This window comes from Vigna umbellata, chromosome 4 (assembly GCF_029865625.1).
Source record: "Vigna umbellata cultivar VRB3 chromosome 4, Vumbellata_1.0, whole genome shotgun sequence".
NCBI lineage: Eukaryota > Viridiplantae > Streptophyta > Magnoliopsida > Fabales > Fabaceae > Vigna > Vigna umbellata.
Genome location: NC_142168.1, coordinates 23233051 through 23367416, shown reverse-complemented (window position 1 = coordinate 23367416; position 134366 = coordinate 23233051). Strand labels below are relative to the sequence as shown.

The 134366-nt window shown below is 31.9% G+C and overlaps 16 protein-coding genes and 2 pseudogenes across 25 annotated transcripts in view; 13 read left to right on the top strand and 5 right to left on the bottom strand.

Annotated features, from left to right (window-relative positions):
• The first annotated feature begins 5789 nt into the window (after positions 1-5789).
• On the top strand, positions 5790-6995 carry LOC148199621 (heavy metal-associated isoprenylated plant protein 39-like). The gene is made up of 3 exons (XM_088113556.1): positions 5790-5947; positions 6262-6337; positions 6463-6995. Exons 1-3 carry the CDS (start codon positions 5942-5944, stop codon positions 6777-6779), a joined length of 399 nt encoding a protein of 132 aa, XP_087969682.1. The 5' UTR covers positions 5790-5941; the 3' UTR covers positions 6780-6995.
• Positions 6996-8284: 1289 nt separating this feature from the next.
• LOC148199620 (heavy metal-associated isoprenylated plant protein 12-like) lies at positions 8285-9477 on the top strand. Its single transcript, XM_088113557.1, has 3 exons — positions 8285-8438; positions 8788-8863; positions 8992-9477. The coding sequence occupies exons 1-3, from the start codon at positions 8433-8435 to the stop codon at positions 9291-9293; spliced, it is 384 nt and encodes a 127-aa protein (XP_087969683.1). The 5' UTR covers positions 8285-8432; the 3' UTR covers positions 9294-9477.
• Positions 9478-23160: 13683 nt separating this feature from the next.
• LOC148199619 (cytochrome c-type biogenesis CcmH-like mitochondrial protein) lies at positions 23161-25344 on the bottom strand. Of its 2 annotated transcripts, none has more exons than XM_088111944.1 (4): positions 25006-25344; positions 24652-24801; positions 23657-23788; positions 23161-23562 (listed from the first exon to the last, which is right to left on the bottom strand). In XM_088111944.1, exons 2-4 carry the CDS (start codon positions 24793-24795, stop codon positions 23359-23361), a joined length of 480 nt encoding a protein of 159 aa, XP_087968070.1. In that variant the 5' UTR covers positions 24796-24801; positions 25006-25344; the 3' UTR covers positions 23161-23358. The 2 variants fall into 2 exon arrangements, with proteins under 2 accessions (XP_087968070.1, XP_087968071.1); XM_088111945.1 differs by having other exon boundaries at positions 24652-24796.
• Positions 25345-43042: 17698 nt separating this feature from the next.
• On the bottom strand, positions 43043-43920 carry LOC124835511 (transmembrane protein, putative (DUF3464)). Its single transcript, XM_047310441.2, has one exon. It carries the CDS (start codon positions 43903-43905, stop codon positions 43297-43299), a length of 609 nt encoding a protein of 202 aa, XP_047166397.1. The 5' UTR covers positions 43906-43920; the 3' UTR covers positions 43043-43296.
• Positions 43921-43934: 14 nt separating this feature from the next.
• On the bottom strand, positions 43935-48124 carry LOC124835515 (DUF21 domain-containing protein At5g52790-like). Its single transcript, XM_088112162.1, has 12 exons — positions 47489-48124; positions 47328-47404; positions 46933-47016; positions 46727-46840; positions 46340-46426; positions 46119-46258; positions 45941-46028; positions 45615-45688; positions 45033-45220; positions 44648-44889; positions 44396-44442; positions 43935-44287 (listed from the first exon to the last, which is right to left on the bottom strand). Exons 1-12 carry the CDS (start codon positions 47667-47669, stop codon positions 44209-44211), a joined length of 1401 nt encoding a protein of 466 aa, XP_087968288.1. The 5' UTR covers positions 47670-48124; the 3' UTR covers positions 43935-44208.
• On the top strand, positions 44234-50222 carry LOC124835514 (putative F-box protein At1g58310). Of its 3 annotated transcripts, XM_088112160.1 has the most exons (4): positions 44234-44363; positions 48139-48343; positions 48712-49698; positions 49826-50222. In XM_088112160.1, exons 3-4 carry the CDS (start codon positions 48793-48795, stop codon positions 50000-50002), a joined length of 1083 nt encoding a protein of 360 aa, XP_087968286.1. In that variant the 5' UTR covers positions 44234-44363; positions 48139-48343; positions 48712-48792; the 3' UTR covers positions 50003-50222. The 3 variants fall into 3 exon arrangements, with proteins under 3 accessions (XP_087968286.1, XP_087968285.1, XP_087968287.1); XM_088112159.1 differs by having other exon boundaries at positions 48139-49698; XM_088112161.1 differs by having other exon boundaries at positions 48139-49698; positions 49848-49984.
• Positions 50223-51039: 817 nt separating this feature from the next.
• Positions 51040-52195, top strand: LOC124835521 (uncharacterized; annotated as a pseudogene).
• Positions 52196-55589: 3394 nt separating this feature from the next.
• On the top strand, positions 55590-59254 carry LOC148199618 (DUF21 domain-containing protein At2g14520-like). Of its 2 annotated transcripts, none has more exons than XM_088113597.1 (12): positions 55590-55779; positions 55973-56049; positions 56257-56340; positions 56439-56552; positions 57198-57284; positions 57352-57491; positions 57562-57649; positions 57808-57881; positions 58119-58249; positions 58574-58833; positions 58967-59013; positions 59097-59254. In XM_088113597.1, exons 1-12 carry the CDS (start codon positions 55590-55592, stop codon positions 59239-59241), a joined length of 1437 nt encoding a protein of 478 aa, XP_087969723.1. In that variant the 3' UTR covers positions 59242-59254. The 2 variants fall into 2 exon arrangements, with proteins under 2 accessions (XP_087969723.1, XP_087969724.1); XM_088113598.1 differs by having other exon boundaries at positions 58119-58271; positions 58608-58833.
• Positions 59255-60264: 1010 nt separating this feature from the next.
• Positions 60265-71046, top strand: LOC148199617 (uncharacterized). Of its 2 annotated transcripts, none has more exons than XM_088111597.1 (14): positions 60265-60420; positions 60559-60704; positions 61558-61733; positions 61861-62007; positions 62102-62153; positions 62276-62450; positions 63302-63384; positions 67331-67543; positions 68003-68119; positions 68883-69039; positions 69177-69284; positions 69550-69615; positions 69713-69975; positions 70642-71046. In XM_088111597.1, the coding sequence occupies exons 1-14, from the start codon at positions 60366-60368 to the stop codon at positions 70741-70743; spliced, it is 1860 nt and encodes a 619-aa protein (XP_087967723.1). In that variant the 5' UTR covers positions 60265-60365; the 3' UTR covers positions 70744-71046. The 2 variants fall into 2 exon arrangements, with proteins under 2 accessions (XP_087967723.1, XP_087967722.1); XM_088111596.1 differs by having other exon boundaries at positions 70639-71046.
• Positions 71047-72708: 1662 nt separating this feature from the next.
• LOC124835518 (uncharacterized protein At3g49140-like) lies at positions 72709-78991 on the bottom strand. Its single transcript, XM_047310448.2, has 11 exons — positions 78834-78991; positions 78313-78409; positions 76765-76987; positions 75713-75815; positions 75555-75622; positions 74919-75092; positions 74699-74821; positions 74218-74553; positions 73582-73734; positions 73109-73204; positions 72709-72980 (listed from the first exon to the last, which is right to left on the bottom strand). The coding sequence occupies exons 1-11, from the start codon at positions 78892-78894 to the stop codon at positions 72876-72878; spliced, it is 1539 nt and encodes a 512-aa protein (XP_047166404.1). The 5' UTR covers positions 78895-78991; the 3' UTR covers positions 72709-72875.
• A 595-nt stretch (positions 78992-79586) lies between these two features.
• LOC148199616 (pentatricopeptide repeat-containing protein At4g21190-like) lies at positions 79587-85526 on the top strand. 2 transcript variants are annotated; one of them, XM_088111599.1, is made up of 6 exons: positions 79587-79741; positions 80824-80916; positions 81046-81144; positions 83755-83898; positions 84156-84368; positions 84533-85526. In XM_088111599.1, exons 2-6 carry the CDS (start codon positions 80833-80835, stop codon positions 85001-85003), a joined length of 1011 nt encoding a protein of 336 aa, XP_087967725.1. In that variant the 5' UTR covers positions 79587-79741; positions 80824-80832; the 3' UTR covers positions 85004-85526. The 2 variants fall into 2 exon arrangements, with proteins under 2 accessions (XP_087967725.1, XP_047166406.2); XM_047310450.2 differs by having other exon boundaries at positions 79607-79741; positions 80814-80916.
• A 3389-nt stretch (positions 85527-88915) lies between these two features.
• On the top strand, positions 88916-97313 carry LOC124835517 (uncharacterized). Its single transcript, XM_047310447.2, is given in 11 exon segments — positions 88916-89098; positions 89101-89166; positions 89169-89403; positions 90479-90573; positions 91439-91518; positions 91720-91761; positions 91843-91970; positions 92395-92575; positions 93691-93869; positions 96482-96549; positions 96552-97313. Coding segments are annotated over 11 exon segments (1599 nt in total). The 5' UTR covers positions 88916-89016; the 3' UTR covers positions 96995-97313.
• Positions 97314-101710: 4397 nt separating this feature from the next.
• LOC148199615 (dol-P-Man:Man(5)GlcNAc(2)-PP-Dol alpha-1,3-mannosyltransferase pseudogene) lies at positions 101711-102221 on the top strand (annotated as a pseudogene).
• Positions 102222-104364: 2143 nt separating this feature from the next.
• On the top strand, positions 104365-105825 carry LOC124835520 (uncharacterized). Its single transcript, XM_047310452.2, has one exon. The coding sequence runs from the start codon at positions 104719-104721 to the stop codon at positions 105436-105438; it is 720 nt and encodes a 239-aa protein (XP_047166408.1). The 5' UTR covers positions 104365-104718; the 3' UTR covers positions 105439-105825.
• A 3386-nt stretch (positions 105826-109211) lies between these two features.
• On the top strand, positions 109212-112863 carry LOC124835512 (DUF21 domain-containing protein At2g14520-like). 2 transcript variants are annotated; one of them, XM_088113564.1, is made up of 12 exons: positions 109212-109401; positions 109595-109671; positions 109879-109962; positions 110060-110173; positions 110821-110907; positions 110975-111114; positions 111185-111272; positions 111431-111504; positions 111742-111872; positions 112196-112455; positions 112589-112635; positions 112719-112863. In XM_088113564.1, the coding sequence occupies exons 1-12, from the start codon at positions 109212-109214 to the stop codon at positions 112861-112863; spliced, it is 1437 nt and encodes a 478-aa protein (XP_087969690.1). The 2 variants fall into 2 exon arrangements, with proteins under 2 accessions (XP_087969690.1, XP_087969691.1); XM_088113565.1 differs by having other exon boundaries at positions 111742-111894; positions 112230-112455.
• Positions 112864-113890: 1027 nt separating this feature from the next.
• Positions 113891-124672, top strand: LOC124835525 (uncharacterized). Of its 2 annotated transcripts, none has more exons than XM_088111598.1 (14): positions 113891-114046; positions 114185-114330; positions 115184-115359; positions 115487-115633; positions 115728-115779; positions 115902-116076; positions 116928-117010; positions 120957-121169; positions 121629-121745; positions 122509-122665; positions 122803-122910; positions 123176-123241; positions 123339-123601; positions 124268-124672. In XM_088111598.1, the coding sequence occupies exons 1-14, from the start codon at positions 113992-113994 to the stop codon at positions 124367-124369; spliced, it is 1860 nt and encodes a 619-aa protein (XP_087967724.1). In that variant the 5' UTR covers positions 113891-113991; the 3' UTR covers positions 124370-124672. The 2 variants fall into 2 exon arrangements, with proteins under 2 accessions (XP_087967724.1, XP_047166415.2); XM_047310459.2 differs by having other exon boundaries at positions 124265-124672.
• Positions 124673-126335: 1663 nt separating this feature from the next.
• Positions 126336-132619, bottom strand: LOC148199614 (uncharacterized protein At3g49140-like). The gene is made up of 11 exons (XM_088113710.1): positions 132462-132619; positions 131941-132037; positions 130393-130615; positions 129341-129443; positions 129183-129250; positions 128546-128719; positions 128326-128448; positions 127845-128180; positions 127209-127361; positions 126736-126831; positions 126336-126607 (listed from the first exon to the last, which is right to left on the bottom strand). Exons 1-11 carry the CDS (start codon positions 132520-132522, stop codon positions 126503-126505), a joined length of 1539 nt encoding a protein of 512 aa, XP_087969836.1. The 5' UTR covers positions 132523-132619; the 3' UTR covers positions 126336-126502.
• A 595-nt stretch (positions 132620-133214) lies between these two features.
• Positions 133215-134366, top strand: part of LOC124835519 (pentatricopeptide repeat-containing protein At4g21190) — a 5966-nt gene continuing 4814 nt past the window's right edge. Inside the window, exon 1 of one of the 2 annotated variants that reach the window (XM_047310449.2) lies at positions 133215-133369. The gene's annotated coding sequence lies outside the window, so the exon portion shown is untranslated. The remainder of the gene's footprint in view (positions 133370-134366) is intronic. The other variant, XM_088114189.1, reaches the window with a different exon arrangement.

Genomic DNA, 134366 nt, shown 5'->3' with positions numbered 1-134366 from the left:
CTTAGCGCTCGTTCGCCACTTCCACAGCGAACGCTCGTTACTTAGCGCTCGTTCGCCACTTCCACAGCGAACGCTCGTTACTGACGCTCGTTCGCCACTTCCACAGCGAACGCTCGTTACTTAGCGCTCGTTCGCCACTTCCACAGCGAACGCTCGTATTTTAGCGTTCGTTCACCATCTGCCCAATGGACGCTCGTCATTTAGCTCACATTTTTAAGCGTCCGTCCGTTATGTTCCCCAATGGACGTTCGTCCTCTCCCCCAACGAACGTTCGTTGTCCTGAATCCTTTCCCAGCGTCCGTTCGGCACTTCCTTTTCTTTTGTTTGTTCATTTTATTTTCTTTTATTTTCTTATTTTGTTTTACCTATTTATTTTAGACATTTACTTATCCTAAAATATATATATTTAATGATACAATATTGATAGTTTAAATAAAAAGATTTTACAAAAAATATTTTGAAAAGGTTTAAGCACACGTGCGACCGCTCGCGTAGGCCTTGTGCTGAAAATCTTTTCCTTTTCTTTTATAAAAATTAAAAATCAAATAAAAAATATTTTGAAAAGGTTTAAGCACACGTGCGACCGCTCGCGTAGGCCTTGTGCTGAAAATCTTTTCCTCTTCTTTTATAAAAATTAAAAATCAAATAAAAAATATTTTGAAAAGGTTTAAGCACACGTGCGACCGCTCGCGTAGGCCTTGTGCTGAAAATCTTTTCCTTTTCTTTTATAAAAATTAAAAATCAAATAAAAAATATTTTGAAAAGGTTTAAGCACACGTGCGACCGCTCGCGTAGGCCTTGTGCTGAAAATCTTTTCCTCTTCTTTTATAAAAATTAAAAATCAAATAAAAAATATTTTGAAAAGGTTTAAGCACACGTGCGACCGCTCGCGTAGGCCTTGTGCTGAAAATCTTTTCCTCTTCTTTTATAAAAATTAAAAATCAAATAAAAAATATTTTGAAAAGGTTTAAGCACACGTGCGACCGCTCGCGTAGGCCTTGTGCTGAAAATCTTTTCCTTTTCTTTTATAAAAATTAAAAATCAAATAAAAAATATTTTGAAAAGGTTTAAGCACACGTGCGACCGCTCGCGTAGGCCTTGTGCTGAAAATCTTTTCCTCTTCTTTTACAAAAGTTAAAAATCAAATAAAAATATTTTGAAAAGGTTTAAGCACACGTGTGATCGCTCGCGTCGTCTTTGTGCTAAAAACCTTTTCTTTTTCTTAAATAAAAATTACAAAAATATGTTTTAAAGGTTGAACACTCGTGTGATCGCTCGCATCGTCCTAGTGTTCAATACCTTTCTCTCTTATTTACGTAATATTAAACGAGGGTATGAGTGCTCGTGCGATCGTCCGCATCAGCCTAGCACTCAATGCTCTCAAGTCATCCTAAATAAGTAGATAACGGTATGAGTGCTCGTGTGATCGTTCGCATCGGCCTAGTGCTTAATATCGTTATCTCTCTTTTCAAAATAATTAATTAAAAGTATTTAAATATCATTTTAAAGGAATGAGTACTCGTGCGACCGTTCGCGTCGGCCTAGTACTGATTATCTTCTTTTTCTCGAAAATATTAAAAACATAAAAATCTCCAAAAATTAAAAAAACATCTGCTTTTTCAAACAAACAAACAGTTTCAGCTAGAACTACGTAACCCTGATTTCTCATTTTGAATGAGAATACGTAGGAGCAAGGTCAATCCTTGTCGGGCCCAAAAAACTAAAAAATATATTTTGTTTATTTAGAATTTTATTTTAGGGGATAATTAAACATTTTGAAAAACCACATCATATTCGTGCATTTAGTTAAAGGTACTGCCTTAGGGCAGGCGTTGTGGGGTGCTAACACCTTCCCCACGCGTAACCGACTCCCGAACCCAATCTTTGGTTTTCGTGGACCGTGCTTTATCGTTTTGAGGTTTTTCCATAGTTTTCCATAATAAACTATGGTGGCGACTCCAAATCTCTTTTCAAAACCCGTTTCTTTTTTTGGATCGTCGTCCCGTCGCGATTCCGGTTGCGACATGACTAAATGAAATCAATGATGATTGAATATCTGATTAGAGAGAAATTTATAAAGGAGATCCTCTTTGATTGAAGATTGTGAGAAGGGAAAATACTTTGTAGATCAAAGATTACAAGAGTATATCCTGAAGATCGAAGCCACAATGGTAAGATGATTGAACAAATTCAAATAGATTAATTACAAAAAAAGGAAATAATAGATCGTTCACAAGAAGCAAATACTCAAATTAATATGCATCAACCGTTAAATTACACAATGTATTACAAATATCAAAATGAAGAAGAAAATGATGACAAATTAAAAGAATGATGGAATAAAAAAAGAGTGCTAATACATGATATTGAAAGAATAATCAAGAACATAATTGTCAAATCCTTCAAGCATATTCAAAATGAGGATACTATGTGAGCTTAAAGTCAAATTAAAATTTGTTGAATGAGATTGGGTGTGTGATAACCATTGTAATATCTTTTACAAGTATATCCTATGTGTTAGGATACAAACATAGTTCCACATGAGATAAAACAAGAGATGAACATGAGTTTATATACACATAAGATACCTCCCTTGGTAAGAGGCCTTCTGGAGTGGTACCAAAAGCAAATCTGTGAGGGTTTGACACAGAGCGAACAATATCTTACTATTGTGAAGATCTATGTGTGCATGTTGAACATCCATACGTTATGAGTTTTATTGTACTCTTTTTTTCTAGAGATTTTTATTTTTTATTTCAATTGAGAGTTCTCGATCTCAAAGGGAGATTGAGAATGATACCTGGAGAGATTTATACTTGTAACCTGGAGAAGGTGAAACATGTTGTAACTTGGGGAGGTTTGTACTCGTTGTAACTTGGAGAGATTGATACTTGTTATAACCTAGAGAGGTTGATACTCTTGTTAATTAATAAATTTGATTAGTGAAATTTCTTAAACATGTTATTTAATAGACTGGATGTATCCTTATCGTTTGGGTTCGAAGTAATATAAATCCTTATGTGCATTCTCTTCTTTCTTATAATTTTAATTTGTTTTACTATATTAAACGATTATAAAATGTCTCACGCTCTATTCATCCCCTTTCGTGAGCCACATTGCACCAACATTCTATATTAGCAATTCTTGCATCCATGATTTTTGCAACCCACTCCCAACTCCTTTCCCATATTGTATTTGTTTAGGCAAAATTAGGAAACGATTCTTTCTCCAAATAGATTCTCTAATCGGTCTCCCATAATTGATTCTCATGATATAGAATTAGTTTCCGTCTCTCATAATTAGTTCATGCCATGCACATTATAAAATGTAGTAAAAAGAAAGAAAAAGAAAAAAACATTTGATAAATTTACTCGCTATAATGAGTCTTTCTCCACTAATTTTCTCATCTTAATAAGAATGAACTTGTCTTTCTTCTCTCAAATATACACTTGCACAATCCCTTAAATCTTTTGATACATATAAAAAAAAACTTACATTTTTGTAATCCTAGAATAAATATTATTTATCAGTCTTTAAAATGAAAGTTTAAAAGTAAAAATTTTTGAAAATAATTTTCTTTTAAAGATTTATAACAAAGTTGATTTATTATAGAGGATTAAAAATAATGATGTATAATTTTAAAAAGAAAATTACCAAAGTAACCAAAATTCACTATTTTAAAATTTTAAAATTTTAAAAGTACCAAAATATATTTAACGTATAATGTTCCATAAGCCATTGACATGGTCAACATCACAAAGACCTAAAAATAAATAAAAAGGTGAACCCAATGAATCTACGGATGAAAAGTGAGCAGATAAAATAAGAGAACGTCAGAAAATTTGTGTGTGTATATATATATATATATATATATATATATATATATATATATATATATATATATATATGGATTTAGACTTATTTTTTACTAAGATTTGTGCGAAAACATTATTATATTTTTGACATAATCATCATGTTTGTTAATTTTTTGATTAATATTTACATATTGAAAAAAATAATTAATAATTAATAAATATACTTAACCTTCTTCTCAGGTTTACTCACTTTTTCAAATACAGTAGTTTTATTTTCAACTTCTAGTATAAAATGTGTGGATTGAGAGAATCTAATTTAGTTTGATGTTTTGTCAATAGTTAAAATTTTTGTTCTTTAGAAACTATTGTATGCTAGTAGATTTGGAGATCAAAAAAGGAGTGTGACTTTATATTTTGTATTTTTTTTTGGAACAATATTGAATATTTCTCTCATTTATTCATTAAGAGTCCTATAATTATGTTGTTGTGAAAATGGTTTATGAGAGTTTTTCAAGATTTGTAGTTTTTTTTTTTTTGGATTTAATTGTTCAGTGTATAAAATCTCCTTTTAATCTTTTGCTTGAAGTGATTAAAGTAACAGTCATAAGTGTAATTATCTAGATGATTTGAAGAATGTAAAATCATAATAGATTTTAGGTTTTAATTGTTTTTACTACTGTTATTTTTCAAATTAAGGAATTAGTATATATGACTGAGAATAAATATAAGAAGCATATGAATAATATTTTCTCTAATTTTTTTCAAATTAAAAAATTAATGTATATGACTGAGAATAAATATAAGAAGCATATGAGTAATATTCTCTCTAATTTTTTTATGCTAAATTTTTTTAATATTTAAACTATGAAGGATAGAGTGGTTTCATTTACAAACATAATATGATAAGTTTTATCTACTAATTGATTTAAGTTGAATATTGACAATATAGCCAGCGAGTGTACTAGTTTAACTACATGTATTGATACTTTTAGGAAAAGTCAAGGTGAATACGTGGATACTTTTAGAAGACGTTGGTGTTGGTATTTGTATTTTTATAAACATATACATTTCAAATTTTTTATGTTTTTCATATGAAAGAAATCATTATCATGATAATTTAACTTTTATTCATACATACTATTACAAGTTGTTTAATATTATACCTTCATAACAAGTATAATTTGTCTTATGAAGGCTCTAATATGATCTCATACTTTCTATTTTTTTTATCTATTCATATAAAATTTCAAGTAATAACAAATGATTAATGAACTTTCAAGTATTCAATATAATTAAAATGTCAAAAGTTGATAATGATATCTATGAAAGAATTGAATTTAAAAATAATTGTTATAACCTTTTTCTTAATTGGATAATTTTAAATGAGAAAAAAATAGAAAATATACACTTGAAGAGTATAATGGATTAATATTTAAAAAGATTATTTTGGAATTAAAGAAGATCGTTTTAATAAAGAAAATTATAACATGATCCAATCAGTTATTGATGAATTGAACTATCCTAAAACATTTATTTTTATGTACACCCTCCGAAACTTCAATCATAGTATAACTCTGTTATGGTAGATGTACTGGATTTTGTTATCTATTGTCTCCGTAATGCGCTGTCAAAACATCTTTTAACATAATATATTAAATCTTTTTAATATATTAATATTAATATATTCTGAAAACACAGTAAAAGGTTAATAATAACAAATAAAAAAAAAAATCTAGACTGAGAGAAACATTCGAAGAAATGAGGCAGAGTGGGAGAGAGCTTCAAAGAAATTCAGACGTCAGATTTGCAGCAGGACACTATCTTGAATTCGTCCATGATGTTCCTTTCGTGGCAATTAACAAAACCGAGTGTAGACCCCAAAATGACTTTTGGGGTCTAAAACGGATGTACAATGCTGACTAAATGACCCAACCAAACACTACTTTAAGTTGACTTTGTCCTATTATACCATTGCTCATGTACTATATAACTCCCCATTCAGCTTCAAGTTTTTAACAGTTCAATTACAACTTACAACAATCTCTTCACCTCCTCCAAAACTTCTCCCTCATAACCCTCTTTCCCTTCTTTGATTTTCCCCAGAAATTTCCCATCTTTGAATCATTATGATGGTAAGAATTTTTCCCTTTTTCAAGTTTTCTATGATTTCTATAAAGGGCATCATTCTAGAAACACATCACTCTAATATCACATCTAAATTCAATTCTTAAATTTTTTGAGTTTTGCTCTGTTTCCATCCTCAATTTGCAAACATGATTTCAAAAACTGAGCCCAGCTCTCTTTAAGTACTGTTTGATGCTCAAAATTGAAAATCTTTCTATTCTTTTTCCTTTAACTGTTGAAGTCATAACTTGTTTTGGAATCTTCATGCTTAGAATTGGTTACAACAATAGATCCTAAAAGTTGTCTGCATTATGTTTGACAGAAAGTGGTACTGAAGGTGGAACTCTATGATGACAAAATCAAGAAAAGGGCCATGAAGAGAGTGTCTGGTATTTCGGGTAAGGAATCTGAACATTCAACCATCTCTGCCGTGTTAATTGTCTGTTCTTTGTTTCTGCTTTGTTGTTGAAGGGCAAATCCAGATGGGACAAAAAATTGAATTTGTTGGGGTGACTTTTTTCAGGGGTTGAGGCAGTGTCTGTGGACATGAAGGACCAGAAAATGACCGTAATTGGGAGTGTTGATTCTGTTAAAGTGGCGGTAAAGCTTAAAAAATTGTGTCATGTTGACATACTTTCAGTTGGACCTGCGAAAGAGGAGAAAAAGGAAGAACCAAAGAAAGAAGAGAAGAAGCCAGAAGCAAAGAAAGATCCAAAGGAGGAATATGCTGAAGCTCTGAAGGTGTATGAAGCATATTTTAACCAAACCAGACAGCAACCATATCCATATTACTATTACAGAACAGTGGAAGAGAATCCAACTGGCTGTGTTATTTGCTAAGTATTGGAATATCATGGATTTTAAGGGATAATAAAAGAGAATAAGAAAAGAAGACAGTGGCTGGATCATGTTTCTTTTGGAATTTCCATTTTTCTTCTTTTCTTTGTAAGTTTTGGCCTCTTCTGGTAAAAGTTCAGAAGAAAACAGACATCTAAAAGTTGAGAAATGTATTATGTACATTATTTTGTGGTGTAATACAGTGTGTTCAAAATTCTAGCATGGTTTCTATAGAATTAAGAATTGAGAAATCGGTTTTATTAAATTCTGGTGTACTGTGTACAACTCTTAAGTCTGTGGTTGGTGTTGCTCCTTTTGAGAATCAGACATGGCAAGCTGGCACCAGAGCAGAATCGTTGATAAGACAAAACAAAGGTTTTTGAAAGGCTGGAGATATAAAATTTAAATTTAATGGCAGTGTTAGAAATTGCATAGGCATTCACACAAGCTGATGAGAACGGAATATTGGAACAGATTGAATGACTTTACTCTTTGTTGTTTTGTTCTAACTGTTTGAATAGTGTGGATGAAGATCATGTATCAACTACAAATATAGTTAAATTATAATAAATTGCCTTAGTATAAACCTTATCATACGAATTTATGAGTTATATGAAGTTTTTCATTTGACAAATAAAATTTATAATATTTACATATCATTTACTGAAAATATATTTCAACAATTTTTGTAAAATACAAAAATAAAATAAATATGCAATTTAATTTAAAACCAATTTTTTTAAATAGTATAAAAAAAAACATAGTTAACCTGTATTTTAAGAATTAAGCTGTTCAAATACGGATATGTAGTAGGATTCAACTACTATTCTGAAATGATAACATAATCTAATTTGTTATCCAATTGAACTATTTAAAAACATATTGTATGGTATATATCGACCGCTATATAATAATCCTAACAGTGTGATTTAATAGTGTGATTAACCACTTGGTACATGAAAAAAAAATATTAGTAACTATTAAAATTAATTAAATATCTAATTAATATAAACAAATCGATAATAAGATTTAAAGAAAGTTAGACTCTAATTAAACCAACCTTAATAAAAAAATTCATAAAAAAACATAATCAAAATATATAATTATTGAGACATTGATTTTAATATTGAACTACTTTTTAACTTGTATTTCCAATCAATTACCTAATACGAAAATAATAGCATAAGAGTATAAAAAACAAAAAAAAAAATTGTTTTAATTGAACCTTCAACCTACCACCTAAACTCATTCCACCTCTAAAAGTTTAATAATTGTATCAACTATTAAAATTCGACTTTAAACCTAACTCAATCCCACGATATCAACTTATAAGATGAAATTTGTACAATTGTATATTATAATTTTCATTAGGGTTTGCAACATCTAACTTTGTTTTATTAAGGGCACTACTAAAGAAGCTTTCAACGTGACGAGGAACAGTGGCTAATAAGAGCTTCTAAGATATTTAGGAGTCAGATTTGCAGGTACACTATCTTGAATATGTCCGTGATGTTTCTTTCGCGGCAATTAACATAAGAATTTTGGGGTCTAAAACGGATGTATAGGTACTTGTCTCTATCATACATTTCTCATGGACTATATAAGTACCTTGTGAGCTTCTAGTTTTCCCCAGAAAGCTCCCATCTTTGAATCATTATGATGGTAAGAATTTGTCCCTTTTTCAAGTTTTCTATCTTTTCCACAAAAGGCGTCATTCAATTTGCAAACAACACTCTAATATCACATCTCAACTATCACATGTAAACTCAATTTTTAAATTTTGAGGTTTGCTCTGTTTCCATCCTCAATTTGCAAACATGATTTCCAAATTTGAGTTCAGCTCTCTTTGTTTGACACTAAAAAATGTTTAGATCAAGTTTCAGAGTTCAAATTGCAAATCTTTCTATTCTTTTTCCTTTCACCGTTGAAGTCGTAACTAGTTTTGGAATCTTCATGCTTAGAACTGTTTACAACAATAGTTCCTAAAAGTTGTCTGCATTTTGTTTGACAGAAAGTGGTTCTAAAGGTGGATGTCCAAGATGAAAAAATCAGGAAAAAGGCCATGCAGAGAGTATGTGGCATTTCGGGTAAGGAATCTCAACATTCAACCATCTCTGCCATGTTAATTATCTGTTTTAATTGTATGCTTTGTTTGTTGCTCAAGGGTAAAACCGGATAGAACAAAAAAATGAATTTTTTGGGATGATTTTTTCAGGGGTTGAGTCAGTCTCTGTGGACATGAAGGACAATAAAATAACTGTAATTGGGGATGTTGATTCTGTTAAAGTGGCCATAAAGCTTAAAAAATTGTGTCATGCAGACATACTTTCAGTTGGACCTGCGAAGGAACCAAAGAAAGAAGAGAAGCCACCAGAACCCAAGAAAGATCCAAAGGAGGAATATGCGCAACTTTTGAAGATCTATGAAGCTTTTTTTAACCAAATTAGACACCAACCATATCCATATTACTATAACAGAACAGTGGAAGACAATCCGTGTGCTTGTGTTATTTGCTAAGTATTAGAATATCACGGAGTTCAATACATACTAAACAAATTACAGTGGCTGAGAGTTGAAAAAGGAAGTCATGTTTCTTTTAGACTTTCCATTTTTCTTCTTTCTTTGTTAAGTCTAAAAGCAGATATTTATATTATGTACATTATTTTGTTGTGTAATAGAGTGTGTTAAAAATTTTATATAAGTGACATACAACTTATTGTGTTATATAATACAATGGATTAACGAAAACAGTGTACATAGTTCCTTAGAGAAAATAAAAACCAAGATACAATACAACCTGTGACTATAATCTTTGACAACAACAACATAATTCCCTTATTTAACACTGCTTGAGGTTCAACTCTAAGCTGATTAGGATAACTATAAATGTTGAAGAAGATGATTAAGATAACATATTTTGGTGGTGGGAAAATAAGGACACAAGAATTCTTTGGGGGGCCTACAAAGACAAAGTCACTCATGTCGTTAGTGCACATTTTTTCCATAGTATTCAATGTTCGTGGGACAGAACTGAGATGTAACAAGAATTGAAGTCAGCAATGAATGAAAAGCAAAATATAGTAGAAATGTGTGACATATGTTTGGAAATTCAAATCAAGTTTGATAGAAATGAAATTGAATAAAAACAAAAAATAAAACACTCTTAAAATGAAAAATTTATTAACTAATTTTTCTTATAGTTTTGAACAAAAAGTAACATCAATTCTTTATGTAGTTTTACTTATATTTTATTGGTATTTATATTTTTCTAATAAACCTCTTTCTCTAACAAGATCAATAACTTAAAAAAATATATGAACTAATTTAGAATTTTAAATTTAAGATAATGTAAGTTTTTCTTACATGAATTGTTGGGTTGCGTAGAGAAATTTAGCACAAATTTATGAAAAAGTTAGATCCTATGACATCAACAACAAAAATGAATCTTTATGTGACAAGAAAGAAAGAGCATGTCGAAATGTGAGGATAGATTTTTCTGATTATGGCATCGATGATCAAGCTGGTGAATGACAAAGCTTTGTCGGACGTTAACCAATAAGATTGGAGTATTACAAAATAGCTTACGCCAATATGGCTAAAATATGAATCAAATATAAATTCTGAATTGATGCAGTATAAAGGAAACGGTGTTCTTCTAAAACACTTAATTATGAAAGGGACGTTGATGGTGGTGTAAATATAAAATGGGCCCAAAGAGGAGACAAAGTTACTCTAGAAAATGTATTGAGTTTTCACATTTAAAATTACTTTTAATATGGTTACACTTGTAATATATATATTTTTTAGAGTGTATTTATGATCCAAAAATAAAAGCTCTATTTTTTCTCTCTTTTTTTCCAATTTGCTACTTCTCTTTTTGTGTAAAAAATTTAGGAAAACTAATTATAAAAGAGTACAAAAACTTCATGGTGTTTCAAAATATTTATATTTCATTTCATTAAAAATAATTAGTGAGACTTATTTCAAGAAAACATGAGAAAGTTTGAATATATGATTTGTAAAGCTTCAAAGAATTATACTATATTTGAATGCAGAAAAAATATATATTTATATCATCTAATTCCTCATGAGCACTTCGACACTTTGGAATATGTCACTGATAGATGGTATATTGTATTTATAAGATGGTCTATTGTATCCAAATATAATGTAAGATTTCTCTTTGTTTCTAACTTTCTAATTGTAATAACCTAAATTAGTATATATCACACTATCAATTTGTCATCACTTAGTAATAGCAGGAAACATAATGAAATTGTGCATATACTTAATATATTTACAGTTGTCCAATACTTTATTTCAAATATTTTTCAAAAGAAATATAATTGTTATATCTATAAGAAGTACTATCAAATATAATAATATATACATATATAAACATTCTACTCTAACATTTGTTTTTATTTCCTCTGCTATGTACATAATATTTTGTTCACGTATGACATACAATCATCACAGTTGGAAACTACATAACCACATGAAGATAAGCTAGTAAAAATTAACAAATACTACATATGTTAATTCCATCATTCATCATACTATCCTCATCTTTATCCTAAATGTAGTTAACCAATCAAAATTGCATCACAGATAGGATTCATTATCTAATTTGAAGTCAATAATTAGTAGCAAGAAATCTATTATCTCTCGTAATACAATGTCAAGCCTCAATCATCATAACACAACCTTCACGATAAGGCTCACATGGATAAACCACGACACAATAGATAGCAGAATAAACTAGTATAGTTATAATTAAAATATCATTTATAATATATCACATTAGAATGAATGTTAGTCTCATTCAATTCAACCATCACATACTCTCAACAATAATCAAATGTTTACCAAAAGCATGCCAATATCAACACAAAGATAATCACAACCGCCGTGGCCCACAACACTTAGACATTTAACTTTACTTTTGAAATTCAAGTGTATTGAGCAAACACCAAGACTTTAAACGTGTCATACTCGCTTTTTCCTCTTAGGAGCTATAGCTATAGATTTTACATTGGACATCAATCCCTCTAGAGCATAATCAGGGTAAAGACTTTCTTTCATAATCCCTCTTAACACATTTCCTATCATCACATCAATGTAATACTCCTTTCCTAGGAATCACTACATTCACCACATTGAGACCATAGCTCACATATAACATTCTCATATAATTTTAAATCATTACATCATGTTATAAATTTATATTTTACTTCAATGCAAAGTAATCTCATAACATAAATAACATATCATTCATTTTAAATTATATACTTATAGTTCATCATTTATTTTTTATTACATTAGTATAACATTTAATTATAATATTTTCATTAATTATATCTAAAATGCAAAAGTCATTTCTCTAACCACAAACCTTAAATCAAATATCATAATGGTTAACTATCAAAATTTCATTTTGATCCAACGGTTAACGAAGAAAAACTCATAATTTTATCGAGATAACTTAGTAATAAAAATCATGTTGGCACTTAGTGCCCAAAACCTTCCGCCAAATGCTTGAAACATGCACCCAACGCTAAAAACTTGGTGTCCAACACCACCAGAATCCTTGGAGCTCATTGACTTGTGAACACCCAATAGTCCTAGAGTGGCACATGACGCTCTAGGCCACTAGAACCACAACCGTCACAGGGTACTATCAAATGTCCTAAAAGCTCACTTATCTAAGCTCCCCACTTAGCGCCTAGCGATTATGTGGTACTACCCAATCTATAATAGATATGTATGGCGGTTTTAGTGTGTTTAAAACTGATTCATTGGGTATATATAAGTTGTTTTAAGATTTTCTTGTGCCATATAAGCTCATTCATTTTCAAAAGTATCTCAATATACCAATGAACAAATTTGAAACACGTCAAACATAAACCATCTATTTTAACCAATCTCATTTCTTTATAAGAACTACATTACAAATACTTTGATCAACACAAGCAAAAAAATAGCTCAATAGAACAACCCAGCAACCATGCTAATTTATTCTTCTATCTCTTTCTTTATTGGCACTAAATCAGACGACATTCCTTCATCTGCTCCTGTATAACGAATTATACGATCATCGCACATACACAAACACAAACAAGTAGGGTAAGCTAACATGCAACCAATCATTTATAAAACATGCATAATTACTTTGATACACTCAACAAACCTCATATAATAATTATGTTAGACAACCTCATACCATCATACAACAATCGCATCATAGATATTCATCCATTACTTTGATACTCTCAACAAACCTCATAATAATTATGTCAGACACCCTCACACCATCATAAAACAATTGCATCATAGATACTCATACCATCATAAAACAATTCCATCATAGATACTCATACCATCATACAACAATCGCATCATAGATACTCATCCCACAATACCACAGTTACTAATAGACACCCATCCCACAATACTTAATAGACACTCGTTCCACAATACTCAATAGACACTCATTCCACAATACCCAATAGACACTCATTCCACAATACCCAATAGATACTCATTCCGATTATATGTTCATGAGCGGTCACGGGAGGTTATGCACTTGTGATGACTTCTACTTCCTCTTACAAATACACTTCCAAAATACTCCATACCATCCACAAGGTTAGTCCTCAACACTATGTCCAAAATCGGCACATAGATCAGGACATCCTACCCCTCTCACCACATAATTCATCATTCTCTACTTGAGACTAGAAGATTATTAGAGTATCAGGCTAACCTCCAACTACAGGACCCTCAACATCAACATATACACACATACCATATCATTATTGAATCTCTCCACGAGACTCATACCATGTTCATATTCCTCAACTCACATTATACCCTTACAAAATCTCCCCATAATACTCATATCATGTTCAGATGCATAAATTCAAATCCAATATAATAAAATACAATTATCACAGAAATCATACAAAATGAATATATCACAAAATAAATTAACAATACTAAAATATCACCATAAATGGTCACTGGAGAAGAATCAAATGTTTGACGAATCAAACTCACCATAAACGTCAGTACATATGACTAGTCACAACTTACTAGATTTGACCAGGTCTATTCTATGATTAGAGATGTACCAACTTCGATTTTTAAGATTCTTCTATCCTACCATCACAATTATAATTCATAATTCCATATTTACTACAATAACATGAATTCATCATACATTTTCATTCCAACGAGATATATTGCACAATAATTTAACAGTACATAATATGTTCAACAAGATTTAAGTTAAAAACTTGTAGAGTAGACTTCCAGGAAAGAGAGGTGCATCACAATGGACAACTTAAGTACCAAGTCTTTCCTTAGCCAAAGTGTTCCTCAACTAGTTTTAACAAAGTTCTTATTTACATATTCAAAACAATAACATATAATATTAACACAGAAATTCAATATAGATAGATATATAACAAGCACCTATGTTTTTCATTAACAGTATTCACACAAAATTTCAAGACATGAATAGTAATAAAACAATACTAAATCATAATATAAAAACTTAGAAAGGTTAGCTCCCCTACCTCTATTCCAGACTTAATCTCTTGCTCAGAATTTGTTTCTCCGAAAACCCTCCAGAATCTCTACTCTTCTTTCAACTAAAATTTTTTTTCCTAACTCTTTCTTCTCTATTTCTCAAGGTTTCTCACTTGATTCTTCCTCTCTTTGTGTAGAATAGTATCCCCTCTCATGGCTATTTATAGTCCAAAAATTTTACTATTCAACAATTTTTTAATATTATTTATTATTTTATTATATTAATATTTTAATCACCACTTGACATATTAGATCCCTCAATAATGTCTTAAAACCTGGAGTACTTTATCAATTATCAATATTTTAATTTTGTGTTTTAAACAAAAAGGCAGAAAAGAGTTTGAACCCATGTTATTGAATCACCACAATTTTTTACCAATTAAGCTATCAAAATTTCTTATTTAGCTTCCCATATTTTATTTTTAAATAAACTTATTATATTTTCATTCAAAAAATTTATTACTACTAGTAATAAAATTGTTACTATTAAGATAAATATTTTTTTATGAATCTTATAAAACATTTCATAGAAAAAAGTTAAACAGAATAAAATTGTAATATGTAAAAACTCAGAAAAATATATTCCTGTAAGAGATATTATTTTAGCAATTCACTATTTTCTCAATTGATATTATTTTACATAATTAAAGCCAAAATTTGATTAAAAAGTTTATTTGCACATTCTTATATCTCCAAGTGAGTGTAATAACCATTGGCCTAACAAACAAGTGTATTGATAAGGAGAAGATAGTTGTGACACTTAGTTCCATCTTCCAAAATTCCAATCAATGTCAAAGTCATTTTACAACTTTCATTATTTCAAAAATCAAAGTCAACACACTTTTTTTTTAAAATGTATTGTCATTTTAATCACAATTTTTATTTTTATCAATTCTATTATTTACATTCTTATTTGCATCATTATCAAATTTCTCTCTCTTTCTTTCCCTTTACCATATTTTTCAATTTATTTTTCTTTCTTTTTCCTTATCTATAAGAAAACTGCTGGTGGCTGTTGTCTTTTTTGTTAGCGGGTCAACTTAAGCAACTTAAATATTTATAAATTTATATCTATATTTATCTATATTCCTCACTTCCTTTTTCCAACTATTTTGAAAAGAAATAAAATAACCATTTATCTTATGTAAATAAATTTAAAATATAACATTAAATTAATTTAATAATATTGTAATTGTCTATATAATAATCTATCTTTTTAATATTGAAAAAAAAATTTAATTTAAAATTTCTAAAGATTTTTAATATTATATTAAAAGGGCAAAAATATTTTAAATGATTATTTAAAAATTATTTTATAATATAAATTTGGCCATAAAAAATGAAAATGAGTAATATGACTACAGGGTTAAACTTAAAATTTAAAATTATAAAAACAACTTTATCCTTTTTGTAATTTGAACGAAATAGTTATTTAACATAAAATTTATTTTATAAATTTAATAAAGAATAATACAAAATTTATGTAATAACTTAAAATATATACATATATATACAAAAAAATAAATATATCCTTAAAAATAATAAAGATAAATTTATTTACTAATCACTGTAACAATGATAGTTTTATTTTCAATTATATTATAAAACCAGAATTGGATCTACACTCTATTTTTCTAAAATTTTATTTACATTTAAATTTTTTTATTTGTTTCTTTTTTTCGATTAATCTCAATATTTTAATTAATTACATAAATTATTTTTCTCTTATATATTTTTTATTTTTAAACTTTTCCTTACTTTTTAAAAAATTGAAAAAAAAAAGTTTTTAACTAGTCAATTTCCAGCCTGTTTTTCAGGGGAAAAAAATCATGTACATGGTTGAAAATTTGATTCTCACTAACTGAATTTTGAATTTGCAAAATAAATTTGTATACTTTAGAAAATAAAATGTGAGGATGTAGTACCTCTCATCTCACAATTATTTAAACTATATTACATTTTAATATCATAATTATATGTTATATATATACATATACATAATATATATATATATATATATATATATATATATATATATATATATGTTGTGTTTTGTCGTTTTCATCTTTTTCGAAATATGAACTACGATGATTTTGACATATAGTCGTGTCGTTTAGTTTCGAATTGATGCAATATTAACAAAAAAATATACAAAACTAACTGATAAAAAATAAATTTTAAAATAAAAATACAGTATAGTGGGTCGTAAAATATAAAAAGAGTGTTATAATTTTTTTAATTAAGAAATTAAAATAAAAAATAATTATGAGTGTTAATAATCACTATTCATAAAATAATTCAACCTATTGCGTCTGGGAGTTGTTAAAGACTTGAAGATTTCGTAGGCGAATTTTTCTTCTGATATATAATATTAAAGAAAACGACATTAAATTCTGTTATAAACATTTTTTTTTTCTACAAATAGAAACAATTAAGTTATAATACATTAATGGTTAAACTTTGGCAATTGTTTCAACAGTTTCTGTCTATTGGCTATTTTGATGAGTCATTTAGATAGCATCTTATCTGTCAATTTATATATAACTTTTTAGAGTATAAACTTTTATTATAAGGCCAAATTTGAACTATGAAAATAAATTGATTTTAATGTTTTGGCCTTTTCAATTTTCAGATAATTTTAATGTAAAATCATGCACTTTACCTAGATAATTTGTATTTAGTTTCAAGAAATATGATATTATACATAATTAGTAGTAATCAATGAGTTGTCGATTTTCTTTTTAGTGATATTCATCTTCCTTATAAAAACAAAGTGTAGAAGTTTGAGTTTTGTGAATAAAAAAAATATGATTAAAAGAAGATTTTACATAAAAAGCAGTGACTTTGGTTTCCGATTGAAAATAAATATTGATAAAGGTGACAACGGAAAATAAATTTGAACTATTGAAAATAAATATGATTGAGCTGTTAAGTTGTGGTTGAACTCTTATGTTGAAATTATACAAAATTTTGTTATATATATATATATATATATATATATATATATATATATATATATATATATATATATATATATATATATATTATAATTTTCATCTAGTTAACCTGTGCCACACACCAATTATAGGTGAAAAATTCAAATACAAGATAGAAAGAAAAACACTATCATGGATTGTGATTGAATGTTATAGTAGAAGAATGCCTATAACTTTGAAGAAAATAATCTTCCTTTGATTTTAAAGATCAAAAACACTTTTATTGTTTTGTTGTTCACTTTCTTATATGTTATTTCACGCTTGTCCTCTCTTAAGAAGATCCTTTTTATTCTTAAAAATTAGAATGATCAATTATCAAAAATCATTATCTATAAAATCTAATAGATTATGTTAAAAGTTTAATCAATTATTTTAATCTATCAATTTCAGAAACTAAATTTATTCTTAACCTAATTGATTAAATTGATACCTAATCGATTAATTGTGAATAGATGATTTAAAAAAAACACTTATATAATTTGATTAGATTTTAAACCTAATGAATTGATTTTGAATTTCACATTTTAATTGATTATCCAAAAATCTAATTGATTATTTAAAAAACAAAACATTACATTGTTATTTTTTTTTGCACATATTTATTCAATTGATTTATGAAAAAAAAAAACTTTAATAGGAGAAGGTTGTTAAAAGGCTTTTACAACCACTATACACCATGGTCAAAAACACTTTTGGACATCATCAAAACCTAAAACCTTTTGACATCGTGTATGCTAATAACAACTATAGAAAATAGGGTAAGCTAACATATCTTGGTATAACATCACCATTTCTAAAATAAAACATTTTAGGATCTCACATCCTTTCATATCACATTTAACAACCATACAAAATCATTAACAAAACAACACCATTGACAATGTATTTTACTTATAGAATACTCGTACATTGAATTAGACTTAAAGATTTGTACTTGTCATATGACCTCTTAGTAGATTATGGTCTTCTGACTCTACTCGATCTCATATCTTAGAAACTAAGTCTTCCATTCATTTGAAAGGGGAAAATTCCTTATTATCTAACACACACAGTTCTTTTTTATACCATAAGCTAGGTCACAAAAACATCCATCAGTTCTCACTACCTAAATATTTTCCTTTATGCAAGTTCGATAACTGGTAGACTCAATATAATCTCTCTCACAGTCCTTATTCAATACAAATCTTATAATTGTATAACATAATATTTTTTTCTTGGAAATAACTGCATTCACATCACATGTAAATACATATATACAATCAATAACAACTATTGGTAGATTATAACTTCTTAGTAGATTACGACATCAATTCTCGCTCTACTCGGTCTCACATTCTTGTAAATAAATTATGGCATAAGCTCGAGCTTTACTTGACCCTAAATACCTCTGAGTAGATTATGACATAAACTTTGGCTCTACTCAACCTCACATATCTCATGTAAATTCAATCTCATTATAAATAAATACACTATATTACAATATTTATCCTCTCCATATCACTCAATGAACACACATGCTCGACCAGCGAGATAACCCTAAGAGTTTTCAAATAAGAGAACTCACCTAGTGACCTTCATCACTCACCCAACAAAATCCTCTAAGAGGTTATCTCGCCCAATGAGTATTTGACTTGTTTAGTGACTAGTTCCCTTTGAGCTCTTTCGATTTTTTAAAAATATTTTCGTGCAGTAAGAAAACTAACTTGCCTAATGAAGAAGTAGTGGAATGAAAATTCAAGAACTTTTTCTAGCGAGGTAGGATATCGTATAATGGCTTCTAAATTTTTACAAAATATTTTAACTTAGCGACAATATCATTTATCCCGTCCAAACGCCTAGGAGTCAAATCTAATAAACTCGCACAAATGAAACATCCTGAGCTCTTTGGAATCTTAATTTCAATTTTTTTCAATGGGAAGTAACTCATCCAACAAGTATTCGTAATGGTAAAAATTTAATTATAACATTTCTTTTTCCTTTGAAATTTAGAATCATTTAAGGTTTCTTCAATATTAATTGTTAGACACTCATTCTCACTTTAATAAATAAATATGAAAATTATTAAAATGAGATATGTATTCAATTACCTTAATTACTAATGAAATTCAAACAAATCCAACAACATTAAATTTTGTATTAATATTATAGTTTTTTCTTGTTTTTATTATACTCAAAGGAAATATATCAGTATTTATTATACTTAATTCACGGTTTACTAAAAAAATTTAAGTAACTCTTAGTGAGATAAAATTATTTTATGTAATAATTTGATATTTTTTATTAATGTATAATCTCCAACTCTTTTTTTACCACGCATAAAATATAAGAATTAAATATTTATGAATGATAAGTTAAAATTTGATAATAAATTTAACAAGTATATCAAATAATTCTAAATTTTATTTAAAAGCAGCTTAATAAAATCATATTTATTATATATCATAACATACTATAATTTTTTAATTATATGAGTTTTGTGGAGTAAATTAGATTTAAAATTTCTCTTAGTTATGAATTAGAATTTATCTTAACATAATTTAATATTTGTTAAATTTATTATTGGGATCATCTATTAACAGTTAGTCTCATCTATTAAATATATATCTTAGCCTGAGTGAAATATATTAAAAGTTTAACATCAACTAAAAATAATATCAAATTAAAATATATAAGTTTATTTAAATTTCTTTACAAACAGTTATAAATGAAACGAAATTAAATTTAAAATTTATTTTTCTAACAAAATACTAGAAAAAACCAAAGTTTTTGGTTGCGAAAGGTGCAAGTAGCACTAGCCAGTGCATTTTGACTTCTTCCTCTTAATATAGAATAATCTAATCCACTCATTTTTCAAAGAACACGTCACTTTCCAAGTGGATTCTCAAATTTCTTTCATGTCCTCATTTTAAATATATTTAATAATAATAATCTCATCACTTTTCAGCCTTTTTCATATATTTTTATTACCACAAACGTAATGTATAGATATTATAAAATATCATACTAAAGTGACGTTGATATATATATATATATATATATATATATATATATATATATATATATATAACCTCTTATTAATAATTTCATACTAAAAGCAAGTTGTATGACGATCAACCACTTATTAATAATTTCAAAATGAAGAGATAATTAAGTATGGTATAGTAATTTTCATTTTACGTCATTAAGATATTCCTTTGAACTTGGTAATAATGAATTGGAACCATATTGCTCGGTGTGAATTGTTGGTTCTTCGGGAATATGTGACTTTTCATGCATTAATTATATTACTAAGGTAGAGAAAAGTAACGTTTTTTTTAATAAAGAAGTGCAATTTGTTTGAATTTTATCAAAAAATTCATTTTGAAAAAATAAAGCTCAAATTCCAAACTTTAAACTCTAATATAAATAAGTTTCATGATTTTTCTAGCTGAACTCACGTTGGTTTAACACGCATTCAACTTTGTTATCAGTATACTAGGCTGTTTATTAAGTAAGAAATTATATATTAAAATCATGTTACATAAATATATGTCCTATATTTGTATTTTATTTTTTAAATTGTCCTTTTTAATAAAATTCAAAACAAACCACACCACTCGCGTAAAAAAATTAAAAAGTAACACTAAAATCTATCTCTAAATCTTGATTATTTTTTTTCTCACATCATTCGGTGTTTATTATTAATTTTTATTATTTTTATAAACTTAAAACTCAAATAGTTTTAATTATAATAATTTATTCAAACTATACTATTTTAAACTTGAGTACAAATAATAATAATAATAATAATTTATTATGATTATTAATTTAAGAGAGAACATTTATATTAGTTTGAAAGCTCAAAAGAATCTAACTAAAAAAAGTGATTTAGAAGTAGATGAATTAGAAAAATCCTATAGTGAGGAGAAGAAACCTGCAATCATCGTTTAGGAGTATGGTGATGTGACTAGTAATTTTAAATCAATCAACATATTAGATAAAGATCAAACAGAATTAATATTAATTATAAATAAATTAGAAGATTCACCTTAAAAATAAGAATTTTTGCCACAATTTAATAACCTAATTAAAAGAGATGAAGAAGCACAGGAAGAGGTAAATGCAATTAGTATGAAGGAAATCTATAATAAATTTAAAAGGCCAAGTCAACAAGCAACTAAAAAAATCTACAAGAAGAAATAAATAATTTAAAAATAAATTCAAATATTAAAAGAAATTAAAATATTAAAAGAAAAATGATATGTTTTTAGAATATTCGATGATTATAATTGAAAGGAAAGGAAATAATGCGGTATCAAATAAAAATTAATGGAGAGAAAAGGGATGTGAAAGAGAATAGAAATATCTAAAACTAGATTGAATAAGGATTCATTAAATTTTAAATTTGTGGTTGATTAGGTATTAAAATTATTTATATTTTTCAATTAAATTTTAAATTTGTGGTTGATTAGGTATTAAAATTATTTATATTTTTCAATTAAATTTTAATTATTTAATTTTTCTTTTAATTGATCAAAGTCACTCAAAAAAATCTAATCGAATAAACTCCATTAAAAAGTATAAATTTTTAAAATAAGTAATATATCACAAAAATGTATCAAAAACTCAACTAAATATAATTTAATTTATATGAATTTAAAACTTAATTAAATTTTACATTAATTTTGTTAAGTTTGATATCCACTAATAAGAGGTAGATATCAATTTATATACAAAAAGGTTTAGTTTCCACTCTAAGAGAAAATTGAAGAAAAAATTACTACTGCCAAGGGATCTAAAATAAATATTCAATATAAAATTTTTAGTGAAAAATAAAGTGTGTTATAATACTTCCTTTTAATTAGTAAAAATATGAATATTCCATGATTTTAAGAAGCCCTATCTAGGTAATAATAGTTTATACTCTAGGTAAAGAAATGTGCTATAAATTTATTAAACCACATAAAATAAGACAATTAAATTTGTTAAAAGGATCATCACTTAAATATTCATAATCTTGTATACAGTTATGAAGAAAAAAAAATAGAAAAAGAGATTTGTGAAACGAATCCTTTGTATACATAATTTTGATGAAACACAAATGTGAATAAAAGTCAAACCAATACAAATGAATCATTAATCTATGGAATATTGTAAAAAGGAAATTCAAGATATTGTTAAGCAACTTAAACCCTCTATACCTGCTAATCTCGTACTTCTAACTACCAATAGTTCTAACTTAAACCCAAACACATGAATAAGAACAACATTTTTTTGAAAGAAGAATCAATTCCAATACTCACTGTAGAAAAATCATGGAATAGAAACAGCCCATAGCAATCTTCTGTATATTAAATTCTTGCTTTCTACACCACCATAATTACTAACGGTACAACAAAAATACTTAAACACACCACTGTAGTATAACACGACAGGAAAGAAAAGGAGAGAAATACACACAAAAAAAGTTTGTACCGACAAGTTTTTGATTTGCTAGCACCCAGGTCCACGTAGGGGGCAGAGAAAATCTTGAGAGGACATCCTATTGTAAACTTAGAAATATATCACAGTGACAAAATATGGATGTCAAGACTCAAATACGGAAGACTTTATGGATTGATATAGAAATTAAGCAACGAAATCCACATGTATATCCTTACCAAGCTTGGGTGATGAAAAATAAACTAGGGCATGTTTGTTTTAATTTCATAATCAATTTCACCCACTGTTTACTCCTTCCAACAAAAATCAATGGTTGAAATTATTTTTCGCACCCATTTCAATTATGTTCAATGATATAAAATAAATTCTATCCATCTCTAAACCAAATATTTATTAAGACACATTCCAATTATGTTTTTTTATTGATTCAAACTAGGTTCTATCCAAGGAGGTAATACAATACCAAGCTTGAAAATTTGCGAATTAACATCAAAGTGAAACTTACTTATAGTCACAAACATGTACCACATTAAAGGTTTTCTTCAAGTCATAATAGTAGATGGTCAACGTGATCATTGGCCTTGCCATCTCCTCCACCAGAAAGGTGTTCTAGCTCCCTGTGAAGGAGGTGGCGTAAGAATATCAAGCATTGTCTCCTTCTCTTTTGGAGTCAATGAAACACCTCTGACAAGATCCAGAGCCATGATATGGACATTAGTCTTTTGTTTATGCTTCTTGTAAACCCATCCTCCTGCAGCTACAGCACCAATTAAGACCTATTTGAAAGAACATATTTTCGGAATCAGCAAAATTTAAACTACACTAAAGTAAAAAACTCAAGTCCTTTCAGTCCTTCAGAAAAAAATTTACAGGTGATAACCACAAAGCTGCTGTCTGCATATCAAACTTGGGCGTATAGAGTACAGTCTCTCCAAAATCGTCCTCAAGCTTTTTGTAGATTTGCTTGTCACTCTTTCCAGCCCGAATTTCATCACGAATTAACTGAGAAACAGTACAAGTGTTAAGGTTTGTTTGATAGAAACAAGGCTCACTTTCAAAAACTGCTAGCAGACATGGCTGTTTTTTCATTTTAAAGAAATTTTGAGCAGAAATGGAACAAAAGCAAACATAAAATTAGGCAAGAAACTTCAAAGTCTTAAAATATATGTTCTATAAACATAGGAAAATCAGTTATTTCACACGCCCAAAATTCCATCGCAAGTCTGGCATATTCTGTTTAATTTTTTTTAGCTTCATCAAGACAAAAATTCAAGTTAATGACAATGAAGGGTACAAAAAACAAAAGACTTAATCCAAAGTAAATAAAGCTTTACAAACCATGTATCCAATTAAATCAGAAAGGGGGAGTTTTCTTTTTCTTTTTTCTTTTCCTCCTGTGAGTTGCAGGAATGAAAATTGGCAGGCATGTAATTGACAGAAAGCCAAAGTAAGCCTCAAAGAAGATAAACTACACAAGTAAACAAGAAAGAATACTGCATAACTCCATAAAAGTTGAACCGTTACAACAAGGGAAAGCTCATTAAAAAGTAATGTATCCAAAGGATACATTGATATTTGATAACTCATTCTAGAATTTACATAAAAAAAAAAGAATTTGGGTGTTCGATGTTAATTTTTAAGTCGCAAACAAAAAACAATCTGATATTAGACTCCACCCTTATGCACCAAATCATCTCAGTCCTTTCTCCAAATTATTTCAAGTTTAGAAGTCATTTGATGTTCCAAACAAGTAGTTGAATGAAACACAAAAGAAAACACGCTAAAAAAATCATGTTTCAAATGGCACTAAGGAAATAATTAATAAGGACACCCATATTAGAAAGTAAAAGTACATAGAAAAGCACCTTTCTGAGCAAAATGGCAATGTCTGCTTGAGAATCCTCAATGGATTGACTTCCACACTCCGTGCACCTCACATTGTGACTAATGTTTCTAGCCCGAGCATCAACTATCATTGCATTCTTCACTGCATCATCCTCACTCGCCATTCTAACCTACCCAAACAAATATCATTAAAACATTCAAAGGAAAAAAAGGACTCTGTATGCTGCGCTGAAGAGAAAGTAATGAAAATTCTGTTTTAGCCACACAATTCACCAAACAGCTGCAAGGCCAAAAAACCAGGACAAGAACATAACAAAATGAAACCAAAAAGAGGTAATGCTACAGCGACAAAACGAGGTAATCAAGTAAGAAACCTCGATTCACTGTCGCTTCTCTCTTCTCCACGCTTCTACGACTCTCTCTTTCTCTCTTCACCCTCTCTTCTCTTTTTGTCTCCAAAATAACACCGACTTCATCCCTAAACGGCTACGAAATACCCATTCATTTTCCGGTGACCTGAGTTGAAATTTGTGATTGTCAAAAACATAGAATGGAAAGTATAGACATTAAAAGTCTTGTGACTCCATGTGGGTTTGGATGTTTGAAAGATGCTCCTAGATTGTTAAAAGTTCTCAGTTCTTTGGATTGAGGTTTGGGAGGCATAGAAGAAGTAATGAATTGAGATAAGGGTAAAAGGGGAACTAGGGAATAGCAAAATGGTTTCCCGCATCCACCCTAAATAGGGTATGCTTTTGGGCCAAAAGTATCATCGACTTACAAAAGACTAAAGAATGTTGCTACTCCACCACCACCAAAAAAAAATTAAATATTTTATAAATTAATTTAAAATGTAATATTTTAGTAAATTAAAAAAAATACCATGTGACATAACTATTTAACTAATTAAACAAAAAATATTTAAATAATTAATTAAATAATAATACATAAATTAAATTAATAATTATTATTTTATTAAATAAAATAAAATTAATTTATATATAATTATATAATAAATTTAAAATTTAAATAATATTTGTATTTAATTTAAAATACAATAAATTAATAAATTAAAAACTAAAAAAAATATGACCATCTAACACATCCGTTTAATTAATTATATAAAAAATATTTAAATAAATAATTAAATAATAATATATATTAAATTAATAATTATTATTTTATTAAATAAAATAATTAATTTATACATAATTATATAATAAATTTTAAAAAATTTAAATAATATTTATATATTAATTTAAATTACAATAAATTAATAAACTAAAAACTAAAAACTATTAAAAAAAAACGGATGTGGCACGTCCGTTTAACTAGTTATATAAAAAATATTTAAATAATTAATTAAATAATAATACATAAATTAAATTAATAATAATTATTTTATTAAATAAAATAAAATTAATTTATATATAATTACATAATAAATTTTAAAAAAAATTACATAATATTTATATATTAATTTAAAATACAATAAATTAATAAACTAAAAACTAAAAAAAAAACTTGAATCGATGTGACATATGCGTTGAAAAAAAAAAGTGGGGGTGTAAGATATTTTATAATATAAAAACTAGTTTTGGAATTTTCAAAAAATATGTGGTGCAAGGAGCAATGTATGGTGGTGTAGGGAGTAAACCTCAAAACTAAAACAGAGTATTTTTGTGTTAATTAAAAAGTGAAATCCTTCATCCATTCACTTTGTATCTAGAACTGTCAAATTAACTCGTTCACAGGACTTTGTCCTAGCTTATATAAGTTGGGATTTAAAAATATGATCAAAAAATGTTTTATTTAAAAAACTTACTCATCAGACATCCCAAAAATATAACTGAAAACTATATATAAGACTCATCACATAATAATAATGTAGAAAAGTTTCTGGGAATAAAGTTAACTTACACTTATCCTAAAATAACCATAAATTTATAACTTTACAAAATTCTATCCTAATACAAAACTATACATGACCGAACGACCCTAGTCTAAGCAGTTGGGTCCTCTCCATCCAACGTCTGTTATAGAGAACACTCGTCATCCTCTGTTCACACCCACAGGATGATCATTGCAAAGAAGAAATACCGAACGAAAAACTTATACAAGACAGAAAAGAACGGTAAGCTAATGTAATTTAATAGTCATGTGAGCATACGATTCAAACAAACAGATCAGATAATTATACATATGTATAAAGCATATGAACACATATTGACCGACCACTTTAACTTGACCGTCCGAACTAGTATGAATATGTAGCTATGGTCGTTCGTGCACTCGTGGATGTAGTAACTGAAAACTCATCAGTTGCCACATGAGGTTAGCCTGTTATCACTCATCTTAGGTCCCCCCTAGGCTAGGGCTTCCTGCTATTCTCACGACATGACTTACCCATCTCTACTTGAGAACTGGTAGTCATTAGAATTTCAGGATGAATGTCGTGGATTTCACTATCCATATTCATACTTTATCACCACTTTTATATCCAATCACTGAGACATTTCTTCTTGGAATTCTCTTTCATACCAGTTGAAACATAATCCTTTATAAAAACATTCACTCCATCATTCATACATAGCATGTTCATATAACTGAATTTAAACAAGTTATCAAACAATAATGGAAATCACATGCAAGACCGAACACGATGTCTGCGTTGGAGACTGAACGTTTTCTCACTACCCCAAATAACAAGACCGAATGGTGTAAGACCCTAGAACCTCAAGAATTTACCAAGTTGTAAAAAGTTCAAGTTATAATGTAAAATGGAATGCTGTCAGGTTTGACATGGTTTACTATTTTAATTATAACTTTTTGTAGAAAATATCAATTGAGTTGATTCTTGTTTTATTGGAAACTAGACTCAAATATCTTTAATTGGACATATAAATATAAATTTTTGGACTACCGGGCTAGCTGCAGTAAAATTATTAAAACTCGGAAACGTTAATCACGCTCAGGTATGTTCAGTTTTGACCTATGATGACTGTTTTGCTTATTACTTTCTCTACCGAACTCCAATTGAGTTGATTCTTGTTTCATTGGAAACTAGACTCAAAGAGCTTCAATTTGACTACTCATACACATATTTTGGACTTCGGGAAGGTGTCTAACTGAGCTGGGGAAAACGTGACAGTGTTGCTGTCCAGGGGCTAGCGTCCAACCTTAATTTTAGGTACATTTTTACAAGTTGCGATTTTTTTGGAGTGGGTAGGTTGTGTTCTGAACTAGGAGAACATTTTGGAACCTTTGGAGACTTTCCTACCATGTTTTAGGGCTGAAAAAAAAATGGTTTAGGATGGTTCATTGGTTGTTTATTATTGCTAAGTACCAAGTGCATAGGTCCTTTGTTGTCTAAGGCATCTTCTTTAATTCCAAATCAGATTTGGAGTTTTGGGGGAGAGTAGAGAGGTCCTTGGTGGGAGGTGAACGAAAATCCTAAGTGTTCTAAGTGTGGAGACTGACTTGGTCTAGCAAGGAGGAGAGGAATTGCTCTCTTTGAAGAAGAGAGATTTAAGTTAGAATTTTCTTTGAAATTGAAAGTGAAAACAAGCAAAGGTGGTGGTCTAGAGGTATCAAGAGTGAAGAATTTCTTGCAAGGAGAAGAGGTAGGGGAGCTAATCCTTTCTTGATTATGATCATGAATATGAGTATGAATGTGTTAAAATTTGGTAATGGTAGTTATCTATTGACTTGTGAAAAATTTGGGTTTCATGATTATAATTTCTTATTTTCGAGTTACTGTGGTGAAAAATTTCTATTAATTGTTTTCACCGTTGGATTTAGCTAAAAGTTTAGTATGTGAATCCTAAGACCTATTACTAAACTTTGACCGTTCGGATTTGAAAATAGAAGTCTGTAATTGGAGAAATAAATCCTGCAAGTTTGAGTAAATTAGTTGCCCCTGTAGTTCTGTTACTGAGTTGTCACGGTATAATATAGATTTTGACCTATTTAACCGTTAGATCAACCTCAAAATTTGATATATGATTCTTAGGACATATTAATACAATTTGACCGATCGGATTTGGAATTGAAGGTCTCTGTTTAGAGAAAGAAATTTCGAAAGTTTGAAATATTTGATGAACACTGCAATTCTGTTCTTAAGTTATAATGGTAAATATTTCATATATATTCCATTTACCGTTAGATTGAGCCCAAACTTTAGTATGTAGTTCATAAGACATATTAGGTGATCTTGACCGTTCAGATTTGGAATTAGATGTCTGTGCTTAGAGGAATTCATTCCGCATTTTGAGTTTAACCGAGAACCACTTAAGTTTCTGTCTCTGAGTTACCTCGGTAAAACCTCCATATCTACTTAGTTAACCGTTGGATTACCCTGAAATTTTAATATGTTGTTTCTAAACGATAGTGTCATACTTGGACCGTTCCGATTTGAAATCGGAGATACAGATTTATAGATATTAATTTCGTATCTTCTTAGGGATCTTAATATTGCTTAATTTATGTTTTTGGATCATTTATACATAAATTATGATTTCCGCCTCATTAACCGTTGGATTGGACTGAAAATTTTACCATATGAGTTAAACATGTTGTTTATTAGTTTGATTGGTTCAGATCTGTAATTAATGATATGAGTGAAGAGTAATATTTTCACGAAATAGTAAATTTATTTGTATTGGGTAAAAACTTGGATAATTATATTCTTCAATTGTATGTGTAGTTGTATTTTGGAGATTGGAGGATGAGTAATATAATATATTCTATATTAGAAAATTAAATTATATTGAATATTCTAAGTTGTAATAATTATTTGAGTTAAATCATGAATTGTAAATAAGTTGATGGTAAATTTGGATGGGTGGTATAGGTATTATTGCCATAATTGTAAATCTGAAATTTTATTTATTTTCCTACGACTTTGGTAAGTCGGGAGAGGAGAGGTTTGAAGTCGGACACTACTTTGGTAAGTAGGTGGGAAAATGAGAGGTGAATTTGACATAAACCGCACTGCTTTGGTAAGTAGGCGGAGTGTTCCACGCTATGCTACTTTGGTAAGTAGATAATATTACATTATTGTGCTACTTTGGTAAGTAGACAATATCACCTTGTTATACTACTTTGGTAAGTAGATCACCTCGTTAGATTACTTTGGTAAGTAGTCAGTATCACATGGTTATACTACTTTGGTAAGTAGATCACCTTGTTAGATTACTTTGGTAAGTAATCAGTATATCATGGTTATACTACTTTGGTAAGTAGACAGAAGGATTGTTGACTGCTGTGCTTTGGTAAGTAGGCAGATTAATAATATGTTGTATTGACTCTAGTGAATCGATTGATGATTTTGACTGGAGAAATATTATAAAGTATCAGTGTAATAGTTGGTTTTTGAGTATGTTTGAGATGCATGTATTTGACTGATTGCCACACTTGTGATGTTAGTAAGATTGTGGATGATGTATATTTCTTGAATTGGTTAGCTCACCCTACTGTTTGTGTTTGTGTTTGTGCATGTGAATGCGATGATCGTATAATGTGTGATATTATACGGGAGCAGAAACTATATCAGATGAATTAGCAGATGGTTCTGGACTCGCTTAGAAGATGAGAGATCTGTGGGGAAAAGGAGACATGGGGAATTTCTAAAATAAATCTGTGTTTGAATTTCCGAACTGTGAGAAATTTTAAATTTCAGAAGTTTATGAACTGTGTGGAATTTTATTTTCAGAAGACTTGTGCTGTAATAAAGAACTTAATATTTTATGGGTGTTGAAATTTGTTAAAGACGAATTACATATGTATTTTGTGGAAAATAAATTGTAACGCCTAAATCGGGGTGTTACATTGTTTGGTATCAGAGCAATGGTTTTCAAAAATCTTTTGGGGCTTTTGGGAAGTGAGCTCGTTAACTTCTGTTGTGTGACTCTGTGATTTGTTGTGATTATTTTGTAGCTCTTTTGGAGAGCGTTGGTTTGAAAGGTAGAGATATGCATTGTTTTGACTTGTGTTTAAATTAATTTCTTTTGACGTATATGGTAGAACATGGCACGTGGATCTAACAATGTTGGTCAAACACCTCCAATTGATGATTTTAATCGGGCTGTTGATCGGATGATCAACGCAATGGAGAGGCAGCATACCACTCAGGAATCGAGGACTTATTCGAGGCTGAATGACTTTTTGAGGCACGACCCAACAAGGTTCAATGGAAGAGCTACGCCAGATAAAGCAGATGCTTGGATCAAGGACATTGAGAAGATCTTTCATGTGATCAAGTGCACAGATGAGGAAAAACTAGATTACGCAACCTTCATACTGAAAGAGGAAGCAGAGTACTGGTGGGATGGTATGAAGCGACTGATGGAATCTGATGAAGAGGCTATTACTTGGAACAGTTTCAAGGACAAGTTTTTGGAAAAGTACTTCCCGACTAGTGCCAAGATCGAAAGGGAGCAAGAGTTCTTGGCCTTGCGTCAAAGTGGGATGTCAGTGCAAGAGTACATCGACAGGTTTGAGTATCTTATCCGTTTTTATAGTCAGCACATGACGGAAGGGTGGAAGTGTCAAAGATTTGAGCAGGGTCTGAGGTATGACCTGAGGAGAATGATTGTACCTCTTGAAATCAAGAAGTTTCCAGCCTTAGTTGAGAAGACAAAAAAGGTGGAGTTACTGGAAATGAACCGAAACCGAGTTGACAAGACTCAGAAGGACAAGTTTATTAGAGGAAAGCCATGGAAGAAGCCATATCAGCGACCCCAACCGCTTATGCGAACAGCCGTGAAATGTTTTGAATGCGGTGGTGCGCACTACAAGAAGGATTGTCCTAAGCTCTCTGGAGTGAAGGTTGAAGAGAAGAGGTGCTTTGTGTGTAACAAGCCAGGACATTTCGCTCATGTTTGTCCTGAGAAGAAGATAGCATATGCACCACAACAACCAAGTTCTTCAGGCGTGAAGCCCAAGATAGCTGGAAGAGTTTTCGCTTTGACCGGTGAAGAGGCTGCAAAGCCAGGTAATCTCATCCTTGACACATGCCTTTTGTTTGGTAAATGTGTGCATGTATTGTTTGATTCCGGAGCTACGCACTCCTTTGTTTCTTCTACTTGTTTGAAAGACTTCAGTATACCGGTGAGTAATCTAAGGTATGAATTGGTGGTTTCGACACCAACATCGGGTCAGATCTCAACCAGTTCAATCTGTGTTGGATGCCCGATTGTAGTCTTCGGACGCAAGTTCAAAGTGAACTTGATTTCCTTACCTCTCGAAGGCTTAGATGTAATTCTGGGAATGGATTGGTTGACCGCCAATCACGTTCTTCTTGACTGTGGACAACAACGATTGGTTTTTCCAGACTCGGATGGTTTAGAACTGATCTCAACCAAAGAAGTTCTAAAGGATGTTAGTGATGGGGCCATGTGTTTTGTACTGGTAGCTCAAGAGAAGAAGAGTTTTGAGGTTCAGACGATGGGTATCCCAGTAGTGGAAGAGTTCGAGGATGTCTTTCCAGATGAAGTACCAGGGTTGCCACCAAGCAGGGAAGTGGAGTTCTCTATAGACTTGGTACCAGGAGCTGGACCAGTGTCTATGGCTCCGTATAGGATGGCTCCGACAGAGCTAGCAGAGCTGAAGAGACAAATTGAGGAACTACTGAAGAAGAGGTTTATCAGGCCGAGTGTGTCACCATGGGGAGCTCCAGTCTTGTTAGTAAAGAAGAAAGATGGTAGTTCAATGTTGTGCATCGACTACCGGCAGCTGAATAAGTTGACGATTAAGAACAAGTACCCACTGCCAAGAATTGATGACTTGTTGGATCAGTTGCGAGGAGCTGGTGTGTTTTCAAAGATTGACCTGAGGTCTGGTTACCATCAGATCTTGGTCAAGCCAGAGGATAGTCAGAAGACGGCTTTCAGGTCACGTTATGGTCACTACGAGTATGTGGTGATGCCGTTTGGAGTGACCAATGCTCCTGCTATATTCATGGATTACATGAATCGAATATTTCGACCGTGGCTAGATAAATTCGTTGTTGTGTTCATAGACGATATTCTTATATATTCAAGGGATCGTGAAGAACATGCTGAACATTTGAGGATTGTGTTGGAGACTCTTAGAGAGCATCAATTGTTTGGGAAATTATCTAAATGTGAATTTTGGTTGGAGGAAATACAATTCCTTGGCCACGTGATTTCTGCCAAAGGAATTTCTGTAGATCCAACGAAGGTGGAGGCAGTGCTAAAATGGGAACGTCCAAAGACGGTAACAGAAGTAAGAAGTTTTGTGGGCCTAGCTGGGTATTACAGGAAGTTTGTCGAAGGTTTCTCCAAGATAGTGAGTCCTTTGACGCAGTTGACTCGTAAAGAACAACCTTTCTTATGGACCGACAAGTGTGAAACAAGTTTTGAAGAGATGAAGAAACGGTTGACAAGTGCTCCAGTATTAGCAGTCCCTGATACTTCTAAAGCTTTTGAAGTGTTTTGTGATGCTTCATACCATGGGCTCGGTTGTGTATTGATGCAGGAGAAGCGACCAGTAGCTTATGCATCGAGACAGTTGAAGGTGCATGAAAGGAACTATCCAACGCACGACATCGAATTAGCGGCTGTGGTTTTTGCTTTGAGGACTTGGAGGCACTATCTTTACGGATCACGTTTTCAAATCTTTAGTGATCACAAGAGTTTAAAGTATCTCTTCGATCAGAAGGAGTTGAACATGAGGCAGAGAAGGTGGATGGAGTACTTGAAGGATTTTGATTTTGAGTTATAGTACCATCCAGGGAAAGCAAATGTTGTAGCCGATGCTTTGAGTAGGAAGCGAATGCATGTGTCAGCTTTGATGGTGAAGGAGTTTGAATTAATAGAAAAGTTCAGAGATATGAACTTGGGGTTACAGCTGAGCCAAGATCACCTTTGGTGTTGTCATTTAAAGATCACAAATGATTTCTTGGAAGAGATCAAATTGGGACAAAAGGAAGACACAAGTCTACAAGATACAGTGGAGTTGTTGGGAACGGATCAAGCTAAAGACTTCAGTTTGGGATTAGATGGTATTATTCGTTTTAAGAATAGAGTCTGCATTCCAGCAAAGGATGAGTTGAAGAAGATGATTCTAGAAGAAGGACACAAGAGTCGTCTTAGCATACATCCTGGTATGACTAAGATGTACAAAGACTTGAAAGAATCTTTCTGGTGGAGTGGGATGAAAAAGGATGTGGCGAGGTTTGTATCTTCTTGTTTGGTATGTCAGAAGGCTAAGATAGAACATCAAAGGCCAGGAGGAATGTTACAACAGTTGGATATTCCCCAATGGAAATGGGACAGCATCTCGATGGACTTTGTAACTCACTTACCAAGATCATTGAAGGGTCATGATTCCATTTGGGTGATAGTTGATCGATTGACGAAAAGTGCTCACTTTTTGCCAATCAACCTGAGGATGTCAATGCAGAAGTTGGCGGAGTTGTACATTCAAGAAATAGTGAGATTGCATGGTGTACCAAATAGCATTGTCTCAGATCGGGATCCAAGGTTTACGTCAAGGTTCTGGCAGCAATTGCAAGAGGCTTTGGGTTCGAAGTTAAGAATGAGTTCAGCATATCATCCTCAAACAGATGGACAAACTGAAAGAACTATTCAGTCATTGGAAGATCTGCTGAGAACGTGTGTATTGGATCATTTGGGAGGTTGGAGTGAGGTTTTGCCTTTGGTGGAATTCACATACAACAACAGCTTTCATGCGAGCATTGGAATGGCACCGTATGAAGCATTGTATGGGAGAAGGTGCAGGACACCTTTGTGCTGGTTTCAGGATGGAGAAACAATTTTAGTAGGTCCCGAGTTATTGCAGCAAACAACAGAAAAAGTCAAGTTGATACAAGACCGGATGCGTGCAACACAAAGTCGACAAAAATCTTATGCAGACAAGAGAAGAAGACCTCTTGAGTTCAACGAAGGAGATCATGTGTTTCTACGTGTGACACCGATTACCGGCATAGGTAGGGCTATTAAATCAAGGAAGTTGTCACCAAAGTTTCTTGGTCCTTACGATATTCTTAGGAGGATAGGACCAGTAGCATATGAGGTAGCGTTACCACCACAGTTGGCGAACTTGCATAATGTGTTCCACGTGTCGCAACTGAGGAAGTATGTCTCTGATCTGACTCATGTTTTGGAAACAGATGACATTCAAGTGCGTGAAGATCTTACTATCGAAGTGATGCCAGTAAGGGTGTTAGAAGTTCAAACAAAGAAGTTACGAGGAAAGGAAATTCATACAGTGAAGGTGCTTTGGAACGAGGAAACCCAAGAGATGACATGGGAGCTAGAGGATTATATGATAAAAGAATACCCTCATTTGTTTGAGTAACATCTTAATTTTCGAGGACGAAAATTTTTTTTAAGGGGGGTAGAATGTAAGACCCTAGAACCTCAAGAATTTACCAAGTTGTAAAAAGTTCAAGTTATAATGTAAAATGGAATGCTGTCAGGTTTGACATGGTTTACTATTTTAATTATAACTTTTTGTAGAAAATATCAATTGAGTTGATTCTTGTTTTATTGGAAACTAGACTCAAATATCTTTAATTGGACATATAAATATAAATTTTTGGACTACCGGGCTAGCTGCAGTAAAATTATTAAAACTCGGAAACGTTAATCACGCTCAGGTATGTTCAGTTTTGACCTATGATGACTGTTTTGCTTATTACTTTCTCTACCGAACTCCAATTGAGTTGATTCTTGTTTCATTGGAAACTAGACTCAAAGAGCTTCAATTTGACTACTCATACACATATTTTGGACTTCGGGAAGGTGTCTAACTGAGCTGGGGAAAACGTGACAGTGTTGCTGTCCAGGGGCTAGCGTCCAACCTTAATTTTAGGTACATTTTTACAAGTTGCGATTTTTTTGGAGTGGGTAGGTTGTGTTCTGAACTAGGAGAACATTTTGGAACCTTTGGAGACTTTCCTACCATGTTTTAGGGCTGAAAAAAAAATGGTTTAGGATGGTTCATTGGTTGTTTATTATTGCTAAGTACCAAGTGCATAGGTCCTTTGTTGTCTAAGGCATCTTCTTTAATTCCAAATCAGATTTGGAGTTTTGGGGGAGAGTAGAGAGGTCCTTGGTGGGAGGTGAACGAAAATCCTAAGTGTTCTAAGTGTGGAGACTGACTTGGTCTAGCAAGGAGGAGAGGAATTGCTCTCTTTGAAGAAGAGAGATTTAAGTTAGAATTTTCTTTGAAATTGAAAGTGAAAACAAGCAAAGGTGGTGGTCTAGAGGTATCAAGAGTGAAGAATTTCTTGCAAGGAGAAGAGGTAGGGGAGCTAATCCTTTCTTGATTATGATCATGAATATGAGTATGAATGTGTTAAAATTTGGTAATGGTAGTTATCTATTGACTTGTGAAAAATTTGGGTTTCATGATTATAATTTCTTATTTTCGAGTTACTGTGGTGAAAAATTTCTATTAATTGTTTTCACCGTTGGATTTAGCTAAAAGTTTAGTATGTGAATCCTAAGACCTATTACTAAACTTTGACCGTTCGGATTTGAAAATAGAAGTCTGTAATTGGAGAAATAAATCCTGCAAGTTTGAGTAAATTAGTTGCCCCTGTAGTTCTGTTACTGAGTTGTCACGGTATAATATAGATTTTGACCTATTTAACCGTTAGATCAACCTCAAAATTTGATATATGATTCTTAGGACATATTAATACAATTTGACCGATCGGATTTGGAATTGAAGGTCTCTGTTTAGAGAAAGAAATTTCGAAAGTTTGAAATATTTGATGAACACTGCAATTCTGTTCTTAAGTTATAATGGTAAATATTTCATATATATTCCATTTACCGTTAGATTGAGCCCAAACTTTAGTATGTAGTTCATAAGACATATTAGGTGATCTTGACCGTTCAGATTTGGAATTAGATGTCTGTGCTTAGAGGAATTCATTCCGCATTTTGAGTTTAACCGAGAACCACTTAAGTTTCTGTCTCTGAGTTACCTCGGTAAAACCTCCATATCTACTTAGTTAACCGTTGGATTACCCTGAAATTTTAATATGTTGTTTCTAAACGATAGTGTCATACTTGGACCGTTCCGATTTGAAATCGGAGATACAGATTTATAGATATTAATTTCGTATCTTCTTAGGGATCTTAATATTGCTTAATTTATGTTTTTGGATCATTTATACATAAATTATGATTTCCGCCTCATTAACCGTTGGATTGGACTGAAAATTTTACCATATGAGTTAAACATGTTGTTTATTAGTTTGATTGGTTCAGATCTGTAATTAATGATATGAGTGAAGAGTAATATTTTCACGAAATAGTAAATTTATTTGTATTGGGTAAAAACTTGGATAATTATATTCTTCAATTGTATGTGTAGTTGTATTTTGGAGATTGGAGGATGAGTAATATAATATATTCTATATTAGAAAATTAAATTATATTGAATATTCTAAGTTGTAATAATTATTTGAGTTAAATCATGAATTGTAAATAAGTTGATGGTAAATTTGGATGGGTGGTATAGGTATTATTGCCATAATTGTAAATCTGAAATTTTATTTATTTTCCTACGACTTTGGTAAGTCGGGAGAGGAGAGGTTTGAAGTCGGACACTACTTTGGTAAGTAGGTGGGAAAATGAGAGGTGAATTTGACATAAACCGCACTGCTTTGGTAAGTAGGCGGAGTGTTCCACGCTATGCTACTTTGGTAAGTAGATAATATTACATTATTGTGCTACTTTGGTAAGTAGACAATATCACCTTGTTATACTACTTTGGTAAGTAGATCACCTCGTTAGATTACTTTGGTAAGTAGTCAGTATCACATGGTTATACTACTTTGGTAAGTAGATCACCTTGTTAGATTACTTTGGTAAGTAATCAGTATATCATGGTTATACTACTTTGGTAAGTAGACAGAAGGATTGTTGACTGCTGTGCTTTGGTAAGTAGGCAGATTAATAATATGTTGTATTGACTCTAGTGAATCGATTGATGATTTTGACTGGAGAAATATTATAAAGTATCAGTGTAATAGTTGGTTTTTGAGTATGTTTGAGATGCATGTATTTGACTGATTGCCACACTTGTGATGTTAGTAAGATTGTGGATGATGTATATTTCTTGAATTGGTTAGCTCACCCTACTGTTTGTGTTTGTGTTTGTGCATGTGAATGCGATGATCGTATAATGTGTGATATTATACGGGAGCAGAAACTATATCAGATGAATTAGCAGATGGTTCTGGACTCGCTTAGAAGATGAGAGATCTGTGGGGAAAAGGAGACATGGGGAATTTCTAAAATAAATCTGTGTTTGAATTTCCGAACTGTGAGAAATTTTAAATTTCAGAAGTTTATGAACTGTGTGGAATTTTATTTTCAGAAGACTTGTGCTGTAATAAAGAACTTAATATTTTATGGGTGTTGAAATTTGTTAAAGACGAATTACATATGTATTTTGTGGAAAATAAATTGTAACGCCTAAATCGGGGTGTTACAAATGGTCTATAATAGGTAAGGCTAAAGAAGTGACAGAACACTATTAAGGATCTAACTCTAATGTAATGTGAGATCCGGATAAAATAAAAATATCTTTTAATGTTATTTTTATATTTTCTAATATTAAATAATTATTTTGGGTGTGTCATTGGGTGTTGGAAGTGTTAAGAAGGGAAATAAGAAATTACCTAATACTATTTTATTATTTAAATTTCGAAACTTATTATAGTAGAATTTAAATAGAATTCTTTCTGTTGTTATTTCACTAAAATTGATGTGGTGTAGTGGAAGTGTGATGTTTCCGTGGCCGGGCTCAGAGAGTTGCATTGTTTTTAATGTATTAGTTATATGTTTAAGAGAGAGAAATCACATGTGATATTATTGTTTGGATTTTTTTTATCTTTTTTAAAGTTGCAGGATTTATTTTCTTTAGTTGTGAAAGAGAAAAGTTAAATGTGCCTTTAAGTTTGATTTTATTTTTGTTTCTTTGACTAATTGACAGAAGAGGGAGAATCTGGTTGTTGAGAACTGTATGAGTATTAGTTTTATTGTTTTCCCTATATATAATATCGCTATATTATTGTATTTTTCACAAAACAGAGGGAGAATTCTTTAGTTTATTTTTGGTACGTTTCATGTAGCAGGAAGAGCTTGGGTCTTAGGTTTTAAACAAACAATTAAATAAATAAATAATAAAAGGAAAACAGCAAGTGATAATAGAGATATCTAAGTGAGTGTATGGTAAAACCTAGAAATAATTGAAAGGTACGTTTGATTGAGGGGTAATGCCATGTTCTATTTTCTTTATGGATTGTTTATGGTCGTGGTGATGATTTAGTTCTTTTGCTTTGTCCACGATGTGTGATGGAAGTCGTAGATTATATTTAGGTTTTATTTTATTTAATTTTATTCGATGTAGTCTAGATATGTTGAAATGCATGTTGTTTTACAAATAAATTTGGATTGACGTTGGTGGATAAAAAGAATTACGTAATCATGTTTTGTTGGTTTAGTGTATGACATACATAGTCTGTTTTAATGTTTAATTTTATGGAATTTTAGCTTAGAAAAGCTGATGCATGAATTATATAAGCTAGCGCCTGGAATCAAAATAAATTTGCATATGCAGTAGGAACATATGAAAATGCTTGTAATAGTAATTTTTATTTGGAGATGGTTGTAGTTTATGGATGATTTTATCTTTTAGGTTATTAATTGACATTGTTGAATTCTGAGCAATTTAGGTGTTGATTGTATAGGGTTTAATGAATAGTTTATGAAAGTTGACGCATTAAACATTATTAATATATATTAGTAAATGCACTGTGGATATTAATTATCCTAATAATCCATTATGTATAGTAATATAGTTTTTTTTGGCTTGTCCAGTGCATAAATATTATGGTATGCATTGAATGTTGATTTGGCACCGTTTCTTTTTGGATAAATACCATTATTCATGTGCACTGTTTAATTGATAAAATAAACGGTTATATTTATTAAATTTGATGTATGTTTTTGGATTGTAAATTAACATGAATTAAGAGTTATTATTGTTATGGTATTAACTGGACATAGGTTTAATAAGATGACGTAAGATTTTAGTTTCACATTGAATACATATTATTTGAGTAAGCTTAAGTCTACCGTTATTCCATTAAAAATTTAGTGTCTAGTTTTAGAATTGACTCATTGATTAGTCACGAGTCTTCTAGTTAAATACCTATGATGTATTACTTTTATTTCTGGAAAATAAGGGATGAGTTTTGTACTAGTATATGATGACTATTTTATGTGTTTTTGGTTTACTTGCTAATATTATGTTGTTTGCTTAATTATTGTTTTGAGAATGTTTGGCATATGTTGCGTTTATTAGATGGTAGTATGAGTGTGTTGAAGTTTATTTGTGGAATTGGGTTTATGTTTGTGGTACCCGGTGAAGCTATCTGAGGATAGAGTGGTGGGGTGTATACTTGTCTGGTGAAGCTCTAAGAGAGTGGTGGAAAGTGTATACTTGTCCGGTGAAGCTCTGAGAGAGTAGTGGGAAGTGGTATACTTGTCCGGTGAAGCTCTAAGAAAGTGGTGGGAAATGTCATTGTGTAACGGGGTGGTAAAGTGTACCGGCCTGGTGAAGCTCTTTAAGAGAGTGGTGGGAGATAACACTCGACCTTATGTTGTATGTAAGTAACCTGATGATGATTCAATATATAGTGAATGACTTCAAATAAATTTGGATATGAGTTGGTGAATGATCGAGTGAGCCTAGGTGTGAATCGGTTACTTTGATGAAAATTGTGTAGTTATATGATGGTGGCTTTAAATTCTGATAGTGCGGTTGTTAATGATTTTATGTGATGTCATATGAAGATGTGTGTCGGTATATGCAGATAAGTACTTTTCGAAAATATTATTTTAAGTTGATGTTAATACTTATGTATGTTTATATGACTTGTGTCTATTAGCTCACCCTTGCATGTTTGTGGTTGTGGTTTCCACCTGCGATGATCGTACTTGTACGAGAGTAGATGTTGTTACAGATGTAGCTAAAGCGAAGTTGAGCGGTGAGATACATGGGAGAACTATGGGATTTTAATTTTTATATTAATAGTTTTGTAATGAGATTATATGAACACTTTATAATTACATTTGATTTATGAACTTTTCCAAATTCGATTATAATAAATAGAAGTTTTTATTTAAATTGTATTTGGAAATAGTACATAGTTAATTTTTAAAAGTTTTTGTAAATCCGTGACATCCCAAAATTTGGGGTCTTACATAAGGCAAATATAGCTAAACACTAATGTACGACCGAATACTACTGTGAGATCGAACACTATAATAACCAAATCACTAGAGCTAAACTGAACGCCTATAACTTAGACCGAACACTTTAGAGCTTAGACCGAACACTAAAACATGACCGAAAGATCAATAATAGATAAGGTCCATAAGAGGCCGAACGTAATTAAGACCAAACGCCAATGCAAACCGAGTATTAGTGTGAGACTGAGAACTTAAACTATACCAGATACTTTATTTAGGCCGAACACTAGGTCAAGACCGAAAACTATAACTAGACCGAACACTATATTCGATCGAATGCTAATACAAGACTGAGCACTATTAAGACCGAAGTACAAAACCAAGCACTACTAAGACCGAACGCTAGTACAAAACCGAGCATTACTAAAACCGAACACTAGTACAAAACCGAGCACTACTAAGACCGAACGCTAGTACAAAACCGAGCACTACTAAGACCGAACGCTAATACAAAATCGAGCACTACTGAATATTTCTAATGGTACCTAAATCATATACCCATTTACAACTATCCAATGATACCTAAATCTTTTTAAGATCATTTCAAAGAATCCCAAACCAGAATTCACTCCAAATTCTGCATAATCCACAACTCAATGATCACAACATTTAACATCCCACACAAACAATGCCGAACACACAAACATTCAATTTCACACACATGCAAAACCATCAAACAACATTTTCATACATCATCAACCAATCAATTAAATTACTAGTTTCTCTTACCTCTTAACCGAACCGAACGACTTCTACCCTTCCAGAAATTTGCTCACACCTCCAAAAAATCCTAAGAACACCTATAGCTCACTGATTTGTGAGAAGAGACCAACCAAAGTACCAAAAATGAAGTTAGAAAGGGGGAGAGAAGGCTGATGAGCACATGCAAACAACAAGGCTTACTTGCATGTGCCAGAGATTCATGAGAATTAAAGGAACGAAACTTACCAACTCTAAACACTAAACTGATCGGTGAAAGAGAAAGCTCTTAACACCCTGATTGCTTAGGCACGATCTGATTGTTAAACAGATGAAGTGAGATTGAGGAAATCTAGAGAGAAGGAGGAGAAAAGAAGATAGTAGAAGTTTTGGAGAGATATAACTGTATTAAGAGAATGGAACGAGACTTTTGAAACTTTCATTTATATATCACTCTTATTTTAATCTAAACCGTTTGGTCTCATCCTTTGTTTACATGTGTCTATTCCAAACTTCTTTAAACCTCCCAGCTCTTACACATAAACTCCTTTGAGTTAGGATTAATCCATGTATTTTTTTAATTTATTAACTATTTTATTCTTTAATTTTACAAAATACATTCAAAAATCAAAATATATTATATTTTTAACTTTTCAAAATAATGAAATTATTTATACAAAATATGATTACAACTACAAAATTATTATGAATAACTTTCTAGAAAACTAATATTTTATATATTGTTTAGAAATAATAAATTTTCATTATTAGAAGCAAATATAAATTAATTTTCATTATTAGAAGCAAATATAAATTAATTTACATTTTTTAAAATGTGTACAAAATAATCATTATATTAATTTATGTGAAAACTACCTCTTTTTTATTATATAATAAAAAACCACCTTTATGCAATAAATTATAATTCTATCTCCTTAAGATTAAAACCATTCCCTTCATACAATAAGATATTTCTTGAGAAACATTTAACCCGTATAATAATATATGATTATATTGATGTTTGGTTTCATATTCTCTGTCTCAATTCAAAAAAAAAATGATGATCTATCTGCTTTTGAAATAGAATATCATTAAAGTTTCCACATTAGTTTATCAACCTAGTTTGTTGATGTTGTATCTGCAAAACGGAGTACAACTATCATCAGATACATAACAAGCATGAGCTCTGTTATAAACACAGATAACAGATCTCATAACCTTTTGGCATTGGCTTGCAGACATGGAATTCATACATCAACATAAAATTAATTTACAGATTAATGTAAATCTTATCTTAGAAGGTGATTATTTACAGATGAATATAAATCTTATTTTAGAAGCTGATTTATGAAGTTGAGTCAAATTATTGTAAGGCCAATACTACTAAATGTTATCACTTAGAAATTAGACTTCTCAAATATTTCACCGATCATAGTAGCAGCTACTGCAACAATCATGGTTCTGACTTCTAAGTACACAATTTAATGCATCTCATACAACATCATTAACCCCTCTGCAGACTTATCTATCTCTTTAATTATGAGAAAGAACTATATATTCTGGAATCATCATAATTCTGAACAATCATTATGACATATGCAGTATAATTAGAACTATGAATACATGGTGATAATTCGAAACTATCTACTTTGCAGCATCTTCTTCCTGCCACATATCTACCCAGTTTTTCTGAATCTGTTCCACCCCAAGAAAAGAACCATCCTTTTCTGCATCCAAACTTGCAGACAGTGCCCCATATGCAATCCCAACAGAGGAAGCTCCAAAAGTCAAAAAAGCAGTCATAAAGGCTAGCCACCGTGGTGCATCATACACTTGGTTTTCCCTAAGCACCCCAAAAATGTGCATGAACATCAACCCCAACCCCATTGGCACCCCCACACAGAACAAAATCCTACGTATTATCCTGTAAATAACTGTGCTGGGAAGCTCATCATCAGCATCCTCATCATCAATGTTTTTCCTTCTAATAGGCCTCTCATTGGAATCCTTTCCTACGGTTGGAGGAGTGGAAGAAAAGCCTTTGGCGCTAGCATAAGGCTTTAATGTGCAGAAGGGGTGGTTGAGCTTTTGTGTAGGGTAAGAAGCTGGGAAGTTTGGTCTGCATGGAGAAAGTTTTGAGAGAATGATAGAAGAGTTTGGTGCACAAATCAGAGTTTTCATGGCTTCTCTTGCTGTGTTTGGTTGTTCATCATGCTTGGAGTGAGATATTTTATTCACGTATATCTTATCCATAAAGTAAATGGTTGGTCATGAGCCTCATCATCTCTCTCATCATCGTTTGGGATATTTGTTATAATGCTACGGATATTTTAAATATATTTATTAAGTTTCACACATATCAGTTAAATTTTTTACAGGGTCAACACATTAAAAGCTAATATTATGTCATAAACAATAATTAAATGAAAATGTAAACAACTTTTCCAATGAATTGAATTTTATTGTATTGATATTTGAAAATCAAAACCATGATGTTGTGAAGATAAGGAATCTTCATGTCACTGAGACTGAACAAAATAAATAGTAGAAAGTTCTTTATCGATGACCAGAACCAGAAGCCCTCCATGATGATCTTGATTGTGACTTAAGTGACTGCAGCAGATTGATTCTAATGCTGAAAATAAGAAAAATTGAAGCATGGTATCTGTCAATTGCTGTAAATTTATTTGGGGGAAGCAGAAATGTAGGAGGTAATATCAAAATTCAATGCAAATTTACTCACTTCTTTTGAACGTGTACATATTCATCAGTTTCATCCAATATGTCTTTCTTGTAAATGAAAAAAGTAGATAGCAATCAGCATTGTAAAACATGATAAGTTTGATGTTTCAAACAATGATGAAACATTTCACTAAACTCCTATGAATCAAATTGGTTAGTTAATAGCTAAAAAGTTTAAGAAATTAAACGGCAAAATCAACACTTTGAAGTGTATTCTGCATTATTGACAGTATATTATAAAACCCATTCTAACCTGTAACAGTTCCTCCATGACATCTTCCATTGTGATGATGCCAATAACCTCTTCATCTATAACATCTGGAAGAGAATCTATTTGTTCCTGTGAGAAATATTCATTTTCTTGACTCGCTTCACTGTCTAGTTCCATGACATTTCTTAATGTTGGACTATGAAATTCCGCATCACTGGAGTTTAAACAGGATTCATGTACAGAACTTCTCTGACTCATTTCAAGGACAAAGGAAGAATCAGATTCTGCAAGTCCCAGATTGACAAAGATAAATGATTTTTTCTCTCCCAAGATTGTAACTTTTTTTTACTTTTGTTTTGCAATTCATCTAAAGTAAAATGTTGTTCTGTTTGATATGATACCATGGCTAAATTCTGTAAGATGTTACCTGCAACAACTTCAGCATGAGCCGAATTTGATGTTTTAGGAGTAATTATATTAAAATAGGTGGGTGCACCCACAGCACTAGTTGTAGTGCTCTCTGTGTCTTTGTTGGATTTCAAGACAATAGCCATGTGACTGTGACCCTTCTGGAATTGATTCAATATCTCATATAGTGGCCAACTTTCATAAACTCTGTTACACAATTATTAAATGAACAATATCATATAGTTAGTACAGTAGTGACTACTGCATGAATGAAGATCATAAGTTCCAATACATATCTATTGATCTTCTCACTTTTCCATAAAAACAGTTGTTTTACAATTTGTACAACATTAAATAAGGATCTTTTAGTCTCACTGTAACAACATTTTACATCAATAAAATACTTGATATGGTTTCAGGCTTAAGTCTTATAAATGGAAAAACAAGTTCTTCTACAGAGATCAATTATTAGTAAAGTTGTGATACTTCGCACTATTACCATGATGACTAGAAAAAACATCAGTATCTACAATGGTCAGTGATGATGTTAAAGCTGAGATGGAATCTGGCTTTTATTTTCCTGTCAAATTAGCTCTATTACCTTGGAATTTTCCTAATAATCAAATTCTTTATGGGTGTCTCATCTTCAGGGCGGCAGAATATCAAGTTTTTAACCTGTAGAAAAAGAATTAATAGTTCTACTATATGAATACAAAATACTAAGCAATGTTGAGAAAAAAGCTAATGTACTGCAACTAATAACATTGTCTCAAATGTCATTGGAAGCTTTCTCTTTTGCCTTTATTAATTGATATGAACATAATGATAATTCTATACTTTCCAAGTTCATATATTCAAGATTTATCACAGAAAATACTTAAATCCACTATATTTTCCTTCTGTCATTTTGGTTCTTCAATTGCTTACCAATATGAGGCCAATGATACTTCTTGCGTGCCCAGAATGGATTGGTATTCGACTGTGACCTTTGCTCATTATTTGTGTCATTGTATGCCTGATGACAAAGGTGAACTGCATTTATAGATTAAAAATTGGGAGAAAAAGTTTATGTATGTGACTTCAAAGTTGAGTTATGACAGATTACATGTCAAGTTTAGAATTTATATCAAGAGAAAAAATTTGAGATATGGGTGTCATTGCATCTTTAGCTGTCTTCTGAGTCAAATCTATAGCACCTGTGATTATAGAAGTTTCATGATGTGACAATTCTCCCCCTTTCCCTGCCTGCATGTGAATACTTTAGAAACTAATCTCATACATGTGATTAAGTTAAGCAAGAGAGAATATACTAATTAAGAGGAAAACCTCATTTGCATGTAAGTCCACAAATGTCTTCAATTCTGATCTTCTGAGAAGAACTGAATGTTCTTTCCCTAGACCCCAATCCAGCACCTACCAAAATAGAACAATACTAAAAGATATTAATTAAATTTTCTAAAAATATGAGTTTTACAGGAAAATCACCTGATATTGATATATACTCATGAGTTTTTTCCTTGAGAAACTGAAATAAATGTGTCTATGCTCTAATTCTATATATTTCTTTAGCTTTTCATTTTGTGCATATAACCATGAGTTGCACAATGAAGCAGTTCTGTTGCAATAAATCATCAATTACAAATGCATTGCATGACAATGACATTGAATAACAAAATAAATACGAAACAAACACAACTATAACATATACTTTACCTTACTAGCAGGATAGGTTATAGGGAAGAAGATCAGCAGAAGCAGTTGAACAAGGGGAGCCATTTTTGCTCCTAAAGTCAGTCCATGTCGAGAGCATATAGCTTGAGGTAAAATCTAAGATGATAAATGTAACATGAGTTAGTTTAAGAAAAAAAAATTCCTTATTTCAACATGTTTGTTTGTGCATCTTTCAAAACAAACATTACCTCTGCAAACACAGTCACCAAGGGTGCCGACATGAGAATGGTAAACCAAGAAGGGATGATTGAGTCCATAAAAATTGGCAATGCCTTGAACAAGAAGAATTAGAATCGCATTTTTTGTAAATTTCAACAAAATCATGTGTAGTACCTTCATTTAACAACTAAAAAAAATTGTTTTTCCCCAAGAATGTTATTAGACCCTTCTTGCAAGATCATAGGGCATGCAAGTAGATTGAGTATTTGCTTAATCAGCAATTCAAGTCAAAAGGGATTTTGTCTAAAGGAACATCAAGGAGAAATAAAGGACAAACCAATATAATTACTTCAATATCTAGTACATGTGCTTCTTTAAGTTTAATAGCCACATCAACTAATTTCATGTGCTATATAAAACATACCTCCATAGCCAGTGATTTTCCTAGAAGAAGGGTACACAGGACAAAATGTCCATTCTTTACCAAAGGTCTAATCCTTTCTGCAGATAAAGTAAGATAGTAATACCAATTATGATAAAGATCTTAAAGCTGCATAATGTAGTGACATGTGTTCTGATGGTAACCTGCATTCTTTCTGTCTTTTGGAAGACCTGCCTTAATGAGGACCTCAAGATCAACTAGGCTGAAGGACAGTAGTCCTAGAGCAAGGCCAGATGCAATGCCTGCCAGAGCCACCAACAATAGACATACCGTAAAATAGCCCCAAAAGTCAAGATCACAACATGGGAACTGATATTCTTTCATTGTGTGAATATATCAAGTGTACTAATGTTGTGATGTATGGTGAAATATGTATCCATATTTATTGAGTGGTTTATCCAATGGCTTGGCCTTTGAAGAGAACTGGTCATGAGTACTTGTGTAAGAACATCATGACAATGAGGAAGAAGATAGAAGATAGATACAAATAACATTCGGCTCAAAGACTCTGTGAATGGAGATTCTGAGATAAAAATGGCATCAGAATGGAATGAAGTACAGGAATGTCACTATATATTAACAAAGACTATTCTACATCAACACCAACCCTTAAAAGATTTATTTTAAGTACTCAAACATGCACATTTTTTATTAAAAGGATACTATTTTGTATGTAAGATAAATTGTTTTTCTATTCTTATACTTTCAGTTTTTCAAAATCAAATTATAAAGATTAGTGTATCAACAAAACATATAAGAATGTTATATGCTAATCAGAATTGTAGTTTGACAGGAGGAATGGCTTGGATTTCTTAAACAGCAGACAGCAAAGAATGATTTGATCCCTCAAATGCTTTTTGCTATAGTGAAAGACAAAGAAGGAAAACAAAGTTTAGGGCCTGGTGGAGATATCATAGTGAAGAATTTGATTAGAAAATAAAACGAGACAATGATTGAGGGGTTGAAAAGGAGATTGTAGATACAAATAATGATGTAAGGTAAATCTTCAATGTTTAAGCAATAATTTATTTCCCACTTTTTGTTGTTGGCCAAAGGAACAAACCTACGACTCAGCATTGTAGCTATACTCCAATTAGTGAAGACAACTCCTCACTAAGTTTTAATTTATTCATGATGGTTGACCAGAAGCATTAAAATTCCAATAATATATATGAAATTTGATTAGAACCAATGGAAGGTTGCTTATACGAAGTTTGATTAATAAATATAAAGTGGCTTGAAATACACGGTAAGAAGTTGTTTGCTTACCAAGGACGGCCTTAGAAAATTAGCTTAGTTTCTCTTTGAAAGAAGAAATTATTATCTAATTACAAGAAAGTAAACTTTTTGTACATTGTTTCTGTAGATAAATACTTTGGAGAAATCTCTTCACACACTCATTTTTTCTTCGGTTTTCAACTTCTGCTATCACAACACAGTAAAACTGATGGGGAGGGACATGATCAGTGAGTTGCCTGACACCCTTTTGCTCCACATAATGAGTTTCATGAACCCAAAATATGCTGTTCAGACTTGTGTCTTGTCTAAAAGATGGAATCACCTATGCAAACGACTCATCAATCTCACATACTCTCCTATTCCAGATCTCCTGAAGAAAATTGGGGTTGAAAGGTTTAAGAAATTTGCATCCTGGGTCTTGTCTACACGAGATCACTCATGTTCCCTGCATAGTCTTAGTCTTCGCCGTTGTTGGACAGAACCTGAACTCTTAGACAAGATCATTAAATATGCTTTGTTCTGTAATGTTCAGCAGTTGATTTTAGATGTGTATTCAGGCTTTAGACCTGATTTTGAGTCACTCCCTTTAATCTTTTGTTCTCGGTCTCTGACATCTCTTGAGCTTTGCATGGCATGGAACTATGCTCTTATAGTACTTCCAGAATCTCTCCACATGCCAGTATTGAAAAACTTGCATCTTCAAGGTGTAAGATTTACAGCAAGTGACAAGGATTCAGCCGAGCCCTTTTCAAATTGTCACTCGTTAAACACTTTAGTCCTTAGATACTGTTGTTTGAACGATGATGCAAAGGTGCTTTGCATATCTAATTCTACCCTTTCTAGTTTCACCTCATGTGAAGGACAGACTTACCAAATTCTGCTTTCTACTCCAAATCTTAGTTTTTTCACCATCAAGGGTTCTGCCACTCACCAACTCTTCTCCACATGCAATCTTTCTTTTCTTGAAGCAGTAAATATTGACGTGTCTTGGGATGGACGTTGGGCTGAGAAAAGTTCAATCATCAGTTCAAACATCATGAGATGGCTGCAAGTGCTTGCCAATGTAAAGAAACTGACCTTTACTTCTTGGTATCCCTTTCAAATTATGTTACATGTAAGTTACTGCAGCAGGTTTTTCCTTTATTTTGTTCTCGATGTTCATATCATTTTTGCATTCATATGTCAGAATTTGGGCCTGCTTTCAATCTTGCATTTCAAATTTCCATGTTTTGATTGTGTAGGATTTCTCTAATCCCATTTCAGTGAGACCTGAACCTCCGAGCTTAGTAAGATTGGAGTCACTGAAAGTGTTTAAGCCTTTCTCTGTAGACGTATCTGATGAGGAAGTAAACACAGTAGTGGAATACTTGCTTCGGGGCTCTCCAATGGCCAAAGTTCACATCACAAGAAGGGCTTAATTGATATACATATACTTTCTTGTTTTGGTGGAGAATTTTAGAGACTACCCAGTTTTTGTCTTTCTTATATGCTTTCTTTCTCCTTGTCCAAAATATTCCCTTGTTTGCAACGAATGGTAGAGATTTTTGTTTTATTTAGTTTGGACGAATGTAAAGTTCTAAATATTTAATAAACTTCTACTCTCCAAAAATAAATATCTATTTTTATTATAGTAGGTGATACAATAAAGTTAATTTGATAAGAATATTTTGTTAATCTTTTGAAAATGAAAACAAGAGGGAAAATCATAATAATTGAAACTTGATAAAAAAAAATTAAGAGGCCAAAATTATATACAAATAATTTTCAAATAATGCAATGAAAAATATTTGCTCCAAGTCCAATGCAACTCTTAAAGTAAACACAGTGGTTGTGACGTGAGCTTCAAATCCTACAATAATTGACTGAAATCAGTATAGAAAAATCCAAAGCATGCAGAAAAAAAAAAAAAGAAACATTTCTTTATGACATTTTACAGCATTTCAATTTTATTTTCCACAGCCTAAATAACTGCATGAGGTTGTAGTTTTTTGACACCTTGATAGTTCTTTACCAAAGGATAAAGATAAAGTGTCAAAGGAAAAAGCAAAAGAAGAAGAACTGGCAGGTATATATCTACAAGTCCTTTTGCTTTCTTCCCTTCTGTACTGGGACCAAAATCAATTTTGAAACATTTTTCCTCTTTTGTGTTTCATAAACACTTGGTGAAAACAATATACATAAGCATCAATTACTCATCTTTTGACTCATCACCATCTCTTACAACAAAAACTATATAAAAGGTTTCTATTAACGTACACAAAAGTCTGTTTTATTCTATTTGTTTAATAAGAAGTTTATCTAAACACATTCTACCTTTTTAATAACCTAAGCATGTTGTTATTAAATTACTCTAACATTCTTCATCAGAATCTTCCACCACTGAACATCTTTTTCTTTTCAACACCTACAAGTTTTCCCGCTCTTGGAAAGAAAACCAGTTACCATATATATACTTACAGCACTTACAGCATCACAGTTCACAGATTTTCCAAGTTCATCCACCATGGGAAACTGTTTATTGGGAGGCATGTCAGATCCTGAAGTAATGATCAAAGTCACAACATCTGATGGTGGAATCATGGAATTCTATGCTCCAATTACTGTGAGTTTCATCACCAATGAATTCCCGGGGCATGGCATATTCCTAAGTCATGAACTCTTCTGCAAACCACTTAGCCAATTTGATGAGTTGGTGGCTGGACAGTCATACCACCTTCTGCCACTCAACAACCAACCGGAACACCCTCCGGCCACCGTCAGCGAAGACAACTGCGCCGCCATTCGACAAGGGCATGTTCGTTCTCATAGTGTTCCTACTACCCCCTACCCTCCTCCTTACAGAATGTCCTTGGACTACCAACACCACCAAGGAATGAGGTTTCTCAACAAAACTTCTATAGAACCTTTCTCTTGTAGGACTAGTACTAGTAATAGTACCAGTAAATGCAGCATTGTTACTAGCGCTGGCAGTAAAAGTAGCAGGTTTTGGAAAGTGAAGTTGGTGATAACTCCTCAAAAGTTGATGGATATTTTGTCACAAGAGGCTAGAACCAAGGAGTTGATAGAGAGTGTTAGGATTGTAGCCAAATGTGGGGTTTCTGCAGGTGGCATTTTACCTGCATCTGCTGCAGCAAGCATAGTGTCTGATCAGTGGAGCCTCTCCAGCAGTGGTAGGAAGTGCTTGTGATTCCTCTAAGATTGATGCATTGGTGGTTGACATTTAGTATAATGCATGAAAAGATATGCAACCAAGTTTCACTCTTTCTTTGTCTTTACACTTGTATTTTTGGTTACTTAGCTCCCCTTTGTCACTGTCATATGTTTCTCTGTTGATTTTGTATCCTTGTAAAAGTTCAGTTTAGAGACGTTCTGTCATATGATATTGTATAGTGTCTGTGAAGTTGTTGTGTACTTGTGGTGGTGGCATGTCCAAGGCACAAATGTGTGAACCTTTTGCTTTTTTTTTTCACTGTTTGGAAGATTGCCAAATCAAGCAGAATTTTGCTACAGAAATTGAGGACTGAGTGCCAACTGATATAGTGTATAGCTATTCAAGTTAAACTTCTGCAGAAATGCTGCTTAGATTTGAAACTAAAAATGATTAAGTGATATAACAGTGAATGTTACCAACATTTTTGTGAAATTAACATCCTTTTTCCTCTTTTCATGTCGAGTTGCTTATGTTTTAACATATTGCTTTTAATAATGATATTTCTTAGGTTACTTTAAAAAGAATATTAAAAGCACATATTATTGTATGAGATACCACCTTTGTTTTTCAAAGAATACGGTATAAAAACCCAAATAAATAAATAAATATCTACAGTAGCATGTTCTAGTATTCTAAATTTTCTTAGGTTGACCATTTTATTATTCTACCGATTCTATAATTGTTTTCATTAATGTAGTAATTTAATTTATATGTGATTTAATTAAATATCTCAATTTAATATTTTATTATTAAAATCTAGTTATATTATTTAATTATTTAAAAGAAAAAGTGGTTGTGAAATCATTTTCCTTAAACTAACTAGTAAGTGTTATATATATATATATATATATATATATATATATATATATATATATATATGTGTGTGTGTGTGTGTGGGTGATTTGTATGCAATATTTTAAAAATGACTTAGTTCCATAGGCAATTTTTTTTTATAATATTTTGTGATAATTTTTTTAATTATTGTTTTATGTTTTAGTTAATGTTCAAGTAAAACTTAAAAAATAGTATTTTAAAAATAATAGGGTGTTTATAATACTAAGATTATATTATTTTATCATATTAAAGTGTTTAAATATAAATCTCTCACTTTTTTTAAAATTTTTTATTCTCTAATTTTCTGTTTGAAGATCGAAGACCGTTGGGACGATCTTTTTGACAAGATATTTATTTTTGTCTGATCAATTTTTCAATTGTGTAAGTTGAAATTATGATCTTCTCCTTTTGAGTCAAATTTATACCGACTTGCATGTGACCTTTCTCTTAGTTGCATGTGAGGTTTTGATCTTCTTTATGAGTATTTGATGATCAGTGATTATCATGGTATAATCTGATCATGTATGTGATGTTTTTATGTGTAGATAGAGCATACATATTGTGAGCTTTGAGGTGTGTTGGATATTTTAGAACTTCTTGAGGTTTTCTAACAAGTGAGGGAAGCTAAAGATTTTAGATGTATGCATTATTTTGGTCTTGTTTTGCATTTTCTAATTCAAGTTAATTTTTTTATTTGGTGACGGGTAATGATTTTCATTTATTAAATTTGTGAAATGTTGGTTGTGTATTTGGATTTAGGTATGAATGAAATTTGTGAATTGACTTTAATTAGGAAATTACCTCAATGCGATTTGATTTGAGCAATCTGAGATTGCTTGAGCTAAGAGCCACAATTTTTATAATTTATGAAGTGTTTAAAACTGTAAAGTAGTTCATGGAATGTAAAATTTATGGTATACTAATATGGCTCTAGGCGCCACTGATAGTGTTGGGCATCATAGAGACAGTGGGTTCTCTGAGTTGGTGTTGATGGCGCTGAAGAGGACTATTAGACGCCACTTGTGCAGGGGTTCTCTAGTTGGTTTGTCACTGGGTGCCACTTCTTGCTGTTGGATGACATTTTCAAGATATTTAAATCTTGGGGGCTCTATTGATGGTTTCGTTGGGCAAGCCTTGGTAAGGCTATGCGAGAAGTAGTGATGGGGGCCACTATGATTGGCGTTAGGCAAAAGCTTTTCAAAGGAACCTTTGGACTCGGTGGTGTTAGGCAGGGTTTTGTGGTGTTGGATGCTATTGTATATAAATTATCTTTTATTGTGTCAAATATTATTATATGTAACTTGGTGATTATTTTAGAATATGTTAAATGTTTTGGACAATATGAACTTGTGGAATATTATAAGGTATGAAATGACTAATAATGATACGGGGATTTCTAGGTAGGAAATCCTTTTGAAGTGTGTTTCATCGTGGATGCATTAAAGTAGAGACACATAATTGAAGTTATCATAAAGATAGAAAAATAAATGATTTAAGAGAATAAAATATTATGAATTTATCCTTTCAAGATTTTAATCTTGTAGATAGATAATAAGTAAATTAATATTATATATTTATTTATTTTTTTGTGTTTATTTTTTGATTGTATTTGAAATTTAAAATGATTTTGGATTGTATTGTATTTTTTTATTTTGAATTGTTCTTAGAGTTTAACATTATTTTGTATTGAAATTTATTTAGATTTAAATTAGAAAAAAATGTTATTTGTTTAAAAAAAATAGTAATTAAGTGAGTTAGTCATTTAATCGACTAATCCGTTATGGTCCGAATGAGATTCAAATCTTTTTGACTCGCTAACAAATAAATTGTGTTAAGTTAATTTACTGATATTTTCGTTATATTTTTATTTTATCAATTTCATTATATTCTTAATGTTTTAGGTTCAGGTTTACGTTCAAAATAAATATATGTTCGTAAAAATAAGTATAAAGATAATTTGGTCAAACTTAAATTATTTGTTCGATATTTCCAATTTTAATATTTTTTTAATTAGCTTAACTAATCATTTTATATGTTCTTTACTTCATTCCAATTGAATTCTTTTATCCACACAATTATAATTTGTTCTTTATTTAATTTATTTTGATTATAAGAAAAAAACAAGTATCATCATCTTCTCATTTATTTCTAAAATTAAACCTGGTTATACTTAGTGAGAATTGAATTTAAGATTTTCTTTATTATGATTTTTTATTATTTAGACTAATAATCTTAAAAAGTATTAATTTTAGTAAACAGAAAATGTATAAAATTATTTAATAAAAGTTTTATTTTCTAAACATAAATAAAAGTAGTCCTATGCACAAAGTTCAAGGGAATAACCCATTTAGTTTATTCATGGGGCATGTAAACTCCATATATAACCAATACCTGCTGAAAGAACATGCTACCTTCAACATCAACTTTGAGTCTTTATATTACAGTGAATTAACAATTGGACCACTCTTCAAAATCCTACTCGAGTTACAATTTTTTTATCACATCTTTTCAAAACGACACTTCAACTTAGTACTGCCAAAACTTTGAAATATAAATATATATATATATATATATATATATATATAATATAATATATATATATATATATATATATATATATATATTTATATTAATTTTCTCAATTGGACAGCACTTTTACGTGTGAAATGTATTATAAACAAATGAGTATCACGTAGAAACCTGTGTGAAATTTAAAAACAAAAAAATAGTATACACCTATCAACTTAATTTTTCTGTCAATTGTTTGACTTTGCCTCTTACAACTCTCCCAAGAGTTGGGAATTCATTATTTGGGACCTTTGATTCTAATGGTGGGATACTCCATTTTTATATTTAAGCATCTGCAGGCAATGGCATCCTGGTTTTTGCTTATATTCTGCTTTCTTACATGCCATGTTCCAATTCTTGTAATTGTTTGTCTTCTCCCATCCAAAGAAAAAATGAGTCCATATTTTGAGGAAAAGGCACCTTGTTGTGGATCTCACTTTTGGGTTTTACTTAGCACTTGTTGGGCTTTTGTGTTATTTGCTGCTATCACATCTGGTCTTGCTCTAGGACTCTTGTCTTTCAGCCAAGTTGATCTTGAGGTTCTTGTTAAAGCTGGGAAGCCTCAAATTCAGAAAAATGCAGGTAGTTCATTGCTTTTTGTTTAGGGTCATTTTCTTCATTTAAGAGTACCTTAACACTCAAGAAAATAAAAGACTTAGCCATGTTCATTTTGGTATACAAATTTAGCAAAAGAAATACAAGAAATTTGGGGTATGAAACTCAACTATTTACTGCTTCATCTTGTTAAGTGATGAAAACATTTCTTTATCTGCAGCAAAGATTATGTCAGTTGTTAAGAATGAGCATTTACTTTTATGCACCCTCCTTATAGCTAAATCTCTGGCACTGGAGGTATGTTAATCAGATCATTTCAAGAACCTTCTTCTGATTTAAAGTAAGCTTCTGCATACTGATTACTAAATGAAAACCAGAACTTTATCTGTGTATCCATATATTATTCCAAATCCAAACATACTTTAAATATATATGCCCTACTGAGATTCAATACCTATCATGCTTATGGTTTGGCACCACTGAACAAAAATTTTGTTACTGAAGGGGGTTTCTGTTTTTATGGAGAAAATGTTCCCTGAGTGGATTTCAGTATTGATGTCTGCCACCATGTTGGCTATCACTGCAGAGGTATAGAAAAATTATCTTTACTGTTAATATATTTAGTTACATTACATACATACATTTGTATCACTATTTTACTTTCTCATCCAAGAGTTTGATCTCAGATTATCCCTCAAGCCTTGTGTTCTCGATATGGTTTAAGTGTTGGAGCAGCATTGTCTCCCTTTGTTCGAGTTCTTATGCTGATTTTCTTCCCAATTGCATATCCACTTAGTAAGGTACTCTTATCTTTACTCAAATAAGAAAAGTTATCAGAAATTTAGTATCTGCAATGAACTAGGACAGCCTTTTTAAGATGTGAAATAAATGTGCAGTGAATTACTGACTCAATCTATTCCAATAAATTATAGACGTGAAGTAGATCAGGGTTTTCAACTTGTAATCTATATTAGGACCATTGCTAAGCTACTTAGGCAATGTATATTATATATGTGTTCCATTATTGTGAATCAGCACATCTGAGATATTATCTATTTTGAAATCTGAAACAATTTCATAGTTTTGTTTTAAAAGACATTTCGAAAGATCAGAGGAGGAGAATGTATTAAATTGTCCATAATCTTTACTATTAAATTAATGAGACTATTGAATATACCATAACAATATATAACAATAACCATTCAGTTTATACTTTTTTACTCTTCAATTAGTATTGCAAATTATATCACTCTTTATTTTAACCTCTCTCAGTAATTACATTAAAAAAAATCACTCAACTAAATATTCAACAAATGAAACTCCAAGAAAAAAAGGGCAGATTCCACTAGTAACATATCAATAAGATAAACAATATAAGCCTAAATGTTAGCTTCTGATACTTTAATTTTCTTTTAATTATATGTTGGCAAATTCTGCCATGGTAGTTATTGGATTGGCTTCTTGGCAAGGGGCATACTGCACTTTTAGGACGAGCAGAGTTGAAGACTTTAGTCCATTTACATGCAGATGAGGTTAGCTTATTTTATTTGCTATAGAACTATGATAACATTTCTTTTATATGCTTAAGTTCACTATCAGGCAGGGAAAGGTGGAGAATTGACACTTCATGAAACTAAAATAATTGCTGGAGCTTTGGACTTAACACAGAAGACCGCTAAAGATGCTATGACACCTTTAAGTGAAACATTTTCTCTTGACATAAACTCCAAACTTGACATGTATGTCCCTCATGTCTTACTATGATGTTTAAGCATTACCTTACCTGAACTTAATTTTTCTACTCTTTAGGCATACTATGGGCTTAATAATGAGCAAAGGTCATAGCCGCATACCAATCTACTCTGGAAAACAGACAAATATTGTTGGTATCATCTTGGTAATATATCAGTTTGATATGTTCAAGTTTATAGCAACTTATACTAGGATCATTTTCTAAGTACCACTTTTGCTGATTAATGTTAAGAGTTGGATTTTAAGTCTAACTCAACCCTACAAAACAGACATCTTTTAATATGTCTGTTCAACCTTGACTAGGTCAGGAATTTAATCTTCTGTCGTCCTGAAGATGAAACACCAATTAAATATCTGACTATCAGGAGAGTTCCTAGGTATGAAACTTCTTTCCCTGTTTTGCTGATGATAAAGGAAGCTTTGAATGACACATATATTTATCATAGGAAGATGACAATGCTTATGATGATGAAGGTGAAGGCAAAGATGAAAAAATAAAGGAAAAAACGGCATAACTAGCCAACAGAAAATTCATGTGCTCAGAATGTTGTACTAATGGATTAATCTCTGTTATTATCTGTGTAGAGCTTATAATGTTCCACTTTGGTTATCAGAGTTGATGAAGATTGGCCATTGTATGATATTCTGAATCAATTCAAGAAGGGTCAAAGCCACATGGCTGTTGTCCTCAAATGTGAAGAAAATATCAGAACTGCTGCAACTGAGAAAGAAGGAAAAACTCCAGGTCTGATTATACCAATGAACAAGTTTTGATTTTGATTACATAAAAAAATTTCCTTGTTTATCCTTGTAAAATTTAAAACTATTGTTTTTTGACTGTTCTAAATTAGTCCTTGTAAAGTATTTTTTTTGCTAATGTTGATCCCTCCAAAATTAAAATGTCATTTGATACTTAACATTCAATTTTGTAATGTATCTTAAAGTTTTATCTGCATTATATCACAGACACCAGTGAAGTCACTAGACATTTCGATCAACACAAACATTTAACTAGTATCACATAGTTGGTTCTTGCAAGTATCTAACCTTGTAGTTGTGAATTTTATAGGACTTGGATCTTCATGTGAACCGGGAGATTATAGTCGCATCTCAACTGATGCATCAGATTGGCATTCACAAGAAACAGAATATTACAGTGCAACCCTGAAGAGCGCCATGAATCGTGAGGGTGACGCAGGTCTTCCACAAAGAATATCAGAGCAACCTGATGCAAGTTCATCCTTTGAGAATGTGGAGTCTTTTCCAACAACAGATGAGGAAGTGATTGGGATAATCACATTGGAAGATGTTATGGAAGAGTTACTTCAGGTTAATGTTACTCACTATGATCGATACTCCTTAGAAATTTGGTTTGCAATTCAATAGCAGCAACAATAGTTAGCGATTTTCTTTCTCTGGCATTCTTAGATTGCTGATATTTTTGTTCTTTTCATCATTCAAGGAAGATATATTGGATGAAACTGATCAATATGTTGATGTTCATCAAAAGTGAGTAGCGTTTCAAAACTTTAACTCATGATCATTGAGTGTATATGTTATTAATTGATTCATTCTCTATATTGTTTGATCAGTATCAAAATAAAACTGCAAAATGCAAGAAGAGTGTCATCTGGGTCATCAAGAAGGGCTTCAAGCTCTCGTCAACAAAGGAGAAGTTCAGATGCATCTCGACTTTACTTTTTAACTCCTTCATATGTATTACCTGTTTCTCCATAACCAGAACTATTCACCACCCATGTTTCACCTCAAGAAATATTTGTCATAAATTTCTAAGAGGAGTATTATGAGATCATGTGATGATTGATGTATAAAATCGTATAAATTTTCAAAATCAAGTTTAATTTTTAGAAGTAAATGTTTTTTTTGTTACTAATCAATCATGAATCATTTTAAGTAAAAATGTTTAGAAGTAGTTATCATAAAAAGTAATAAAGTTGTCAAAAATTTTCTTTTTCCAGTTTTGAAAAAATTGTTGAGATTTCCAACCGTTGCTTAATTTATGTATTTCGTAATTTATGTACCTATGCAATATATAAATATAACTAAGTGTATGTTTATGTTATTGTCTTTAATTATATTTTAAAATTTTAATATTTTGGATTACAAAATTATTATTTTGCTACCTATAAAATAATAAAGAAAAAAATAATAAAAAGAAGTTAATCATATGTTTAAAATAATGCGACCAATTATTATTCTTTAAATACTATTATTTTCCTTTCTTCCTATTTCATACAGTCCATATTGCGTCTCTAACAATGTTTTCATTTAAATTATAGAATATTACACATTAAAAATCACAAGTTAAAATTCAAAATATATATATATATATATATATATATATATATTGATTTAATATATTTTCTGTCATTTAATACAACAAGAACAAACTTAAGATTTTCAAATTTCGGAGTTGCAGAGGAAAATCGTGATGTGCATAACGGAACCTCCTCTCATCCAGTTCAAACAAGAAATTTAGCCTAATTATACTTATCCAGTACAACTTTTTGGGACCTTTTTTTTTTCTGGCACTCTATTCTAATATCATAAACTCCATAATATCTCTTTCTTCCTTCTTCTTCTTATTATTATTATTATTATCACTGTTATTATTATTATTATTTATTATTATTATTATTATTATTATAATAAGGGTGCATGAAGAGAAAGTCCGTTTTGGTTGGGCTAACCCGAACTATCTAGGCCGAAAAGACCCGATCCGGTCAGAACCTTCCATTTTCTTTTCTCTGCGAAATTCAAATTCCCGCTGAAAAGTGAAAAATTACAGAAAGAAAAACAAAACGAAAATATCATCATCAACCACCACAATCAGCAACAACATGAGCGACGTTGATCGCTTGTTCGCGTGCTTCAAGTGCGGTTTAACACCTCCGAGTATGTTCTTCAATTTTTCTCTTTTCTCTCTTTCTCTCTCTCTGCCAAACCCCTAAGAAGCAATGAAATTCCAATTTCTTACTGTTTTGTGTGAAATTAAAAAAATAAATAACAAAATGAATTGTGTTGTTGCCTCAGAATCTGCTACGAGGGAAAGGAAACGAAGCAGAGGAAGATTGGAGCAAGGGAGTTCGGAATCTCCGGGTCCAGGATCGGTTGGAGAAGAACTGAAAACCCCCTTATCACGCATCAGAAAAACCAACATTGAATCTTCCATGGAAAAAGTAATGTAGTTTCTGCTGTTAGAAAAGGACTAAATTTAGATAAAGCTTATGATGCTCTTTCTAATCAAATTAGAGTTTCTTTTTAGTCATCAGTGTCATAAAGTTTCATGAAATGTCAATATAGATTAGGAATTAAAACTTCAATTCTGATTGAAGAACAATTCTAAAAGGTGCACGAGGAGCTCTGTCTAAGTTTTTTTCACCCAATCCATGTCGGTAGTTATCTGAGCTAGTCATCAAGACCAATAAGGAAATTTGGAACACATAATTCATCAAGGAACTCATATAAGGAACCAAGACACCACCTTCAACCCAAATTTTTAAGCCAATGGGTTTTTTCTGAACTTTTTCCTTATATGTTGCTCTTCTTGCTTATTTTCACCTAATGTGGAACTCCATTTCACACTTGACTCCAACAAAATCACAACTTTTATCCCTTTAAACGTTTTGTTTACTTTAAGTAGCTAGGTAACTTTAGCTTGCTTGGTATAATTTATTATTGGATTATTGGAGTTAAAATGTCATGGGATTTGATGTATCTTTCAGTTTAATTGGTGAGTGTTTGGTTTGAGAGCACGTTTCCTGTTTTCACTTTCAGTTATAATTATACTATCTTATTTTCACTTTGCTATGTCTTTGAAAGTTTATAAGTTTAACTTTTTGCTATACATACAAACTTTTGGAAATGAAAACAGAGGATGCTTACTTTTTTATTTATTTTTGTACATTAGATTGCTTCCTCTTCTACCCAAGCTGTTTTTAGAATGTTGCTGTATTTCTACATATATACGTGCAACTTGGCTCATACACTATCCTTCCATGAAAATTAAAATCCTTTGCATTTCAATTTCAGCTTAAATCAGCAGTAGCCAAAAAAGCACAAAGTATTGGTCCTGGGAAGCAATTCTCTCCAATAGTATTTTATGGATCTCCTCATGGTGTGCCTCCCAAAAGGCCAACACGTATGTTATGGCGATTATTACGAGAGATATGTCCTGATCTCTCTCAGAAAAAGACATTGAACGTAAGGTATTGGTTTGTTAGATGGTGCATGTTGGTTATACCCGTTACACTTTCCATATGTTTACTGATTTACTATTCTTTTACTTTATGTATGATGCGGAATATGACTTAATCCTGCTTTGTGTTTGTATAGAAAGGAAGTTTGGATGACATTCCCTAGGCAGGATGAAGCAATGAAGTTTTCCAAAGGGCAAACAGATGTACATGTTTTCAGCTATCAAGACCACTTTAATGGCCAAAGAAGGTTCCTCGTGTCTACTTATACAGAATTCTGGCGAAGGTTTACTTCCCATTTCTTTCTCATATGATTCATTATTTGCAACTAATTAGTAATATCCTTGAGACCATATAATTGCTGATGACCATACACTCAGGTACAAGAATATGAATCCCAAATTTCGACATCATTATGAAGTTATTCAAGAGGTAATAATCTCGTGTTTTTTATATTCACTATATAACTTGCAAAACGAGGTTGTGGTTGCATTGCCTTTAAACTATGTGCTTATTTGATTTTTCCGGTCGAAATGTTTCCTTTTTGCTTCCAGGGTTTACCATGTCACCTTTATTTTGATTTGGAGTTTAATAAGAAAGTCAACAAAGAAAAGAATGGAGAGGAAATGGTTGATCTCTTGATATCAATGGTTTTTGAAGCCTTACATGAAAAATATGCAATTCAAGGAGACCACGATTGGGTTTTAGAACTTGATTCTTCAACTGAAGGTATGGCTTTTCTCCAGGTCTATTACTGTCGTGTGTGTAGCCTATATCTTTGATGAGCTTTTTCTGTTTGCTTACATGAATTCTTGATCCCTTAGCTTTAGCATTGACCAGGATTGAAGTCGTGCACCCCAAAAAAGACTTTTTGTCGTTGTAATCGATTACCAAACATTGTAATCGATTACAACGTGTTGAAGTCGTGTAGGGGGGCACGACTTCACCATGTATAAGCAAAAATGTCTCTGTGTAATCGATTACCTGTGTACAATTTTCTCTTTTTTCTGCCAAATATAATTTACTGAAGAATTTGTGGCTAATCCATGTATATTAAGAGTTGCAGTTTGCTTTGGCACATTGATTTGCTCTTAGGGATCAGTGTTGACTTGTTCAAATTAGATGGCAGCTATCATTGGTGCCGTTTGTTGACCAAAACATTGGGAGTAGTGAATATAAAGATTGTTTGTCTTGTCTAATTTTCACTGAAATGCTTTGGTTGGAGGATTCAGTCCCCAAGACTTTGTGCCAAGTGCTAAGGACTTCATCTTTGAACCAATGGACACCTGAAGCACTTATTATCCTAACTAGTTAAGGATACATATCACGGGATAAAGAAAAAACATAACAAATTCTAAGAGATAATGGGAAATATAGAGAAACTACTACTAAAACATAATCCAAGATACAAAAATAAATTTTCATATATTAAAACATATTGTTAATTCCAACATCGTTTTACAGTAGTTTTTCTTTATTTGTTAATTTTTACAAGTAAAACTATTGTTAAGTGCTTCTACTGTGACTTATGATTTTTCCCATGTTAGGAATGACCCTTATCTCAGTACTTTCATTTGCAGAGAAGTTCTCTCGTCATGTATTAGTTTGCATACCAAAGGCTGCATTTAAGAACAACTCTCACGCAGGTGCATTTGTTTCAGAAGTAAGTCCGAGTATTTTCATTATTTTCAACCTTAGCCAGACATAAATTTTGGATTAGGATGGTTTTCTTTCTATTATTTAGATTTAGTAAAATTATGAATGGTTCATTATTAATTACTTTTTATTGAATATAGTAAAACTAGATATAGGATTAATCTTCTTTGTGTAGAAAATACACTTAAGGTAATGTATTTATAATGAGAATGTGAGCTAAGTCCAAATACAAATGAATATGTAAAAATAACATAATTAACAAAGGGACTATGTTTCCCTAATTAACATAAAATGCAATATATCTAATATTCCCTCTCAAGTTGGTGCATATAAATCGTATACACTAAGCTTGTTACAAATATAATCAATTCTCGGTTTCTGTAAAAACTTAGTAAAAGTATCTTCTAATTGATCATTTGACTTGACGAACTCAGTCTTGATGTCTTTAGATACAATCTTCTCTCGAAAGAAGTGACAGTCAATCTAAACGGATTTGGTTCTCTCATGAAAGACATGATTAGAACTGATATGAAGAGCAAACTGCTTGTTACATGTAATTTTCATTTGAGTGATATCTCCAAACTGTAACTATCTAAGCAATTGCTTAAGCTGGAAAAGTTCACAAGTGACTAAGGCCATAGTTCTATATTTTGTTTCTACACTAGATCTTGCTACAACACTTTGTTTTTTGCTCTTCCAAGAGATCAAGTTACCACCAATAGAGATACAATACTCAGAAGTAGATATTTTATCAGAAGGAGATCCTCCTCAATCAACATTTGAATAGCAAACAACTTTTGTATGGTTATTGGAACCATGTAGCAAACCTTTTCTAGGAGATTCTTTATGTACTTTAATTATAAATGATTGCATTCCAATGATCTTCACATGGGGAATTGAGAAATTGGCTCACCATACTGACGACAAAGAAAATGTCAGGATGAGTAACCATAAGGTAATTTAATTTCTCAACCAATCTTCTATATTGCTCAGAATCTTAAATAGGCTCTCCTTGATTTGGTAGGAGTTTGTTATTAGGATCCATGGGTGTGGCAATAGATTTTGAATTCATCAACTTAGTTTCCTCCAAAATATCCAATGCATATGTCCTTTGAGATATAACAATACTATCGTTTGATTGTGCTACCTCAATACCCAAGAAATATTTGAATTGCCAAGATCTTTGGTTTGAAAATGGTAGCAAAGGTGTTGTTTCATCAGGGATATGCCATGATGGTCACTGTCTGTAAGAACAATGTCATCAACGTGTACTATCAAATAGACATATCCAGTACTTGATTGATGGTAAAAGATGAAATGATCTGCTTCACTTTGAGTCATACCAAATTGTTGAACAACACTGTTAAGTTTTTCAAACCAGGCCTTAGGATATTGTTTTAGGTCATGTAAAGATTTATGAAAGCGACATACCAGTCCAGAAGATTCTCCTTGAGCAACAAATCTAGTAGGTTGCTTCATATAAATTTCTTCTTGCAAATCTCCATTGAGAAAAACATTTTTGACATCCGATTGATAAAGAGGTCATTGTTGAATAGCGACCATGACTAAAAATAAACTAACAGAAATAATCTTTATCATTGGAGAAAAACTATCATCATAATCCAATCCCAAAATTTGTGTATAACCATTGGCCACAAGTCAAGCTTCAAGGCAATCAATAGTACCATTAAGACCAACTTTGATAGCAAAATCCCACTTGCAACCAGATTTAGGATAGGCTAAGGAATCACAGACAAATTTAGGAATGGACACAAGAAATAGATGAAAGGTAGGTATAAAATGGTGGAAATAATCTATGGTAACAAAATAATATAATATGGAGGACAAATGGAAGGTCAGATTCAGTTGTTAGAGCCGGAGGAGGGAGACAAAATAGTTGGTACTTGAAGTGAGTCACTTGGTGGTTGTAGGGGGATGTCTTTGACTATAAATCTGAAATGGTGGAAGAGGAGGATAATCTAACGGTGGACTATGCACAATTGTAGGATCACAAACAATAGGAATAGTAACTGTAGTAGACGAAGATACATAAGAAGAAGAAGGACCCTTAAAGTAAAAAGAAGACTCATTAAACTTGACATCTAGGGAAATAAAATAGCGGTTAAGAGAAGGACAAAAATACTTATATTCTCTTTGTGATCAAATAAATCCTAAAAAAACACATTTGTGTGATCTAGGAGATAAATTATCAAGTCCAGAACTAAAATTATGAACAAAACATGTAGACTAAAAAACTTTAATAGGTAAGGGATGTAAAGGTGCATGAGGAAATAAAATAGAATGAGAAATTTTGTTAGTTAAAACTGAAGACGACATGCGGTTAATAAGATAACATGCAATAAGAATAGCATCATCCCAAAAATGTTGAGGAATCTTACCGTTAATTAAAAGTGTGCAAGTTGTTTCAATAAGATGTCTATTCTTGCACTGGCCACCCCATTTTGTTGAGGTCTATAAGCACATGAAATTCGATTTAGAATGCCATGAGAAGCCATAAAATGTTTAAAAGAATGAGAAACATATTCCCCGACCATTATCACTTTGCAAAGTTCGAATGGAAATCTCAAATTGAGTTTTAATTTTATTATAAAAGGATTGAAATATAGAAAATAAATTAGAATGACTGTTCATTAAAAACAACCAAGTGCATATGTAATAGTCATCAATAAAAGTAATAAAATATTGAAAACCTAAATTAGATGACTAATTTAAAGTTTGGACCCGGAGACATAAAGAACATGATCAATGGTTAAAGATGGAAAAAGATTAACAGTACCAACACCATGGGATATAAGACCCTAGACCCATCAGTCATTGTAACCGTAGGAAATTTGTTTGGAGATTTGTGGCACCTGAATCGAGAACCCAAGGTCCAAGAGAAGAAGGTTAAGTTAGGCCAACAAAAGATATGCGTGCAACAAAAGCAGCGGAACTAGAATTTTGATGATCTTCAAACCATTTTAGAAATTCATTTGAAAGAACAGGTTGACTTGCACTATCAAAAGAGGCAACTGAAGTAGTAATGGAGAAAGAAAAACCCTAAAAATCCAAGGTTCTCCAATTAAGGGAACAAACATAGATCCCGAAAGAAGAGAAAGAGGTGACCACAATGCAGTTGATTGCTGTCCAAATATCCTATTTAGGAACAAGTATGATCATTTCTGAATTTAATTCCTCTCATAGCATAAACATATAAAACCAGAGAAGAACGTTGAAATAAGACAAAGATGAAGATACCACAATCTAACATATTGAATACTCAATGAAGATTTGCCACAAAAATTTTATGCTTTGATAAGTGTTAGATATATTACATTTTATGTTAATTAGGGAAACAAACTTTTGCTATTGTTTGATATTGGTAGATATTGTTGATAGTGTTTTTAACAATATCTTCTATCTACCATATTTATGTTTGGTTGTCATATATACTTGTATCATTTTTCATTATAAATATATTACCCTATGTGTGTTTTAGACACAAGGAAGATTAATCATATACCTAGTTTTACTATATTCAACAAGAACCCGTGTTCTATGACAAGAACCAAGAGAATCCTCCCTCAACAAATTCAAAATTCAAATATTGACTATCAAAAACTTTCTCTAGATACCATATTGAATATAGTAAACCTAGATATATGATTAATCTTCCTTGTGTTAAAAATACACATAGGGTCATGCATTTATAATAATGAGAAGGAGGCTAAGCGCAAATACAAATGAATATGTAAAAATAACATAATTAAGATCGAGACTATATTTCCTTAATTAACATAAAAGGCAATATATTTAACACTTTTTATGAAAATGTTTTTCTTAGTTGGTGAAAGGGAAAGTTTATAGTAGTTATGCAACGCTCTATGACATTTATTTTCTATAGCATCCAGTATCCACTATCGACCATTGCCACTTCGATTGCATTTTAGTAGATATGCTCAAGAGTTCAAAAAGCAAGGGCGAAAGATAAAGGTTTTGATAAATTGTTTGTAAGGAAAGATTCTAGCAGCGAGGAATCTGCAGACCAACTTTTTGTGGATACTGCAGTATATTCTCGGAATCGTTGTTTCCGTCTTGTTCTCTCCTCAAAAGCAGGAAAAAGTTCAGTTCTTCTACCGACAAAGCGATTTAAGTGCAAGGACTTGGTATGGAACTTTTCTTACTAATATTTGCTATTTGAATTATTCCATCAAAATAATGTTATTTGGAAAGGATTTCACCTTGAGGAAAATTACATGAAATTTGGAATGTTTAGTTTTAGTATTTGTTCTTGCATCATTAAAATGGGAACACGAAGAGCCATTATATGAAATAGAGCTCCTTTTAAGAAATTGGTCATTATCATGATTCTTCTCTTAGATCCTATTGGGGTATTAGGTATATGAAAAGAATTTATGTGCCACGTAGAAAGGGTAATAACATGTATTGTTGTCAATTTCCTGTTGAAGACAGTTGTGGGATCTTATTCAATGCAATGAAAGCCAACAATATGCATTATAATGAGCAAATCAGTGTATATATATGTCTTCATTCTGCCTTTTATTCATTTTGTGCAATTTTTTTCTTCGTTAGTTATATTTCTGTTTGATTTTGTTAAGTGACAGGGTGAAGAAGACATGTTCATGGCTTCCTTGATATGCAATATTGATGTTGATTGCCAAACATATCTGGTCTGCAAAACAGACTTAGAATGTGTGAAAACTCTGCATTTTGATACAGAGGTAGATTTGGGCTTTAAGTTTATAAATCTTTTATTGCATCAAATTTTATTTCTTTTTGTTCCAATATGATGCTCGGCTAATGTGCACGTATCCGAAAAGATGTGTTTGTTAGGGCCGTACGATTATCTTAAAAATAATAGAATAATATACATATTTTAAAATGTATAAAAATTCATGAATCATAATAAGTTTATAATTGAAATTCTGAAATCTAAATTAAAAGCATAGGTTTTTAAACATTGCTAAAATAGAAAATATTATAAATCATTGTCATCATAAATTACTTCTTTGGAGTAGTACTATTAATCTCATGTCTTTGTTGAAATAACTTATAAACAACTAGTTTCATCTTCTCTTAATCACGAGACAATATTTCTATGGTTTTATATTATGCATATTTATATGTTTCATGCAGTTGTGTTAGATATAGGTGCTTTAAAGGTGTGGACACTTCACCTATACATATCGGTGAAGTATCTAAAAGTATCGGTATCAGATACTAGAAACAAATAGAAATATTGGTGATTCATAGATTTAGATAATTCATTGAAATACCGGTGCTTCATTCTTTGGTTATTGTTTTCAACTGTGAAAAGTTTACTTTCTTTGTTTAGAAAGTGTTATCATGTTAAATGATTAAATCTGTAGATTTCTTCAAAATCTTTTACCATGTCTGCACATACCCATAACTGAACAGCTTTCTTGAAATTTAAACTTTCATGCGCTTAATTACTTAATTATTATACTTATTTAACTTTGACAGGAGAGTAGTAATGTTAAAATTCCATGCCAAATTCTTCGAGAATTTAAAATGGATATTGGCACAAGTGATCTTTCAACTACATACTTCATGGGAAAGTCACCATTCCCATTTCTGGACAAATTTATACTATCTGTTGCCTCTGTCGGGAATATACCAGGTGATACATGTCAGCTTGTAATGTTGACTTTATTATTTTAACATGTTTTTCATGGTTTCATGTTGTCCCTGGGCTTTTCATGCTTGAGATTTCAGTATAACCCTACTCATTGTGTTGATTTTTTTCTGCAATTACAGGAAACATTCATAGCTGGTATTTTTTATCGGAATTTAGACTAATGATCTACAGCATGACAAAAAATAGATACTGTGAGCGAATTGGCAGACAGCATAAAAGCAATAATGGTAAATCCCCTGAAAGTGCTTTGTTTTTTTATCCTGAAAGGCCGGAACGGCTGCTTGGCTATCTCTGAATGTTAAGTATCCTCTCAAATGAATTTTTATTTTTAGGTAGATATTCCTTGTATTTTGATTATGATACTGTAGTGAAGCCAGGGATTTTTTTTTTCTCGTTTCTGTTTTTAGAAGTGTGGTTGCACCTTGTCTTCAATTTTGCTGTGTTCTCTATTATAGGATTGGAACATACTAATTTGATGATTTTCTGGTCCAGTGATATATGTGGTTGATCTACGAATGGCAGTGTATTATCAGAAATGTCATGATCCTGACTGCAGAGGTTAATATATTTACAGTGAAGCGCTTGAATACCCTTTTCACACTCAGTTCTCTATTCTGTTTTAACATGTTTATTAATTCATTATTCATGAAAACAGGTTACCGGTCTCCGTCACGACCAATCCCAGTTCATGTGTTCTCCAATCCTTCAGATGTAATCGATTCCTCCTTTGGGTTGTTAGATGATGGACAATTAGTAGATAATAAGTGGAGACATGAACTTTATGATAACAAAGAACAAAATTCTCTACAATATGATGACGATGTTGAGGACAACTCTAACGATTCCTGGTGGCGAGAAGCCATAAGAGTTGTTGAAGATATGGAGAATAGGCAAACAAAGACAGAGCTAAGCACGATGGTTAGTAAATCCTAAACTTGATTTAAACCCTACCATTTACATTACAATGGCCATAGGATTCCCTAGTCTGTTATTGTTATCTTGCTCCACTACAAGACTAAAGGCCTATGCCCATTATTTAGACCGTGGTGGCAGATTGTGTTTTCCAATATGAATTTTGTTGGAAAATTATTGGGTGAGGTACGATCAAGTCTAAGTTGTGAAATTCAACGAACTCGAACTGATCACAATTGGTTCCGTTGGGTATTTTGCTTAGATTGCATTTTAGATTGTAAAGAATGGAGCCTGATAGTTTTATTCAATCCAATTTGAGTTGGACAGATTTGATTCTGGTCACTTACAAATTCTTTGATCACAATATAACGCAACTTAGTTTAGTTTCATTTTATTTCAAATTTGACCCAACTTGACCTTTGATAATCCTTTACTATGTGACCTTTTCCAAACGGGTCTTCAACTATTGAAGTAGGGCTATATTTGAATTGAAACTATTGGAGACAGTGTCAACTAGCTCAGCTGGTGAAATCCGTTGCAAGCGATTGTGAAAACCTAAGATGAATATTACCTTTTTGTAACAGTGAATTAATGTGTCTGTTTTATCTTAAGCAGCCACATAATTACATTTACATAACCCTTAATATTACTCAATAAAATATCTTAAAGCAGGAGGCAATTGATGATGATGAGGAGTGGTGGCTGGCTGTAGAAAATACTGCATCCCAGGCTGAACTAGCCAGCTTTAGTCAACAAGAATTTTGCGCCATCTAAGTCCATTGAGTACAAAGAATATCTTCAGGACTTGATAGCTGAAAACTCAGAATCTGCTGCAAGCAACTTATGGATCCTGTGAACTGATCCGCCTAAAGGATAGAAAATGCTCTTGAAGAGGATTGACAACTGATACACGAGCTGTATGAGTTTGACTGTAAATTTTAACCATTTGCTGTGTCGATGTTAATAATCAGGTCAATTCTTCTTAACTATTCCTATCCATTTCATGACTTTCATAACCTTAGTGAAATAAATCGAGTTAACACGCTATAGTTTTTATTTATTATTATTATTTTTCAAGTCATCTCAATCAATTTCATTTTATAGCACTAAGCCGTTCCTGTATTATAGAATGAATATCGAAGGTTTATATATTTGGGAAACCTTGTTAAACAGGATTTTAAAACCGAGATTGTGTGTATTCTTGAAATAATTAAATTTATGAGAAAATTATAGCAAGGAATTGTTCTAACTTATGGTTTGGAATTTCACGGGGACGTAATTTTGTTTTAATTAATTTAATGAGCCTAAAACTTCTATTGCCTTTAGTGATCTTGTCAGTCTTACATTTGAAAAGAGCATGGCAAAATAAATATATCTAAGTGTAGGCATAATTTGTTACCTGTTTATATGCAAGCATAAATGATTATAAAAATAAGTGCATAAATTTTTCCGAGCAAAAATGACAATTGTGTTGAATGTGCATTTCAAATAAGTACTAGTTCCGTCTGTATACAATCTTCATGAAAATGTTCATCATCGACAGAATAATGATTGGAAATACCATGTTGAAACCATTTACGTCTCCAAAATTTTCTGATAGTTCACTGGTTAAAACATTAAAATTATTGAATTATTGTTAACTAGAATTGTGATTGAATTAGTGCAATTAATTAAGTATAAAATATAATAAATATTAAATTATCTATAAAATAATACTAAATAAATGTAATATCATAACATTATTTTTATTGGTCTTATTATAGATATCTCCAATCCACTAAGATAAAGTTTAATCTCCCTCAAAATATTATAATTATTATTGACATAAGTATTTACAATGAAAAAAAATGTAAAGTGCTTAACCGTTATTTCAATACATCGGATTACACTACTAACATTCAAAATGGATATTAAACTCTAAGTAAAATATATAATACTTTAACTTAGTTTTAATAAAATAAAATAGTGTCTACTGACAAATAACAAGTTTACATTTAAAATAAAAAAATCGAAATGACATATCATTGTAATATAAAACTATAAAAATTCAAGATATTTAATATTAAATATATGTTTTCTATTTATAGATAAAATATTTTTTACTAAATTTAAAAAATAAAAATAAAACTAAAATATAGTAGTCCAAATCGGTCTTTAAAGCAATTTCAAAAATTAAAAAAAGAGACAATTTCTTTATTTACCTCTTTATTTTTCTCCTACACCCTCATTTTTTTAAATGTCATTTTACCTTGTTTTATTTTTTCTTCGTTCAATCTTCATTGTTGTACTCCATTAGTTTCATGCTTGTGAACAATTGCTTTAGAAGTGAAGGTTTTTGGGGGCAATATATTCTAAATTCCACGATCTTATAACGCATTACGAATTACACAATTTGATAATGAATTTTGAATTGCACGATCTAAAACTCTATTCTAAACTACATCTATGTATTGTATAAACAATTTGAACTTTTTCCGTTGGTCTTGGAGATGCACGAAGTAGCCAAAAAGAAAAGATTGATTGCTACTAAGAACCATGGAACCCGTTCAGTTTTGGAGAACTAGGTCATAATAGGGTTTCAACCTCTACATGGCAAACTTTGGGTTCCATGGGAATTGACCACACTATTGTATTGGGGTCTAATGCCTCTAATTGTTTGTCCTGTACTTGCAGGTTTAAGATTAATCCCAAGAAAGTGATGAATACAAAAAGTGTGGATAAGAAATCAAGTGTCAGAACTAAGGAAGCAACTGGGGAAAAATTTACTTCCAACTAAAATAATAATTAAATGTAAACAAACTACATAACCTGATTGGCATCTACATCGGATCTTTTTCCTTGCCTTTCGCTTTTTATACACAATCATTGACCAAAGACATAAACCATACAAAAATCAGTAGACAGTTTTAGCATTCATTTTGATGTGTTTGCTTCATTTTTTGCTGCTTGGGGTGAGTTCTTGGAAATAGTATATCATTGAGTTGTCTCTCAGCACTGTACTCTGATGTGGCCTGGAAATGTATTTTCAGTAAGTTAAAATAATTGGAATAAACTACAAGGACATACATGGCAGAACAAATATAAAAGCTTATGAAATGTAAAAGTATTTAAACTCATCTATGAAAAAAGACTTGAGTACCCTTTTCTTGAATGAAAATCTCAGTGTTTGAATCTGGGTCCCAGAACAAACTCTTAGGTCAAATCCGAGCGAGTCTACACAGATAAGTTGTGCTTCCTGCAATAAATTGCAATCAAAGTGATTATTGATTGGAGCATACGTGAATGTGCATATGCTTGTGCACAAGTGCTTCTACACTTCATAAATGGTTCAACGTTTTATTTCAAACCATAGATGTCCTTTCCTTCATTTATAAAGATAGTGGTGAGTACCATCAGTTATAAAATGCTATCTACGGCATGCAGCAGAATAAGAGAGTGCATTAATTTGATGCTAGTTGAATCAAATGACAAAAGTATCAAAAAATGTAACCGAAGTATGCCAAAATTGTTTACAAAACCATTTACTGGTGACAAAGACTAAGTGGGAGATTTAGAGAAAACTTCCTTATAGAAGTGCTCTAAAGACATAATTTTCAAGAGTTTATGTATTACCTCCACTTGAATACCCTTGCATCTCCAACACAAGGACTTAAGGGCTTGCAAGGTTTTTTCTCCATCAGCTTTCAAACGAGATATGATTTTGGAAGCAGAGTGTGCAATAACATCAGGTTGGGCTTTCATGTAATCTTCTACTTCAAGGACAGTCTACAAAGAATCAGCAGCAAAATGTACTTTTTTCAAAACAGGTCTAACTTACATATACTTCACATTTTGACAATAAGCCAGCCAGGTCTAAAATATTAATGTTTAATCTTGGGATAGAAACCAAGGAGTTGGACACAAGTGATTAATGTGCTGAACGCTAAGTTGAAAGAAATCTTGGTCAGACTTTACTTCGGCTGAAACAGATTAGTCTAAAAGCCTTGAGGCACTAATAGACAATGTCCGTGGACCAAAAAAAAACTTGAGACAATCAAATATAAGGCCAGTATCTATCAATTATTGTACATGTAGTTACGTTTTGCAGTATTTTAACTTCCTCAGTAAAATATTCCATATTACTTAACTTGGTTAGGGTAGAAAATTGCGTGGTAAGGCACCGGGATCAGTTAATATGAACAAGATGCATGAATTCATAGTGGTTGTCTCCAAACAATCACAAGAAAACATACAAGTCAGTAAACTTACAGGTTGCCCTTGTGCAGAAAACACTTGAATTTTAATCATCTCCAATTTGTAAAATGGAGCTTCACTAATGGGGACAATACTATTCTCATTGTTTTCAACCTGATGTGATGCATCATCTCCAGAAGATCCTGAATTAAGCACATGACCATTAATCACACCAATATTTTCCCCTTTACTTTCTATGGTTTTACTTATGTCGGTATCACTGGATTGACCAGCAGATAGGTGCTTCTGTATTGTAGAATGTTCTTCAACAAAAGCAGCCCTTATAACCCCTTGGATGGCCACACAAGCCGGAGGCTGCTCCATCCAATCAACAGGATCATCGGAAGCAATCTATAATAATAACAATGAAGCCAATTGATACCACAAAACCAGGGAAAATTAATATATAAAGGATTTTAGAATGAGGTCTCTTAAAACCCCACACTAGGTCAATCAAAGTCATTGGTATAAGCAACATGTTAACTGTGATATCTACCTCAGCCAACTTTTTGGCAAAGTACATTGGATGAGAAGATTGCATAGTCTCCAATTTTGCCCAGTCTGCAAGTGTTTCATCATCATCTTGCTCATCGTCATCTGAGAAAGCAGCCACCCATTCCTGCAAACAACAACATAGAAATAATGAATTCCTATTGATGGTGTTTATAGTTCAGAAATGAATATAAGCCTCAAAGTAATATAAAAAATAATCAGACCGAATCATAATCTTCATTTTCATCTTCATCTTCATCTTCATCCCCTTCATCACTATCATCAAAACCCTCAGAATCTTCCTCATCAATTTCTTCGATCCCAAAGTCAATTTCTGAAGGACCAGACAAGTCCATCTCGGAGATCATTTCCATGGAATTAATACCAACAATGACTTGCTACAAGATGCAGAACAAACAATCCATAAACCAAACATTATAACATGTCATGAGACATATTTTACAATTATGCAACAGAAAAGGAGACTCAAATGAAAGATGAAAAGTAAGCTAAAAATGTAGCACACAAATTATGCAAAAGGATTGATTGCTTGTGCTTTAAATAGTATAATGAAACACAACAAGCAAGTAGTGTAGGAAATAAACAGATTGTTGAAGCCCAAAAGTTCACAAATCACATTTTCAACAATATAGAATGATCACCAAGAAAATGCAGGGAAGTTTAGTTAATAGCTAGTACATAAAATTTAATTCACAAAAATCAGGCACTGAAATTTAAGTAAAATGAAGCTTTCCACTAAATATACTGCATGCTGGAACACTCAATGTTCAGCTGACTGTTGCTATTTCAAAAAAAAAAATATATATTCAAGGGCATTATCAGAATAGGCATGGCCATACCACAAAATTATTTTCTGTTGTTAGGGACTGCAGGACATCTTCGCCGTTCTTCACTTGAAAGTATATATCTGCAATACGTTCAGAATTTAATTATGTGGATAAAGCTTCCCAAGCCCACGAAAATTAATACATAATAAATGACAATCGCTCTCACTTACTTCCATGCTCATCAGTCAAATAAGGCAAATCTGGCCAAATAATATTTTCATGAAATTCATCACTAATCAAACTTGAGAACATCAGTGTTGCTTTGCTGTTAACCTAAAAATGATATACCGCAATCATCATTAGGTAGCAATCCAGTTGTGATAATAAGAATAAATGCAACTATTCTTGATATAGTTCTTCCCCCCAGTTCAGAGTTTTAGCTAAATGAGTTAAGCCTAGGGATAAAGAATCCAAGACTCACAGTTTATTACCACCAAACAATTTTTTCTATAATTAAAATATTTAATAGAATAGAATATTTACATAGTTTTGGCAGTGAAGTTTCAGAGATAAATTCAGGCACGATGAGTGTAATGATTTTGACTGGAATGAAAAGACAATTCTTTTTAATAAACTTCTATAACATTGATAATTTTATGAAAAACAATCTTAGTTGATTATTTTGACTTATAGTTGGCAAACCCAATAAATTTGTAATAATATTTTTTCATATATAAATTTTCCAGCTATTCTTCCGTAGGATTTGAAGAAACCTTGTCAACTTCTGTACTTTCCATGTGTCCAAACAAAGCAGAAAAAAAATTATGGTGCGGTTCTTTCCAAAAGTTCAATTAACACCTGGGTCCAAAAAATGAATAATACCTCACAAAAGTAAATTTATTCACTTATTTTACCTTATAACTAACTTCATACCCAAATATCAACCTAAAAAATAAAAGGATGTTTTCCTTATTTTCAAATTTTATATACATCATGAAAAATGAGTAATGCTAAACAAAACCTTGTAAAATGAAAGGGGGACACTCGCTATTTGTTTTGACATCTACTTCTACCATCATTCATTACTTCATATATGAACATTAAAGATTTTTTATTGGAACATAGGGTGTTTTCTAGCAATCATTTAATCCAAACAGAAAGTTATTCATTCTCTGTTGCCCAATTTAGCACTAAAATGAGAAAACCTAAATATTTACCAAATTTTATTTTCACTTTCTTTAAGTTTACATTATTGATTAGCAAAGTTAATACAACTGAGTACCTCAATAATTGTTCTGCTTGTTTCTGCAGCTGAAAGTGTTGCATCTTCAGTATTCTCTGATGACGACACCGCAAGTTCTTCAAATGGATGATAGGATGACTTCTCATTTTTCTTTATAGGATCCTGAGCTGAGCCCAGATTCTCCAATGATGCCCTAATTCTACTCTTTACAAGTTTGTTTCTTCTTGTGAATGGAGTGCCTGTGTATACTTTACTTCTTACCCTGTGTAATTATATTCATTTATTAAACATTTCCCTTAAAAACGTTTGGTATTTCTAGACATGAAAGTTAGCCAAAATTTTCAAAATAAGCATCACAGATAAAACAAGACCTTTCTAAATACATCAACACACTTTGGCAGATGTCTGCAGATTAAAGAAAAATATAAAATTTGAAAGTATGCTGCTTTAGGGAACTGCATCTGACATTGCTACAAGACATGCACCCAAATAGCTTTCTTGAGAAAACTACAATATATCTCCCTTTACATTTATGACCAGCAGTCCATCCAACTGAATATTAATACTTAACATATCATTCAGCATCAAATGTGGAGGTAGAGAACTTTTCAATCCCGATAAAAAAGTTGAAAAACAAGACTAATTCATAGTGGGCACCATTAACACTAGACATTTGCCCATTCAAATATATTTTCATGTGTATGACTATAAGTTTGAAGCATGGTAAACCCTACCCATTATACCCTACCCCCACCAAAGAATTCTTCAAAAAAAGAAAAAGATTACTCTTAGAAAGTGAGTTTTAGAATTCACAAAATCGGCAATCAGAGTAACGTTTACAGTTACTTATGTACTATAATTTGGTCATCTCTCTAGTTAATATGGTATCTATAACAATTACATCACATTACACCAATCCCCATTCAAGCATTACTATTGTCACTGCCATTTTGGATTGACAATCATGCAAATTTCAAAAGAACCTCAATAAAGGGCGGCTGTAGTGCTTTTGATCTCTGATAATAATCCTAGCATGAACGATAAAATGATAGTGATTTGATAGCAATTCCACTGAAAGAGAAAGTTGCAATCATCTCGATAACAACAACACAAGAATTAAATGGTTTGAAATTGAAAGCAAAAAATTATCGTAGATAAAAATATAAAAATTGAATATTTGAGAACATCGTGGTTATTATTTGAAAATAAGCGAATAAGATAAAACCAGTACTTTCAGTTCAGTTTCATTCCAAAGATTTTGGCGGTGAAGTTTAACAGTGCACTATATTATAAATATTTTTCATTGTCAACCAATAAGAAATAATCTTTAATACGACATTTATAGTAACTATTACAAAAGTCACTGTCGCAGAAATCAATTATTTTCAATTATACAAAACCCATGATTGGATATTCTAATTAAATTCATTTGAGGTCTCACCATTAGCAGCATCCTTCCACAATTACCCATTACTTTTGTAACCACAACACAAAAACTACTTAACTAAGTTCCACAATTCCATTCCATAACCATCAAACACACTTCTCTACGTCATAAATGATCATAAGATACCAAACTCGTCATACCGAGGCACATCAAAACCACAGCTGCATGCGAGCCGGCACGACGCAACATAACGCACACCGTTCACATCATCAGCACTCCACATTGAACGATTATTATCTGCCAAAAAGAGTTACTGAATCAAGAATCAACGAATACATAATAATTACTATTACTACATTCGAAAACACCGCCATCTTTAATTAAAACATCTCACAGCATCATACTCAATCAATCAAAATCTAAGCTAAGGTGAGTCACAGAAAGCATTCGGAAAACATAAACAAACACTTGAAAGAAAGAATATCAGCCAAAACAATTCAACGAGTGAATGAATAACAACTACTGTTACTCCATTAGAAGTCCAAAACACAGCAAACGCCACCGTTTTATCTCCAACGTGACATTCCGTGAATCAAAATCAACCACTAAGGTGAGTCAGCGAAAGCATTCTAAAAACAGAACCAATTGGAAGAAAAAAAATTGAGAGAGATTGAACAGTTAAGAGAGAGAAGAGAGAGATTGAACGGTTAAGAGAGAGTACGAGGTGGCGCGGCGGCTCCGGCGTGGAAGCGGACGGCGATGGGAGGCTCGATTATCATCATAGTATATTTTTTATTGGTGTGGTTTTCGGTTGACAGAGAATATTATGAGAGATCCATAGTGATTTGAAGTAGAAGAAGATGAGGCTTTGTTTTTTTGCTATGGTTCTTTATGGTCAGGTACGGACAAAAGCATTGTAAACTTTCTACGCCTGGTCACCCGTCTTACTTTTGACGGGTCGATCCGATTTTATTCCAACTTATCAAGTTCATTCGGATCCAAAAAAAGAAAATTGGAATTAGTTTCAAATACAGTTTCTTAACCTTGTTACATATTTTACAGATTTTATCTTCATTTTTTTATCACATTTATTATCATCAAACTTATTAAATTTTACTTATAGTAGTGTCTTTGATGGGAAAAAAATAATAAAGTAACCACGTATTTCTGGTCGTTTAATCACTGTATTAAAATTTTAATGAATTTGTAAATTTTATAAAAATAAGAATAGTAAAATATAAAAATGCAGCTGCTGAAATAATGATAAGCAAGCATGAATTAATATTTTCTTTTTCTTTTTCTAAACACTGATAACTAAATAAATAAATAAAATTTATCACCTAAACGGGATTCGACCCATTTTTTATTAATTGAATCGGTTCGGGAAGACTCGCTCTGTCCAACTTACCTAACCCAAGACCGGAATACACGCACGTGACAGAACGCCGTCGTTTCGTGTCGAGCGATTAAAATATCCATCCCAAACTCCTTAGCGGTATTTCACGTTCGTTGTTCTTCGCTTACAGTTATAATCTTAGTTTCTCTCCCTGAAATGGTGGCAAAGGGTAAGAGTTCAAAACTTTGAGTTTCGAAGTTCCACAACACTGTGTTCAAGTGTATTAGGCCCTGGTGAGTTTATTTTCTTGTATCTCTTAAGTTTAATTTTCAGTGCAATTGCACGCTGTAATGATGACTGTTGAATGATTGTGGTTGAAAAATATTTATTAAGATGGGTAAATTTATACTTTGGTTGTTATATGTAATGCCTGAAGATGATATTCTTGTTTAAGCCCCATCTAACAATATGTGGCAAAGGTCCAAGAGTATATGCAAATGGTATTTTTAAGTGATGTATTTTTATGCTTAATGGCCACTTGACCTAGCTCTAACATAGAAGAAAGCTGTTTCATTTCAAATAGGTTCATAAAGGAAAATAGTTTCTCTGGTTTTCTGGTAACAAGTATTGTTTTTATGTATCTGTCTCCTTAATCTACTGATTATGTTGTGGAACACTGAAGTTGGGACATGAGGAATCTGCTAATAGCAAAAATTGGAATCAGAAACTGACTAAATTGCTTTTATGTTCGTGATCAATGCAAAATTTTCCCACACACCAAACAGTCACTCAATTTTTTAATGCAAAAATGATTTATTAATATGCTTACAAAATAATAATACTGTACAACAAGGTTTCAAAGGAAAGTCTAGTAAATTCCAATACTAAATTCGAATCATAAACTCGTAATGGAGATCAATTAAAATCCCACCCACCCCCACCACTTACACGAAGGAAAACAGTGCAGAGAGGAGTGGTCTCCCTTTCTCCACCCAACCTCGTGCAACTTCTACTCCCAACCTGCCGCAGATTAACCAGTGAGGGGCAGCAGAAGAACAAGAGTGGAACCCTAATCCCCTAACCAGTGAGTTTTCTTCATTCTCACACACCAAACCACTGTTCTGGGTTTTAAAAAATATTTTCTTCGAACTTGCCAAGTCGGTTGCAAAATTGCCAGTTTGACCGAGTTCAAGATTCCACCAAATTTACATCAAAATCGAGTCTGCTTCTAAGTTGACTTGGAAGCTATGTGTAGAAATGTAAACCTGAGTTAATGGTCAACTCACAAGTTTGATAACCATGTTGTACCATTTGTAAGTGCTAGAAATTGTTTATGTCCTCATATTGTTGTGTCTTATATTTTAGAGTTTTTCAGGTTCTCAAGATGCTTGCACTGATGGATTCTCCTCTACTTATTGCTAAAACATTTGAAATCATTAAGATACCAGCCAGTACACGGTGCACTGTGGTAAGATAAGGTCTATGATTATTAAATTCTGGAAACCAAAATTTTCAAGATTGCATGCTTTTATCATCAAATGTTTTAGCTCTAGGAACAGTAGGTGAACTCACCTCAATTTCATTTTTTTAATATCAGGTATGTGCTGCAAAAGGTCCAAGACCAAGGTATCCCCGAGTTTGGAAGACTAATAAAAAAATTGGGACCATTTCCAAGTCTGAGAAGCTTGTTAAGTCTGTAAGTCCTTTCATATGGCACTCCCTCTATTAGAAGAGAGAAAATAGAGGACATTCAGCATAAAGCCATGTGTTAGAATACACCACAGAAGCATGATTATACAGACTTATTGCATTAGCTACTCATGGTTAGAGCGTATTTTTTATCCCCTCAATGAGATATTCATGCCTATAAACTTAATTTATCACAATAAGATTTAAAATGTGATGATTTGATTCTCAACATCCCCCTTGATGTGAAATGTGAGTCATTTATGTACCTAATTTGTTACATATATAATCAATTCATGACTTTCTTAGGAATTTGGTAAAGACATTTTTTGACTGGTCAGCAGAGTTGACAAATATTGTCATAATATTGCTTGACTTGATCTTTTTCTCTGACGAATTGACAATTAAGTTTGATATGTTTGATCCTAATGAAATACTAGATTTGAACCAATATGAAGACCAACTTGGGTATCACAAATGAGTGTCATCTGATTAGTATATTCGAACCTGAGTTCTTTGACCAGTTGTTTCATCTATATAATCTAACATGTTACTAGTGTCATGGCTCTATATTGTGCTTCAACACTTGATCTTGTTACAAGATTTTGTTTCTTACTCTTCCAAGATATCAAGTTGCCACCAATCAACACACAATATGCATATGTGGTTCCCTTGTTGCTAGTTGAGTCAACCCAATCATTATGAAAATACCCAGCAATTTTATAATGCCCCTCGACTTCATAATTAGGGCTTTTATTGGGAATCACTTAATTTACTTTAGAATTTGAACAACCGCATTTCAATGGTCCCAACTAGGTGAATTCAAGAACTGACTTACCGCACATTGCAAAAGCAATATCTGGACAAGGGACAGGTAGATAATTCATTTTGTCAACTAGCCTTCTATTTTTCATAGGATCCATTAGGGCTCCCCCTGATCATTTAACAACTTTAAATTCAGGTCAATACGAGTGTCAACTAGTTGAACGTTGACAAGCCCAATTTCTTTGGTCAAGTGCTGTTAGGTTACTTTATAACGATAACCTAATCTATTCCCTCTTCTCACCTCAAAACTCGATTAACAGAAGATAAATGTATGAGTATGTATTTTATTAACTCTGTAAAGTATGGAAAACAGAATTACAAGTAAGTATCCCAAGGAAGCCTCCCTTCCTCCACTGGCAAGAATGTCCAGTCTTTACCCAAAAGATAATAACCTAATCAACAACCTTCTAGTAAAAACTATTTATAGTATCTCCTACCCATGCCCTTCTCTAACAGGAAAAAAACCATTCGACTTCTAACTCTCTACCGTTCGGTATTACTCTATCCATACTGTTCGGCTTGACTCCCTTCTCCTCTTCCACTGCCGTTCAGTATTACTCTGTCCATACCGTTCGGCTTGACTCCCTTCTCCTCTTCCACTGCCGTTCGGTATTCTTCTATCCATACCGTTCGGCTTGAACTCACTTCTCCTCTCCTCTTCAGCTACCATTCGGTACTACACTATTCATACTGTTCGGCCTTTCATTCCTTCCTCTTTTATTCCTCCTCTCATAAACTTTTAGCTTCCTATCAAGTGCACACTTTCTTTGGGAAATTACCAAGTCGTCCGTGATTGAGCAATATCGGTGATTGATCACTGCTAGTAATAATAATATCATGCACATAGACGAATTAGTTGAGACCTTCAATAGAGCAACCTCTTCAAGCATATCAATGTCGACTTCAACCTCTTGATCCTCTCACAACAACCTCTACTTTGGTTCCAGATGCCACAGTAGAGGCTGTAAAAGATTCTTCTCCCTGCCATTACCAGTCTACCAGATCCGGTCCATTCTTCTGACTTTTTCCCTAAATGCATTGGACCTGGCTTTTCCAAGCCCATTGGTCCCGAATTTCCCCCACATGCCTTAGTCTTGACCTTTATCAAATTCACTAGGCCGACTTTATCTCAATTTTTATGTTTTATTTATTTATTTTATTTAGGGTAAGTAGTCTTGTTACATTTATTTCATCCCAAATAAAAATGAAAAACATAAAAATTGAGATAAAAGCAGAGCATGTGTATCTGGAAAAAGTCATGGCTAGTGTATCTAGAAAAGAAGTCGAGGCCAGCAGCGCATGTAAAACAAAGCCAGTGAACAACAACTACAAATCCAAGTGGCAAACAATTATGCATGGCGGAAGGGGTGACTAATTAGCATTCCAATTTGCTTTGTGTAAGGGAACTCAGCAAAATAGTGACAAAACACGTCATAAAGAATGGTACTGCATTGATACCATGTTACAAGAGAGAAAATGGAGGCGTACTGAGCACAAATCCGCATGTCAGAATGCACACCGATGATTGTATAGGCTTATTGCATTCATTACACATGATTAGATTATATGATAGTGTGTTCCCCTAAATGAGATGTTCATGCCCACAAAATAAATTTATTACAATAAGAGATATTATTTGATTATCAACACCCTATATTCATTCTTGTTGTCAATTTTAGCTTCATTTTTTTTTCTCTGGGAAGTTGTGACCTTATTTAATTCAGAAAATTTTGGACTTATTTTTCTTGGTTGCTTTGTATTTCTGAAATAGTAACTTTTTTTTTGTCTTGTACAGATTAAGGAACTGTCAAATGTCAAAGAAGAAGTTTATGGAGCTCTTGATTCCTATGTTGCTTGGGAATTAGAGTTCCCTTTAATTACAGTAAAAAAGGCGCTCAAGACCCTAGAATACGAACGAGAGTGGAAGCGTGTAATACAGGTACTTCTAAAATAGTAATGTAACATGATATCTTTAAATATTCTTTGTTTTGTTTGCTTTCTTTCTTTCTCTAGAGTTGCACTGACCCATTGCTTTGATATCTCTGAAAGTTCAGCCAGAAATTAGTATTTTCTGATGTTATTTATATATTTATTATTGGTTTCCTATTCTTTGAAAGACGCTTCTGTAGCTACATTCCATCTGGGGTTAGCCTCTGAACTAACATCCGATTGTGCAAATTACACGTGGGACTGTAGGTAACAAAGTGGATGTTAAGCAAAGGTCAAGGAAAGACAATGGGAAGCTATTTTACATTAATTAATGCTTTAGTAAACGATGACCGACTTGATGAAGCTGAAGAGCTTTGGACAAAGTTATTAATGCGGTATATGGAAAGTTTGCCTCGTAGATTTTTTGATAAAATGATATCTATCTACCATAAGAGGGGCATGCATGAGAAGATGTTTGAGGTATTATGATTTTCAACTCTATCAATTTAAACTTTTTACTCAGTAACATTACTGAGTAATAGTTGTCAACTTAACATGTCCCTATATTAATGAGAAGATACTTTATCTGAAGTTACTTCAGACTTAACACGTCATGGATATTCATTTCTTGATATCTGCTGCAGATATTTGCAGACATTGAGGAGCTTGCTATGCGACCTAGTATGTCTATTGTGTCAATGGTTGGGGAAGCCTTTATAGAGCTGGGTATGCTGGACAAATACCATAAGTTGCATGCAAAATATCCACCACCAGAATGGGAATATAGATACAGCAGAGGAAGGCGTATAAAAGTCAAAGTGCAACCTCCATCTAAACAGGTCAACACATACACAGAAAGGCGTGAGAATGTTGAACAAGACTCAGACTTAAACAAGAATTATGAATCTTCAGAAGAGACTTCGGGGATAATTGATGACCAGCAAGTCAGACATGATAATGATGTAACAATATACATGGAACCTGAACAAATTTCAGACATTGCGGAGAGAATTGATGACGAGCAACTTAGGCAGGAGGCCGATGTAACATCCAATGAACTTGAACAAATTTCAGAAAATTCAAATCACAGTATGGAAACTATTTTAGATGTCTAATGGGAGAAAGAGGATATAACTTCTCTATCAGATGAGTTTCTGTTGGCAGTTAATGTTATTAGTTGGAATCGTTGTTTCCATGACCAACTCCTTCAAGTTGTTCGGAGGTTAGAATGAAGACACACTAGAAGTAGAACAAGCGAATCATGTTTTTAAAATTGTCACAATGTGAGATTGAGAATCTGCTAATGGCCATTTCATTTGACGATGACCAATACACCATTTAACATGCCTGCAATCAAGGAGCCAAAGGTGGAGGATATACCAAGCCAGTATCAATTCATAATTAAAAGTGGGTGCTATGAGTTGAAAATTTCCTAGTTGCATGACTTTATATCGAGATTGGGTGACTGCTGGTGTTAAATTGTTGTTCATAAATATTTTATTAAAGTTCTATTTTATGGGTAACTTTTTTAGAATCCTGACCACTACGATGCATGATAGTCTTGAACTATTGGTTGCATAAATTTGTTTACCGTAGTTCAATTTCCCTTGTCTATATAATGCTCTAAGTTTGTCCTCATACTCTTCTTTGCATCACATCTAACGATGTCATGTTATTTGTTGTTAAATCTATAAGATATGATTAGATAAGTTTTTATAAATACTTATATGGAATAATAAAAAAATAATAAAGTTTTTTTCATAAACTAAGTTAGTTATCCCTAAGTCAAAAGATATGTTTTGACAAAAAAAAGTAATATCTTTTTGCTATACCATGGATGAGATGTTAATCTAGTTGATACTAGTAAAATTGTTGTTGGATTGAGTGGAACATTCATGTACCGAGTGAAAGTAGGATGAAAAAAGCAATGAGATGTCTTTCATAAATCAATTAATGTGTAAGTTAATGTAATTTTATTGAGGAGGACATTATTTAAGTTTTCATGCAGGAATAGTAATGAATTTATTGAAATTTCTTATGAACCATTTACCTTAGAACTAGATTTTACTCATATTTGTGGTTTAATGTGTGATTTTCAAGGTAGTTGTTAAGCTATGATGAAGTTCTTCCAAAATGTCTTCAACTAGTTCTTTCAATACTTAAATGCATTTTACTAACAAATTGGTTAAATATTTATCTAAAACATGGAGAACATATATATACATTGTAGTTTTACAGAGAACCCACATTACGATGGAATTTTCTAATTACAATGCCACAAGATATAATTTATTAAACTCTAATTGTTTGTTTGAAATAAGTTTTCATCACGAAAGAGATGGTCCTCTTTTCTTTTATAAAATTAACTTTAAATCACTGAACATATTTAAGACGCGTGCTTCAACTAATCCTAGTTATAAGATTATATTGAACAATAAGTTTTTAATTTAAAAATAAATGAGATTAACACAGATGCAATTGTTGGAGCTTAGTTGCATTTGAAACATATATTACCATTTGGACAAAGGAGAGATAATGGCTATGGTGGGAAAGAATAGTTTTGTCCGACTCATTCCTCCTAATGACACTCTTTTCTACTAAGATACCCAACATACTCTTCTTATCTAATCATTATATAGGTTCATTTCTCAGTATTTTTCATAGTATTCCTTGTAATATGTCAAGTTGAGATGATATTGTACTTACGTAATTAAAAAATGTCTAGGAAACACATTCGAGTGCATCTCGGAAATCTGGAACAGTATGGAATAAGTTCACATGTTTATTGTAAAGTAGTTAAATAGTAATAGTAAAAAAAAGGGATAAACTTCATCCCCATCATTGACATTTTCTCTATTCTCTCACCCTCTTTTCTCCAAGTCATTCTTCCACTCTTCTTTTCTAAATTTCATCTTTGATCGTTTCAACTTTTATCTATTTCAGAATTTGATCATATCATGCATTTGATCATATCATTCAGTAGTTTAGGAGCTAAGAAATAGATCATATTTTAAAATAGAGTAAATTTGTATTTATTTTATAAAATCTTTTCTTTCCAATTTTTATAGTGTTTTAATTATCAATTTTAGTAAAAACAATCGAAAAAAGTGATATTCTTAATTTATTAATCATATACTGAATTTTTGTTTTGTTTGGAATACTTTTCTTGTAAGTCTTTAGTTGCGAGTGATTATGTTTTTTATATTATGTGGAATTTAGGATTGAGAAAAGCTATATTCAAAGTAAGAAGAACTACTAAGAGTTAAAATATTACTCAGTCTAGTTGATGATGATGATGATAAGATTCTGATAAGTGTCTTGGATATTCAACTATCTTTGTAAAGTAATTGTGATTTAACTGTTTTGATATAAATGATGATAAATGTCTTGATTTAAGTATGATATATCAAATTGAGTAGATTTTGAATTGAATTAGACTGATTTTAGTGGGTTGGATAGACCCAATAGACCAATATGATATATTTACATCATATTTTCAATTCAGAAGTTTCATTTGTTGTGATTTCACTTACAAATATGGTTTTTCACGAAAAAAAAAAATATACGGAAGTTTATTGTCATTTTATTCATAATGATATATTTTGAATACAATTTGAAACAAATTAAAAATCTTGTGGCTAACAAAAGATCTAAATGGTCATGTACAAACACCATGGTATATGGAGGAGAACTCCAATCAAGAACCAAAGAAAATTTGTATATTTTTTAAATGTGAAATCCTCAGCCAACCTTAATAGGAAGTGCTATTTTAACATACACCGATAAAACTTAATATAGATAATTTTGATGTTGCAAAGAATATGGTGTGATCCAATTTGAATTTGAAAACACAAGAAAGTATAATATTTTGGTTGCAAACTTCTAACCTAACTTTTGTAGCATGCCCAAACAAAAATTATAAAGATGATGAAATCAATTCCTTCCTACTCTTTAGTCATTATCAATCTCAAGTCCAATCCAAAACAATATTTTTCACATCGGTCTTACTAAGTCTTTTTCTTTGTATGGAATTTTATAAAATTCGAGTCTTGTTTATATAAAATTAACGTAAAGTCTAATCTATATGATAATTTTTTATACATGATAACATTTTTTTAAAAAAAAAACCTATCTTACAACAAAATGCTTAAGTTTAAGAAAAAAAAAATCATTCAATCAATTCTTAAAATTGTCTCTAACGTGATGATTAACTCGTGTCACACTTAAACATATACTTAATGCATGATATATTATACAATAACAAAATTAATCAATATAATAATACTAATGTTTACAATAATATTATCTATGTTTGTTTAAAAGGTTAGTCTCTCAAATTTGAGAATGTTTTTAATTAAAAAATCTAATTATATATATATATATATATATATATATATATATATATATATATATATATATATATATGATTAATCCTACCTATGTTATTCGGATTTAGAATGAAAACATTAATTAAATAGATTTGATGATATTATGTTCAAATATGTTTTTCTTTTCTAATAGCAATACCTATTCAAGGAGACTTAGTTTAATGTTCCACAAACAACATGTTGATTAAAATATCATAGTATGAATTGATGTAAAGTTAACTTAACCTATTTTTATCCTATCAAAAAATAATGATTGTTATTATTATTTAATCACTTATTTAATTTGAATAAGGTAAACATTTTACCTTAGCTTATATTTTCAAAATTGGACTAAATCAATATTTTAAATAATAAATATAAATCAACTGCATATTCAATTGTTATTAGTTATTATTATTATTTTTATTTTTCATATATTTATAGGAAAGGAAAATGACACTTGAACAACCATTTTTGACAACATTTAGACACGCGCACACGTGTCAAAATCTGAGTGGTCCATTTTCATTTAATTTTTCCAACTGGACCACTCAGATTTGACACGTGTGCGCGTGTCTAAATGTTGTCAAAAAATGGTTGTTCAAGTATCATTTTCCTATAAGGAAAATAAAATAAAGGTCACATTAGCGTTAGCTCTTCATCCTTTGAAAATAACTGATTCCTCGACACTCTCCCTCCGTCACTCGCTCACCTCAAAACCCCCATTCCCAACCCACACTTCATCCGTCGATGCTCACTGCATGGCTCTTCCGTCAGAGCCTCAACGTCGTCGCGGCCACCACAACAACCACATCGCCACCTTCCTCCAATCCACTGCCTCCAACTTGTCTCTCTCTTCAATCCACCAAACCCTCCGTCTCTGACGCTCCCACACCCGCCCTCTTCACTTTCTCTCCTCTCTTTTTCGGGCCGCCGTTCTCAGCCTCAAACGCCCTTGACTCCACCGCGAGCACCGCCGAGTCCGCCCCTGCCACAAAATCGGTGAGCGTCGCTCGGCTAGGCGCCAATGGGAAGGGTGGCGGCCGGGGGCCTGCCTTCGTTGGGCAGGTGTTCAGCATGTGCGACCTCTCCGGAACGGGCCTCATGGCCGTTTCCACGCACTTTGAACTCCCCTTCATTTCGAAAAGGTCCCTTCCTCTTCTTCAAATCGTATTATTTATTTTTGTTCTTTTGAATTATTTCAAGATGAAAAGTTAGTTTCTTATTGATGGTTGGCGAAATTTTTTATGTTTTGTGATTTCAACAATTATGATAGTTTTTCATTTTTTTTGCATCGGGAGACCTGTAAGAATCCATTTTGGAGTGGATTGAGAGACAACAAAAAAATGAAAGTGATAAACGTGACAAGTGATGTGATGAGAGGTGGGAAGAAAATGAAGTCGATGATAATAAAATTTAATAAAAACTGTCTAGGACTCATACTTTGGAAGAAGAATTTATTTAAGCTCATCTTGACGAAAGTATTTGTGAAATTGTTTTGAGACTTAACCTAAAATGTTAATAATTGCGGCGTAAGCATCAGCATATTATTTCAATAAGCTCCGTATAATAATTGCGGAACCTCTTAAGCTTAATATTTATATGCAAGTCTTTTATGTGATACACTCTTAATAAGAGTTTAATATACTTGAGATGGAAAAGAAATAACTCTTGAGACTTAATTGATCCCTCTCAAAATGGGTAACCTTAGACACAATATAATCCTGATAAATAGAGTAACCTTAGACTCAATATAATCATGATAAATAGGATAAGCTTAGACTCAATATAATCATGATAAATAGGATAACCTAGACACAATATAATCATGATAAATAGGTAACCTAGACACAATATAATCATGATAAATAGGTAACCTAAACATAATATAATCATGATAAATAGGATAAATATTTTAAGCCAAACACAACCATATCATATGTGATGCTTGAGTTTGGTTGCACTTAGTGATCTTACCATCTGAGTGAGATGCTAAGAGTGAATATGTGATTTCTGTGAGATAATCTCTTACTTGTGTAGCAAACATGGGACATCTTGGTTAGGCTTTGAAGAAGTTTAGGAGTTGCTGATTATAGATTCGTGAACATTGAAAGGAATTTTCAGCAAAGATAAAGATGCTTGGTTGAAATTGTTAGTCATATAGCTTTTACGAACTTTATTTTGTATATGAATTTTCACGTATTATATATATATCATCTGCAGAACCCCTGAGTGGCTGAAAAAAATATTTGCAACGATCACCAAGAGTGAGAGGAATGGCCCTGTATTTCGCTTTTTTATTGATCTAGGAGATGCAGGTTAGATATATAAATGTTCTGCTTTTCTCTAATCTTTGTATAATTGTATGTTATTGCTTTACATATCCATTTCTTTCTTATCATTTGCTTCAAGGTTGTTTTGATCAATAATCCTATCTAGTTTTCTATATAGAACTTGATGAAATTTATGTTTATGATGATATATAAATAGCATTGTGTCCTTTAACTCGTAAGGTTGATTAGCCTTTGAATGTTCATTAATATTTTAAATAGAAAAGAAAAACATTTTGCTTGAGTGGATTGAGGAACCTAAAAGTAGGGAAGAATAAAATATTAGATATGCTCTGTGCAACATAAAAAAAAACTGATACAAGGAAAAAATAAACTCAAGAATGTGTCAAGGCTGTCCAAATGGCAACTAAAATTAAAGTGGCCATGTACTGCACACCAAATAAAAGCCACAAAGCAAGTGGCAGATCGGCACCTTTAACGATGCAATCATTTGGGCCCAATCAGGTGCATCAAAGGGTATCGTATATACCACATGCTGCCATTAAATATTATCTTCCTTACTTTTACCATATTGTTGTATGAACCCAACAAAAACTGTTCCAAAGTGAAGGGACTAATATACTGGCGTACATGCCCCAAGAATCCTAAAGGGTTTTTCCATACATAGAGCTACCTGCAATGCAAATATACTGGCCTACCGTGTCTGATCGTGATCTCATGCTGACTAAAATATTCCCCTTAACACAGTATATATTCTGTTTGTTCCCATTTATCCCTGTTAGCTCTCTGCTTGTCCATGAATTTACTCTATTAACATCTTTAGCTTGGCTAATGTTAATATCTGATCAGTAATTACTTTTTCACTTGTTACTGACATTTTTAATGGTATTAGTTTCATATGTCAAAAAGCTGAATATTCCAAGTGGTGTGGTCGGTGCCTGTCGTCTTGACCTGGCTTATGAACATTTCAAGGTACTGTTGACATTTTCATTTAAATGTAGTTGTGTTGATTTAAGCATGCCCACTGAAGGTTCTGTGTTATGTAATAATGATGAGGTTGTTTAGACATAGCATTGCATGCAGATTTATGTTCCTAATTATGGAATTTGATATATAATCTTTCTTATTTTTTTTACGCATAATTTATAACATTGTACATTACACTTCATGCAGGAAAAACCTCACTTGTTCCAGTTTGTTCCAAATGAGAAGCAGGTATTATTAGTTTTTCATTGTTGCATATCTTCGAGTTTTATTCACTGCCTTCTGTATTAATAATAAATACATCCACATTAGGTCAAGGCAGCCAATAAACTTCTGAAGGCAATATCACAGCATGGTGTCAGGAAAAAGGTTGACGGGGTTCCTGTGTTTAGTGCCGAGAACTTAGATATTGCAATAGCAACTACAGATGGGATTAAATGGTGTGTGTTTCTCAGCTTCTTCCTTGTTTCCTGTGAACTATAGTTTTTTTACCACAACTTTTTATCTTTTTGATTCGAGATGTAATATCAAACAAATAATTGTTTTGGATTTTCAATGGATGGATACCTCTTCTTTTTATTAAAGTAAGTAATTCAACAGGAATCTCTGTACTTGTTTCTTTTCCAATTGTATATGGACAGATTTAATATGATTTCTTTTGGGATTGTTTTGGTCAGTTTTTCATCCTCGGTAGTAGTTAATATTGATTTGGGATATGCTATTTGCGTTAGGTTTTGTGTTTACTCTTGATTATTTATCTCATTATGTTTCATTGATACCAAATTCTTTAGATAAAAAAACGTTTCTACCAGAGCATGGAACTGAATACAATTACGCTTACCGTATTTCTCTTTCTTTAATCAGGTATACTCCCTACTTCTTTGATAAAAACATGCTTGATAATATTCTGGAAGAAGCTGTTGATCAACATTTCCATACCTTAATCCAAACTCGGCACATGCAGCGGCGGCGGGATGTGGTTGATGACAACTTGGCCGCAGAAGTGATTGAGGAAATGGGAGATAGTCTTGGGGAGCCACCAGAGGTATGATTAAATTCAAGAAAAAATATTTTGTTAAACAACATACGTGATAGTGAAAGAAAGTTTTCTTTTTCCAGCGGTTGTGCAAAAGAATCTCACAGATGGAGTTTTGATTGGAATCATTAATGACTAATTTAGAATTTATTTAAATACAAATAAGCATGGTTGTGCGTAGCTAGCTACAGTGCCATGGTGGAGCTGAGTAGTGGCAGAGCTGATTAGCTCCTGGCGAATGGAGCCCTTCGTGGTTGTGTAGTTCGTGGTTGTGACTGTAGTAGCCCTTGTGGCCAGGATCGGGACTATTCTGTTTTTTCTAATTTGTCACCTTTCTCCTGATTTGGCATTTCTCTTCACATCTTTACCAGCCATCTCTGTCAGTATTTTGTGACCATCTTGATGGTGTATTCTGCAGTTGCTTGGCCCCTTTTCACAACTTCTGCTCTTTTCTAGGGTTGCAGAAGGTTTTTAGAGAAGAGAAAATGATTGGAATTTTGGGAGCGGGTGGTATCAAAGTGGGTGATGTGAAAAAGTGATTAGGGTTTTTTAATATGATATATAATAATTTGATAGTTCATTAGAGCATAAGTTTAAAGGAGTTGTTGCGTTCAGAAGCTTATGAGTATAAACTTATGTAAGAGTGGAATATGCAGCACAACATTTTGTCCTAGTTCTCCTCGAAAAAGGCTATATTTGCTTTCTGATACATGATCCACTGATGCTAGGGACAGTGTTCTGAAAGTGTTATATTTTAGATTCCTGTCTCAGTGACTCCTTTATCCGGACTTCAAATCATGACTTTTTGAATACATTCAAGAAAAAACTGTCAATAACAAATTTAAATATTCTTCAAATTCAAAATAGCAGGCCTATCAATTTAAAATGCTATTCAAGATGGTCTCAAACTCGACAATTAAAAGCACCCAAAATGATCTGTGTATACTTAATAGAAAGGTTGGTCTGAGATACCTCATGTAACTTGTTCCTGAAAATCAGAGTTGTGCTCGATGTTTCCTTCACTATGTGTTTAGAAGGGATGAACTTGAGTTATACATAACATTAATATCCAGTCCTATTTCTCTTAAAAAAGGTGGATTATCACTTGAATTTTTTCCTGACAGGTTCAGGAGTTGCTTGACGAAATGGGTCATCCTAGTATACCACTAAGTGTTATTTCAAAAGCTGCTGAACTCCAGTTCCACTATACTGTTGACAAAGTATTTCTGGGTAATAGGTGGTTGCGAAAAGCAACAGGCATACAACCTAAATTTCCGTATTTGGTTGACTCATTTGAGAGAAGGTATGTTTTTAATTTTTTTTTTGAGCCTTTGAAACTGCAATGTATAATTCGCGGCATTTGAACTCCTGTCTTTACTTCAGTGGTTTCCTTGTCTAGAGTTTTCATGCATTAAGGAAAGGATTTAGCAAATCTTGCCTAAGAATAAATGATATTTATACAAACTCAGATAACTTTGGTTGGATATGAATTTTTTTTTTTCATTACTTAATATCCACGTTTGTTGTACATAGGTAAAAGGGGGAAATCAAGAACTGCATTATTAGATATATATATATATATATATATATATATATATATATATATATTCAGTCGTTTGTGCTTCGCATTGACTTTACCATTGCACCTGTGGAAATGTGTAAACTTGGTTCAGATTTTGTTAAACTTATATCATTGATTTGTTAGGCTCCTCATCTAAATAGAGCTTTTCTTGTCTCAACCACCAAGAATGTTCTGTCACTGCTTCAAGAATCCTTCCCTATTATTTATAACTGTAGAAATGTAGTATGGACGGGATTATGGAGGGATTTAAAATGGGAAGTCTGTTGTCAGTCATCCCCGTTATCTTCTCTAGAATCTGTCTTCGAAGCCTTAAAATTCACTTATACATGACACACTTAGTGTAAGTTCAATTTGAAGATGTTTTATTATTCTAAAAGTAATCTGATGTCTTCTTTTTCTCATCTCAAATAAGCATTTATATATTTCTCCACTTTATCGACCTAACTTGAACATGTTTGGTGTAGGTCTTTATTTACTGTAACTTTTTGAAAGAGTTTATTTGATTGGTCATTGATATATATTGTTAATACTGAAAAATGATTGCAAATTCAGAGTCAAGCTCCTGTGACTAGGAAAAGAAAATTGTTAGCAACTATGGTTTGGAAAGGAACTGTTGAAAATCACAAGACTAGAGATATGTTCAAATTATAGTATATCAATAGGTGAAAATCTCATCTTGTAAGTCAGTTTTGCAATATTGAATTACACTTAAAGCCCACTGTCTAAGATGATGTCAGAGCTGATTCAAGTGATGGTTTTGGGGTCTATCATATTGTCCATTATTGGACCACTATCCAATTATCCATATGTATTTATTTTCAAGCTTAAGATGCAAATCCCAGGTGTGTTTGCAAGTTACTATCAAATTATCCATAAATATTTATTTTCAAGCTTAAGATGCAAGTCCCAGGTGTGTTTGTAAGTCCTAGGTGTGAAGAATGTGTTGAAGATCTTTTACATCAAATAGATTTATATGATCAAATTATAGTATGTAAACTGGTGCAGACATTTGCAAGTTCATTTTGTTAGGTTGAGTTAGACTTAGGATCAATGCTATAAAAGATAGATGATCAAAGCTGCCAAGTACATTTTGCACTCCTTGCCCTATGCTACCGAAATGATACTTGTGCCTTTCAAGTTTCTAATATAAGGAATTGCAGTAATTACAGTCATAGTGTCTAGCTTCTAAGGAAGTAATGAAGGAATAGCAAAAACGGAATCAGCATATTATTAGAAAATAATCTGCCCATAATCAGACATCGTCTACCCAATTATTTACCCCATTCTAGAGCTTGCAAAATACCAACGTAAGTGGCAGCTACCAATTAGCTGTGAAAAAGTGAGATTGCTGTTGGTTTGGCATGTCTGTCTGTAGTAATTAAGCCTGGCAAAAGTTGGATAAATTCTTGTGAGGGCAATGGTATAGATGATACGCCACTACCCCAACCATCTCTACCACTTCAGTTAATGATGAGTGATTCACAAAGTGTTACGAATAAGTTAAAGGGTGTCATTCTGGCCACCTGTTTTGTGGATCATATGCTGCACTTAACTTTACTTGTAGTAGAGACAGCATAGCCAAAATTTACTAATGAAGTTGCATCCTTCTGAAACCATTACGCTAGGAAACTCATGTAAACCAACATCCCCGTTGACAACGAGTGCAGCTTCCCCTTGGCATAAATGAGAATATTTAATCAAATGGTCTACTGCTACCAATTTAAAAAATCTGTTCTTTTGATCATGGAACTAATACAATCCATCGAGATATCTATACGATCCCATCCCATACCCCTCAAATTTGAGGAAGAGGGTTCTGGATGGAATGTTTTCCATATCTTTTCAGTTGGGTTTTCTTTGTATTTTAATTTTAAGGTTTAAACAATTCAAACAACTGAACTAGGTGCCTTCCCATTTCAGTGCATTCATTTTTTCTTCCGTTAACCATAGCCCAAGTACTGGTGCATGATCTGAAATCTTGACTGAAAAATGTTTTGGGTACTAATTTCATATGTTTAGAAAGTGTTGTACTCGTTACGCTAGCTAAACCCTCTATTTCCATGAATTTTATGTTTTGCATTTGAGTAGCAGATGAAACTCAGAAATAATTTTTGTAATCAGTTGACCCCCGACCATGTTAATAAATGAGCAGGAAGCTTTGTTCGACGACTTAAATAAACTTTACTACTGATTAGGGATTAATCGACAAATAAGCTCAAGCAACTGACAATCTGGATAATATTTCAATTTTAATATAACAGCGGACAATATCAAACAGAACTTTTAAAGTTGGATGTCCAATGATTTGTAACATTATATGTCTTATCCTGCAGAAGTGAAGCTTCTTATCTGAGAGCTACCGAATCAAGGCGCTGCCTTGAGAACCCTGAAGTGGAAGATGATAGGAAATTTCTGAATGCATAGATTCTTCTAATTGCAGTTTGGATGACAATACTGAAGCAATCAGACAACCTAGTTTCAGGCTAAGTCTACCATTTGGTAATTGGTTTCATCACCTATGGCCAAAACGGTGTCATGAAAAAGCAGGATCATCTAAAAAAGGTGTAAATAAGGAAGATACGAAATCAACCCCCTTTCTTCCAAAAGTTACAATGGTTGGTCTCTCTACAGAGGAAGCAGGCCAGATGAGCAAAGCAAATTTAAAGAAGACAATGGAGGATTTGACGAAAGAGTTGGAGAAGACAGAGCTAGATAATATGTCAGGTGGCTGTAAAGAGGGCACAATGGAAGATAGGGATCCACTATTTGTGGCAAATGTGGGCGATTATTATTCTAGTTTGGGAAGAGCAGGATCTGGTCGCTGGATCAGAGGAGGAAACAACTAAAACCATTTTTTGTCGCAGAAATTTTCATTTTCAGGTTACCTATTTAACACGTTACAGTGTTCGAGCTAAAAATAAACCTCGTTTGCGGTGGATGGATCAAGCTGGAGATTATGTCTTTGATCGATGTTGTAAATGATAATTTTTGTAATTCATCAGTGATGCCCATTTTGCTCTGGGAAGTTAAATAAAACTGTTACAGAATGACATTAACTATGTATAAACTTGAAAGAAAATTATGTCAATGTTGTCTTCAGTTAGGGACTATTTGGTTATGGTTTTCTACATCTGGAGAAGAATTAAAATTCTGCTGCTTATTGTATCTCCCTCAATTTTTTTGTAAAGGTTATATTTTGGAAAGTTAATATTAATTAATTTTTAGGACTTAGTTTGTAGATATCCAATTTTAGATGAAGTTACTGTTATTTTTTTTTTGTCCGAAAGTGCTTATTAAGAAAATAAGTCTTAAATCAGTTATTAGTATCTATTTGGTTTTCCATGATGAGGGGTTAAATTAGTGTTCGAAATTAAATTATCAAATTTAAGTTGCACATTGAGTTAATTAATTAGGGTTCAGTAGAAATAATAAGGAACAATAATGCTTTTGTCATCAAGATCTCAACAGTAGAGAGAAAACAAAACTTCTTTGGTCTTATTATAAATGTCCTTTTTTATACTTACAATTAATATTTTAGAGAGATTATGTTTTGTGTGAAAGTTCTGATGAAAATTTCCAGTAAGGCCCACCTTTTGTATTTTTAAATATTTTTCAGATGGTTTTCTTATAAAACTTTCAGATATGTAACTGAAATTTATTATAGTTTAAACTTCTTTTTTGACTGAAGCAATCTTATTTCTTACCGGTTTCAGACTGATTTTAAACTTTGTTATTTTTCAACCGGATTTTAAGTTAAATTAACATTATTTAATGTAAATTGGACAAATTACTAAAAATGCAACATTTTTTATTAAAAAAATGTATGATTTTTTCAGATGAAATAAAATAATATTTTTCTTGCAGGTTCCATCAAGATGAGATAAAAAATATTTAACTATTATCTTAGACAAAATTGAATTAAAAACGGTAATTTTTCAATTAATTCAAACAAAAAAAAATTGGAAATATTATTAACATCTATCTGTATATTCTTATATTTTGAAATCTTCCCTAACAAAAATCTATTCAAACAAAACCTAATTTTGTAAAAAATTCAAAATTTTCAAACAATTTTTAAATAAACTACACAGATCAACAGAAACATCTAAGATCCAACATAATCGGCTGACTTAAAAAATTCAAATAAATTAAACTCTTTTTCTTTCTTTTCTTTTTATCTTGAAGGACACATTAAAACATTCACAAATTCAAGTTGTCTCTTGAACTCACTTGAATAGAGACAATTGGTCATATATTAATTATCAATGATCATCAGTAGCGATAGTTATATATGAAATTGTCAGGTTTCTGACACCAAAAGCTTTGAGAAAAGCAACAATTACTGTTATTTTAAGCTTGAAATGGTTTGACATATAACTTAGAATCTTCATCACTCACTTTATTATCATTTCATTATCTATTCATTGCAGATTCAAAATATAGGTAAAGAGCATTGTTAATGTACTCTTACATACAAATTTAATTGTTTTATAAAACAGTAAGCTTCTTTTATAGTTACTAAGTTAACGGCTATGTGATCATTTTCTTTCAAGTGAAAATATTTTTTTTTAGTTTAGTCTCTAATAGCTATTTTTTATTTAAATTTAAATATTATAATTATTTCAATTTGAAATTTTGATTAATTTTTTAAAAGAATTTTAAAACTTCTTAATCATATATTATTTGTATCTTTATGAAACTCACTATTTATATTTCCATGAAATATAATACTTATATTTTTATAATTTCAAGTTCTGAATATCAAACATCAAACCTTGACTTAAAATATTTTTAAAACAATATTTAAAATTAAAATGATTATAATTTTTAAATTAAAATTAAAATATTTTAGTCAACTAGAGACTAAATCAAAATATGTAATAATGTCATGATAGTAACTTTATAAAACCCCTTAAATTCAAGCTCAATAATGATTGGTATAAATATGTTTAAAATTAAAGGTTATGTGCATTAGGTGAACATTAATAAGATATTTAAAAGGAATATATATGGTGAATGTTGATTAGGATAAATTCCAAGTGACCTATGCTTTCAATAGTTACTCTCTGAAATTTCAGATAAGGCCGAAATACTATGAAAAAGATGGTCACCTGTAAAAGTTATTTTGGACACTCAAATTAATAAAATATTCGTTAGATTCATCACAATATAATGTTTATGTTAATTATGTAAATATGCTAACTATATTATGTAGTGTGTGAAAACCATTTGGAGAAAAAATGCATGTCGTCATGCATATAAAAGTTGAAAGCATGTAAATAGAGACGTAGGAACATAAATATTCTCTTATGCACTTTTTTTTTCTAATGTGTTGATACTTTTATGCATCTTAGCACACACACATCAAAGATCCTTGTTAATTAAATGGAGTGATATCAGCCAAATATGCATGCGATTTTATCCTCCACTACTACTAAACTTTTCTTTATATTATTGGAAGTTAAAAATCTAATTTTCAAAAATATTTAAATGAGAAAAGTTTAGCATATAAATAATTTTAACTTATAAAAAAAAATCTAAAGATAGATTAGATCATAGTATCACTTTTCAATTCTTTTTATGAAGTGGGTTTTGTCATAAAAGGGGAATGCTGAAAACAAAGAGAGAGAGATCCAAGTTTTGTAGGGTATTCCATTGGCAAAGCCAACCAAATTGAAATGGAATGAAGAACTATCTTTGAAATATGTGATTCTTCTACAACAAAAAGAAGCATGAATTTGCATCTAATAAGATGGTGGTGGTCCCATGCATTTAAACATTTTAGCTTCCTTGAGGTTCCATCTATATGCTTTCATGTCCTTGTTATCCCTTTTTTTTTCATAATTTCCAATGTCAATGAAGAACTTTCTGCATCACCCTTCATAAAAGAAAAGCTTGATAAACTTTTCTCACAATCCATCATCATCAATGATGCCATATAACATCCATATACTTTAGAGGAACTTTTCTTTGTATTTTAAGGGTTGGAACTCTAAGGCCTTGTTCTTTTGAGTGGATTTGAGGGAGTGGATTTGAGAGAATTTAAAAATAAATTTTTTTGTCGTTTATTTGAGTGAATTTGGAGGTAAATGAGAGTGAATTTGGAAATAAAATTTGTGAGAATTAGTATAGAATTGTATTGACGTGACAAATTAAAAAAATTTATTTCCAAATTCACTCTCATTTACCTCCAAATTCACTCAAATAAACGACAAAAAAATTTATCTTCAAATCCTCTCAAATCCCCTCAAATCCACTCAAAAGAACAAGGCCTAAGTCATGCACATTTTATATATCTGAAGACTTATAACATATTGGTTGAGTACATGTAGCTTCTAATGTATGTAATTCAAAATGAATATTTTATAAGACTTATATTTATCTTTCAATGAATAGGAATGATAATATAAAGTGGGTCATATGGGTTAGTTTGTAGACTTGTAAGAAAAAGTGTGAGACAAATTGAGTATTTTAGTCTCTTGACTCATTTAGATCCATCTCACATAAACCTTAAGGTAGGCCATATGGGTTGGTTTGTAAACTTGTAAGAAAAAGTGTGAGACAGATTAAGTATTTTAATTTGTTGACTCATTTAGGTTCATCTCACATCATCTATAAGTCTGTACGGGTCAATGACAGGTTGATCCGTATTTGGTCCATATAACTTATATCGATTTAAATTCTTAAAATTTATTAACGCCAACATAACACATTAATTGTGTATGTTTTTTTAAATCAACTTGATGTTTTTTATCTACTCTATCCAAAAGTAATTCACTCATTTGTGTTTAATCCATTAAAAAATAGTTCTCTCATGTGTTTCTTTCTTATTTGAGTGTAATTCAAAATCATTACTATTTTCAAGTACTTACAAAGTTAAAGATTATGATATTGAAAAAATTATTTATTTCCAAAAAATAGATTTATAAAAATTATTATTTCTACTAATTTTATTAAACTAAATAAAATTATTAAAATCATATACCTTAATGTTTTATAAAAAAACAATTATGAGACAAATAATTTCTTATACAAACCTACGTATCAAATACCATGCGCACAAAAAAAAGGAACAAAAAAAAAATTGGCTCATACTTTGGTTTAATGCCTCAATAGGTCCCTATTTTCGTCTAGAATCTCAAATAAGACCCTTTCTTCTCTGGCGTCTCAATTGGGTCCTTATTTTTGTAAAATTGAATCAAATAAGGTCTTTCCGTCAAATTGATCAGACATCGTTAAGTATTGTGTCACCTGGCATGCTGACAGTGTTGTTTTACCACACGTGTCATTAGAAACGTGGGTGAAGTCTATTATTTTAAATTTAAATTAAAAAATTAAATTAAAAGAGTGGAAATTTAAATACAGAAAGGGCACAGTTCGAAATTCAATTACAGAAATCATCATTCGTTGGTCTCACAGTCATTAAACAAAGAAATAAAAATATGGTGAAATAAAAATCTTTTTGGAGTTGAAATCTGGTGAGCCCATGAGACGAAGTCCAGAAATAAAAATTAGAGAGAAAGAAAAAGTAAGGGTGATAGTGGAAGAATGATAAAACAGAGATGGGTGGCAGAAGGTTGAAAAACAGAGAAACCATGGGCGTTGAATCGGTGGCGTCGTCGCCACCACCTTCGAGGTCGGAAGGAAAAACCGCTTTGCTCCAAAGCCCCAAGATACCCTTCTCACTAGCTCTTCTCTTCGCTAACGCCCTCCTCGTCACTCTCGCTGACGCTCATCTCTTCAGATACGAAGATAGATTGGGACGCTTACATGTCACAGGTTAGCATATTTCTCAAAGGGGAGAGAGACTTTCGCAACCTCAAAGGCGACACTGGTCCTCTTGTCTACCCTGCTGGCTTTCTCTACATTTACTCTGCATTTCAGTATCTTACCCAAGGACAAGTTTACCCTACTCAGGTCACACATTCAAATTATTCTATTTCTCATTCTACTCAGTTAATCTGGGCCCTTTGCTTGCTTTCTCTATCCAAGAGAGTTCATTCCATCTTCGTGCTTCGTCTGTTTAATGACTGTGTGGCCATGACACTTCTTCAAGCAAGGGCGTCCAATTAACTGTAATCTTATCCATTGACATCTACTCGAACAACTTTTGTGGACGAGTGACGAACCCTAAAATTCAAAATTTTCCCAATTTCATTTCCATATCACAATTATAGAGAACGGGGCTTTCTTAATTGAATTTTCTACTTTGCCCTTACTTTATTTGAATTTCCACTTTTTTAATTTAATTTTTTAATTTAAAATTTAAAATAATAAAATTCACTCACGTTTCTAATGACACGTGTGATAAAACAACACTGTCAGCATGCCAAGTGACACAATACTTAACGCCGTCTGATCAATTTGACAGAAAGACCTTATTTGATTCAATTTTACAAAAATAAGGACCCAATTGAGACGCCAGAAAAGAAAGGGTCTGATTTGAGATTCTAGACGAAAATAGAGACCTATTGAGACATTAAATGGTGAACTGTTGGACCCGCTTTACCATTTCTATGAATGAGTGCATCTAACCTTTGAATTGCTTCGTTCTAAAAGAAATATTTTGTTTTAGTTATTCTATATTTTAGATGGTTTTTTTTTTTAAATGTGCTCTTCACTAGTACATTGTTATACTATCGTTTTCCCAATTCAGACCAATCTGATGACTTGGTTAATTGTTTTTCGATTTTAATATATTTCAGACTTTAGTTCTTTTTCCATTTTATTTTGTACTACCAAGTTTTATGTATTTATTATACTTTTTTAACTCTTTCATCCTACTTTTAGTAAAGATTTTATACATATTCATAACTATAGAAAAAATATTAAATAAAATAAATATTAAGCCAGTAAAGAACTATAATTATTTTCGCCATAAATAGTCCTAAACCTTTTCCATCTCCAACCCCCATTTTACTACAGTTTCTTTCTTCTTTTTAACTATATCAAACCAACCCTTTCTCTTTGTGTGTTTTGTTCAGTGAAGAAAGAAACACCAGAAGAAAAAAAAATATAAGAAATGAATAAAAAGAGAGATAATTGAAAAAATGATTTTATTTATTATTACAATTTTTTTTATTTATTATCATAAAAAACAATCAAAACATGAAAAATAAATTATATTCGTACTAAAATATTGATGTAAAAAAAAGTCTACATTTTTTGTTGTGGTATAACATATAGATGATTATTATGTGTTATAGTTATGCTTATTTCTTTGCACTTAATAAGTGTGATTAAGGGTTTTCTCAATTTTTTTTAATTTGTATAAGAAATAGATTTGATATCAATTATTTTTGGGGTTCTACTATTGAAACATTTCAAGACGAGGTAAAAAAGAAAGACTTTAAACTTTGATTCTTAATCATCAAAGCTTGTATGTGACAAAAAACACATCCAAACAAATGTGAGATACTTGATGAACTTTGACGAACCTACGAACAGCAAAATGCGTTATTATGTGTTTCCTCGTTACAAACAAGCCTTAAATAGATCAAAACAAATACGAGAAAGATAAAAATGTACCTTAAAACAACAAGATATGGTTTGTGACGACCAATAATAAAAATGAAGAAGAGAGGAAAATAAGATATTTTACATGGAGAGTAAATGATAACAAAATGTTTTAGAACAGAAAAAAACTTTGCATGGTGAGAAAATTATTAATGGAGAATTAACTTTTCAAAAATGACAAGAGACTTCATAGTTACAATGGATATAAAGAAACTGGTTTAAGTTATTTTAGAATCGAAGTCTATAATTATGTAAATAATTTCAAAATTATCATTAATTTTAAAAAATTTCATTTTTTTTAAATCGAAATCTATTAGGGGATTTTGAGTGTGTATTAGTGTATTCTTCATTCATATTACTATTCGTCTTCCATTTCTTTTTCACATAATTTATTGTTATATTTAAAACTTTGTAATACTATGCACACGTATCCCTTTTTATTTTTTTTTGTTTCTGGAGGTATATGGTCCTTTCTATTCCTCTCCTTTTCCTGTTCCACCTCTTTATTCTATTCTACGTGTGATGAATATCATAAAAGAGATTATGAGAATGATTCTGTAATTTTGTTAAGAGTATATTATACAAAGCACTTAAGTAGAATGATTCTTTCCCTTATTTAGCTTNCAAGTCCTTTTGCTTTCTTCCCTTCTGTACTGGGACCAAAATCAATTTTGAAACATTTTTCCTCTTTTGTGTTTCATAAACACTTGGTGAAAACAATATACATAAGCATCAATTACTCATCTTTTGACTCATCACCATCTCTTACAACAAAAACTATATAAAAGGTTTCTATTAACGTACACAAAAGTCTGTTTTATTCTATTTGTTTAATAAGAAGTTTATCTAAACACATTCTACCTTTTTAATAACCTAAGCATGTTGTTATTAAATTACTCTAACATTCTTCATCAGAATCTTCCACCACTGAACATCTTTTTCTTTTCAACACCACAAGTTTTCCCGCTCTTGGAAAGAAAACCAGTTACCATATATATATATACTTACAACACTTACAGCATCACAGTTCACAGATTTTCCAAGTTCATCCACCATGGGAAACTGTTTATTGGGAGGCATGTCAGATCCTGAAGTAATGATCAAAGTCACAACATCTGATGGTGGAATCATGGAATTCTATGCTCCAATTACTGTGAGTTTCATCACCAATGAATTCCCGGGGCATGGCATATTCCTAAGTCATGAACTCTTCTGCAAACCACTTAGCCAATTTGATGAGTTGGTGGCTGGACAGTCATACCACCTTCTGCCACTCAACAACCAACCGGAACACCCTCCGGCCACCGTCAGCGAAGACAACTGCGCCGCCATTCGACAAGGGCATGTTCGTTCTCATAGTGTTCCTACTACCCCCTACCCTCCTCCTTACAGAATGTCCTTGGACTACCAACACCACCAAGGAATGAGGTTTCTCAACAAAACTTCTATAGAACCTTTCTCTTGTAGGACTAGTACTAGTAATAGTACCAGTAAATGCAGCATTGTTACTAGCGCTGGCAGTAAAAGTAGCAGGTTTTGGAAAGTGAAGTTGGTGATAACTCCTCAAAAGTTGATGGATATTTTGTCACAAGAGGCTAGAACCAAGGAGTTGATAGAGAGTGTTAGGATTGTAGCCAAATGTGGGGTTTCTGCAGGTGGCATTTTACCTGCATCTGCTGCAGCAAGCATAGTGTCTGATCAGTGGAGCCTCTCCAGCAGTGGTAGGAGTGCTTGTGATTCCTCTAAGATTGATGCATTGGTGGTTGACATTTAGTATAATGCATGAAAAGATATGCAACCAAGTTTCACTCTTTCTTTGTCTTTACACTTGTATTTTTGGTTACTTAGCTCCCCTTTGTCACTGTCATATGTTTCTCTGTTGATTTTGTATCCTTGTAAAAGTTCAGTTTAGAGACGTTCTGTCATATGATATTGTATAGTGTCTGTGAAGTTGTTGTGTACTTGTGGTGGTGGCATGTCCAAGGCACAAATGTGTGAACCTTTTGCTTTTTTTTTTCACTGTTTGGAAGATTGCCAAATCAAGCAGAATTTTGCTACAGAAATTGAGGACTGAGTGCCAACTGATATAGTGTATAGCTATTCAAGTTAAACTTCTGCAGAAATGCTGCTTAGATTTGAAACTAAAAATGATTAAGTGATATAACAGTGAATGTTACCAACATTTTTGTGAAATTAACATCCTTTTTCCTCTTTTCATGTCGAGTTGCTTATGTTTTAACATATTGCTTTTAATAATGATATTTCTTAGGTTACTTTAAAAAGAATATTAAAAGCACATATTATTGTATGAGATACCACCTTTGTTTTTCAAAGAATACGGTATAAAAACCCAAATAAATAAATAAATATCTACAGTAGCATGTTCTAGTATTCTAAATTTTCTTAGGTTGACCATTTTATTATTCTACCGATTCTATAATTGTTTTCATTAATGTAGTAATTTAATTTATATGTGATTTAATTAAATATCTCAATTTAATATTTTATTATTAAAATCTAGTTATATTATTTAATTATTTAAAAGAAAAAGTGGTTGTGAAATCATTTTCCTTAAACTAACTAGTAAGTGTTATATATATATATATATATATATATATATATATATATATATATATGTGTGTGTGTGTGTGTGGGTGATTTGTATGCAATATTTTAAAAATGACTTAGTTCCATAGGCAATTTTTTTTTATAATATTTTGTGATAATTTTTTTAATTATTGTTTTATGTTTTAGTTAATGTTCAAGTAAAACTTAAAAAATAGTATTTTAAAAATAATAGGGTGTTTATAATACTAAGATTATATTATTTTATCATATTAAAGTGTTTAAATATAAATCTCTCACTTTTTTTAAAATTTTTTATTCTCTAATTTTCTGTTTGAAGATCGAAGACCGTTGGGACGATCTTTTTGACAAGATATTTATTTTTGTCTGATCAATTTTTCAATTGTGTAAGTTGAAATTATGATCTTCTCCTTTTGAGTCAAATTTATACCGACTTGCATGTGACCTTTCTCTTAGTTGCATGTGAGGTTTTGATCTTCTTTATGAGTATTTGATGATCAGTGATTATCATGGTATAATCTGATCATGTATGTGATGTTTTTATGTGTAGATAGAGCATACATATTGTGAGCTTTGAGGTGTGTTGGATATTTTAGAACTTCTTGAGGTTTTCTAACAAGTGAGGGAAGCTAAAGATTTTAGATGTATGCATTATTTTGGTCTTGTTTTGCATTTTCTAATTCAAGTTAATTTTTTTATTTGGTGACGGGTAATGATTTTCATTTATTAAATTTGTGAAATGTTGGTTGTGTATTTGGATTTAGGTATGAATGAAATTTGTGAATTGACTTTAATTAGGAAATTACCTCAATGCGATTTGATTTGAGCAATCTGAGATTGCTTGAGCTAAGAGCCACAATTTTTATAATTTATGAAGTGTTTAAAACTGTAAAGTAGTTCATGGAATGTAAAATTTATGGTATACTAATATGGCTCTAGGCGCCACTGATAGTGTTGGGCATCATAGAGACAGTGGGTTCTCTGAGTTGGTGTTGATGGCGCTGAAGAGGACTATTAGACGCCACTTGTGCAGGGGTTCTCTAGTTGGTTTGTCACTGGGTGCCACTTCTTGCTGTTGGATGACATTTTCAAGATATTTAAATCTTGGGGGCTCTATTGATGGTTTCGTTGGGCAAGCCTTGGTAAGGCTATGCGAGAAGTAGTGATGGGGGCCACTATGATTGGCGTTAGGCAAAAGCTTTTCAAAGGAACCTTTGGACTCGGTGGTGTTAGGCAGGGTTTTGTGGTGTTGGATGCTATTGTATATAAATTATCTTTTATTGTGTCAAATATTATTATATGTAACTTGGTGATTATTTTAGAATATGTTAAATGTTTTGGACAATATGAACTTGTGGAATATTATAAGGTATGAAATGACTAATAATGATACGGGGATTTCTAGGTAGGAAATCCTTTTGAAGTGTGTTTCATCGTGGATGCATTAAAGTAGAGACACATAATTGAAGTTATCATAAAGATAGAAAAATAAATGATTTAAGAGAATAAAATATTATGAATTTATCCTTTCAAGATTTTAATCTTGTAGATAGATAATAAGTAAATTAATATTATATATTATTTATTTTTTTTTGTTTATTTTTTTGTATTTGAAATTTAAAATGATTTTGGATTGTATTGTATTTTTTTATTTTGAATTGTTCTTAGAGTTTAACATTATTTTGTATTGAAATTTATTTAGATTTAAATTAGAAAAAAATGTTATTTGTTTAAAAAAAATAGTAATTAAGTGAGTTAGTCATTTAATCGACTAATCCGTTATGGTCCGAATGAGATTCAAATCTTTTTGACTCGCTAACAAATAAATTGTGTTAAGTTAATTTACTGATATTTTCGTTATATTTTTATTTTATCAATTTCATTATATTCTTAATGTTTTAGGTTCAGGTTTACGTTCAAAATAAATATATGTTCGTAAAAATAAGTATAAAGATAATTTGGTCAAACTTAAATTATTTGTTCGATATTTCCAATTTTAATATTTTTTTAATTAGCTTAACTAATCATTTTATATGTTCTTTACTTCATTCCAATTGAATTCTTTTATCCACACAATTATAATTTGTTCTTTATTTAATTTATTTTGATTATAAGAAAAAAACAAGTATCATCATCTTCTCATTTATTTCTAAAATTAAACCTGGTTATACTTAGTGAGAATTGAATTTAAGATTTTCTTTATTATGATTTTTTATTATTTAGACTAATAATCTTAAAAAGTATTAATTTTAGTAAACAGAAAATGTATAAAATTATTTAATAAAAGTTTTATTTTCTAAACATAAATAAAAGTAGTCCTATGCACAAAGTTCAAGGGAATAACCCATTTAGTTTATTCATGGGGCATGTAAACTCCATATATAACCAATACCTGCTGAAAGAACATGCTACCTTCAACATCAACTTTGAGTCTTTATATTACAGTGAATTAACAATTGGACCACTCTTCAAAATCCTACTCGAGTTACAATTTTTTTATCACATCTTTTCAAAACGACACTTCAACTTAGTACTGCCAAAACTTTGAAATATAAATATATATATATATATATATATATATATATATAAATATAAATATATATATATATATATATATATATATATTTATATTAATTTTCTCAATTGGACAGCACTTTTACGTGTGAAATGTATTATAAACAAATGAGTATCACGTAGAAACCTGTGTGAAATTTAAAAACAAAAAAATAGTATACACCTTTCAACTTAATTTTTCTGTCAATTGTTTAACTTTGCCTCTTACAACTCTCCCAAGAGTTGGGAATTCATTATTTGGGACCTTTGATCCTAATGGTGGGATACTCCATTTTTATATTTAAGCATCTGCAGGCAATGGCATCCTGGTTTTTGCTTATATTCTGCTTTCTTACATGCCATGTTCCAATTCTTGTAATTGTTTGTCTTCTCCCATCCAAAGAAAAAATGAGTCCATATTTTGAGGAAAAGGCACCTTGTTGTGGATCTCACTTTTGGGTTTTACTTAGCACTTGTTGGGCTTTTGTGTTATTTGCTGCTATCACATCTGGTCTTGCTCTAGGACTCTTGTCTTTCAGCCAAGTTGATCTTGAGGTTCTTGTTAAAGCTGGGAAGCCTCAAATTCAGAAAAATGCAGGTAGTTCATTGCTTTTTGTTTAGGGTCATTTTCTTCATTTAAGAGTACCTTAACACTCAAGAAAATAAAAGACTTAGCCATGTTCATTTTGGTATACAAATTTAGCAAAAGAAATACAAGAAATTTGGGGTATGAAACTCAACTATTTACTGCTTCATCTTGTTAAGTGATGAAAACATTTCTTTATCTGCAGCAAAGATTATGTCAGTTGTTAAGAATGAGCATTTACTTTTATGCACCCTCCTTATAGCTAAATCTCTGGCACTGGAGGTATGTTAATCAGATCATTTCAAGAACCTTCTTCTGATTTAAAGTAAGCTTCTGCATACTGATTACTAAATGAAAACCAGAACTTTATCTGTGTATCCATATATTATTCCAAATCCAAACATACTTTAAATATATATGCCCTACTGAGATTCAATACCTATCATGCTTATGGTTTGGCACCACTGAACAAAAATTTTGTTACTGAAGGGGGTTTCTGTTTTTATGGAGAAAATGTTCCCTGAGTGGATTTCAGTATTAATGTCAGCCACCATGTTGGCTATCACTGCAGAGGTATAGAAAAATTATCTTTACTGTTAATATATTTAGTTACTTACATACATACATTTGTATCACTATTTTACTTTCTCATCCAAGAGTTTGATCTCAGATTATCCCTCAAGCCTTGTGTTCTCGATATGGTTTAAGTGTTGGAGCAGCATTGTCTCCCTTTGTTCGAGTTCTTATGCTGATTTTCTTCCCAATTGCATATCCACTTAGTAAGGTACTCTTATCTTTACCCAAATAAGAAAAGTTATCAGAAATTTAGTATCTGCAATGAACTAGGACAGCCTTTTTAAGATGTGAAACAAATCTGCAGTGAATTACTGACTCAATCTATTCCAATAAATTATAGACGTGAAGTAGATCAGGGTTTTCAACTTGTAATCTATATCAGGATCATTGCTAAGCTAGTTAGGCAATGTATATTATATATGTGTTCCATTATTGTGAATCAGCACATCTGAGATATTATCTATTTTGAAATCTGAAACAATTTCATAGTTTTGTTTTAAAAGACATTTCGAAAGATCAGAGGAGAGAATGTATTTAAATTGTCCATAATCTTTACTCTTAAATTATATGAGACTATTGAATATACCATAACAATATATAACAATAACCATTCAGTTTATACTTTTTTACTCTTCAATTAGTATTGCAAATTATATCACTTTTTATTTTAACCTCTCTCATTAATTACATTAAAAAAAAATCACTCAACTAAATATTCAACAAATGAAACTCCAAGAAAAAAAGGGCAGATTCCACTAGTAACATATCAATAAGATAAACAATATAAGCCTAAATGTTAGCTTCTGATACTTTAATTTTCTTTTAATTATATGTTGGCAAATTCTGCCATGGTAGTTATTGGATTGGCTTCTTGGCAAGGGGCATACTGCACTTTTAGGACGAGCAGAGTTGAAGACTTTAGTCCATTTACATGCAGATGAGGTTAGCTTATTTTATTTGCTATAGAACTATGATAACATTTTTTTTATATGCTTAAGTTCACTATCAGGCAGGGAAAGGTGGAGAATTGACACTTCATGAAACTAAAATAATTGCTGGAGCTTTGGACTTAACACAGAAGACCGCTAAAGATGCTATGACACCTTTAAGTGAAACATTTTCTCTTGACATAAACTCCAAACTTGACATGTATGTCCCTCATGTCTTACTATGATGTTTAAGCATTACCTTACCTGAACTTAATTTTTCTACTCTTTAGGCATACTATGGGCTTAATAATGAGCAAAGGTCATAGCCGCATACCAATCTACTCTGGAAAACAGACAAATATTGTTGGTATCATCTTGGTAATATATCAGTTTGATATGTTCAAGTTTATAGCAACTTATACTAGGATCATTTTCTAAGTACCACTTTTGCTGATTAATGTTAAGAGTTGGATTTTAAGTCTAACTCAACCCTACAAAACAGACATCTTTTAATATGTCTGTTCAACCTTGACTAGGTCAGGAATTTAATCTTCTGTCGTCCTGAAGATGAAACACCAATTAAATATCTGACTATCAGGAGAGTTCCTAGGTATGAAACTTCTTTCCCTGTTTTGCTGATGATAAAGGAAGCTTTGAATGACACATATATTTATCATAGGAAGATGACAATGCTTATGATGATGAAGGTGAAGGCAAAGATGAAAAAATAAAGGAAAAAACGGCATAACTAGCCAACAGAAAATTCATGTGCTCAGAATGTTGTACTAATGGATTAATCTCTGTTATTATCTGTGTAGAGCTTATAATGTTCCACTTTGGTTATCAGAGTTGATGAAGATTGGCCATTGTATGATATTCTGAATCAATTCAAGAAGGGTCAAAGCCACATGGCTGTTGTCCTCAAATGTGAAGAAAATATCAGAACTGCTGCAACTGAGAAAGAAGGAAAAACTCCAGGTCTGATTATACCAATGAACAAGTTTTGATTTTGATTACATAAAAAAATTTCCTTGTTTATCCTTGTAAAATTTAAAACTATTGTTTTTTGACTGTTCTAAATTAGTCCTTGTAAAGTATTTTTTTTGCTAATGCTCATCCCTCCAAAATTAAAAGTCATTTGATACTTAACTTTCAATTTTGTAATGTATCTTAAAGTTTTATCTGCATTATATCACAGACATCAGTGGAGTCACTAGACATTTCGATCAACACAAACATTTAACTAGTATCACATAGTTGGTTCTTGCAAGTATCTAACCTTGTAGGTGTGAATTTTACAGGACTTGGATCTTCATGTGAACCGGGAGATTATAGTCGCATCTCAACTGATGCATCAGATTGGCATTCACAAGAAACAGAATATTACAGTGCAACCCTGAAGAGCGCCATGAATCGTGAGGGTGACGCAGGTCTTCCACAAAGAATATCAGAGCAACCTGATGCAAGTTCATCCTTTGAGAATGTGGAGTCTTTTCCAACAACAGATGGGGAAGTGATTGGGATAATCACATTGGAAGATGTTATGGAAGAGTTACTTCAGGTTAATGTTACTCACTATGATCGATACTCCTTAGAAATTTGGTTTGCAATTCAATAGCAGCAACAATAGTTAGCGATTTTCTTTCTCTGGTATTCTTAGATTGCTGATATTTTTGTTCTTTTCATCATTCAAGGAAGATATATTGGATGAAACTGATCAATATGTTGATGTTCATCAAAAGTGAGTAGCGTTTCAAAACTTTAACTCATGATCATTGAGTGTATATGTTATTAATTGATTCATTCTCTATATTGTTTGATCAGTATCAAAATAAAACTGCAACATGCAAGAAGAGTGTCATCTGGGTCATCAAGAAGGGCTTCAAGCTCTCGTCAACAAAGGAGAAGTTCAGATGCATCTCGACTTTACTTTTTAACTCCTTCATATGTATTACCTGTTTCTCCATAACCAGAATTATTCACCACCCATGTTTCACCTCAAGAAATATTTATCATAAATTTCTAAGAGGAGTATTATGAGATCATGTGATGATTGATGTATAAAATCGTATAAAGTTTCAAATTTATCATGTTTAATTTTTAGAAGTAAATGTTTTTTTTTGTTACTAATCAATCATGAATCATTTTAAGTAAAAATGTTTCGAAGTAGTTATCATAAAAAGTAATAAAATTGTCAAAAATTTTCTTTTTCCAGTTTTGAAAAAATAGTTGAGATTTCCAACCGTTGCTTAATTTATGTATTTCGTAATTTATGTACCTATGCAATATATAAATATAACTAAGTGTATGTTTATGTTATTGTCTTTAATTATATTTTAAAATTTTAATATTTTGGATTACAAAATTATTATTTTGCTACCTATAAAATAATAAAGAAAAAAATAATAAAAAGAAGTTAATCATATGTTTAAAATAATGCGACCAATTATTATTCTTTAAATACTATTATTTTCCTTTCTTCCTATTTCATACAGTCCATATTGCGTCTCTAACAATGTTTTCATTTAAATTATAGAATATTACACATTAAAAATCACAAGTTAAAATTCAAAATATATATATATATATATATATATATATATATTGATTTAATATATTTTCTGTCATTTAATACAACAAGAACAAACTTAAGATTTTCAAATTTCGGAGTTGCAGAGGAAAATCGTGATGTGCATAACGGAACCTCCTCTCATCCAGTTCAAACAAGAAATTTAGCCTAATTATACTTATCCAGTACAACTTTTTGGGACCTTTTTTTTTTCTGGCACTCTATTCTAATATCATAAACTCCATAATATCTCTTTCTTCCTTCTTCTTCTTATTATTATTATTATTATCACTGTTATTATTATTATTATTTATTATTATTATTATTATTATTATAATAAGGGTGCATGAAGAGAAAGTCCGTTTTGGTTGGGCTAACCCGAACTATCTAGGCCGAAAAGACCCGATCCGGTCAGAACCTTCCATTTTCTTTTCTCTGCGAAATTCAAATTCCCGCTGAAAAGTGAAAAATTACAGAAAGAAAAACAAAACGAAAATATCATCATCAACCACCACAATCAGCAACAACATGAGCGACGTTGATCGCTTGTTCGCGTGCTTCAAGTGCGGTTTAACACCTCCGAGTATGTTCTTCAATTTTTCTCTTTTCTCTCTTTCTCTCTCTCTGCCAAACCCCTAAGAAGCAATGAAATTCCAATTTCTTACTGTTTTGTGTGAAATTAAAAAAATAAATAACAAAATGAATTGTGTTGTTGCCTCAGAATCTGCTACGAGGGAAAGGAAACGAAGCAGAGGAAGATTGGAGCAAGGGAGTTCGGAATCTCCGGGTCCAGGATCGGTTGGAGAAGAACTGAAAACCCCCTTATCACGCATCAGAAAAACCAACATTGAATCTTCCATGGAAAAAGTAATGTAGTTTCTGCTGTTAGAAAAGGACTAAATTTAGATAAAGCTTATGATGCTCTTTCTAATCAAATTAGAGTTTCTTTTTAGTCATCAGTGTCATAAAGTTTCATGAAATGTCAATATAGATTAGGAATTAAAACTTCAATTCTGATTGAAGAACAATTCTAAAAGGTGCACGAGGAGCTCTGTCTAAGTTTTTTTCACCCAATCCATGTCGGTAGTTATCTGAGCTAGTCATCAAGACCAATAAGGAAATTTGGAACACATAATTCATCAAGGAACTCATATAAGGAACCAAGACACCACCTTCAACCCAAATTTTTAAGCCAATGGGTTTTTTCTGAACTTTTTCCTTATATGTTGCTCTTCTTGCTTATTTTCACCTAATGTGGAACTCCATTTCACACTTGACTCCAACAAAATCACAACTTTTATCCCTTTAAACGTTTTGTTTACTTTAAGTAGCTAGGTAACTTTAGCTTGCTTGGTATAATTTATTATTGGATTATTGGAGTTAAAATGTCATGGGATTTGATGTATCTTTCAGTTTAATTGGTGAGTGTTTGGTTTGAGAGCACGTTTCCTGTTTTCACTTTCAGTTATAATTATACTATCTTATTTTCACTTTGCTATGTCTTTGAAAGTTTATAAGTTTAACTTTTTGCTATACATACAAACTTTTGGAAATGAAAACAGAGGATGCTTACTTTTTTATTTATTTTTGTACATTAGATTGCTTCCTCTTCTACCCAAGCTGTTTTTAGAATGTTGCTGTATTTCTACATATATACGTGCAACTTGGCTCATACACTATCCTTCCATGAAAATTAAAATCCTTTGCATTTCAATTTCAGCTTAAATCAGCAGTAGCCAAAAAAGCACAAAGTATTGGTCCTGGGAAGCAATTCTCTCCAATAGTATTTTATGGATCTCCTCATGGTGTGCCTCCCAAAAGGCCAACACGTATGTTATGGCGATTATTACGAGAGATATGTCCTGATCTCTCTCAGAAAAAGACATTGAACGTAAGGTATTGGTTTGTTAGATGGTGCATGTTGGTTATACCCGTTACACTTTCCATATGTTTACTGATTTACTATTCTTTTACTTTATGTATGATGCGGAATATGACTTAATCCTGCTTTGTGTTTGTATAGAAAGGAAGTTTGGATGACATTCCCTAGGCAGGATGAAGCAATGAAGTTTTCCAAAGGGCAAACAGATGTACATGTTTTCAGCTATCAAGACCACTTTAATGGCCAAAGAAGGTTCCTCGTGTCTACTTATACAGAATTCTGGCGAAGGTTTACTTCCCATTTCTTTCTCATATGATTCATTATTTGCAACTAATTAGTAATATCCTTGAGACCATATAATTGCTGATGACCATACACTCAGGTACAAGAATATGAATCCCAAATTTCGACATCATTATGAAGTTATTCAAGAGGTAATAATCTCGTGTTTTTTATATTCACTATATAACTTGCAAAACGAGGTTGTGGTTGCATTGCCTTTAAACTATGTGCTTATTTGATTTTTCCGGTCGAAATGTTTCCTTTTTGCTTCCAGGGTTTACCATGTCACCTTTATTTTGATTTGGAGTTTAATAAGAAAGTCAACAAAGAAAAGAATGGAGAGGAAATGGTTGATCTCTTGATATCAATGGTTTTTGAAGCCTTACATGAAAAATATGCAATTCAAGGAGACCACGATTGGGTTTTAGAACTTGATTCTTCAACTGAAGGTATGGCTTTTCTCCAGGTCTATTACTGTCGTGTGTGTAGCCTATATCTTTGATGAGCTTTTTCTGTTTGCTTACATGAATTCTTGATCCCTTAGCTTTAGCATTGACCAGGATTGAAGTCGTGCACCCCAAAAAAGACTTTTTGTCGTTGTAATCGATTACCAAACATTGTAATCGATTACAACGTGTTGAAGTCGTGTAGGGGGGCACGACTTCACCATGTATAAGCAAAAATGTCTCTGTGTAATCGATTACCTGTGTACAATTTTCTCTTTTTTCTGCCAAATATAATTTACTGAAGAATTTGTGGCTAATCCATGTATATTAAGAGTTGCAGTTTGCTTTGGCACATTGATTTGCTCTTAGGGATCAGTGTTGACTTGTTCAAATTAGATGGCAGCTATCATTGGTGCCGTTTGTTGACCAAAACATTGGGAGTAGTGAATATAAAGATTGTTTGTCTTGTCTAATTTTCACTGAAATGCTTTGGTTGGAGGATTCAGTCCCCAAGACTTTGTGCCAAGTGCTAAGGACTTCATCTTTGAACCAATGGACACCTGAAGCACTTATTATCCTAACTAGTTAAGGATACATATCACGGGATAAAGAAAAAACATAACAAATTCTAAGAGATAATGGGAAATATAGAGAAACTACTACTAAAACATAATCCAAGATACAAAAATAAATTTTCATATATTAAAACATATTGTTAATTCCAACATCGTTTTACAGTAGTTTTTCTTTATTTGTTAATTTTTACAAGTAAAACTATTGTTAAGTGCTTCTACTGTGACTTATGATTTTTCCCATGTTAGGAATGACCCTTATCTCAGTACTTTCATTTGCAGAGAAGTTCTCTCGTCATGTATTAGTTTGCATACCAAAGGCTGCATTTAAGAACAACTCTCACGCAGGTGCATTTGTTTCAGAAGTAAGTCCGAGTATTTTCATTATTTTCAACCTTAGCCAGACATAAATTTTGGATTAGGATGGTTTTCTTTCTATTATTTAGATTTAGTAAAATTATGAATGGTTCATTATTAATTACTTTTTATTGAATATAGTAAAACTAGATATAGGATTAATCTTCTTTGTGTAGAAAATACACTTAAGGTAATGTATTTATAATGAGAATGTGAGCTAAGTCCAAATACAAATGAATATGTAAAAATAACATAATTAACAAAGGGACTATGTTTCCCTAATTAACATAAAATGCAATATATCTAATATTCCCTCTCAAGTTGGTGCATATAAATCGTATACACTAAGCTTGTTACAAATATAATCAATTCTCGGTTTCTGTAAAAACTTAGTAAAAGTATCTTCTAATTGATCATTTGACTTGACGAACTCAGTCTTGATGTCTTTAGATACAATCTTCTCTCGAAAGAAGTGACAGTCAATCTAAACGGATTTGGTTCTCTCATGAAAGACATGATTAGAACTGATATGAAGAGCAAACTGCTTGTTACATGTAATTTTCATTTGAGTGATATCTCCAAACTGTAACTATCTAAGCAATTGCTTAAGCTGGAAAAGTTCACAAGTGACTAAGGCCATAGTTCTATATTTTGTTTCTACACTAGATCTTGCTACAACACTTTGTTTTTTGCTCTTCCAAGAGATCAAGTTACCACCAATTGAGATACAATACTCAGAAGTAGATATTTTATCAGAAGGAGATCCTCCTCAATCAACATTTGAATAACAAACAACTTTTGTATGGTTATTGGAACCATGTAGCAAACCTTTTCTAGGAGATTCTTTATGTACTTTAATTATAAATGATTGCATTCCAATGATCTTCACATGGGGAATTGAGAAATTGGCTCACCATACTGACGACAAAGAAAATGTCAGGATGAGTAACCATAAGGTAATTTAATTTCTCAACCAATCTTCTATATTGCTCAGAATCTTAAATAGGCTCTCCTTGATTTGGTAGGAGTTTGTTATTAGGATCCATGGGTGTGGCAATAGATTTTGAATTCATCAACTTAGTTTCCTCCAAAATATCCAATGCATATGTCCTTTGAGATATAACAATACTATCGTTTGATTGTGCTACCTCAATACCCAAGAAATATTTGAATTGCCAAGATCTTTGGTTTGAAAATGGTAGCAAAGGTGTTGTTTCATCAGGGATATGCCATGATGGTCACTGTCTGTAAGAACAATGTCATCAACGTGTACTATCAAATAGACATATCCAGTACTTGATTGATGGTAAAAGATGAAATGATCTGCTTCACTTTGAGTCATACCAAATTGTTGAACAACACTGTTAAGTTTTTCAAACCAGGCCTTAGGATATTGTTTTAGGTCATGTAAAGATTTATGAAAGCGACATACCAGTCCAGAAGATTCTCCTTGAGCAACAAATCTAGTAGGTTGCTTCATATAAATTTCTTCTTGCAAATCTCCATTGAGAAAAACATTTTTGACATCCGATTGATAAAGAGGTCATTGTTGAATAGCGACCATGACTAAAAATAAACTAACAGAAATAATCTTTATCATTGGAGAAAAACTATCATCATAATCCAATCCCAAAATTTGTGTATAACCATTGGCCACAAGTCAAGCTTCAAGGCAATCAATAGTACCATTAAGACCAACTTTGATAGCAAAATCCCACTTGCAACCAGATTTAGGATAGGCTAAGGAATCACAGACAAATTTAGGAATGGACACAAGAAATAGATGAAAGGTAGGTATAAAATGGTGGAAATAATCTATGGTAACAAAATAATATAATATGGAGGACAAATGGAAGGTCAGATTCAGTTGTTAGAGCCGGAGGAGGGAGACAAAATAGTTGGTACTTGAAGTGAGTCACTTGGTGGTTGTAGGGGGATGTCTTTGACTATAAATCTGAAATGGTGGAAGAGGAGGATAATCTAACGGTGGACTATGCACAATTGTAGGATCACAAACAATAGGAATAGTAACTGTAGTAGACGAAGATACATAAGAAGAAGAAGGACCCTTAAAGTAAAAAGAAGACTCATTAAACTTGACATCTAGGGAAATAAAATAGCGGTTAAGAGAAGGACAAAAATACTTATATTCTCTTTGTGATCAAATAAATCCTAAAAAAACACATTTGTGTGATCTAGGAGATAAATTATCAAGTCCAGAACTAAAATTATGAACAAAACATGTAGACTAAAAAACTTTAATAGGTAAGGGATGTAAAGGTGCATGAGGAAATAAAATAGAATGAGAAATTTTGTTAGTTAAAACTGAAGACGACATGCGGTTAATAAGATAACATGCAATAAGAATAGCATCATCCCAAAAATGTTGAGGAATCTTACCGTTAATTAAAAGTGTGCAAGTTGTTTCAATAAGATGTCTATTCTTGCACTGGCCACCCCATTTTGTTGAGGTCTATAAGCACATGAAATTCGATTTAGAATGCCATGAGAAGCCATAAAATGTTTAAAAGAATGAGAAACATATTCCCCGACCATTATCACTTTGCAAAGTTCGAATGGAAATCTCAAATTGAGTTTTAATTTTATTATAAAAGGATTGAAATATAGAAAATAAATTAGAATGACTGTTCATTAAAAACAACCAAGTGCATATGTAATAGTCATCAATAAAAGTAATAAAATATTGAAAACCTAAATTAGATGACTAATTTAAAGTTTGGACCCGGAGACATAAAGAACATGATCAATGGTTAAAGATGGAAAAAGATTAACAGTACCAACACCATGGGATATAAGACCCTAGACCCATCAGTCATTGTAACCGTAGGAAATTTGTTTGGAGATTTGTGGCACCTGAATCGAGAACCCAAGGTCCAAGAGAAGAAGGTTAAGTTAGGCCAACAAAAGATATGCGTGCAACAAAAGCAGCGGAACTAGAATTTTGATGATCTTCAAACCATTTTAGAAATTCATTTGAAAGAACAGGTTGACTTGCACTATCAAAAGAGGCAACTGAAGTAGTAATGGAGAAAGAAAAACCCTAAAAATCCAAGGTTCTCCAATTAAGGGAACAAACATAGATCCCGAAAGAAGAGAAAGAGGTGACCACAATGCAGTTGATTGCTGTCCAAATATCCTATTTAGGAACAAGTATGATCATTTCTGAATTTAATTCCTCTCATAGCATAAACATATAAAACCAGAGAAGAACGTTGAAATAAGACAAAGATGAAGATACCACAATCTAACATATTGAATACTCAATGAAGATTTGCCACAAAAATTTTATGCTTTGATAAGTGTTAGATATATTACATTTTATGTTAATTAGGGAAACAAACTTTTGCTATTGTTTGATATTGGTAGATATTGTTGATAGTGTTTTTAACAATATCTTCTATCTACCATATTTATGTTTGGTTGTCATATATACTTGTATCATTTTTCATTATAAATATATTACCCTATGTGTGTTTTAGACACAAGGAAGATTAATCATATACCTAGTTTTACTATATTCAACAAGAACCCGTGTTCTATGACAAGAACCAAGAGAATCCTCCCTCAACAAATTCAAAATTCAAATATTGACTATCAAAAACTTTCTCTAGATACCATATTGAATATAGTAAACCTAGATATATGATTAATCTTCCTTGTGTTAAAAATACACATAGGGTCATGCATTTATAATAATGAGAAGGAGGCTAAGCGCAAATACAAATGAATATGTAAAAATAACATAATTAAGATCGAGACTATATTTCCTTAATTAACATAAAAGGCAATATATTTAACACTTTTTATGAAAATGTTTTTCTTAGTTGGTGAAAGGGAAAGTTTATAGTAGTTATGCAACGCTCTATGACATTTATTTTCTATAGCATCCAGTATCCACTATCGACCATTGCCACTTCGATTGCATTTTAGTAGATATGCTCAAGAGTTCAAAAAGCAAGGGCGAAAGATAAAGGTTTTGATAAATTGTTTGTAAGGAAAGATTCTAGCAGCGAGGAATCTGCAGACCAACTTTTTGTGGATACTGCAGTATATTCTCGGAATCGTTGTTTCCGTCTTGTTCTCTCCTCAAAAGCAGGAAAAAGTTCAGTTCTTCTACCGACAAAGCGATTTAAGTGCAAGGACTTGGTATGGAACTTTTCTTACTAATATTTGCTATTTGAATTATTCCATCAAAATAATGTTATTTGGAAAGGATTTCACCTTGAGGAAAATTACATGAAATTTGGAATGTTTAGTTTTAGTATTTGTTCTTGCATCATTAAAATGGGAACACGAAGAGCCATTATATGAAATAGAGCTCCTTTTAAGAAATTGGTCATTATCATGATTCTTCTCTTAGATCCTATTGGGGTATTAGGTATATGAAAAGAATTTATGTGCCACGTAGAAAGGGTAATAACATGTATTGTTGTCAATTTCCTGTTGAAGACAGTTGTGGGATCTTATTCAATGCAATGAAAGCCAACAATATGCATTATAATGAGCAAATCAGTGTATATATATGTCTTCATTCTGCCTTTTATTCATTTTGTGCAATTTTTTTCTTCGTTAGTTATATTTCTGTTTGATTTTGTTAAGTGACAGGGTGAAGAAGACATGTTCATGGCTTCCTTGATATGCAATATTGATGTTGATTGCCAAACATATCTGGTCTGCAAAACAGACTTAGAATGTGTGAAAACTCTGCATTTTGATACAGAGGTAGATTTGGGCTTTAAGTTTATAAATCTTTTATTGCATCAAATTTTATTTCTTTTTGTTCCAATATGATGCTCGGCTAATGTGCACGTATCCGAAAAGATGTGTTTGTTAGGGCCGTACGATTATCTTAAAAATAATAGAATAATATACATATTTTAAAATGTATAAAAATTCATGAATCATAATAAGTTTATAATTGAAATTCTGAAATCTAAATTAAAAGCATAGGTTTTTAAACATTGCTAAAATAGAAAATATTATAAATCATTGTCATCATAAATTACTTCTTTGGAGTAGTACTATTAATCTCATGTCTTTGTTGAAATAACTTATAAACAACTAGTTTCATCTTCTCTTAATCACGAGACAATATTTCTATGGTTTTATATTATGCATATTTATATGTTTCATGCAGTTGTGTTAGATATAGGTGCTTTAAAGGTGTGGACACTTCACCTATACATATCGGTGAAGTATCTAAAAGTATCGGTATCAGATACTAGAAACAAATAGAAATATTGGTGATTCATAGATTTAGATAATTCATTGAAATACCGGTGCTTCATTCTTTGGTTATTGTTTTCAACTGTGAAAAGTTTACTTTCTTTGTTTAGAAAGTGTTATCATGTTAAATGATTAAATCTGTAGATTTCTTCAAAATCTTTTACCATGTCTGCACATACCCATAACTGAACAGCTTTCTTGAAATTTAAACTTTCATGCGCTTAATTACTTAATTATTATACTTATTTAACTTTGACAGGAGAGTAGTAATGTTAAAATTCCATGCCAAATTCTTCGAGAATTTAAAATGGATATTGGCACAAGTGATCTTTCAACTACATACTTCATGGGAAAGTCACCATTCCCATTTCTGGACAAATTTATACTATCTGTTGCCTCTGTCGGGAATATACCAGGTGATACATGTCAGCTTGTAATGTTGACTTTATTATTTTAACATGTTTTTCATGGTTTCATGTTGTCCCTGGGCTTTTCATGCTTGAGATTTCAGTATAACCCTACTCATTGTGTTGATTTTTTTCTGCAATTACAGGAAACATTCATAGCTGGTATTTTTTATCGGAATTTAGACTAATGATCTACAGCATGACAAAAAATAGATACTGTGAGCGAATTGGCAGACAGCATAAAAGCAATAATGGTAAATCCCCTGAAAGTGCTTTGTTTTTTTATCCTGAAAGGCCGGAACGGCTGCTTGGCTATCTCTGAATGTTAAGTATCCTCTCAAATGAATTTTTATTTTTAGGTAGATATTCCTTGTATTTTGATTATGATACTGTAGTGAAGCCAGGGATTTTTTTTTTCTCGTTTCTGTTTTTAGAAGTGTGGTTGCACCTTGTCTTCAATTTTGCTGTGTTCTCTATTATAGGATTGGAACATACTAATTTGATGATTTTCTGGTCCAGTGATATATGTGGTTGATCTACGAATGGCAGTGTATTATCAGAAATGTCATGATCCTGACTGCAGAGGTTAATATATTTACAGTGAAGCGCTTGAATACCCTTTTCACACTCAGTTCTCTATTCTGTTTTAACATGTTTATTAATTCATTATTCATGAAAACAGGTTACCGGTCTCCGTCACGACCAATCCCAGTTCATGTGTTCTCCAATCCTTCAGATGTAATCGATTCCTCCTTTGGGTTGTTAGATGATGGACAATTAGTAGATAATAAGTGGAGACATGAACTTTATGATAACAAAGAACAAAATTCTCTACAATATGATGACGATGTTGAGGACAACTCTAACGATTCCTGGTGGCGAGAAGCCATAAGAGTTGTTGAAGATATGGAGAATAGGCAAACAAAGACAGAGCTAAGCACGATGGTTAGTAAATCCTAAACTTGATTTAAACCCTACCATTTACATTACAATGGCCATAGGATTCCCTAGTCTGTTATTGTTATCTTGCTCCACTACAAGACTAAAGGCCTATGCCCATTATTTAGACCGTGGTGGCAGATTGTGTTTTCCAATATGAATTTTGTTGGAAAATTATTGGGTGAGGTACGATCAAGTCTAAGTTGTGAAATTCAACGAACTCGAACTGATCACAATTGGTTCCGTTGGGTATTTTGCTTAGATTGCATTTTAGATTGTAAAGAATGGAGCCTGATAGTTTTATTCAATCCAATTTGAGTTGGACAGATTTGATTCTGGTCACTTACAAATTCTTTGATCACAATATAACGCAACTTAGTTTAGTTTCATTTTATTTCAAATTTGACCCAACTTGACCTTTGATAATCCTTTACTATGTGACCTTTTCCAAACGGGTCTTCAACTATTGAAGTAGGGCTATATTTGAATTGAAACTATTGGAGACAGTGTCAACTAGCTCAGCTGGTGAAATCCGTTGCAAGCGATTGTGAAAACCTAAGATGAATATTACCTTTTTGTAACAGTGAATTAATGTGTCTGTTTTATCTTAAGCAGCCACATAATTACATTTACATAACCCTTAATATTACTCAATAAAATATCTTAAAGCAGGAGGCAATTGATGATGATGAGGAGTGGTGGCTGGCTGTAGAAAATACTGCATCCCAGGCTGAACTAGCCAGCTTTAGTCAACAAGAATTTTGCGCCATCTAAGTCCATTGAGTACAAAGAATATCTTCAGGACTTGATAGCTGAAAACTCAGAATCTGCTGCAAGCAACTTATGGATCCTGTGAACTGATCCGCCTAAAGGATAGAAAATGCTCTTGAAGAGGATTGACAACTGATACACGAGCTGTATGAGTTTGACTGTAAATTTTAACCATTTGCTGTGTCGATGTTAATAATCAGGTCAATTCTTCTTAACTATTCCTATCCATTTCATGACTTTCATAACCTTAGTGAAATAAATCGAGTTAACACGCTATAGTTTTTATTTATTATTATTATTTTTCAAGTCATCTCAATCAATTTCATTTTATAGCACTAAGCCGTTCCTGTATTATAGAATGAATATCGAAGGTTTATATATTTGGGAAACCTTGTTAAACAGGATTTTAAAACCGAGATTGTGTGTATTCTTGAAATAATTAAATTTATGAGAAAATTATAGCAAGGAATTGTTCTAACTTATGGTTTGGAATTTCACGGGGACGTAATTTTGTTTTAATTAATTTAATGAGCCTAAAACTTCTATTGCCTTTAGTGATCTTGTCAGTCTTACATTTGAAAAGAGCATGGCAAAATAAATATATCTAAGTGTAGGCATAATTTGTTACCTGTTTATATGCAAGCATAAATGATTATAAAAATAAGTGCATAAATTTTTCCGAGCAAAAATGACAATTGTGTTGAATGTGCATTTCAAATAAGTACTAGTTCCGTCTGTATACAATCTTCATGAAAATGTTCATCATCGACAGAATAATGATTGGAAATACCATGTTGAAACCATTTACGTCTCCAAAATTTTCTGATAGTTCACTGGTTAAAACATTAAAATTATTGAATTATTGTTAACTAGAATTGTGATTGAATTAGTGCAATTAATTAAGTATAAAATATAATAAATATTAAATTATCTATAAAATAATACTAAATAAATGTAATATCATAACATTATTTTTATTGGTCTTATTATAGATATCTCCAATCCACTAAGATAAAGTTTAATCTCCCTCAAAATATTATAATTATTATTGACATAAGTATTTACAATGAAAAAAAATGTAAAGTGCTTAACCGTTATTTCAATACATCGGATTACACTACTAACATTCAAAATGGATATTAAACTCTAAGTAAAATATATAATACTTTAACTTAGTTTTAATAAAATAAAATAGTGTCTACTGACAAATAACAAGTTTACATTTAAAATAAAAAAATCGAAATGACATATCATTGTAATATAAAACTATAAAAATTCAAGATATTTAATATTAAATATATGTTTTCTATTTATAGATAAAATATTTTTTACTAAATTTAAAAAATAAAAATAAAACTAAAATATAGTAGTCCAAATCGGTCTTTAAAGCAATTTCAAAAATTAAAAAAAGAGACAATTTCTTTATTTACCTCTTTATTTTTCTCCTACACCCTCATTTTTTTAAATGTCATTTTACCTTGTTTTATTTTTTCTTCGTTCAATCTTCATTGTTGTACTCCATTAGTTTCATGCTTGTGAACAATTGCTTTAGAAGTGAAGGTTTTGTGGGGGCAATATATTCTAAATTCCACGATCTTATAACGCATTACGAATTACACAATTTGATAATGAATTTTGAATTGCACGATCTAAAACTCTATTCTAAACTACATCTATGTATTGTATAAACAATTTGAACTTTTTCCGTTGGTCTTGGAGATGCACGAAGTAGCCAAAAAGAAAAGATTGATTGCTACTAAGAACCATGGAACCCGTTCAGTTTTGGAGAACTAGGTCATAATAGGGTTTCAACCTCTACATGGCAAACTTTGGGTTCCATGGGAATTGACCACACTATTGTATTGGGGTCTAATGCCTCTAATTGTTTGTCCTGTACTTGCAGGTTTAAGATTAATCCCAAGAAAGTGATGAATACAAAAAGTGTGGATAAGAAATCAAGTGTCAGAACTAAGGAAGCAACTGGGGAAAAATTTACTTCCAACTAAAATAATAATTAAATGTAAACAAACTACATAACCTGATTGGCATCTACATCGGATCTTTTTCCTTGCCTTTCGCTTTTTATACACAATCATTGACCAAAGACATAAACCATACAAAAATCAGTAGACAGTTTTAGCATTCATTTTGATGTGTTTGCTTCATTTTTTGCTGCTTGGGGTGAGTTCTTGGAAATAGTATATCATTGAGTTGTCTCTCAGCACTGTACTCTGATGTGGCCTGGAAATGTATTTTCAGTAAGTTAAAATAATTGGAATAAACTACAAGGACATACATGGCAGAACAAATATAAAAGCTTATGAAATGTAAAAGTATTTAAACTCATCTATGAAAAAAGACTTGAGTACCCTTTTCTTGAATGAAAATCTCAGTGTTTGAATCTGGGTCCCAGAACAAACTCTTAGGTCAAATCCGAGCGAGTCTACACAGATAAGTTGTGCTTCCTGCAATAAATTGCAATCAAAGTGATTATTGATTGGAGCATACGTGAATGTGCATATGCTTGTGCACAAGTGCTTCTACACTTCATAAATGGTTCAACGTTTTATTTCAAACCATAGATGTCCTTTCCTTCATTTATAAAGATAGTGGTGAGTACCATCAGTTATAAAATGCTATCTACGGCATGCAGCAGAATAAGAGAGTGCATTAATTTGATGCTAGTTGAATCAAATGACAAAAGTATCAAAAAATGTAACCGAAGTATGCCAAAATTGTTTACAAAACCATTTACTGGTGACAAAGACTAAGTGGGAGATTTAGAGAAAACTTCCTTATAGAAGTGCTCTAAAGACATAATTTTCAAGAGTTTATGTATTACCTCCACTTGAATACCCTTGCATCTCCAACACAAGGACTTAAGGGCTTGCAAGGTTTTTTCTCCATCAGCTTTCAAACGAGATATGATTTTGGAAGCAGAGTGTGCAATAACATCAGGTTGGGCTTTCATGTAATCTTCTACTTCAAGGACAGTCTACAAAGAATCAGCAGCAAAATGTACTTTTTTCAAAACAGGTCTAACTTACATATACTTCACATTTTGACAATAAGCCAGCCAGGTCTAAAATATTAATGTTTAATCTTGGGATAGAAACCAAGGAGTTGGACACAAGTGATTAATGTGCTGAACGCTAAGTTGAAAGAAATCTTGGTCAGACTTTACTTCGGCTGAAACAGATTAGTCTAAAAGCCTTGAGGCACTAATAGACAATGTCCGTGGACCAAAAAAAAACTTGAGACAATCAAATATAAGGCCAGTATCTATCAATTATTGTACATGTAGTTACGTTTTGCAGTATTTTAACTTCCTCAGTAAAATATTCCATATTACTTAACTTGGTTAGGGTAGAAAATTGCGTGGTAAGGCACCGGGATCAGTTAATATGAACAAGATGCATGAATTCATAGTGGTTGTCTCCAAACAATCACAAGAAAACATACAAGTCAGTAAACTTACAGGTTGCCCTTGTGCAGAAAACACTTGAATTTTAATCATCTCCAATTTGTAAAATGGAGCTTCACTAATGGGGACAATACTATTCTCATTGTTTTCAACCTGATGTGATGCATCATCTCCAGAAGATCCTGAATTAAGCACATGACCATTAATCACACCAATATTTTCCCCTTTACTTTCTATGGTTTTACTTATGTCGGTATCACTGGATTGACCAGCAGATAGGTGCTTCTGTATTGTAGAATGTTCTTCAACAAAAGCAGCCCTTATAACCCCTTGGATGGCCACACAAGCCGGAGGCTGCTCCATCCAATCAACAGGATCATCGGAAGCAATCTATAATAATAACAATGAAGCCAATTGATACCACAAAACCAGGGAAAATTAATATATAAAGGATTTTAGAATGAGGTCTCTTAAAACCCCACACTAGGTCAATCAAAGTCATTGGTATAAGCAACATGTTAACTGTGATATCTACCTCAGCCAACTTTTTGGCAAAGTACATTGGATGAGAAGATTGCATAGTCTCCAATTTTGCCCAGTCTGCAAGTGTTTCATCATCATCTTGCTCATCGTCATCTGAGAAAGCAGCCACCCATTCCTGCAAACAACAACATAGAAATAATGAATTCCTATTGATGGTGTTTATAGTTCAGAAATGAATATAAGCCTCAAAGTAATATAAAAAATAATCAGACCGAATCATAATCTTCATTTTCATCTTCATCTTCATCTTCATCCCCTTCATCACTATCATCAAAACCCTCAGAATCTTCCTCATCAATTTCTTCGATCCCAAAGTCAATTTCTGAAGGACCAGACAAGTCCATCTCGGAGATCATTTCCATGGAATTAATACCAACAATGACTTGCTACAAGATGCAGAACAAACAATCCATAAACCAAACATTATAACATGTCATGAGACATATTTTACAATTATGCAACAGAAAAGGAGACTCAAATGAAAGATGAAAAGTAAGCTAAAAATGTAGCACACAAATTATGCAAAAGGATTGATTGCTTGTGCTTTAAATAGTATAATGAAACACAACAAGCAAGTAGTGTAGGAAATAAACAGATTGTTGAAGCCCAAAAGTTCACAAATCACATTTTCAACAATATAGAATGATCACCAAGAAAATGCAGGGAAGTTTAGTTAATAGCTAGTACATAAAATTTAATTCACAAAAATCAGGCACTGAAATTTAAGTAAAATGAAGCTTTCCACTAAATATACTGCATGCTGGAACACTCAATGTTCAGCTGACTGTTGCTATTTCAAACAAAAAAAATATATATTCAAGGGCATTATCAGAATAGGCATGGCCATACCACAAAATTATTTTCTGTTGTTAGGGACTGCAGGACATCTTCGCCGTTCTTCACTTGAAAGTATATATCTGCAATACGTTCAGAATTTAATTATGTGGATAAAGCTTCCCAAGCCCACGAAAATTAATACATAATAAATGACAATCGCTCTCACTTACTTCCATGCTCATCAGTCAAATAAGGCAAATCTGGCCAAATAATATTTTCATGAAATTCATCACTAATCAAACTTGAGAACATCAGTGTTGCTTTGCTGTTAACCTAAAAATGATATACCGCAATCATCATTAGGTAGCAATCCAGTTGTGATAATAAGAATAAATGCAACTATTCTTGATATAGTTCTTCCCCCCAGTTCAGAGTTTTAGCTAAATGAGTTAAGCCTAGGGATAAAGAATCCAAGACTCACAGTTTATTACCACCAAACAATTTTTTCTATAATTAAAATATTTAATAGAATAGAATATTTACATAGTTTTGGCAGTGAAGTTTCAGAGATAAATTCAGGCACGATGAGTGTAATGATTTTGACTGGAATGAAAAGACAATTCTTTTTAATAAACTTCTATAACATTGATAATTTTATGAAAAACAATCTTAGTTGATTATTTTGACTTATAGTTGGCAAACCCAATAAATTTGTAATAATATTTTTTCATATATAAATTTTCCAGCTATTCTTCCGTAGGATTTGAAGAAACCTTGTCAACTTCTGTACTTTCCATGTGTCCAAACAAAGCAGAAAAAAAATTATGGTGCGGTTCTTTCCAAAAGTTCAATTAACACCTGGGTCCAAAAAATGAATAATACCTCACAAAAGTAAATTTATTCACTTATTTTACCTTATAACTAACTTCATACCCAAATATCAACCTAAAAAATAAAAGGATGTTTTCCTTATTTTCAAATTTTATATACATCATGAAAAATGAGTAATGCTAAACAAAACCTTGTAAAATGAAAGGGGGACACTCGCTATTTGTTTTGACATCTACTTCTACCATCATTCATTACTTCATATATGAACATTAAAGATTTTTTATTGGAACATAGGGTGTTTTCTAGCAATCATTTAATCCAAACAGAAAGTTATTCATTCTCTGTTGCCCAATTTAGCACTAAAATGAGAAAACCTAAATATTTACCAAATTTTATTTTCACTTTCTTTAAGTTTACATTATTGATTAGCAAAGTTAATACAACTGAGTACCTCAATAATTGTTCTGCTTGTTTCTGCAGCTGAAAGTGTTGCATCTTCAGTATTCTCTGATGACGACACCGCAAGTTCTTCAAATGGATGATAGGATGACTTCTCATTTTTCTTTATAGGATCCTGAGCTGAGCCCAGATTCTCCAATGATGCCCTAATTCTACTCTTTACAAGTTTGTTTCTTCTTGTGAATGGAGTGCCTGTGTATACTTTACTTCTTACCCTGTGTAATTATATTCATTTATTAAACATTTCCCTTAAAAACGTTTGGTATTTCTAGACATGAAAGTTAGCCAAAATTTTCAAAATAAGCATCACAGATAAAACAAGACCTTTCTAAATACATCAACACACTTTGGCAGATGTCTGCAGATTAAAGAAAAATATAAAATTTGAAAGTATGCTGCTTTAGGGAACTGCATCTGACATTGCTACAAGACATGCACCCAAATAGCTTTCTTGAGAAAACTACAATATATCTCCCTTTACATTTATGACCAGCAGTCCATCCAACTGAATATTAATACTTAACATATCATTCAGCATCAAATGTGGAGGTAGAGAACTTTTCAATCCCGATAAAAAAGTTGAAAAACAAGACTAATTCATAGTGGGCACCATTAACACTAGACATTTGCCCATTCAAATATATTTTCATGTGTATGACTATAAGTTTGAAGCATGGTAAACCCTACCCATTATACCCTACCCCCACCAAAGAATTCTTCAAAAAAAGAAAAAGATTACTCTTAGAAAGTGAGTTTTAGAATTCACAAAATCGGCAATCAGAGTAACGTTTACAGTTACTTATGTACTATAATTTGGTCATCTCTCTAGTTAATATGGTATCTATAACAATTACATCACATTACACCAATCCCCATTCAAGCATTACTATTGTCACTGCCATTTTGGATTGACAATCATGCAAATTTCAAAAGAACCTCAATAAAGGGCGGCTGTAGTGCTTTTGATCTCTGATAATAATCCTAGCATGAACGATAAAATGATAGTGATTTGATAGCAATTCCACTGAAAGAGAAAGTTGCAATCATCTCGATAACAACAACACAAGAATTAAATGGTTTGAAATTGAAAGCAAAAAATTATCGTAGATAAAAATATAAAAATTGAATATTTGAGAACATCGTGGTTATTATTTGAAAATAAGCGAATAAGATAAAACCAGTACTTTCAGTTCAGTTTCATTCCAAAGATTTTGGCGGTGAAGTTTAACAGTGCACTATATTATAAATATTTTTCATTGTCAACCAATAAGAAATAATCTTTAATACGACATTTATAGTAACTATTACAAAAGTCACTGTCGCAGAAATCAATTATTTTCAATTATACAAAACCCATGATTGGATATTCTAATTAAATTCATTTGAGGTCTCACCATTAGCAGCATCCTTCCACAATTACCCATTACTTTTGTAACCACAACACAAAAACTACTTAACTAAGTTCCACAATTCCATTCCATAACCATCAAACACACTTCTCTACGTCATAAATGATCATAAGATACCAAACTCGTCATACCGAGGCACATCAAAACCACAGCTGCATGCGAGCCGGCACGACGCAACATAACGCACACCGTTCACATCATCAGCACTCCACATTGAACGATTATTATCTGCCAAAAAGAGTTACTGAATCAAGAATCAACGAATACATAATAATTACTATTACTACATTCGAAAACACCGCCATCTTTAATTAAAACATCTCACAGCATCATACTCAATCAATCAAAATCTAAGCTAAGGTGAGTCACAGAAAGCATTCGGAAAACATAAACAAACACTTGAAAGAAAGAATATCAGCCAAAACAATTCAACGAGTGAATGAATAACAACTACTGTTACTCCATTAGAAGTCCAAAACACAGCAAACGCCACCGTTTTATCTCCAACGTGACATTCCGTGAATCAAAATCAACCACTAAGGTGAGTCAGCGAAAGCATTCTAAAAACAGAACCAATTGGAAGAAAAAAAATTGAGAGAGATTGAACAGTTAAGAGAGAGAAGAGAGAGATTGAACGGTTAAGAGAGAGTACGAGGTGGCGCGGCGGCTCCGGCGTGGAAGCGGACGGCGATGGGAGGCTCGATTATCATCATAGTATATTTTTTATTGGTGTGGTTTTCGGTTGACAGAGAATATTATGAGAGATCCATAGTGATTTGAAGTAGAAGAAGATGAGGCTTTGTTTTTTTGCTATGGTTCTTTATGGTCAGGTACGGACAAAAGCATTGTAAACTTTCTACGCCTGGTCACCCGTCTTACTTTTGACGGGTCGATCCGATTTTATTCCAACTTATCAAGTTCATTCGGATCCAAAAAAAGAAAATTGGAATTAGTTTCAAATACAGTTTCTTAACCTTGTTACATATTTTACAGATTTTATCTTCATTTTTTTATCACATTTATTATCATCAAACTTATTAAATTTTACTTATAGTAGTGTCTTTGATGGGAAAAAAATAATAAAGTAACCACGTATTTCTGGTCGTTTAATCACTGTATTAAAATTTTAATGAATTTGTAAATTTTATAAAAATAAGAATAGTAAAATATAAAAATGCAGCTGCTGAAATAATGATAAGCAAGCATGAATTAATATTTTCTTTTTCTTTTTCTAAACACTGATAACTAAATAAATAAATAAAATTTATCACCTAAACGGGATTCGACCCATTTTTTATTAATTGAATCGGTTCGGGAAGACTCGCTCTGTCCAACTTACCTAACCCAAGACCGGAATACACGCACGTGACAGAACGCCGTCGTTTCGTGTCGAGCGATTAAAATATCCATCCCAAACTCCTTAGCGGTATTTCACGTTCGTTGTTCTTCGCTTACAGTTATAATCTTAGTTTCTCTCCCTGAAATGGTGGCAAAGGGTAAGAGTTCAAAACTTTGAGTTTCGAAGTTCCACAACACTGTGTTCAAGTGTATTAGGCCCTGGTGAGTTTATTTTCTTGTATCTCTTAAGTTTAATTTTCAGTGCAATTGCACGCTGTAATGATGACTGTTGAATGATTGTGGTTGAAAAATATTTATTAAGATGGGTAAATTTATACTTTGGTTGTTATATGTAATGCCTGAAGATGATATTCTTGTTTAAGCCCCATCTAACAATATGTGGCAAAGGTCCAAGAGTATATGCAAATGGTATTTTTAAGTGATGTATTTTTATGCTTAATGGCCACTTGACCTAGCTCTAACATAGAAGAAAGCTGTTTCATTTCAAATAGGTTCATAAAGGAAAATAGTTTCTCTGGTTTTCTGGTAACAAGTATTGTTTTTATGTATCTGTCTCCTTAATCTACTGATTATGTTGTGGAACACTGAAGTTGGGACATGAGGAATCTGCTAATAGCAAAAATTGGAATCAGAAACTGACTAAATTGCTTTTATGTTCGTGATCAATGCAAAATTTTCCCACTGACACCAAACAGTCACTCAATTTTTTAATGCAAAAATGATTTATTAATATGCTTACAAAATAATAATACTGTACAACAAGGTTTCAAAGGAAAGTCTAGTAAATTCCAATACTAAATTCGAATCATAAACTCGTAATGGAGATCAATTAAAATCCCACCCACCCCCACCACTTACACGAAGGAAAACAGTGCAGAGAGGAGTGGTCTCCCTTTCTCCACCCAACCTCGTGCAACTTCTACTCCCAACCTGCCGCAGATTAACCAGTGAGGGGCAGCAGAAGAACAAGAGTGGAACCCTAATCCCCTAACCAGTGAGTTTTCTTCATTCTCACACACCAAACCACTGTTCTGGGTTTTAAAAAATATTTTCTTCGAACTTGCCAAGTCGGTTGCAAAATTGCCAGTTTGACCGAGTTCAAGATTCCACCAAATTTACATCAAAATCGAGTCTGCTTCTAAGTTGACTTGGAAGCTATGTGTAGAAATGTAAACCTGAGTTAATGGTCAACTCACAA

Bases quoted from the DNA above. Each gene is read 5' to 3' on its own strand.
- LOC148199621 (XM_088113556.1), top strand. The intron at 6,338-6,462 runs GTAAGGAATCTG...GACTTTTTTCAG, and splicing joins GAGAGTGTCTGGTATTTCGG to GGGTTGAGGCAGTGTCTGTG.
- LOC148199620 (XM_088113557.1), top strand. The intron at 8,864-8,991 runs GTAAGGAATCTC...TGATTTTTTCAG, and splicing joins GAGAGTATGTGGCATTTCGG to GGGTTGAGTCAGTCTCTGTG.
- LOC148199619 (XM_088111944.1), bottom strand. From the start codon at position 24,795: ATGGCGAGTGAGGATGATGCAGTGAAGAATGCAATGATAGTTGATGCT. The intron at 23,789-24,651 runs GTGCTTTTCTAT...ACTGTTTCTCAG, and splicing joins TTGCCATTTTGCTCAGAAAG to TTAATTCGTGATGAAATTCG. The intron at 23,563-23,656 runs GTAAATTTTTTT...TCTTTCAAATAG, and splicing joins CAGCTTTGTGGTTATCACCT to GTCTTAATTGGTGCTGTAGC.
- LOC124835511 (XM_047310441.2), bottom strand. From the start codon at position 43,905: ATGGATAAGATATACGTGAATAAAATATCTCACTCCAAGCATGATGAA.
- LOC124835515 (XM_088112162.1), bottom strand. From the start codon at position 47,669: ATGAAAGAATATCAGTTCCCATGTTGTGATCTTGACTTTTGGGGCTAT. The intron at 45,689-45,940 runs GTAAGCAATTGA...CTTTTTCTACAG, and splicing joins GTATCATTGGCCTCATATTG to GTTAAAAACTTGATATTCTG. The intron at 45,221-45,614 runs GTAATAGAGCTA...ATTGTGTAACAG, and splicing joins ATTATTAGGAAAATTCCAAG to AGTTTATGAAAGTTGGCCAC.
- LOC124835514 (XM_088112160.1), top strand. From the start codon at position 48,793: ATGGGGAGGGACATGATCAGTGAGTTGCCTGACACCCTTTTGCTCCAC. The intron at 49,699-49,825 runs GTAAGTTACTGC...TTGATTGTGTAG, and splicing joins CCTTTCAAATTATGTTACAT to GATTTCTCTAATCCCATTTC.
- LOC148199618 (XM_088113597.1), top strand. From the start codon at position 55,590: ATGAGTCCATATTTTGAGGAAAAGGCACCTTGTTGTGGATCTCACTTT. The intron at 56,341-56,438 runs GTATAGAAAAAT...GTTTGATCTCAG, and splicing joins TGTTGGCTATCACTGCAGAG to ATTATCCCTCAAGCCTTGTG. The intron at 57,492-57,561 runs GTATGTCCCTCA...TCTACTCTTTAG, and splicing joins ATAAACTCCAAACTTGACAT to GCATACTATGGGCTTAATAA.
- LOC148199617 (XM_088111596.1), top strand. From the start codon at position 60,366: ATGAGCGACGTTGATCGCTTGTTCGCGTGCTTCAAGTGCGGTTTAACA. The intron at 62,451-63,301 runs GTATGGCTTTTC...TTTCATTTGCAG, and splicing joins ACTTGATTCTTCAACTGAAG to AGAAGTTCTCTCGTCATGTA. The intron at 63,385-67,330 runs GTAAGTCCGAGT...GCATTTTAGTAG, and splicing joins CAGGTGCATTTGTTTCAGAA to ATATGCTCAAGAGTTCAAAA.
- LOC124835518 (XM_047310448.2), bottom strand. From the start codon at position 78,894: ATGATGATAATCGAGCCTCCCATCGCCGTCCGCTTCCACGCCGGAGCC. The intron at 74,822-74,918 runs GTCTGATTATTT...TGTTGTTTGCAG, and splicing joins AAAATGAAGATTATGATTCG to GAATGGGTGGCTGCTTTCTC. The intron at 74,554-74,698 runs GTAGATATCACA...TTATTATTATAG, and splicing joins TTGCCAAAAAGTTGGCTGAG to ATTGCTTCCGATGATCCTGT.
- LOC148199616 (XM_088111599.1), top strand. From the start codon at position 80,833: ATGCTTGCACTGATGGATTCTCCTCTACTTATTGCTAAAACATTTGAA. The intron at 81,145-83,754 runs GTAAGTCCTTTC...TGTCTTGTACAG, and splicing joins CTGAGAAGCTTGTTAAGTCT to ATTAAGGAACTGTCAAATGT. The intron at 84,369-84,532 runs GTATTATGATTT...TATCTGCTGCAG, and splicing joins TGCATGAGAAGATGTTTGAG to ATATTTGCAGACATTGAGGA.
- LOC124835520 (XM_047310452.2), top strand. From the start codon at position 104,719: ATGGGAAACTGTTTATTGGGAGGCATGTCAGATCCTGAAGTAATGATC.
- LOC124835512 (XM_088113564.1), top strand. From the start codon at position 109,212: ATGAGTCCATATTTTGAGGAAAAGGCACCTTGTTGTGGATCTCACTTT. The intron at 111,505-111,741 runs GTATGAAACTTC...TTTGGTTATCAG, and splicing joins ACTATCAGGAGAGTTCCTAG to AGTTGATGAAGATTGGCCAT. The intron at 111,873-112,195 runs GTCTGATTATAC...TGAATTTTACAG, and splicing joins GAAAGAAGGAAAAACTCCAG to GACTTGGATCTTCATGTGAA.
- LOC124835525 (XM_047310459.2), top strand. From the start codon at position 113,992: ATGAGCGACGTTGATCGCTTGTTCGCGTGCTTCAAGTGCGGTTTAACA. The intron at 114,047-114,184 runs GTATGTTCTTCA...TTGTTGCCTCAG, and splicing joins GTGCGGTTTAACACCTCCGA to AATCTGCTACGAGGGAAAGG. The intron at 114,331-115,183 runs GTAATGTAGTTT...TTTCAATTTCAG, and splicing joins TTGAATCTTCCATGGAAAAA to CTTAAATCAGCAGTAGCCAA.
- LOC148199614 (XM_088113710.1), bottom strand. From the start codon at position 132,522: ATGATGATAATCGAGCCTCCCATCGCCGTCCGCTTCCACGCCGGAGCC. The intron at 130,616-131,940 runs GTATGACGAGTT...ATAATTACACAG, and splicing joins TGTGGTTTTGATGTGCCTCG to GGTAAGAAGTAAAGTATACA. The intron at 128,449-128,545 runs GTCTGATTATTT...TGTTGTTTGCAG, and splicing joins AAAATGAAGATTATGATTCG to GAATGGGTGGCTGCTTTCTC.